The sequence below is a fragment of the Diuraphis noxia genome, unplaced genomic scaffold (genome assembly GCF_037042655.1).
Source record: "Diuraphis noxia isolate RWA-SAM2 unplaced genomic scaffold, SU_Dnox_SAM2 contig0002, whole genome shotgun sequence".
In the NCBI taxonomy this organism is placed as follows: domain Eukaryota; kingdom Metazoa; phylum Arthropoda; class Insecta; order Hemiptera; family Aphididae; genus Diuraphis; species Diuraphis noxia.
The window spans coordinates 73591795-73712494 of NW_028301712.1; the positions used below are offsets into that span (position 1 = coordinate 73591795).

The following is a 120700-nucleotide window of genomic DNA, read 5'->3' on the forward strand; positions in this document are numbered from 1 at the left end:
GTAATACCTACCTTATATTATAATAAGTGTGTAAAATAATGTATTATGCAGCTATAGGTATATGTATAGGTCCATAAAAATTATGCAAAATAATAGTTATTAATACCTAAATTACCTATAGGCTTTAATACAATACTCCATAAATAAGTTATAAAAAAAAAACTGGTAAATGGGTAACTCTCTGCAGCTGTACATGTGTGCCTATACCTAATAGATAATCACTGCAATGCATGTGTTATATATTCTTATTACATTTGAATTCAATGATGTTAAATCATTGAGTACGAAAAAAAGATTTAGAGCGAAGCAGTCTGCCAATTTATAATATTATTATTATAATTATTATGATTAGGTATTCAATAATATTATTGTGATTAAACATTAAAGTAAATATTTATTTTACTATTAGGCATAGTAGTTAATATTACCTATAGGTTAAATTCATTTTTGCAGAAAAAAATGCATTTGAAAATGGTATTATACTTATAAAATAGAATAATATAGATACTCCAGATGTTTTCAATACCCACGAATAATATTTATTAAATTATAACTAAAATCTTTATTGGGGGGGGAGGGCGACCACCTCCGCAACATTGGCCATTGGGTGTGGGGTGGTACGATATCGGTTATATTTGTGTGTAGGTTTTTAAGTTGGTAGGGTTGTAACACGTATTTGTGGATGTGTGGGATGGATATGTTATTAAAAATCCCAGGTGGCCACCCATCCAGGATCTTCATAGTAACTGTGGCCGGTACGTACGCTCAGTGCGTTTCTGCAGATCAAGCGTTCGACCGCGACCTACCAAGCCGCTATACAATGTTGTATCATCCCATACCTAGTTATTATTATTAACATTTTGATTTCAACATAAACTATATAACCCGTAACTTATTTAATACAGCGCCTAAACTTCTCATAGATTTTAGATTCTGAGCAGAGCGATGAATGTATTGATTTTACCATGATGTGTGTTTTTATTTATTTATTTTTTTGTGTCTGCAGTCATCACGTTTTGGGGCAGTATTGCAGTAAAACTGTAAAAGTGCTTCGATTTTTGACTTCAGTACCTCCTTCGATCAGAAACTGAATCTATGTAGTTGGTACTTTGGGGGGTCAAAAGTGAAAATTTCTTAATATTTTTCTAAATAATCGGGATAAACAAACTAAAAGTTAAGGGAAAAACGGGAAATTTTACGTACAATCAGTTTTCGACATAATCGATTTTGGTTTTTGATGTAACTTTAAAAAAAAATGACCAAAGATTACAGATATATGCAATTTTCACCGAATGTTTTTAAATTAATAAATCTAAAGGTATTTGCAATTTTCGATCATTATTAGTTTTTTTAAAATTAATATCGATAAAAATTTATTTGTTAGGCAGAAAAGCTTGAAAATTTAATACAAGGCTCTTAACATATTGTAACAATAGCAGTTGAAAAATAAAAGAAATTCATAGTCACAATTTTTTTTATAAGCATTCAAAGTTGGAATTTTGACAAAATACGTAAAAATCACGAAAATTCGCAAATTATTTTAAGCTAGAAATTCATTAAAAATTAGATATAAAACTAGACTTAGAATAGATCTAAGATTTGAAAATGTGATACAAGATTCCTTACAAGTTTGTCAATCTTTATTACAAAAAAAATGTCCGCCGGAAATTCAAATTAAATTTTTATGAGCATTTGAAATTTAAATTTTTACAACATTTGATTTTTACTGGATTTCACATTTAGCGATTTTCTTATTTTTGGTGTAACTCTAAAACAAATGATCGCAGATACTTGAAATTTTCACTGAATGTTTATATAGGCATTTTATATAATTTTCAAAATATTTAGAAAAGCTTGAAAATTTAATACAAAGCGTGAAGGCTTCTAACACATTGTAACTATAAAAGCAATTGAAAAATATTAAAACTACATAGACACGAATTTTTTTATAAGCATTTAAAGTTCAAACGTTGACTATAAATACGTAAAAGTTACGGCAATGTTCAAATTATCTTAGTTATAAATCCATAAAAGTTTTTCTTTTTAAATCTAAGATTTGAAAATTAAATACAAGGCTCCTACCGTATTTTTACAATAGCAGTTGAAAAATAAAAGAAATATATAGTTACAATTTTTTTTATAAGCATTTAAAGTTCAAATTTTGACAACATACGTGAAAATCACGAAAATTCGCAAATTATTTTATGCTAGAAATTCATAAAAGTTTTTCTTTTTAAATCTAAGATTTCAAATTTAAATACAATGCTCCTAGAAGCTTTCACTGTCTGATCTACGTGTTCTATACATCTTTATTCTTTATATGTACCTCATATAATATAATCTTCGGCCCACATATTGTACCTATATACAGATCATCATAATATTTCGCTGCCATTGCAGTTTTTCAACGATTTTTTTTTTTATCAAATAATATTTTTTTAATTTTTAATTTAAAGTTCAAAATTACAGCTATAACAATATTGAAGATACAGTAAACTACACACAAGCATTTTTGAATGTCCCGAATCCTATAGGCGGGTGTGTCACTGCATGACTTGATTATGAAGATCGGAACCCCCATCATTCTGTTAAGAAATGTGTGCCCACTGCCCATCTAACATATTATGTAACGACACAAAACTATTAGTAAAAAAGTCTTCCGAGATAATTGAATTGTAGCAACCGTTCTCATGAGGCCAGCAGCTGAGAAACTGGCGTACATTCCACGCGTATTTCAATGAAGCCATCAACGGACTCGCCTATGCCCTATATATATATATATATATATATATATATATCAAACGCTTACAGTTTCCGTTGAAATAGTCATTTACCCTCACAATAAATAAGTCCAGAAACAAACATTCTCACTCGTGGGTATCGGCTTGAGAAAGTAGCATTTTTGCCATTACGACATTTGCTTATCTCGAGTGCAGGGATCTCCCGAATACCATTTTCCTGGCCGAATTTGTTATTAACATTTAAAACTTTATAAGGACATTAAAAATTTATTTCTACTCAGTTGAATGCGTTCATCTGTTACAAAGTACCTACCTATAAACATTTACATGTAGTGAAACACTGTAAAAAATACGTCATACTCCCACAAACATTACAGTGATTATTTACACTTGAAAAAATGTATTCAAGTACAGTATACAAAAATTATTCAAAAAAAATTTAAATAGGTATCTATAACTATAAGGTTTATCAATTTACTATTTATGGAGCAAAAACTTAAACTACAAAATGTATTGAAAATGTGTTGGTAGATAAAAATAGGATAAAATAATAACCGTATCGAATACTTCAGAGACTATAAGTCGTCCCGAACCCATGAACCCCAACCCAATGTACCCGATCGACTGCGTATGTGACAAATTTGTATTTTTTTCCTTTCGATGTTTAATAATGTATAAACGTCAACGTCAAGATATACGATGAAATATCTACGAATTATTTATATGTCATCATGATTTAAGATTATGTACTGTTCAGTATATGGCGTATATGAAAATTAAAATCTAACAGAAATCATTCGTTTTGATCTATTGAATTAAATTAAAAATAGTTACATCCTAACTATATTATTCGATTCGCAGTGCAGTTCACATCTATTTACAATATGATATACAAACATTAAAATAATAATACAAATTCGACCTATATTATAGTGCGGGTAGACTTTTACACCAATAATAATGATGTATAATAATATCATATAGTGAAATATTATATTCACACCAACATTATTTATATACCATAATAATGATACCTACATCTATAAACACAAATTACAATTATTAGGGCTCGTCACATTTATCCAAATAGTTTTTGGGCGCCACCGTATAATCACGTCATTATTACGTCGCGGATAACGCATTGGACGGGCCACGACAGTCGTGTCACGGATTCGGTCGTATGACTATATAGTATATACGTCCTGTCTAACACGCTGCTCAATTTGTATAAAAGTAAACTTACGCCAAGCTAGTCGCGCGTAACGTTATCGCGTTTATTATTGATGGTCGTCGTAATTTATTTATCGGACATCACCCCAACTCCGTGATGTCCTTGAATGGTTTATTTTATTTTTCCAAAACATCGTTGCCTTTTTTCCCCTACATATTATATATTATATACACCGAACGGCGAACAGTACGCACCTGTCCCGCGTGTCTAAAAGCTTAACGTCAGTAGTCCGCAACTACAACAACAACAATAATAATAGAGTAGCTAAAAATAATAACCCAAATACGTTATTTTGCTATACTACCTATACGTAAAATAGTAATGCGCAACGGTATGTTTTATCGTAATCGAGATGACCCATTGAATGATACAGTATATAGCTAGGTGTAGACAATAAGGCGTATTGATAAATACACCATGGGTATAGCTTACTTTGTTTTACGTTTAACCGAGATCCGGTAGTGGTACTGACACGCCAATCAACCCTCCCTCTCCACAATGGACGCCCGTAGGGTAATTTTCAGGGGGGAGACAAAGTGAAACTAGATTCCAAAACCTATTTTATTCTGTACGAACATAAAATTACTGATTAAAGGTCGATTCACACATATCAGTGACGCGACGTGACGTGACATCAGCGAGCTCCAGTGAAAAAAATGTTTAATAAACCTTGACGGTGCGTGTTCAGCATTAAAGCTCCGGCGTTTACAGTTCTCGTCAGGCATCCGTTTTCTAAGAGAGACGTGTCCTCCCTTCAGACCCGTCGTTTTTGGGAAATTGCATCAGCCATGTTTAACAGTTCATATATAATATTAAATTTACAATTTATTATTAATATTGTATTATATGACTAGACTAGAGTGGCTCTATATCCTTTTTGGCTCTAAGCTTTTGCCTTTGGACAAAGCAATTTTTTCAATGTTAAAAATAATAAACAATTTTTCAATATGTTTTAGTGTATTTTTAGAAAAAAATTCCAATGTATTAAATCGTATTTTAAGGCATTTTTAGCATTTAAATTAGTTTCCTATTTATCACTGTCGTATCTATATCGGTTTGGTTAAGTTAGGTTAGGTTTGTTTAAAATTAATTTCGAAACAACCCATAAAAAATAATTGGTTTGATAATTTAATTTGGAGCTGAGAATTAAATATAGTTTGTGCCTATAATCTATATAAATAATTGGTATTGTAATAATTGCATTATTAATTAATATATATAGTTTAAATATTATAAATGTGTGTAAATTATGTTAGGTGGGAAAATATTGTCTGAATGACTGGATCGAGAGGCAATGATTTTTACAAGCAATAAACCTATTAAACCTAAGCTAAAAAAGAAAATACCTGTTTGGTCGTTGTGCACGACTATACGATCTTATAGAAGTATTAAGTATATACTATACTACTATAGAATATAGCCAGTATAGGTCAAACTGTCAAAGACACGAATCTCATAAAAATTTTTTTTATACAATTGCAATAATTTATTATAAGCCAAAAACCCGTCTCACTTTTCTATTATGAGCCTGTGATATTGTGTAACTTTAGCTGTTATTAAATATTAATACATTAAGATAAATTATACTATTATATAGGTATTAGATTCTACATACAGAACTACAGAAGACACTTCTATTATATTATTGGCTATTATTAGTTAATACTAATCAATTATAGAACTTGTATTTTACAGTACACATTTATACTTCGCGTTCGCAATATATAATATTATAATTCATATAATTTAACTATTTAATAATTCGTGGCTTACCAATTATACTATATGGTACACAATATATGTATATTCTACCTTATAGTCCACTTTTACTATACAAGTAACATGGATTGTATTTTTTATTTTTTTAAATTGTAGATCCTTATGGAAATCTGTGATTTATGAGTTTACGAATTAAACATAATCTTTATAAAAATAAACCCAGTCTAAAAACAAATAAATGCACAAATTGATTATTGCATTAAAAATAAAATTTAAATAAAATAAAATTTAAATCTTTTTTTTTAAAGTTTTGAAAATTCTACAAGAAAAAAATTAGTGCAAATTTAGAAAAATAATTGTGGTAATAGATGTATACAAGAAGTATACAATGTACATAAACATTTTTAGAATTCATCCCCTTTAACCGGACACGTTGAAACATGTTTATTGTTTACATATTATTTAGCGTATTGACGTGCTAAACACGGTAGCTGCAGCCGCCTGTAGGTGAAGGTTTCCTAAATAGGTGCATCGCTCATAAATCTATAGAACAAAATATTTGTTAATGAAACGTCAAGACAAAATAGAAATTATTTATAATAACTTGCAATGTCTCCGGTCTGAGGCCTCCACGTCAAATGTAGGCGGTCGATTATATTATACCGCCTCGAACAAAAAACATATTATATAGTCACTATGGATTATTGTTGTTTATTTGGTAAATAGAACGCCTTCCGCAAATGTTAAACACTCAAAAGCGATTAATTTAACGGCAGTTTACCTAATAGGTGTAGAAACTGCATGTATAGGGATTCCATCCCTCGTGTGCATGCAGTGGCGTATTTGGTGGGGTCGGGGGTGGGGGGGGGGTCCTGGGAGTTAAGATTCCCTCTAATTTTTTTTTTCTAGTTCTATTCATCACTGAAATATCGCAAAATATTGTTGACGAATGACGAAATATTTTAAAACTATTGATAATTGAATAATGTATTTTTCATACATTAATACCAGATAACAGAAATAAGCGTTGATTTTATAATTAGCAAAATGTTATTTAATTTTGAACTTCCAGTAAACGGTATACTACTAGGTACATAATACTTAGAATATTATATTATCGTTTTGTTATATCGGGTTTATCGAAAAAAAAAAAATTATTAATTATTATTGTAAATTTAAGTGTTAAATTAGTTTTAATTTAATGTTCAGTTAAATCGCTAAATCGCGTACATTTTATTTCTGTTATAATTTTATTACAATCAAACATTTAGGTAGCAGTCCTAAGATATTTTTACAAAAAAAATTACCACTTGTAAGGTATTAACTGTTAAGGTAATCAGATATGGATTTATAATAAAGCTATGTTAATATTTGTAGAGAAAAATTATAGCTAGGAGTCGTCAGGAAAACCCTAAAAAAAAGCTCAAAATACGCCACTGCTCGTGTAGGAATTATTACAGTGGCGTAGCCAGGGGGGGGCTAAGAGGGCTATAACCCTCCCCATTGACTGTGTCGACCTTATAGAATTTTATAAAGATTAAATATTAATTTTCTGCCATAACAATAGCTAGTTGAATACAACAATAAATAGTTAATAGTGTAAATAAAAAAAAATATTGTATTTGTATTTTTTTGTGAGACCTAGCCCCCCCCCCCCCCACACACACACACACAATACACAATTCCTGACTACGCCACTGGAAATTAATATATTCGTATTTTACTATTTTCCCTGTATAATATAGTGATTTTATTCCTCGTATGATGACCTGCAGCAGGAAAGTGTATTATCTCCGTGTGGCTGCGAATGCGGTAGATAGGTAAACAAATCTGATTTTTATAACCGCAGATGGCAGACTACGTGTAAAAAAAATATATTAAAAGAAAATATATTGATTTTCGCACAGGATGACCGTCCGACGAAAAGTTATTAAAATGACACAAACACAACAATATACGCCTTATGGCTTATACAGTTATACTTATACATTTTATCCATTCCTAAAACGCAGTTATATATAGAAATAAATTATATTCATATTGAGCAACATATTGCTTATATTGAGTAACGTTCTGTAGGCGCTGCCAATGCTTAGGTGGGATTTTAAAACATATTATGCAAGTAGGTAGGTTATAACTTATATTATACCTACCGGCTACCAGTTAGTTGGATTTTTTTCCAGTAGTGTTTTTTACAACGAACAAAGCCGAATGTTCATAAATAATTTTATAGTTTCATCAAATTAAATTTTATTTACAGGCCCATGGTTGGGTTTATATTGTCCAGTCATTTTAAACGGGCCCGACGGCTTTACAAACTTAAAATCTGACAAAATAAAATTAACTATCTCTATTAATACATTGCAATTAAATTATTTTATTTTTAAATAAAAAATAATACATTGGTTTAAAATATTATATTTTTTATGATAATTATTAAAAACACTTAATAATATCAACAATGTTTCACACAGTAGATATTTTTATAATTTGTACAAATAAAATACTAAATATCATACTTTATTGTAAAGAAAAATTACTTAAAAACTATTTTTTTCTTTCATTAGAAGATCTATTTACAAACATTGTACTATTTACACAATAAGTAATCATCCTGCTGTGGTCTAACCTTATAATTTGAATGACTGACCTGCAGGTGGCACTACGGCAGACTGTATTTAAGTATACCTATCACAAGTATCGCAGATAAAAAGTTTCATGACTAATTCCTAATGGTCAGTCCCTTTCAAGACGGCGTGAGGTGTTATCACTTGTCTGGTATTGATAAGATTAAAGAATGACAATTTTTCATATTGATGAATTAGTCTAGCTCCCTTTGTAACTAATAAAGGTCTTTATGTAAGATTAGGTTTGTAACATATAATGCCTGAAAGCATTTCCTATTGATAACTCTTGTTTGTAATGCCTGTAGTCGACTGTAGAATTATATAATTATATACATTTAAGTAACGACAGACAGTGACATGGACAGAAATTTTGTATGAGGTGGGAGGGGATAAGTCTCACTAATAAGTTACCTCGTAAATCACCATAAAACATTCCTTCACTTCCATTATTATATCGACTAAAATAAACACTGTCAATGGAAATGGGGACTATTTAAGTTTCCTTAGTCCTTGCCCTGGCTACGTCACTGACGAAAACATAATAGTATACGTAGGCAGATGCACTACATAATCAGTGATGATGTATTGTTGTTAGTGAGTAAATTGAAATGTATACCTACTGGTAATGTATCTTAAAAACATATTCAATTGATGAAGAAATACCATAATTATTAACAACAACGAAATCTGCAAAGCAAATGTGTAATAGTCATACTATCCATTCAGTATTTCAGTGGTAACCATATTCAGATCTACTTGAGGACTGTGGGTGGATAGTTTTGTGCATCTGGAATTTTGGACTGTGGTGGGTTGGTGATGGATACCGATATATTATTGGTCACTTTTCAGTGTATGATAATGGTGTATTATATACACGTCTTTTATGTGTAGTTTTCGTTTTTAGTATGATAAATACATTCGACAGGGTTTATGAAAGGTCCAAATGTGAATGAATGTCCAAGTTCAACGCCTATGCAATTCTACTCGAATGGCTGGATGGTATAAGATTAAGGCACCGAACGCTTTCCACTCGTACGTTTTCCGCTCCCAACCTTTATTCTGCTCCACTCGTTTTCTTAATCTTAACTGTTAAAATTGTTAAGATAAGATGGTCGTAATATGTGAGCGGAAAGCTCATAATTGGAAATAACTTAATATACATCATTATGAGTTACAATTGATATAATAATTAATAACTGTCAATTTATTAAAACCAGTTTTTATAAGCCAGTTCAATATGGCTGTGTAAAAGTATGATTAAAGTATGAAAAGATAAATAATTTACCAACCATTTTTTTTAAATATTTTAATTAAAGTAATGCAATTAGTTCACTTGTTCTGCAGGATATTATTAATATCCAATTTCATAACACTAACTCTAAATCTGATTATTGAATTAATTATTTACCTAACCCTGAATTACTGACCCGATGGCCACGTGAAAGCAATTTCATATGAGCAATAATACATCAATAATTAATAGATTTAAATAATCCAGCCGGTGTTCTACATAATATAAATTTGATTTCATTAAAATTTTGAAAATGTTCTATTACACCTATATAACCAATCATTTAGTAGTTTTTGTATAATGGTATACACGAGCAAGCTAATACCATACACATTCTTATATATGGTATAATTTTACTTCATTATATTATTCATATAATATTCTTCTGCGACATTCTACAAGTCTTATGCTTTTCAATATCGCATATAATTGAAATTATAGTTGTATCCATGTATTAAGATTAATGAATGCACGTTTTGTAATTCGTTAATAACTGCTTATCGATGATGATCAGTTTTTACCGATTGGCGAATATACAAATGATGGAAAATCTAGCTATACCTAAAAATCTATTCACAGATGGGTAAATTATTTTTTATAATATATTTGAAGGAGTTTAAAATAAAATGATAAATTATTTATACCCGTACATAATAATTCTTACCGAATAGTCCCTCTTGTATAATTTCAGCGAGTACCTACCTAAAGATTACAATAACGAGAGAAAATAAAACGAGAAAACACACGCGTGAAAAAATTAATTTAATTTTAGTATTACTACAGTCTATAGTAACAGACCATACGAAAACTTATTATTTATTTATCTGTTTATTGTCTTAAGAGTCATTATTGTGATGATGGGCTACAAAAAAAAAAAAGATATATTTTGGATTAGGTATATTTTGCGCATATATAATTTCAAGTCATTTGGTATTATAAATGCAAAAAAATAGAGATATTTATAAATACATATTATCAATGTATCGTGGTTATTCACCACACTGCCACAGTCTATATCTCCTCCAATACATATTCCGTTAATTATTATAATAATAATAATATATAATTGATTCCAGAATTGCAGTTTTTAGTTATAGACAGATATAAAATATTTTTATCTAAGCATGAATCGGAACTAAAAACATTTTTACTATACTATATTAATGTATATGTATAATGTATATTAGTCCTTATTTATGTAGGCATCTCATAAAAAATACACATATATACATAAAACAATTCATAATAAATGTACACAACTAAATACATCATGAGCGGCTATATTATTCAATAGGTACCATGGTATAAGTACCTCATGGTGATGAATAATGTAACTTTAAACGTTTATGTCATTTGAGAAAACGTGCTCGCAATGTACTATAATTTGACAATTTTTGCTCCACACGACGGTGAAACTATGTAGAACTTCGGGCTTCCTTTGTATTCCGAACTAATGACACTTATGACCGTGTTAACGGCATCTCGGTCCACCTGGAAAAGCACATTACAATGAAATATCAATAATAATGTTATAATTACACAGCGCGGACACTCGTAATTCCATAATATTATATAATTGTAGTCCTGCGGCACTAACCAGTGTGACTGTGCATCCACCGAAACCTCCTCCAGTCATACGAGACCCAAGGACACCTGGCAATTTTCTGGCCAATTCTACCAACTGATCCAACTCTGGACAGGAAACTTCGAAATCATCCCTGCAAATGTGTGAAGAATAACAATAATTATATATTTATATATCGGTACTCCAAACTTCGAAGTCGAGTACAAGATAATATAAAGTATATTATAGGTATAATGGTATATGACATCTATTGGATATTATGATGGTTTACAAATGAATCGTGTTTATATAATATTATTATGTAGAAGGTATTGACGGTATTGTAATGTATTGTTTTATGAGAGATGCGAACAACATTTTGTTAACAATATTATTAAACCAATAAAATATAATAGTGTAACAGTGGCCAGTAGGTATCGACAATCTGATTTATTGCATATGTCACCTACAAAATATATTCTCATTTTTCGACAAGATCCAGCACTTAGAATATTAATATTGTAAAACATATTACTATATTACAACGTTTAGTTAAGCATTAGACAGCATTTTTCGTTTTTATTAATTTTGAAAATTCCATATTTTTTTTTTTAGACGAGCATTCATTTTAAACTAGGTCAGGATGATTACACAATCGTAGTTTTTACTTTTAATAACTCTATATAAGTAGGAAGTACCTACATAGCTATACTTGGTATAAGTTTTTTTTTTTAAATACCTATAAGTAAACATTAAACAATCAATATAGGAAATTATTCATGCGCTTATGATTAAACATATTTATAACCAATAGTAGGTACCTACTTATAGTAGTTATATTATCAATGTATGAATAAGAAAATTACCATGAATGTATTACAACAACTAAAGTACCTATAGGCTTTAGCGTTGTATTTTTTCAACAAACCTTAAATTTCTATTTTTTATTTGAATAATAAAAGTAAATACTGAATACAATCGGTAACAAAAAATAGACTGTTCCAATTCCAGAATATAAAATAGTTACAAAAACAGTAACATTGAGGTACAATATTTTTAATAAAATATAATGTGTGCGAGTGTCATTGTATTTTCTTTGCGCATGACCTTGTATTGCGTGCCGATATGTAACAAACTATGAAACCGTAACAATAAAATTAAAATCTTTAAATAAGTTTGTGGCTAACTGAATAATATAACAACCAACATCTAATTAATATAATGAAATTAGAATATTATACAATTTATCATATAACTGATAAGAAAAGTTATCAATTTCACTTAAGTTGATAAAAATATGAATTATTGTAGAATGTGGAAACATATAGTATTATGATAATAATATTATCTATCATGGTGCTAATTATTTTAGGGAAACTCCACATTTACTCATTTTAATAATCAAAATTATCTTTTTTTTACATAATAAATTAGATGTAACAGTGAATCAATAGGTATGAGTACTCACTCACTAGACTATACCTACTAATATAGTCTTATTTTTTGTTTTTTAAACATCAAACTAGTATATTTGTGATATTATGTTCACGCGTTCTATAAACATATTATCTTTATCATTTTATTAATTGTAATAATTGACAAATTTCTAGTTAATAAGATTATATAATTGATGAATGACAAAGTGCCTTTAATGAAAGGTTCTTTAATCTGTTTTTATCCAAGCCATAAACATTTTAATCTATTTTACTTATTGTTCTAATTAGTAACAGATTGTAAATTATATTGTAAAAAATAAAAATAAAATACATATTATATAATTGAGCAGCTATACTATTGTCTATCATTATTATTATTACTACCATTGAACGTTAATCAAAATAATTAAAACCTTAAAAAAAAAATTATAATATGAAATTGCAATAAATACGTAAAAATTAATACTTAATTACCTTAGCGAGTTATGACTAGCGTTCATGAGTTCACCAAATGATTTGTAATCACCACGTTTTAATACTTCAGCAGCGGTTTTGGTTCGCTCAATTTCTGTTATTACGTGTCTAGCTCGTTTATATATTATTTCATTAATCTTTCCGCTCAAGTGTACTTCTGTTTAATCAAAGTTTAAAAAAAAAAATGAACACCCTAAGAAATATTATATATTTAAATAATATTATTATCGTATTAAAATGTTGTTGAATTTACTGTTCAAGCTTTCCATCGTGGCTGATCTAAGACTTGACACGTTTAACAAATCGCTTGCTTCTTCGCATTGATATCTTCTTAATTGATATTGACTACTGGATAACTCATGACGGATATTGGAATTAGTAATCAAAAACATGTAATTGGATTTAGTCAATGGAACGGGTTCATATTGTAATGATCTATAAAAAAAAAAAAAAATGGAAGAAAAATGAATAAACTAAAAGCAAAAGTTAAAACAAACAAAAACGCTAACCAATTTTTATAGAAATTAATGAATGAGGTTTATAATTATAAAATAAGATAAAAATTTGATACTGCATAACCGTAATAAGATTAATATTGCTATCGAAGTAATGAAACATCATAAATGTCACGTGTAGACAAGAACAATATACTTTTGTGTACGTAATACGTCTTTACTTTGAATCGTCCTAAGTCCTTTATTAAACGAAACATATATTGATCACCCCATAATAAAAACCAAAAAATTGTCCCTAGTTCAAACGACTAACGATTTACGTATTAAGAGTAATATAATTTATAATATGTTAAGCTTACTTGCAGTCTATGAGTAAAGCATGACCTTCTATTCCCATTACGGAAATAAATTGGTCCATTATCCCACAAGGTACTCCAGCAAATATATGCTCTGCTTTTTGGCATACCATGGCTTTTTGTACTAATCTGAAAAATGTAATTAATGGGTTTTTACATCGTATTGAAATTCAAACAAAGTTTTCATTACTGAATTGTTTTATTTCCGGTAATAGCTTCGATAAATGAATAAGTAGCTACTTCCAGGGAAGCACTGCTGGACAGTCCACCACCCATGGGCACACTGGATAGAATTACGGCATCGAAACCTACTACTATACCTATAGTGAAAAATAAAAAAATAATTTGTATTAATATACTCGGTCTAGGTGAGTCACCAAGCTCACCCTCAATTTTTCCTTTAATTACCTAGTATGCATTTATTCAAATTCTGATTTTCAGAATTTTTAAATGCTTAGATTTTTATATCATTTAAAAAGTACCCAGACCAAAAATAAACTTTTTAATTTAAATAATAGGCGAGAACTACACTTTTAGATTATAAGCGGAGCGTTTAAGGTATTATTAATTTACAATGATGTGTGTTAAAATATGTATAAACACTCTGCACAGTTATTTTTTACGGACATTTTAAAATCAATTAAATATTAAAACCAACAATAACATTAATTTTAGTTATTTTGCTGTAATTTTAAAAATATTATATTCGTGGGTACTTAAAACTTATAGAATAAATTATTTCATTGTAATCAGTGTAAATGTTTTTCAAATATAATTTTTGGTAAAAATTAATGTTACCTGTTGTGGTTCATAGCCTAATTGTTAAATAAATTACTTTTATCACAATAATAAACATAACATAACATAACATTTTATATTATAGGCTGACAGATTGTTTTTGCTCAGAATCATTTTTCGTATATAAAATAATTATTGAATTCATATTTAACACATACATTACAGTGACTCTCAAGTCTCTAGACACCTAATGTGCTGCAGGCGTTACCCACTTACCCGTTTTTTTGCTGTAAATACTTACTTAGTTAAACAGATAAATTGTTCAAAATTTGATGTTTATAAATCAAAATTAAGAAGAGGAATATTGGAATTAAATGAATTATTAAACTGCATATATTATAATAGATAATACTCAATAATATTCTATAATAATTCTTAAATTATAGCAATTGATATTAATCTAATAAAATATCTGATTTGACACTCCTTAAATGGTATATCAAAAATCTATGCACTTTTAAGTATACTTTAAAATTCCTAAAATCGGAATTTGAGCAAGTGCGTGTATGCGTTTCGTTCCTACGTCATCATACCGTAATATGTTATTGTTCTATCACTGTGCACATTTTTCTTTACTAGCGTTTAACATATTATTTGAATGGCAATAATTATATTCCATTCAAAAAATTAAAATTGATCATGTCAAATTAACCTAACAGTCTCTGACGGTCAATTTGTGCGTCACACAAAAATATGTAAGTACCGTTAAAAAACTTGATTTTTTTACTAATTTTTTGTATCAACATAATTTTTAAGTTATAATATTAGAACGCGATTTTATAAGATAATTAGAAAAAAAAATTGTATATAATATGACTAATCTATTTATTTATAATTATTTTAATTTTTGAAAATTAAAATATACACTTGTTTTATTATAACAAATTAAAACATTATTTATATAAGTTTTTTACTTCTCTAGTAGGAAGCGTGAAGTTTCAAATTTTGGTCAGGAAAATTTCAATTTTTGATTGTAAAGGCAATATAGTATTGAACTATTAAAGGTTAATCAATACAAAAGCAGAGTGTTTGCCACGGTGAAAAATGTGATAATAAGGACAATATTATATAGATAGTATAGTACCTACTAAGTTGTATACGTTTTGTCAATATAATATTTTAATATATGCAGTATACATATTAATAATAATAAATTATACGTCGGTAAATGGCTTCAGTATAATTGTTCGACGTTCGTGCATAACTATCAATTTTTAGAGGAAAATCACAAAAAAAACTCGCGAGTTTTAAATGTTTAGTCTATAATGGTCTCTAATTTATCTATCATCGACGCATTGTTTGTAAATGACCAAACTAATTAAACAACGTATTATACTTATTCAAATAAACAGTACGTGCCTATGGGTACGCACTTTGGAAGCATGCGATCACTCCTTTGACGTAGTTGGCCCATTTAGGAGTGCCCACGTACAACGGTTTGACGGTAGGAATTTTAAATTCGGTTTTATTCGAGTCCTCGATCTCCTCGAAATCGTTACATGCAGTAACTACGCGACAAGTGTCACTATTGTTTGCTCGTCCCAACATTATTGTCACCATGGGTAGTGCCTATAAAATTAATATAAATACAATAAAAAAAAAACTTATTCAATAAATTATAAAAAAGATTTTATGAACTCATGCTCAATTTATATATAAGCAGGATAAAAAATATTTATGTTGTGAATGCAACTAATGCAAGTATTTCCTGACAAAACGTTTACACTAAATTCACGACTATATCAACAAATTTAAATGTAAGTGGCGGGTAGTATATATTACATAGGTAGATATTAAAAGGAATTTTCAATTAAAACGGCTATAATATAATAGGTATATTTTAATGACTGTAATCAAGTTTATTTCCTTTCCTTCGTCCGGCGACGTTTCCAGATGGTTTAATAATGGAATATGGTATATGTATAAGTGTAGGTAACAGTTCAAAAGCCATAAAACAGAGTGCGGATACTCAGCAACATAAATAATAATATATTATACAATATTTATTGTTCCTGTTACGATTTTTTTTTAACTCACGTGTATGCTTTTTTTATAAGAATTCTAAATAAATTATTTAAATAGAGGGCAATGTTTTTATTAGCATCTACTTAAAAAAAAACTTTTTTATTCGAAAAATGGAGAAAGGTAAAGTAAACAAGTAGACAGCATTTGAAACGCAGTTCAATATTCAATACTTCCAAAAATAAAATTTAAAAATAACAAGTACGTGCTAAAAGCTCAAAATCGTGAGTTATTATGATAATACAGAATTAAGTGTAAGAAGTGGATAACATGCTCAATAAAATGTCTTATTAATGTGGGACATTAAACATTTTAGTTATCTCCTTATCTATATCTATATACTATAATATATATAATGAAGATGGATTTATTATATTTTACTATGTTTATGAAAATAAAAGAAACTTTATACTTATAAGTTATAACGAGCACCTATCAATAAAGTTGGTAAATAACAGCTTTATTTTAAAGTTATGATCGGAGCGAATTGTATTTTTTTTAAATTTTTTTTTTATGGGTTTGTCACCCAGCATCCTTTAAGAACAGTAAAAATAACTCGATCATGAACGTTTGAGGAATTTTTTTTGTGGACAATTGAACTTATTTTATAAATAAGGAGGTTAAAACGTTAAAAGTAAAAATTACTTTTCACATTCAATAATTTTTACACAAAACCAGTTTTTGACTAAATCGTTGTACTTTATAGCCGAACGACTTCCTCAGTATTTTTTTCATAAAATTAACTAGAAATTAAAAGAAAGATGATAGAATCTAAAATCGATAATTTTAAAACATAGGAACAGATCAATGAAATTATTTTTATTTCCTATGATTGAACTATAATATTTTATAACTTAAGTAAGTACATCTTATTTTTCAATTGCATGGGTTTTCTAAGCAATATGCAGGATTACCAAGAATTTTTACTTATTTTTCACTTAAATAATGAATTTATAGGTACTCAACGATTTTTGGGATTTCTAAAAATTTAAATATATTTAAAGGCCATATTTTCACATACTTTGATAATATACGTTGATCATTTGATGCTTTTATGAGGAGCGTCCTGTAACGAAACAAACTGTTTTACTATATAAACTGTCGAACAGCTAATCTTTTTAATCAAACATTTGATGCAATTAAGTCGAAATTAAAACGAGCAATTTAAATAGTTTTAAATTATAAAACAAATAGATAAATATTAGTTAGTCTATAGTCATTCTATATTCTACATTATAAAACCTACTTAATGTATCATATAAGACATTAAATGCTAATTTAATTATTAATTACTGTTATTTTAAATCAATTTATAAAGTTTAATATCTTAGAAACTTCTTTTTGTATTTCGGTTTATGTGCATTGACAGTTAACATATAAAATAATCTGCTTATTAATTCTCAGTAAAAATGTGATTCTTATAAGATTTTTAATGGTATAGAATAATACTTAAATTATATAAAAATCTGAGTAGTTAAATGTTGGTGTTTACTTTGTAAATTTAAAAATTCCGAAAATTACTAAAGGAAAAAACGGGGGTAAGCACTAAGCTATAGGTTAGGTTAGGTTTGGTGAATCATTCTGTATACATCAAATCTTATCGTTAAATTATTTAGAAAATAATATCATTTTAATTTGAGATTCCTTAATATTTTAACTAGTTAACTAGAAATTATAGATGAGTTAGAATTAAACTAGTATCAGTTTTTGCATTTACTAAGTTTAAAATATATCCTCTATGAGACATTGAAATAATTATTTAGAAATACATTTACTTATTGTACGTCAATTATTCAACACTAAGAAAATCACAAAAAAAAACTTTATTTTTGTGATTTATATCATCATTTATTGACGTAGTTATACAAAATATCTACACAAGTTATCGGAGCGAAAGGTTATTTTTTATAAAAATAATTGTGTGTTTTAAACTAGACCGACTATATTAAGTGATTAAAGAAGTGTTTGAGGCTTGAGGTAAGGTTAAAATAACTTACTCAAAGTTATTCAATGATTATAAGTATACCATTGTAATAGTACCTATATATCAGGGGTGTCCAACCTTTTGTGAAGACTGGGCCACATCATATAGGTAGAAATTGTTGTGGGCTACATACTGTTTTTTAATAATAATACATTCAAATTTAATGATTAAATTATATTCTATAATACAACTGAAATACAATTATTAATATAATTCACATTATATTATAAATTAAGAAAAAAAAAAATTCTAAATAATTTGTAAATTCGCGCCGAAGTGCCTTCGCTGGTTGGTTCTTCCCTTAAGACACTCAAGCTAATACATATGTATAATTTTTTTAAAATAACATCTTTTATGCTTATTGAACTTTTTTTATGTGCGCATTGTATAAAATCTAGATTAAAAATAATAATAAAAAAAAACATTATATTATATTAATATAAAAATATACATATAATGAAAATAATTTTGTTCTCGTAATATTAATATATTATATACAATTAATTCATGGTTTTTAAATTGAAATGAGGGCCGCATCAAAATCTACAATGGGCCGCGGCCCCGCGGGTTGGACAACCATGGTATATATTATAATATAATATATAGTATGTTTCAAAAGTCCTGTATTACCCTAAGACCTAAGTATTGCCGTGGAAAATCAATGTATAATATATTATATAAACAATGAGGTTATTTTACAGTAACTAGAAACTGGAAATTCTGATTGAATGGCTTAAGATTTTTCAAGATAGCCATTTTGTTGATCACATTTTTAAAACACTTTAAAAAAAAATTAATAAAAATCTATCAAATTATAACAAATAAGTTTTTTGAATTTCTATAAATAATAGTTATATGTTACCTAGCAAAACATGATTTGCATAATTTAATCAATCTCGATTGGAACGCTGATATTTTATTACAATCTATATATATCTAATCATAAGAAAAATTTTCAGTAAGGTAAACAATTTCAATTTTTGATAACTATGTATTGTCCGGTTTTATGTCAACATTGACAAATATTCAAAAAAATTAATTGTTTTTTATTTCAAATTTTCAATAATAAAATATCTATTTCATCCTGACAATACTAGAATAGTTTTACATATCTAAAAAAGGTTTTAATTTGAATACTAAATACAAAAAATAATATCTGTGTCTTATCGTTTACTGAGCAACGAAACTGGTTACCTAATATTTTTAAGTATTTTAACAACTATCATAAAGTAAACCTAAAATTACGAAATGGAATTAATATCCGTGACGGCAAGAAAGTATATGATTCATAATAATAACACCTATGCATATTTCTAATATACTTAGCATATATTTAATGTTTCAAGAAGTTGGCTAGACTGTGAACAAGCACTTCCCAAGAAGATAGATGGGAATTAGAGGTCCAATACTTTGGCCACCAAGACCAAGGTCTCCCGAATTAACACCAATGGATTTTTTTTATGGAGTCATTTTTATTGCCTGATCTCTGTCATAGAATTGAACAAAAGATCTTACCTGAGATATTAGAAAATTTTAAGAATGCTTGGATCCAAAAAATTTAGCTCTGTGTTACAAATATCGGAGGTAACTTCAAACATTTATAAAAAAAAAAAAATTGTAATGAATCATTTTCTTTTTTTTGTGTAATAAAATCATTTATTTTAATTTTAATTAATCAAGATTAATAATATTATTTGAATTGTAATTTTAATCCTTCTTAAAAGCTCCACTAATGATTAGATATTTTTTAGATTTTCATAAGAAATTAGCTTTCCAATTGAGATTGAAATTAAAACATCTAATTAATGTTTTTCATGTAATATTACTAACATTATTATTGTTCTTAGAAATTCAAAAACCTTATTTGCTCTAACTTATTCGATATTTTTTAACTGTTTTAAAAAATATAGTCAAAATAATGGTTATCTCCTCAAAAACATAAAATCTTAAATGATTCTTAAAAAAAATATTTGGTAATTTTTGAAGAAAAAAACCAAGTCTTGGGCCAATCAATCAGAGTTACCATATATTATATTACTGTAAAATAACGTATTTTAATATATTGATATTCCACGGAGATACTATGATAAGGGAGATACGAGGCTTTTGCGACATACTGTATATATATATATATATATATATATATATATATATATATATATATATATATATATATATGTAAGTGTGTGTATTGTAAATATAATACTCAATTATGTATCATCTGCATAGTTAAAGCAAAATTATAAGATAAATGATAAATGATAATATACTTTAAATAATAATACCAATTATGTCGTCGTTTAAAGGACTAAGATAAGACAACCTAATTAGTAAGTAGATACTATAATATTATATGTGTACCTATATTGTACCACTGCTATGATTACGACTAACGATATATATAACTTATTCGAAAAATAATACAGTACAAGATAACTTATAGTTTAATACAATTTAATTTATAGCTGTATTTTTCACAACTACCAATAACATAATATCGTATTATTTGTTTATTCATTTCTAATATTTAAGTTGAAAACACCAAAGTAGATATATATTAATATTGTTTTCAACGAAAATTAATTAAATATAAATGTATTAATTACCTAGTAATGTTCTTAAAAAATATATTTGGAAATTGAAGTTAATTTGAATAGCAATAATACATACGCAATAAATAAAATATATATAATCCATTTAATACGGAACACAATATATGGTAGGAAATTCAGGTCTATATACACTCTTTAATTGCAACAAATAAATGTTAAACTAAAAAGTAAGCCTCCAATAATGCACGATTACTTTAATCAAGTTTATACCTACTTGGTCATGATTTTCATTTATTCATGACGAATACGGTAGAAAGTACAAAAAAAAAACTAACACTAAGAATGAATAATTAATGAGAATGGGCATTACGGTCTATACAGGCGTACGGGCTACTGACTGTAATAAGATGTGAGAATTTTACATATATTTTATATGATCCAAAAACGATGTAAGTAGTAGGTACCTAAACAAAAAATTTTAAACGAAAGTGTCATAACCACCTCTTAAACCACAGAAACCCACTCATTCATGATATCTCTTCCTTGACTATCCCTGGAAATCCTCCCATTCTTCCAAACGGCTAAAGTGCAAGTGTTGTAGAAACCTACTGACAAACTAATCCAATATTTTAATATTTATGTTTTTTTTTTTATATATTGTAGTACCTCCACTGGGAGGCTTCTACGCTCTGTTATATCTATCCATTTGTTTTATTTTTATTACTATCTATTACCTCAGTTGTTCTTATTGTTCTTTTTTGAAACAGATTGAATAAAACATTGTAAGAGAAAAAAACGAGTGTGTAATATACCAATACATACATACATTTTACAGCGATCAAAAATACATATTTTTTCAACAATTTATGTCCACTAAAATTTCAAAGCTGTTTAAGTTTTTTTTATTCATAATATTATAACATGACCAAACATTTTAAATAATATAGGGTACCTAATAATGTATATTATATTAATTATTCCGAATAAACAAAATAGCAAACCAATAAGTACTTTCTCAGTGACAGATTTTCAACCAAATCAATACAGGGGGCGATGTTACACCAAGCTCGACCCTATTTTTCTTAAATAATGAATTTATTTGAATTCTGATTTTTGGAATTTTATGCTCTCGAAATAGGAATCGCTATTTTTCAGGTAAGTTAATAAAGCAGTGATTTTCTTGAAAATGTTTATATATCTAAATTGAAATTCGAACGAGAATTTTTTAATTATTTAACATTATATATAAGTAGGTAAAATAGGTGTGTGATAGCAATAAGTTTGAAATATATGGCTATATATGATAATATTGAAATAAACTATAGAAAGTAATTGTTCTATTAACATTTAATAATTGATTAACCATTACCATCGTCCGAGTATAATAATAATAATTTTTTTTTATACATTTTTTAAGTATAAACTATAACTATAGTTTAAGTAGTAACAAATTAAGGCACGTAATCATTAGCATTTTCAAAAATATTATCATCTAAACCAGTGGCGGCGTGAACATTGTTCGTTCATGAGACCAAAACAGTCTTAGGGACCACCCACCCCAGAAAACCTACCCGTCCGTAAGTATAATGTGTACCAACACGACATCAACCTACGACCAACCACCTACCCACCCAAAAAGTCATGAGACCCGGGTCTCATAGAACCCTTGTCACGCCGCCACTGATCTAAACAAATCTACACATAACATAGACAATTTTACGTTGTAACTTTATCTATTATCAAACAAAGTAATCAGAGTTTTGAGTAAGTTATTTTTAGTTATTTTAATTTTGAAACAAGTTATGAACATTTTATGTTTTAAAAACAAATAATTTAAATAAGTTAAATACAATCTTAATATGCACATGACTTGCTTCAAAATTAAAAGAAAGTGAATTCAATTTTTTAGGATGTTCGGGTGAGACGACCTCGATCTATTAATTATCAAAAACATCGTCAAAATTGTAGTCATTTGAAAAACTTTCAGTAATTGGTTTTTGAATGAAGTTTTGATTTAATTGGCTGGATAAGATTGTTTCTTATTTCTAATTTATTTATTTTTTAGGGAGGAGGAGAGTCATACATCAAGGCTTAATAACCTAACGAAGTACCTAACTCATATATGCGCAACAATATTACTATTAAAATATAAAATGTGACATGGACCAAATCATAAAAATAATGAAGAAAAAATAATTAAAGAACCGTATATTGACGAAGTTTATATATATTGATACCGGTAGTCTCTTAGGTCAGAGTTCATAGATATATTATGAATACAACTAACAGGCATTTAAATCTAAAATAAGTAAATTGAAAAAAAACTAAAATTGACTATGTATATAATGTATATTGTTACCTGCCCATTCGTCCACCCCTAAGAAAATTACAATATATGAATTTGACTATCAAAATTCTAAACTTCTGTTTATGAGTATACCCAAGGATAAAATTTTTTTTTATCTCGTTTTTCCAATATTGTTTTTACATAATATATTTTTCTACAACTTATATAGTTGTAAATTAATCAGAAGTATTTTATGTGTTTACTTAAATATTATATTGAACTTCTTAATTTTATATGAACTAAATAACTAATACATAAAATATATAAATTATTAAGGTACTCACTATTGGTAACACGAACCCGTCATTATAATCGGTGTGTTCTCCGATTAAATTTACTCGACCAGGTCCAATGCCCAATTTATCAGGTTTCTCACTATCTGGAAAATGTTTTGCGAAAAATTCAAACCCTCTTTCTATCAGTGCTTCGGTTGTATCTGTTTTAATTATTGACATTTTGAATCTAAATCATATAGAAAAATATATTATATTAAATATTAATATATATAATATTTAAATGGTAAATTTTGTTGTAAAATATAAGTATTTAATAAAAAACAGGGTATTTATGTATTAGGTGTACACAATACACATTGTGTATAACTTTGTTTTAAATCATTCATAGACTCCTAGTTATTGCTAATTACTAATTAGTAATATAAATGTATTATATTTTTATTAAATACCAAATAGTTATTTTTAATGACTAATGCATTTCGAGAAAAGGTATTAAAAAATTTTTTTGCTTAATTTATATTTCTAAAACCAGAGTTAATAGTTGTATATGTGTACGTGTTGCATGTATGTATATATATTACGTTGTATATGTGAAGAGGATACGACAATTTGCCATATTCTAAATCTAAAGTAAACGACTAGAACATTATGTGCATCTAGAGTTAGATATGTGGTTTCATTCGATGTGTTCGTTTAAAAATTAAAAACTATCTGGTAATAAAATATATCATATAGTAATAAAATGTAAATATTCACTTTAAAATGTAAACTATATATATATTTTTTTGTAACATACAATTTCAATCAAATTCGATTTGAAAACCCACGCAATTCAAAAACTTTAAGCTTAGAAATAGGTCAATTTATTTATTATTAAATATAAGCGTATTGACTTTTTAGTTTTTACTATTTGTTTTAGTGGTAGAACATAAAATGTAGTTTATGATAAGAGCGACAAATAATTGGCAACATATCTTCTTAGGAAATTGGTTTGATCCAGCGCAACGCGTTAATTCCTGTCATTAAAAAAAAAAAATACGAGGCAAGCATATATTTTGTTTAAGATGTTTAAGTGCATTTAAAAACACGGGTATGGTGTTTTCTTAATAGTTTTTGAAATAATGACTATTCTTTGATAAAATAGAATCTCCCCGTAGAGTGAGTAAAGAGAATAAGTTTTATGTAGATAACTAATCTGTGTATATTAAATAATAAAAAATTAATTTTGTTCGCAGACCTTTACTGAATCTATAAATATTTTTACAATGCCACTACAAGAATAATAGTCTAATTCCAGCATTTTAGCCCCTCAAAACTATTGACACAATTTTAAGTATTTTTAACTATGTTTGAAAACTGGTTATCAAGTTACCAGCTCTTCTAACTCATCGGTATAAAATATGGTTCAAATACTCTTTAGAAATTATTATGTTCATTAATCTATATACGACTATACCACATGGACCATGGTAACATAATGCACGTATTATTATTATGTGAAATCAATTTCAATTAAAACACTATACATTATATACACTATACAAGGCCATAATTGGAAAAAATTCGGGGGGGGGGGGGGTTAAACAATTTTAGTAGTAGGTTTTCTAGAATGTCTATATTGTCTATATAATCACTTATAGTTACGAATTATAAAAAAAACTATTTATTATATATAATCACAGTAGTTGATTTGAATAATTATATGAATTTAAATAATATCTATTTCATACTTATAAGTTATAACTTATCTCAAACGTTTATTATACATTATACGATTATGGCTTAGTAGCTATAATCCTATATAGTGATAGGTTTGTTGACTAATCGGGTTATCTCGAATGAACACAAAAACTACTTACTCGAGTGCTGTTATTTTTTAACGATAAGTACAAACAATCGGAAATTTTGTTTTATTGAATCCACTAAAACGTGAAGTGATGCCCAGATGGCCACACGTAGCCCACAAGGCGATACTGAAGATAATTTATAGGTATCATTCGCAAATATATTTTAACGAAATAAATTAATAAATACCTAACCCGATGTATTTGTTAATCATCGTACATAATGTAGGTAATACATATTACTACCTGTCCTATCCTATATAATATTATGTAACGATTTTAATTTTAGAAACTAGGTAGGTATGGTATTTGTGTAATTAAACTGGAAAACGATTAAATATATATATTATATACCTATAATTAGTATCTAACCTACGTAGTTTTTTATTGTGGTTTTAAAACTACATTTAAATGGAGAAAACATCATCGTCATAATTATTATACCCACATGTTTTCGTCTGTTACATCATTGAGTTGTTGCTAGTAAATAATATTGACTATAAATTAAAAACGAACATAATAACAAAATAGTTATCATTTAAAACAACAAATGACTGGAATGTTAGTCGAAATGTATTTAACATTAGAAATTTTTAAATCACTAATGAACACGAAGCCTTTATTTAAAATATTGATTAATAACTTCGCGCGTCCGTAGCATGATAATTATCAAATCGTTAATATAATTAAAATCGTCGTAAACATTATAGTTAGGCACCTATTAAAGTATTAACTACTGTTGTCTATCGTTAAATCGTTGAGAATCATAATAACACTGATGGGACCCGACTCAATAACCGATTACACAATGAGAGAAACGAATTTTAATTTTTCATCATCTGCGTGGACGGTAAGTCGGTCACGCGAGCAACAATAATCATATTTATCTTTAAAAAAGCAAATACACCGAACTGCCTTACAGACCCGACCGAGGATATGACACGATATTATAATTATATCGACTTTAAGATAAAATAATGAACCGATTATTGGTATTATTTGGTGCAACCAAATGAGCTGAAAAGGTCGAACAATGTTATTCCACGTTCATAAAGACTGTAAACAAATAATTACCAACTGTGAATGGAAGAGGTCTAGCGCGAAATTTGAAACGACTGTTCGATCATATCATTCATATCGAACATTGTCAGATTTAATAATTCAGCGTGATTTAACGAGACCGCTTTAGAACAACGTAATAATTGTGTTCATAAAAATGTTTGTTTGTACGCCAAAAGCAGTGAGCTTAGTCATAATAACGCACGTTAATTATACGTCGTAATTTATTATTATTATTATGCACCTAAGCAGTCGTCGAGGTATTGTGGTAAGTACGTGATGTGGGACACAAATTTCCATGTGAATTACCCATTCAAAATAGACGGTTACAATAACGACGTGCGCAAGTACCAATATAGGTACACATCGTAAATATAGACACGTTAGTGCGCCTACCTGTAGAACAAAAACTAGACGCATTATTTTCGTTTTTTTTTTCCTTTAAAATTCTGAAACGCACGCATTACCGAATGACAAAATATTTTTGAATCGCGAACACTGCGCTTTCGCATAATATTATTACAACACGCGAGCTGTTTGAATAATGATAACGATAAATAATAACCGCGAACGCGTCGGATCGGCGGGTCACGCGCAGTCGTCTCATATCCTTGTCGTCGCGTATCATAATATTATTTGGTACCTACCTACTCGTCCTACTCCGTACTTGCAAAGCAACACCGCAGTCCATATTATAAAAATAATGTTAAAAAATGTATAAAAAAAAACATTTAGATGAGTTTCCGATCACAAACCATGCCGCTTACCCCCCGTATAACAGTGGATAGTTGGTTAGACGTGTACTTATATAGCGCGATTTTAACAATAATTATTTAATTTCGAATAATATTAATATTGTGTTTGATATCGATCAATAAATTTTGATCGTTTGCATTGTGCAGGGTGGAAGAAAATAAATAATATACTGTTATTATGGAATATTATAAAAAAAATAAATCGTTTACGTACTTTTCTCGTAGCGCGCGATGGTCAATCGAAACACCAAGACCGTACGACTATACAACTGCTCGGACGGGCGGGCAAACCAGACTAAAAACTGTGATAGGATAGTTACCTTACGATAAAACGGAAAAAAAAGCGCGCACGAACACACACACACACACGCGCGCGCCCGTGGTTTTATTAGACTGGCCTGCACGTTCCCCTACTCCTACGCACAGACACACGCATACACATACACAAACGTGCGCACTCTCGTCACACGCTGATAATGGTAAAAAAAAAAAATAATAATAATAATGTAGGTATATAATTTTTTATATTGGATAATGTACGACGTATACTATAGCTATATATTCCTATATTGTGGTATCGTGTTCCGAGCTTATTGCCACACACACCAGTACACCACTGACGTTGCCGCCCGCGCCACGCCGCCGTAGTACGCATAATTATCCCAAACAATATTATTATAATTATCGACATTGTTATTTGGTATCTGCTGCTGCTGTAGTGACTCATTGTCTCGACTATATATCCACGACATCGCACGGGGGTACTGAAATTCGGAACAACCACTATAGGATTCGACTCTAGTTGGTGGGATTAGTGGGGGGGGGGGGGGGGGGGAGCAAAAATTAATCACAAACATTACTATCCCGTCATTTAAAAATCGTCTCACATCCGACTTTTCTAAAATACATATACTATACCTAACTTTATTGATCAAAAAGTTATATAGGAACTTTTCTGTTTTACCAAAACCTCTTTATTTTGGAATTTTTTTTTCCTTTAAACGTATATTATTAAGTATGTTTAAGTCTGTAAACGACGGTGAAGTTAGAATTTGGCGGCCATCGGACTTAATTCTACAGTTCAAAAATCAAAAACATCCCTCGACATGTTATATAAAATTACCTTGGCTGGGTTTCGGAATTCAGAAAGCTATAACTTCAAACCTAAGGTGAACCTCCAAATATTGACTTTACCATTGTTTTCGCATGCTTAACTGTGTGAAAAATGAAACGAATTATATAAAAAAAAAGGCGCCAGGAGATCAAAAATATATATCAATATATATAAATTATATTATGTAATTTTTTCATATTTAGTCAAAATTTGAATTTTAAATGCTTATAAAAAAAAATCGTGCCTATGTATTTTTAATGTTTTTCAACCAGGGGCGTCCTCAAGGGGGGGGGGCGAATGGGGCAGTCAACTGCTATTGTTACAATGTGTTAGGAGCCTTGTATTTAATTTTCAAACCTTAGATCTAAAAAGAAAAACTTTTATGAATTTCTATCTAAGATAATTTGAAGATTGACGTAATTTTTACGTATTAGGTCAATATTTGAACTATAAACGCTTATAAAAAAAATTGTGCCTATGTATTCTTTTAACTTATTAATCATTAAAAGAATAATAACTTATGAGGAACTTTGTATTAAATTTTCAAGTATTTTGATAGGGCCAAAAAAAATTTATCAACATTTCAAAAAAAAATTTTCAGACAAATTGAAAATTTCAGTCATCTATAAATATCTCAAAAAAAGTCAAAATATTTTGAAAATTAAACCATGTAAAGAAAATGCCAATCTTAATAACTTGTGAAATTTTCAAGTATTTACGACTTATACTTTTTGAATAATAACAAATGTTTAAAATCGTTTGAGGATAAATCGTTATCGTCCTGCTATTTCGTAAAAATTTAAAATTCAAACGCACTTAAAATTTTTCCTATAATGATGTTTCAAGTTTTCTCTATAGCTACTTGAAGGAAAACTAATGGAAAACTTAGTGTTTTATTTTTAATCCTTGGTTATAAATACGAAAAAATTTAAGATTTTTCAACTTCAAAATTACTTGCAAATTTTCGTGTTTTCGACAGATTTCGTAAAAATTTGAACTATAAACGTTTATAAAAAAAAATTGTGACTAACGATTTTTAATTTTTTTTAGCTACAATAAGAACAACTCATAAAGAACCTTGTATTAAATTTTCAAGTGTTTTTGGTCATCTAACATTTTTTTACCGACACTTCAAAAAAAAAATTCTCATAAAAATCGAAAATTTTAGTGGTCTATAAATATCTCAACAAAAAAAAGCCAAAACATTTTGAAAATTAAACTGTATATAGATAACACTAACATAATCATTTGGTGAAAATTTCAAGTATTTACAGTGATTAGTTTTTGAATTACAATCATATAAAAATACCGATTTGGTCGAAAACTGGTTTTGCGTAAAAATTCCCGTTTTTCTGTCATTTTTTTGAAAACTGTTGGAATTTAACTTTTGACCTCTATAATGCACCAAGGATATTCACTTTTACATCGGAAACCACTCCCAAAGTTTGAAATTGAAGCATTATTTCGACTAGTTATGCTGTACACAGACACAAAAAAAAAAACACATCATTGTAAAATCAATACATTCATCACTTCGTTCAGAATCTAAAATGTTTTTGTAATAATCAACGTACCTAGTATTCCACCCTCCCCCACGTTCTAGTGGGAATAGCTAGCCACGTAAGCTGATTATAAAACAATAATAGAGGAGCTCAGTTCTCCTATCACAGTGGTCCCTTACAATTCTTGCTCTGATTGAATAAGTCTTAAATAATAAAAATTGTATACCTTAGTATCAAGTTTGTTTATAAGCGTACGTAAATAGTATACATTATATTGTATTTTAATTAATAATTTATGTCGTAGGCGTTAAGTTGTAATGCAATACAAATTTAGTACCTAGTGTATATATACCGATAATAGGGAGTTTCCTAAGTGAGTCCCAAAATGTTATTTTTAGAATTTTATCTTGAATGTAAAAATGAACACTCTAGTCGTATTTTTTGCAAAATTCTCATACGAATCGAGATATCGCATCATTTTTGCTCGTCGCGCGTTTTTCACGCTCGAATCGCCAACTAAAAAAGATTTGTATGATAATACTGCAAGATAACCAGCGGTGATAATCATTTGTTGTCATTGATAATACACAATTAATTAGCACATTGTTTTACATTGACGACTAAAAAAAAATATGAAATAATAACAAAATTAGGGTTAGCAGAGTTTTAAACGATTTTACGTATTACATGTCGCTTACGACAACTTAGTAACGACAAGTAAAATACCTAGAGTTTTTAATAAAATAAATCACCAATGGGTGATATTAGTTAAATACTTAAATTAATTAATTAAATGAATTAGTACTTACCCAGCATAAAAACCATGTGCCATTGCGCAAAAATCAAAATTTAAATTAAAAACTTTAAATCTTAAAAATAAATATTAATATTTTAAATGTCGTTCAATGACAAGTATTGGACTGAGCTTTAATCAGACCAACTAATGTTCATCATGTACTCTGTAAGGAGTACGGTCAATTCAATATTAACGATAAAAGTATAATATTAGGTTCACTAATAAATAATAATAATATTATAAAATAATATGTTTATCTTATCGAGTCAAAATAATTATGTTAAGTACTGTAATATCCAAAAACTGGAATTTCAGTATAAACACACAAATAGGTAGTTTCTTTTATCTCTAACTATTATAACTTTATAAAGTTAAAAGTTATTTAATAAAGGTATTACATAAATGAATGATAATAAATTTGATCGTTTAAAACTCTGTTAACCCTAATTTTGTTATTATTTCATATTTTTTATTATTCGACAATGTAAAACAATGTGTTAATTAATTGTGTATTATCAATGACAACAAATAATTATCACCACTGGTTATCTTGCAGTATTATCATACAAATCGATGTGTCGCACGACTTTTTTTTTAGTTAGCGATTCGAGCGCGAAAAACGCGCGACAAGCACAAAAATGATGCGATATCTCGATTCGTATGAGAATTTTGTAAAAAATACGAATAGAGTGTTCATTTTTATATTCAAGATAAAATTCTAAAAATAACATAAAAAAACCCAGATTTTGGAGTTAGAAAAAAAATTCCAAAAAAATCTTCATAGTGGCATCACAGAGAGTATGCGTATACTAATTACCTCACACACTTCAGAAACACCCTGTATAATTGTATAGTATTACTGCTGTATAGGTATAACGGACAGTGGACACTGATTTATGTTTTTTGTGTTCACTTTATATACGATAATGTAGGTACTATTATACAAACGAATGATTGTGAATCATTTACTCGGGTAGAACTCATTATTCGTTACCATTACTTATTGCCTATAATTATTGTACCGTTAAAATTACCGCGCGCACGTGACAAGACGACGAAGCGAATTAAATATGATTACTTTCCGTGTAGGTATCAATGTGTATTAAATAAAGTTGTATAGCCGTACAGGACATGGGTAGGTACCCATTATATATTATTGATATCATATAATATACGTAAGTTATGTAACATAACGTATAATTTTATGGGGTCTGCAGTGAACTTGGAGTGACCGAGCTGAGAGCTGTATTAATGTCATAGTGTCATGCTCGTGGATGGTAGTGAAGATGGACAGAAAAGGGATAGAAATTGCCCTCTCCCCCTCTATGCCTCTCTAGAATATAATAATATTTTGATGCAATGATGGCGGGCACGTGGAACGCGTGGCAATGAAATGTGAACGTTTTCTTATGTACGCCGTAAAAACGGCGTATAATTGTACGTCAATTCGTTTTTTCGTTTTCGTCTACTAGCTCTCTCCGTCTATCTTTCCGGAGATTTGAACGGGATTTCGTTTAAAACATAACACACGCGACATACGATCGTTTCCGTCGAAATTCCATTATAATATGTGTGTAAAATATTATATTGTACGGGCATCGGACACTATAGGTATCTACGTATATGCAGTCGTGACCTCGTGGGATGGACGCGAAGTGCGTGTGCATCGTACCCATCAAAAGCACATAATAATAAGATAATATTAACGAATGCAATAATGCATTAATCAGATTTTATTTATAAAAGATAAACTATACATGCTATAGTGTCACAATATTACACTAAGTTAAACCATTCAAACTTAAGAGGTGATTCTAAAACACCCATATAATAGTGGCGAGTAATTATCACTATTCACTTTAATACGCGTGTATACAACGTTCTACACGTATACAAATACAGAGTCTGTCAGATAAAACAAATTCATATATCGTCTCCGATTCAATATACTTTATCCACTCTCAACTCTCAAGTGTGGTTTATATCATTGACAGCAAGGGGTACACGATGGCTAATGGGTTATAAAAACAATCCAATAATATTATGATTACACAAGACTATCAATCACATAGTTATCTTTTTAGTCGAGTGTTAATGCTGAGTAACAACTCCCCTCAAGCAATTCACTACCAATATATATTTTTCTCCCATGATCTTATTTTAGTTTGTGCTTACAGATTGTACATTTTTCTAATAAATAAAAAACCACTATCTTTTTCAAACAAATCAATTAGCTTCTTTTTTAATGAATTATCGGGACATACTGTACAATATTTTTTTTAACGATAATGGTACCTACTGGCTACTATCTACAATTTGTTTCTAACATATAATTAATGAGCTTTTAGACTCGTTTAAAAACAAACAATATTAGGTTATGGCTTCGATTTTGGTTAATACATTATTAATAGTATATAGTTATATACTCGTATATAGTATTTTTCTCAGCAGTTACGTCACTGCCTGACCAATGCCTGTAGTCATAGATTATAGGTATAATATAGGCTATACATATTATAGGATATTATTGTATACATTATTCATTCATAATATTGCTATTTTAACATAGCTAGATCATTAAAGATTTTTAAATTCGTCATTTTTTATCTTTTCATAATGTATACACATTACGCCCATAAATTTTAAGTACCTATCATATAATATTGTTATATAACTTAAAATATTTTTATTATTATTTTTCCATAATGACTATCACGATGAACGGTCATTAAATATTAAATTACATAATTCGTATACATATTTTCAAAATATTGAAAGTTGTATGATTATATATTGTATTACAGTAATATAGGTACTATTGTACTAATATAGTATATGATTCTATACTTTTACAGTTCTAAATTTGTACATATACCATGGTTATTATAGCCCACGTCAATTTTGGCACGCCTAATAATTGTATACTATCTACACTCTGCAGAATACAATTGGACTTATAGACCATCAAACTATATGATAGGTATTTTAAAATGATTATACCGGAAGAGTCGGAAAACGAGTGTTAATTTATACTAGTGTCCAAACTCAGTTTCCTCAAAACCAGTGTTTTCTAAAATGTATGCTACTAGCACAATAGTGCAGAACTGCAGTAGTTGTTTTTATAGTACTTTTTAAAATTAAAAGTTATTATTCATATAAAGTTTTCTATTTACTTAACAATTTCTCTAATAACAAAAATTAATGAAATACCGTCTAACGTTTATCTATATTAGTTTATTGGGATTTTAGGTAACACGCATATAGGAAAGAAATAATATCTAATAATTGCTCATCAAAATATGTCTGCCTTTCGGTATTTTCACTTTAAACTGAATTACCTATTTCTTAATATTTGATTAAACTTTTTAATTTTGAAAAATGTACCATGTTATCTTCTTCTCGTATAAAGACTATAATACAATAAATTTATAATAAATTCTAATAATAATTAATAGATCACTTAAAAAAAAAAATAATTACTATTTTTATAGAATCGAATACATAGTAAATTATAATATACACACAAAACTCGTACGAGATACTAGTATAGTAGTATCTATACCTGAAAATTCAACCATTCGCTTTTTAAATAAAAAAAACGCTTTTCAAATACATATGAACACAATTCTAAACTGAGAAAACCATTAGGGCTAAGACTGCAAAAAGATATGATAGATATTAATATTGCATTTAATGAAATATGTCAACGCTAAAACAGTCAGATATCTACTTGGAAACAACCAAATTATCTAATTGATACAAGCTTAACAGAACACCTGCAGAAACAGGGGCGGATTTAGCATGTGGTGGCCCCTACAGGGCGGAATGCATTGGGGGGGGGCCCTTACACATAAATAAGAAAATATATTTTTTTACTTATTAAATAACATTTATTATCATATTTAGTATAATACTATAGTAGTAAAAGAAACAACAAATACTAATTATAACAATGTATTTAATGAACTTATACATAGTTCGAATACCAGTACTCAGATCTACACTGATGCATCTAGAACTGAAATGGGTATAGAACTTGCAGCAGTTCACCTTAAAAAGTAATTAGTAACTAACAGTTCAAGCTTAATAATTTAAGTAATATTTAAACAGCCGAATGCCTAGCACCATAATATAATATATTATAAAATCAATGCTGGCACTATTAAAGTAACCCATACCCAATTACCTTTAGAGACCAATGATATAAAAATATATATGTTCGACTCACTCAATTCTTTTACTATAATCTGTAATCCAAAAACATTTTTAATCTTCTTTCCAAATCAAACAAATACCTAACTCATTTGGCCTCCAGGTCATCGCAACATAAAAGCCAAAAGGAAATGAGGAGGCAGATAAAGCAATAAGAAATGCATTTATTATTATTAATTGCCCCCACACTGAAATAATTCCTTTTTCATCATTAAAAGAAATATTATAAATAAATATTACAAATTGTTTTATTGAACAAAAAATTGCACACGACCATGGAAAATAAATTAAGAAAAATTAAGCATTCTGTTAAACTCTGGTCGAAATACACTGATCTAAACAGAAAAAATGAGATAAATCTAAATCGACTTAGAATTGGACACATAAAATTCGTACACGGACACCTTATGATAGATACTATAGATCCACCCATCATATGCCCAACATACAATGAAAACTACTCAATCAAACATATCATAGCTCACTGCCCAAACTTCAACGAAGCTAGGAAAGACTTCAACATCCCTATATCCTTGACAACCTGTACGAAGCAATTGGTCCATTTTCAAACTATCAAAACATAATTTTATACCCTAAAAAAATTGAATTGTACAATAACATGTACAAAATGTAATACTCGTCAAAGCTAATAACCTATGTAGTTCAGTGGCGGCGTGAACATTGTTCGTTCATGAGACCAAAACAGTCTTAGGGACCACCCACCCCAGAAACCCTACCCGTCCGTAGGTATAATGGGGTGGCTACTAGTTGCGTCCCGCGGTAAAAATTTCTTCCGAATTGCGGCCCGAGTTTTTTTGGGATGCATACGAATTGCGGCCAGAGTTTTTTTGAGTTACCTATGAATTGCGTCCCGGAATTTAAAATTGAATTAATTATATGTATGTAATTATATTTTATTATGTTATAATTATGCATTGATTTTCATTCAAATATGCAAAAATATGCTAACAAAAATGCATGTTAATTAAATTTATTAAATTTAAAAATGACAAATATATATAATTCATTAAATGAGTAATCTGGACAAAAAAATGTATTAAATATATATCTATTTGAAATAATTGATATATACCTAATGTAGTTATTTAGCTATGTATTTTGTATAAAGTAGGATGTTGCATTTTGAACATTCACTCATCTAAATAAAAAGTCATGAACAATAATAAATTAAAATAAATTAAATATATTTTTTAATATTTCAAAGTTACCTGAAGAGTTACAGTTGATTACTAAAGACTTAAATTTTCAGTAAATATACTCTAAAATCGAGAAAAACTTCGTTCCACATCCGTTGAAGATATCAGGGCGTACATATAAAGTATACCAAGTCACTGCATGATAGGTCTTTCTGTTAAGATTAAATTATCTAGAATTGAAAAAACCCGGGCCGCAACTCGTCTGTACCCAAAATAAACTCGGGCCGCAATTCGGATTAGACCTTTTTTCGTAAATATTTTCGGGACGCAACTAGTATGCAGCCGTATAATGTGTACCAACACGACATCAACCTACGACCACCCACCCACCCACCCAAAAAGTCATGAGACCCGGGTCTCATAGAACCCTTGTCACGCCGCCACTGATGTAGTTAATGCTTAACTAATAAAGAAATATATATTATATACACACAGCTAGATGGTATAGGTATAATTTATTATAATCCTTACCGTAGTTATATAAAAATATTTAGTAAAAGTTCTTTGATTATATCATAATTTTGAAAGATAAATGTGACATATATCTATGACTAGGTCTATGTATGTCACTAATCATTATTATACCTAGCATGTTAATTAAATTTAAATGACTAGTTGAATATTAGTTAGTTTTTAATTTTAAATATCGGGAAGAGATTTTGGATTTACAAATCTATAATATATATAGTACTACACATAGAACTTTGACTTCAATAAAATTAACTAATGATTTATACTAATAATTATAATAATTAATAGGTAATTAATAAATACATAATACAACAACAATATATTAACAAATAAACTGTTTATACAATTTGTAAATATGTATACTATAGTTATAATTATTTATAAGATATAAATATGGCTATATGGGAGAGATTATGTTTTAGGATTTCAAAAATATCAATAATGACTATATAATAATGTATAGTGTATGTATCGTATCTATATTGAAAACTTTATTTTTTGCGCTTGTTAGATCACACCTTGAATTTGGTTCCCTGGTCTCCTAATTACATCACTTTTATTAGTTTTATTGAAAATGTTCAACATAAATTCTTAAAATTATTGAGTTACAAAATAAAGGTTCCATTTATTCCAAATAACTTGTGTAATATGCGAATAACTGAATTAGGCTTTATGTCTTTAGAGGTAAGAAGAAAAGTTGCAGATATTATGTTTATTTATATGATTTGTTGAATGGCCATATTTTTTCCCCAGAATTGCTCTCTATGATAGAGTTAAATACAGCAAATCATCGTTTAAGAAATTCAAACCTATTTCATGTATCATTTTACAAAAATAATTATAGCTCCACTTCTTTCTTCCCTAGAGCATTAAAACTAGCAAATCTTATTACTGAGCATGATTTTTTCTTTATGACACGTCTGGTTTTTAATAAAAATGTATATTTAGCTTTAAATTTAATTGTAAATTAATTATCGTTATTACTATTATTCATTTACCACTGTCCAATTATTATTATTTTGAACTGTATTTTCATTATTTTTTGTATTACTTTTTATTTTTGTTCTTACTGTAAAATACTTAAAAATGTAAACCTGATATACTGTTCACACAAAAGGGTTATTACCCGTTTATCATAAATAAATAAATATAAATAAATATTGACTACCTATTATCGTCTATCGATAGTTTTTCATTAAACAATTACTCTTGGAATTACTTTGAGAAAGAATACGTTTTAAGGCATCTTGAATGTCCAGATTTCATAACAACAATTTTAATAACTATAAAAAAATATTTGTCTATAAATAGTTTAAAAAGAAACAAAATATTTTTAAAATTATATCATGACTAAAAAAGCTTATATAAATATTTAGTGAAAATTTCCAATATCTATTCTTTTAAAAAATGTATTTTGTCAAAAACCGATGTTTTACCGTTTTTCTCTGGTTTGTTTTAATTCTGAGTAGAGCAGAAATGTATTGATTTCAGAATGATGTTTTTTAATTTTGTATCTTTTATCACTTTTTAGAGCAATACAAATTATTTGATTTAACCTTGAAGGTAATTTTGGTAGCGAATTGAATCTATAGTTAGTACTTTTGGAGTCAAAAATATAAATTCTCATTTTTTAAAATAACCTGTATAAAAAAACATTTTTTTAAAGAAAGCCCGGCAGGATGTTTAAGCAAAATCAGTTTACAATAAATTTGGTTTTGTTATTTTTTTAGATAAAAAAAGAAATAGCTTACACTTTTTATTTTTCCCAATTGCTTTGAAATAATATATTGGATTTCTTTATTTGTGACCACACCCACAGTCCACAAGCCACGCCAAATACAAACTTTAATTTTCCACGATGGATGGATAGAAGGAATAATCGACACCATGAAGAGATTTTTCTTAATTTTTAAGTATTAAATATTTTAATTGAACACTTAATTGTTTAACACATTATATACTTATAATATGACAAATGTGAAGTGGAAAACTATAATGGGTCATGGCCCATGGGTGATATTAAGACTCCAATCCCTAAGGGTTAAGTGCTTTTAACAAAATTTAGATTGAAGGTCGCAGGAAAAATGGGACATACTAATAAGATCGCATATATTGTATACGTGAGGTTACGTATATATTGTTATTCATATTCAAAATACTGAGTAAGAACGTAAAACAATTATTGATTATTATAGAGTAAGTATCTATATATTTTAATATAATATGAAAAAAAAAACAAATAAAGAAACGTGCATGGCTATATAGTGCACAATTACACATGATCGTATAAACGTATAAATAATATATTTTCTCTGTGCATTATATTAATAATATGTCAGAGTTATATATGAATTACCTATACATAAAGAAATCAGATGTGGTCAAATTATTTTGGAGGGTGTATTGCTGATTTCTTTCCATATCTATACAGTATTTATTTATTAAAAATATAATTTATGATTATCAGATTTTGAACATTGAAAAAAGGTCATAGGGCATCTATCGCCCGCCCGTTTGACAACCATTATATCAATTAATGTATGACAAGTGGAAACTTTGTACTCTTTCTGTAGGCAGACCGTCGTTAGGTTCTTTTACTAGTGACTATTAATTGCCTATCGTAGTCTCAGTGTCTCGTCTACAGATGGAACTTAAATAATCAAATATTTTAACTTATAATTAGTGTCAATCAGTAATCACTGTTCACTTTATTTAAGAATTAAAATCTATCATGTACCTAATTGACTTAACTTATACACGATTATAAGATGAAGTATTTTTAAACTTATATTACAATAGATTATATTTTTATACAGTTATCGTAAAACTTTTATCATTGTTTTCGACTTTTTGAGCTTAAAAACACCCGTCTTAATATCACATCCAACTTTGAACTAGACCACACTTTTTTATTACAATTAATCTTTGTTCTTTACCTCTATAAAACACGGCTATGACGTATATGCTATAATGTGTTATTCACACACAGGTTTGATAAATTTAACGTCTCATTAAAAATTTAATTTCAACGAATCATGATGGTTCATCATTATTAATACCAGAAGGGCGATTAAAAATCTAAAGATCCATTAAATTTTAATAGATGCACCTTTAGGGCGACCATATATATACGTATATTATTTGAATTAGGGTGCCTCTGCAGCTCTGCATTTTTGTTTGTAAAAAACAACTTTATCTGTAATCTCTAACGAGTGACCAAACAAAAGCTTTGAAAACAGACACAGATTATTCATTACTTATCTACTATTGATGAATCAGTAAAAGTTAATTTTTAATCTTTTCAATAACATTCAATTACTGTGTTGTAGTTGATCTCTCGAGTAGGTAACCGCAACAGAGTTGAATTTTAAGTTCCATGAGATGAATATAATAAATTGTTCTATAAAAAAAGCTATACTGAGCAATAAACGAAAATTTTGTAAAAATATGAACTTCAAACATTTATTGACGAATGGCGAAAATTATAAATACATTTTTTCGATATTTTTAAATCACCATATTTAACTACATTTATGACTTATGAGGAACCTTGTATTATATTTCAAACTTTTTGATCATAATTGCTATCAACATTAATAAAAAAAACTATTAAAAACGAAAATCTTGAATAGTCATCATCCATGAACACTAGTCTAAATATTTCAAAATCTAACTAGGCATCAGCCGATATACTATCTTGAATTGTATAATGAATACAATATTCAGAAAACAATATCATAATTTGTAAATGAACGTTTTAAGTAACATCAATTACTTAAATTATTTACATTAATTATATTTTATTGATAAACTCATTTGAATATTGTTATTTATAAGTTTATAACCAAATAAATTTGCACTAAAATATTCAAACATGTAATACATTTAAAAAACTATATAGGTTTATGCACATATATACCCGGACGGTACCTAATACTCATCAGTATATTAATAATTATTTAACTCATTAACTATAACTTGTATATATTTCAGGGTGTGTTTTATATTTTTTATGCACCTTTTACGGTAGAAAACTACATTTTTTAAAGTAAATTATGGAAGATATATCATACTTATTTAATTAATATGATATTTTAAGTCCACTTAAATATCAGCTATTATAGCTAATTTATTAAAATGTTTAGTTTATAATGTCATAGTTATAATGTTTAAGTAATATCTTTGTTGAAAGTAAAACATGGTATGTGAATTGTTATGAATGATACCCATCTAATACAAAAATTATAAAGTAAGTGACGGTATAAGGTATTACAATAGATACACCTCACGCAATATGTAAATATCGTATCACATACGCACCAGAATGATACTACCAGTAACATACTTAGACCTCAATTTTAGGGGGCGGAATTAATTTTAAATTTCATCCAAATTTATACTTAAAATAACTATCAATAAAGCTGTGTTCGCATAATTAAATTTTCATTCCTTGGTAATAAAAGTTGAACGTTTTATAAATTTTTAACAACTAAATAATTTGTAAATTTCCAATTAAATAAATATTGTGGACATTTTAACTTTAAACAATCATATATATATATAATGTGCCTATATGTATTTTTAATATTTTCCAATTGCTATTGTATATCAACTTATGGGTAACCTTGTATTAACTTTTCAACTTTTTTGACCCAACGAATATCATTTTATTGACATTTATAGAATAAAAAACTAAAAAACGGAAAATTTCAAATGTCTATATAAATAACTAAAAAATTGTTGAAATATTATAAATTGTTTATTAATTAATTAAAATGGTTTATCAAATTGAACTCATTTAGCTGATAACTTGCCAACAACAAAAACATGTTTATTACAACATCGCATTATCGAACCAATATAGTATATGATAGTACATTAGCATGATTAAGATTTTTACTGACATTTGTGATAAAACAGGATTTTATTTAGTAATTTAAATGTAGTAGACATTACTTTATCGTCCCGTTTATTATCACCCTTAGTATCTATTTCCATTAAAAATCAATGTACATAAAGCGCATTTCTTTGTAACAGCAATAAGTATGAACAATCTAATTGAATGGCATAAGATTCAATTTTTTTTTTCAAATATTCGAAAAATATTTATTTTTTTTTTAATTTATGAAATTAAGTTATTTAATATTCTAACTACTATGCCAAGATGGACTTTTTATTAATCATATTTTTAAAACACTTCAAATAATATTAATCAACCAAGTTAAAGCAAATTATATTTTCGATTTCAATAAGAATAATAATTATGTTGCTTATCAAAACACGAATTGCATGCTTCAATCAATCTCGATTGGAACGTTGATTGTTTATGACAATCTGCACATATCTAATTATCAGTGGAGCTTTTAAGTAAAATTAAATTTTAATTCAGATAATATTTTTAACCTTGAATATTAATTGAAAAAAAAAGATTTTAATGCATATAAAAATGAAAATAATTCGTTACATTTATTTAATAATTGTTCAAAGTGACCTCGATTATGTGTAACGTAGTAGTGTCACTAGTGTTGAAGTTTTTGGACAAAAGTATTCTTAATATTTCTTAATGTCTCAGATTAGATATTTTGAATATATCGTTAAATTCTGTGTTGAAGATGAGGCAATGAACACGATGGATACACATCATTGTTTGTACATATTATTATGAGAGACGAGAGGCTATAGGTAATAATAGTTGTATATTATGTACGTATATATACGATTTTATAATACATATTATATTCTTCAAGTAACTGCGCTTATATTGATTATTCCGAGTTTTTAATGAGTTCATTCGAGTTCACATTATAATATAATCATAAAAAATCATTTTTAGCTCAAACTGAGTGTAAGTTAAAAACCAATCCTCGGTCTTTTTGGGACTTGGTCCGGAAGAATAAATCCAGAGACGGGATTCTTTATACTGTTCATTTTGACGAAAAGATTGGTTCCTACTCCGAATCAGTTTCTAGCCTCTTCTCAGCACCGTGTATGCCCCTCCCTCTTCCAAAAAAATTCCTGATATTTCTTTTTCTCTTAATCTAACAAGCAACTGTTCCTTTACCACGGATGATGTTGAACTGTGTATGTGTTTATCTATGTAAAAAACTTATAAATCTGCCGGTCCTGATGGTCTGCCAAGTACGTTTCTACATAACATAAGATACACTCTCTGCTTCCCTTATGGTTGATACTTCAACGCTCCCTTGACACGGGAACAATCCCATCTTTATTTAAGATTAGTTCAGTCACGCCAGTACATAAAAGACTGGTGTTAAAACTGATGTACTGAATTATAGGCAGATTACTATCCAAAATTATATTGCCAAAATCTTTGAGCTGCTTGTCCTGAAATGTATTCAGCCATCGGTAAATTCTATCTTAGTCGATGAACAATATGGTTTTAGGTCTAACCGTTCTGCTTCTACGAGCTTCTAGTTTTTCATAATTTTATACTGGATGCCTTTGAAAACCGAACTCAGGTGGATGTTATTTTTTCGGATTTCTCCAAAGCGTTTGATCGTTTAGACCATAAAATATTAATTGAAGTTTTATATAAAGCTGGATTTGGGGAGCCAATTCTATCTTGGTTCAAATTTTATTTATCTGGTAGGGTCCAATATGTTAAAGTCTTGGGATGTAAATCTAAAGTAGTCTGTGTACTTTCAGGTGTTTCTCAAGGAGGCACTTATCCCCATTGTCGTTTTCTCTATTGGTTAATGGTCTAAAATTGGTTATCCCTGATTCTAAGTTCCTTATGTTTGCTGACCATTTGAAAATTGTCAGGACTATCGAGTCTGTATCTGATTGTGTTACCTTCCAGAATAAGCTCGATGTTCTTGTTTTGTGGTTCAATTCTATAGGACTAAGCTTCAATGGAAGAAAATGCCAATCTATGTCTTTTTCCCGTAATAGAAATATTATTAACCACACGTACCTGATAAATAGGTCAAGCATTAGTATTGTTACTAGGAAGTAGGAAGAAAGCCTTGGTATTCTTTTTTGTCCGAATCTTGATTTTCATTATCATATAAAGGCCGTTTGTTGTCGTACATTAAAGATGCTCGGCTTTGTCATACGCACGACAAAAGATTTTATACTCTCTAGTTTTCTCAAAGCCTTATATTGCTCTCTTGTTCGGCCTCTACTGGAATATTATTCTATTCTTTGGGACCCTTTTACGGTCACTGACTCTTCTTGCATTGAGAGAGTTCAGAGGCGTTTTTGTTCTTCGGTGTCATTTATTTTAAATATTCCACATCCATCGCATTATTATGGGCCTGTTATGAATAAACTTGGACTCTTGTCCCTGGCTGAAGAAGAGTAGCAGCTAACATGGCGTTTTTGCATAAGCTTATTGACGGAAGTGTGGATGCTCTCTTTCTCCTTTCTCTAGTTAATTTTAAGGTTTCCTCTCACTTTACTAGGTCTAATTCTCCCTTTGTTATTCCCTTCCACAGCACCAACTACGGTATAAATAATTCTATTCACCGTATGATGCACACTTGTAACGAGCACCTAAGCTTCTTTTAAAACGCTTTATTAATACTATTTCAGTCTGTTTTATTATTTTTACCTTTAGTTTACTTTTTTTTTTAATTTTTTTTTTACCTACTTTTAATTTACATAATTGCAATTTGTCTATTTTATATACTTTTAAGGCGTTTGCTTACTATATTGTTATATTTTTCTTAATCTTTATTATAAATTGTTTTGTACTTTTGAGCTCCAAGCCCGTTCACAAATAAATACTATTATGATTATATCATTTGTATGTCACACCCACACGAGTACACGACACAATTAATTTCTACTACCGCAGAATGCGACACACGCTATAATACTGTAATATTGTGATATTATATTATGTAGTACGCAATACGCATAAGCCCTAATATATATAGTAGGTGTTGTATACCGTATACAGTATACGTTACATACGGACATACGATATTGTTGGTATTATAGGTAGGTGTAGCACAAAATAATTTTTGGTTGAATGTAATGTAAATCGTACTATTATATCAACAGGTGTTGACCGAATCCGTATAATAAACCTGTGCTGTTGCTAAACGATTCGAACTGCAGTTTACCCGCACTCACGCCCATTTGTATGACTATTTGTATTGTTATTATACATTTGCTCATAAGTTTATTGCTTATTACTTTATTAGTTTTAAACCTATGCACTATATTGATAAATGATAGTGCATGAAGCATACTGCGATTAATAACAAAAAATAATATTATATTATTACGATAATATTTATGATAGACATAATAATATTTTGTCTAGTTGTATATACTATATTATCTAGGCGCTAATCACGGGGGAGCAAAGGCGACTTGGCCCCCTTCCAAAGTCATAATTAGCCCTCCCAATTTTTTAGTGTCCCACAAACTATTAAAAACTCAATGTATAAATAGTCAAGGTCTAAACCCTCCCACCAAATTTAACCAATTTGCGTCTATGTATATTACATCCCCTATATACAAGATTATTCACCAACTATACTCATCTCCATATTTTCGTTATATGTATTATGTATTTATTCAAATTCCGATTTAAATATACTTAAAAACGTCATAATTTCAAAAACTTGAATAATTTAAGAAAAAAATATTTTTCGTGGCAATTAAGGTTACAAAAAAAATAATTTTTCGACAATTTACAGTGAAATAGTGAATTTAAATAAAGAAGTATCACCACAAGTCCACAAGACACGTATATGTCCTTCTATTGTGTGGAAAATCTCAGTGTGACACTGAGTCAGTGTTTTAAAATTTGGTTCTTAACAGTATAATATACTTAAAAATTCCAAAAATTAGAAATTGAACTATTTAATAGATAATGATGATTGAGCATACTTGCTCAATCACTCAGTGTGATGTATATATTAGGTAATCGATTATTATTTAACTGAAGCGTGTACCCAAAAATAGTATAGGTATATAATACCTAAATGATTATTATTAATCGTTATACACCGACTAAAATAAATTATTAAAAAAACGGGTAGCACACTCGTCCATATAGGTATTTAATATTTATTAGATCAGCGTGAGCATGCATTTACGCATAATTAACGTTACACCTATTACCTACAATCTCGCCGATCTCAGATCCAATACACAAGACATACCAGTTGGCAGTTACCACGTTTGTATAGGTATACAATATACCTATAATATATATATATATATAATATGTATATGATACTAAATATACTAAATACACCTGCAGAAGCGCTACCGTGCAATTACAATTTATGCGTTAACGTATATGCAGTATAGGTTCGTGTTGTATTTGTACATAAGTTATTAGAGGATACATGGGTAAAATATTGTAATAATAATATTATATTGTATACGGGGTACAGCAAAATTAAAACCTCGTGATATTGTCAATAATGTCACTACGCATTATTATTTTTTATCATAGAAAAACGAAATGATGTATATTAATATGATACACCGCATCATAAACTGTACTCTTACGGGGAATATATAATTTTCGATAAAACAGAACGAATAATATCGTAAAATGATCGTTTTAAAACCATGTATTATGTATATTATAATATTGGATTTAATTTTCAAGGTGACCTCCATTGTGCGAGACGAAAACACCTCTTCATACTCACACATAGTATACCTGTTGGTTGATGCAAGTGACGGCGCGGCGATGCGCTGCATAATATATATATATATTGTAGGTACACATGTATTATGTATATATTGTATACATACTACAGCATTGGTATTATTTATTTCATTATTAATAAATATAATAACCCATAGATTATATACATGTACCTAATAATGAGTATGTTTTTCCAACTTGCCGCGACACCGCAACACACCAGGTAGAGGAATGTATCGCATAGATATATATATATCGTATTATTGAGAACTTTGTTGTTCGATCTGTTGACTGTTCACGTAATATTATGTTATTTGTATTTATATTCTTTGTTTGTTATAGCCTTATTATAGGTGTCATTACACAAATCCTACAAGAATAATTTATAATTATTATTAATATACAATAATATATATATTGCAGTGAAATTTCCATTAAACGAAATCACACGGGAAAAAAATAGTTACATATGTATAATAGGAATCGTTAATGAGAATTATATATTTACAGCAATGAAGGCCGTCAAATAGAAAATTTTGTTAAATGGAATGGAATACTATGGAAGTATTATTTCACTGTATACGATTTTTTACCTATAGGCCATAATAATACATCAGTCGATTCAACATTATTTTGTATTTATGTCTACACTCTACAGGCTACGGAGATGCAATACAGTGACATTCTAGTGGTGTACGGTGTATAATATAGTACTATATATTGTACACTTGTACGTAGGTACTCGCAACTGACTGCACGATGATGTGTAGTTGGTTTAAAGTATATTTTACTATTAGCTTGGGGTAAATACCTACCTACAGGCCATTGCTAAACCTTTGACCGGCTATACAATAATATAATTAACACTACAGCAGTATCTACTAATAGCTACTTCCAATATTATATTATGCACCTATTTATGTCCATTGTCCGGTGTAGAATTGTTTATATAGTGATGTGGTGTATACAGATTATCATAGGTATGCTTGGATATGTTACTATATTGTATTCTGGCCGATAGAATATTTAATTGAGTAACTCATTGGTCTATTGAATACTACCAAAAACGAACTAGACAATACGGTTATTTTTTATATGTAGCACTCTAATAAAGCAGTAATCATGTGTTTGGTATTTCTTTTCGATTGTTTAGGATTTTTTAAATGTTCTCAAAAATGTACTTTTTAGTAGCAACAGTTAGTGCCTAAAGTAGAACGATAAATGGCCGTGGTTGATTGCACTGAAGCAAAACGTGTTATACACACACTATTATTGTTTGCACAGATAATATTAACGATAATAATATGGCCACATGGTACGCCCATTATGTGGCTATATTGTAGCGAAGATGGGCGGACATCAGATGGATTCGGAACCTTGGGACATGTGTCGAAAAACTCACCGATTCGTATATCGTACAAACCGTACGATAAAATCCAAATCAATTCGAATAAACATATAAATTATAATAGTAATGTTAATGTTAAGGAAAACGCGTAGAAACGCGCCAAAATCAACAAATAATAATTATACTAACAACTGTCAACTAATACTAATAATTATACATAATAATATATTATAATATATATAATGTTATGATGATATATTCTTCAAAAAATCGACTCCCACAGTAAAAAATAGAGAAAGAATATTCTGATAGACTTCGTCAAAATGATTCACGACGAACTATTATTTCGACCTCAAAACACGTCTGTTGTGCCATGCGCCATGCGCTACCTACTCTATATGTTATACACATTATTGTATATTTATATATTATGTGTTTGATATATTCAGTATTCACGCCATATAATATTGGTTCAATGATTCATACAGCACGAAAATGACGCACATACATAATAGCTGTAAAATTAAAAAGTAATGACTGAAGATATTTGGTACTTTAATGTGATATTATACTGCCGTATCTTTATATAATATATACATATATATATTATGTATATGCACAGTGGTAGTGTTATAATCACTTGTGGTTCATTTTGTATTGTCTGCTGCAACTGGAGAAGCGCCTGTTATCATTATTATAATTTATAATAGCATTATTATTATGCACCCGTATTATTATAGTACCGTAGTGGCGTAGCATACCGTCAAAATCAGACGACATCAAAACCGGTTTTTCGTATAGAACAAAATATTCAGTGTGTAACTGAATAATTATATTCACGCACGAGCAGAGTATAATCGCGGCTGACACGGCGTACCGACGAGCAGCTAACATGATGATAAACGAAGGACTGATAATATTATTATTAGAGGACGTCACGCCGGCCTGCTGTACACCAGTTGTATAACACAGAAGACAGAACAATGGATGTAGCTGAGTCTTCACTATACGTCTATAATAATATAGGTTCACTGTTTAGGTATATTGTACTATTAAGATTAAAGCAGTTTCTAGCGCGTGAAAAACAACACAGTGTACTTACCCGCGAATATCTATACGGAGTCATATCGTATTTTTTTTTTAATTTTAAAGGTACAAATTCCTACTCAAAAATATGGAATTGCAGGGGCACAAAATATGTAGCCCAAATTTAATACTCATTTCAGGTATACAAAAGATTATGAACGACTAATGAGAGGCAAGGCTTATATAGTTTCAATTACTTAGGTACTGAAAGTATAAGCCACTTAGAAAAAGGATTTGATAGGGGATTTGGGTTCTTGTTGTAATCTTATCGTTAATTCATATTTAAAAGAATACAATCATACACAGATTAATCTGAAAAATTGATGAACTAGTTAAGAAGTAAATTATGTTACTCAACCTAATATACAAATAAAAAAATAACAAAAAAGACACCCCCTCTAAAATCGGCACTGAGTTTATTGTTTATAGTAAATGAGTAACGTGCAGCTTACTGCTTATTGACACCTAGGTCGTCATCGATTTCTCATTGAGCTACGAGTGCGTGTTTGTGTACACTTATATACGATGGTTATAAGCGAGTACTGTAGCTCAAGCCTGAAACTAAATCCAAACGAATTTGAAACAAAGTATTAGTCAATAATCAAACAATGACTTTTTTCTTGTAAATAAGATAGAGAAGTTAAATTATTGTACAAATATTGAAGCATACAATATATTATATATGTATAATGTATATATACAGAGTGTCCCTCAAGGATTTACCTATCACTGCGATATTTCACGAAATAATAGAGATATAAAATTCTGGTTCTGTTATAGGACTCGCGGGAATAAAAACTGCAATTATTTCGTTTTAAATTTATTTTATTGTTTTGAAAAAAAATTTAAAAATATATTTTTTATTTTTTTCCAAAAAAATTAATGATATGTAGCCATTTTATAGGATTTATTTTTCTGAAAATATTGACGTTTCAAAATTTTATTTTCATTAATTTCCTGATTTTTAATATTTTTTTTAGTTTTAAGAAATAAAATATGAAAATAGGTAACTAGGAACATTGAAATCGTACGGCCGGCCGGCCTTATGAGCACGCGCGCGGCACGGCGTTTCACATACCATTTGATAACACAACGAAGTGGAATAATTCGAAATTTTTCTCAAAGCTAAAAAAAAAAAACAAATAAAGAAATTAACGAAAATAAAAAGGTGGACGTTAATATTTTCAAAAAAATAAACTCTACAAAATGGCAATGGTGATTTTTTTTGGAAATAATTAAATTAAATCATTTATTTTCAACTTTTTTACCAAAACAATAAAAAAATTATAGTTCTTATCCCTGTGAGTGTTATTAGTAATATATTTATTTAACTATTCTTTCAGTTCAATAAAATCTCAAACGCCAACCGGTAACGCACCATATTTATAATTTTTTTTATATATAACTTATATAAAAGTTTTAAATAATACAATTTTTTTAATAATGTCTTTAAAACTTTTTTCGTGTATATAAATAAATAAGTAACACACTTTTAATGGGTAAATAAAAACATTTTTGTTTGCATATTTAAAATTTTTTCATGCATATTTTATAATTTTTTCTTACATATTCGCATGCATATTTTGCCTTTTTTGCTCCTATAACTTCTTTTGTTATTACAAAGCCAGAATTTTGATATTTCCATTATTTCGGGAGATATTGCAATATCTCAATATACAGAGTGTCCTCGAGAGACATCTGCATATCAATCATAAATGTGAAACCTGATATTACACTTAAATGTTTAACGTTCTGCGTACAGTGGCCATACAATTAGCTACATAATATATAACTTATATTAAGTACCTACCTAGTACCTATACAGTTATACCTCAAATTCGGAGCTGTGACAAGTTAATTGAGCCGCATAGCTAGAGCTAGACCTTCTTGAAATTTTCACTACATTTTTTTGACATTTTAGACATATTTTCGATTTTATGTATTTTTTTTTACTTCATATTGTGGCAATATTTTCACTTAGCCAAAAAGTTGGAAAATTTAGTACAAGGTTGCTTGTAAGCTGTTTATATTAAACAATTAAATATATTTATTAGATTTAAAAATAAAATCCAAGATTTTTCATACATTTTTTTTTTTAATGAATTTCATTGACATAAATTGATGAACAGTGAAAGCAAAGCCCTCCTTCTCCAGTTCTCCCCATGAAAATTTATAGTGAGGTATCAAACCAATCAATATATTTGAACACCCTACGCTTATTTTTAGCGTCATTACAATGTATAGATATTAGATACTATAATTCAATTTCGAAAATAGATAAATTATAAAAAAATAAGACCCCTATAATCTACCTCCAACTTAAAGAGCTAAAAAGCTTTTAGCACTTAGATTATGTGGATAAATAACTTTATCATCTATATTCAAATATTCTATAATATGTGACTATTTGCGTGTTTAAAACATTATTATTATTACTTTGAGTTAAAAAAATTAATGAAACATATAAATATGATTAATTTCGATTATCGTACTCCGATGAGTCTCCGACAGTCCGGCGGCCAATCAACTATATTATGAGTATTCAACAAGTGCAGTGATGACGGAAATCTCAATTCCATTATTGCACTCCAAAATGTTCATAATTTGTTTCGAAATAATAATATGCAACCATTCAAGCTAATCACAAATATCTATATTTTTTTAGATGTGATTGGTGGAGTACTCACTCAAAATATTGTGCGTGTATCGTTTATGTGTCAACGGCGATCGGCTAAGTTGCAATAGGCGTAGATAGCGTTTGCGATTTGGAGGGGGGCTTAGCCCTTAAAGCCCCCTCCATATTTGCGCACATGCTTAATATTAAGCAGTGAATAAAAAAAAGAACTTGTCAGTTTGGCTATGTTAGATAAAAGTTAAATTAAAGTCTAACCTATGTATCCGTGTGAATTTTTCAGCGGGTGTTAAAAAAATAAAAGTATATCAACTATCTCGCAGGCAGGAACAATAATTGGCCGCTGGAGCACAAAAATCAAAAAGCGCACGTTCATAAAAAATACGAAAAATAAACATAGCAGCTTTGTCGGAGAACGGCCCTCGACCCCAGCAATCACGTCGTCGTCTGTTGCTCATTTGGCGTCACTGTCTCACTGGTGAACCACCGACCGACATTATCAGTGAATCTCTTATCTACCCGATTCGCAATATTATTGTTGTAGTCGAAACTTTTGCGCTGAAATTCTGTTTAGTGTTTCAGACATCGTCGTCTCGTCTATCCGTGAAATGTCACTGTTATCGAATCGTTTCAGACACTGAACACCACCAACATTGTAAACAGTTTTCGAAAATGAAACGGACCGGACGTCGGGTCGTACGCCAAGTGTGATGCGCTTAAGACTCGCGGTCGATGTGGCTGTGAACTGCAAAACGCGACTTTTGACGACAAAATGGCATTGACCATCCAAGCGCTGATCCCGCTTTTAATCTGCTTACTGTACGTGGATTCACAGGATCTCAATCACCCTAAGGTGTGTATCCGTTTACTGCGTTACGACCGGATATTGTGTAAAGCGTTTAATATTTTGTTTTAGGATGACAAGAGTTTGGCCAAAGTTAATGCTGTGCAATACGAAGGAATCATATTTTTGTCCACGCTCGATGGCTCATTCATCGCGGTTGACCAAAGGTCTGGAAAAACTTTGTGGAAATTTCGCGATGGTACATAAGATAGATTCACACTTGTTTATTCATAGATTAATATATCATTAAATTTTAATTTTGTTGTTAGATCCACCAGTCAAAGTTCCATCCAATATAAAAGATGCCCTCACGTATGTATTTAATTTTTGTTTTACTTATTGTCATATTAATTTTAATACAAACATTATAAAACAAAGAGTTAATATTTGTTACAGGCCATTATTCTTGCCAGATCCCAGGGATGGTTCGCTTTATTTACTACATAATAAGGATAAAGTAGGAATCAAAAAGTTGGATGTTACTATCCCTCAGTTAGTTGCTAACTCACCATGTAGAAGTTCAGACGGAATATTATTTTCTGGTAAATATCCCTATATTTAAATATGATTTATATAATTAATTAAGGAACTCTTATAACTATTGAGTATTTCTTGAAGGCAAAAAAATTGATAGTTGGTACTTTATTGATTGGAATACTGGTGAAAAACACGCATACATGAATTTTGACAAACAAGGCAAAATATGCACAGCAATTGCTTCAAAATCTATATTATTGAGTAAATCTGGTATGTACCTATTATTATTGTTTAATTAATTTAATTAAGTTAATTTTAATTTTTTTAATAGAATACAGCGTTATGATGGTTGACAGTTTAAGTAGTGATCAACGTCAATGGAATGTAACATTTTTCAGTTACAACTCTAAAACTATGACCGATGAACAGAATTTTAATCACGGTATTTACTATGTAGTATTAAACATTTATTTGTTAATTATTAAATAATCCTCTAATTATATGTATTAAATAAATATTATTTTATTAGGTGTGAAATATTTTGCTGCTAGTTCAACTGGCAATTTTGCAGTTTTTCTCAATCCAAAAGATAAGTTAGAAAAATCTTCTATTAATTATCATAATTTACTATGGGAAAGAGAATTTGATTCACCTGTTATTGGAGTTTATCAGCATGATGGCGAGAGCCTACTGTCGTTACCATTAACAAACATAGCTAAAGACTCCATAAAACATTTGATTTCAAACATTGCATTATCATCAAAAGATCCAAATTCAGTTAGTTATTTGTAAGTAAACTATAAATTATTTAATTTAAAAATACCTATGCTTTTCTTGTTAAAATTTATAAATAGTTATATTTCATTTATCACAAATTATTTACTAGTTATTTTTATTAATGATTTAAAATGTTGACAGTATAGTAAAATATTTTAAATATCTGATTTATAGCCATACACTGTACATTGGTCATCACATGAATACAGGATTATATGCTTTACCAGCCATTGCAGACACTGATGAAGTTAATCCATTAGTAGATAGAGGATTAATTGTTCTTTTGGACAAGACTTCTTTTTCAGTATTGCCATATTATAGTGGTAATGAGTATAATGTAGAACCTAAAAATGTTGAAAACCACACAATCTTACTGGGTAATGCAAATAAATAATTATTGTTTTACCAAATGTTTCTACAACATAAATCATCTTTTTATAGGACACTACCAGCTGAATCAAGAATTAAATACAGGTATACCGAGAATAACTGGCAACACCGATTCAATAATTTACTATCACAATATGAGTGGATATAACTACAGCAATAAACAAACAAGCACAATATCTACTCAGACTCCTCAATCTTTGGATTCATGGCTTATTATCCAAATACTTGGAGACAATGCTGGAATTAAATTATTTATGGTTGGAATAACACTGTTGATGAGTTTAATGTTTTGGTATCTACGTAAAGAAGTAAGACAATTATTTCTGATCCCAATTTCATATGATTTGTTAAAACATTTAAACTTACTTTTAGATGAAAGGTTTGAAGAATAAATCAAATAACAGTCATAACAGTTCTCAAGGAAGTTCAAGAGGTTCTAATCATTCCAGTTATAGTTCATCTCAAATAGTTGAAGAATTACCTGATGGTAGTTTTTGTATTGGAAAAATTATATTCCGTACAGATGAAGTTTTAGGAAAAGGATGTGAAGGAACATCAGTATTTAAGTAATTATTTTACTTATATTTAATATTGAATTGTAATTTTTAACATGAATTAATATTCTTGTAGAGGGGAGTTTGAAAGTAGGCCTGTAGCTGTTAAGCGATTGTTGCCAGAGTGCTTTATCGCTGGAGAAAGAGAAGTGCATATTCTCCGAGAATCTGATTATCATCCTAATGTTGTTCGTTATTATTGTACAGAACAAGATAAACAATTTCGATATATTGCACTTGAATTATGTGCTGCAACTTTACAGGTAAGTTAATAAATAACTAAGTTTTTTTTATATAGTTTTTAAAAATGTTAAATGGTTTTTTTAGGACTATGTAGAAAAAAATGAACTGAGAAATGAAATAAGTCCAAAAGAAATTTTATCTCAATCAATTAAAGGTCTGCAGCACCTTCATTCACTTGGAATAGGTAATGTTTATAATTACCATAATCAAGTTACTATTATATTATTTTGATATTCAATATTAATCAATACAATAAAATAGTCCACAGGGACATAAAACCACACAATGTATTATTGTCAATACCTATGCGTGGAAATGGCAGTTTTAGTGGCGTTCGAGCACTAATTAGTGATTTTGGGTTATGCAAAAAATTACAGGGTGGAAAAATGTCCTTTTCAAAACGTTCAGGCGTCACCGGAACTGATGGTTGGATAGCACCTGAAATGTTTGTTACCAATGCATCTGTGGTAAGGATATTTCACTTGGGTATCTAATTGTATTATATTATAAAAATGTATTATTATTTTTCAAAGACTAAATCTATTGACATTTTTTCAATGGGCTGTCTGTTTTACTACATCCTCAGTCATGGAAAACATCCATTTGGTGATTCATTGTGGCGTCAAGCTAGAATATTGGATAAACGTCAAGCTCCTTGGTAAAAAGTTAAATTTTTTCTAGTAAATTATGTAATACAAAATAACATAAAATTTTGTAAAATAGTCTCGATGCATTAAATGAAAGTGAAATTTGGAAACGTTTGATATCTCTGATGATAAGTCGAAACCCAGAAGATAGGCCCACTGCTACAGCTGTTCGTTATTATCCAGCATTCTGGGACAGCTCTACATTGCTATCCTTTCTACAGGTGTTTATTTATTTCAAATCTAAATGCATGATAGGGAATTTTATGAATGTAATTTTTTAGGATGTTAGCGATCGTGTGGAAAAGGAACATTCAATGAGCCCTGTAATGCTAGAACTTGAGAAAGGAGGTGATGGAGTTATTGGGCAAGATGGGTGGCATGATAAAATTGATGAAGAAATAACTTCAGAATTAAGGAAATACCGAACGTATAGAACTGGAAGCATAAGAGATTTGTTAAGAGCATTTCGAAACAAAGTTAGTCATATTGAGTAATGATTAAATAAAGTATAAGGATATTTTTTTTTATTTTACCTACTATTTATTTATTTTATGTTTTAGAAACATCATTTTCGAGAATTATCTTTAGATACTCAGAAGCTATTTGGTGATATTCCTGATACATTTTTAGAATATTGGACTACCAAATTTCCACTGTTGGTGTATCATACATGGACAGCAATGCAATGTTTATCAAATGAAATCACATTTGTTAAATACTATACTAGCTGTTATAAATTTCCACGTACAGAATTTTCTAATTTGCCTAATTGGCTACATGAAAATGACCAGCCCATCGCATTTAGCAGCTTACAAAAAGCTCCTAGACGTCCAAATACGGGTACGAGTTGGCGATACAAAAAACGTGGTAAAACTGTTGATACTTCTGAACAATGATTTCCCAATTTTACAAAAAGGTAAAAATAAAATTCATATTTTAAACTAATAGATAAAACTAATTCAAGTACATAAAATGATGAATAACAATATAAATTACAATGGAATTAAAATTGTATTTTAATACTTATTACCATAATATAAGAAGTCTGTGATTTTACATTTTTGAGTTCTTTGAAAACAATGCATTTTTATGAGATCAGCTCCTTTCTCAGCTATCATTGCAACAACAGAGTTTATATTCCCACTTGGCATGGAAGGCATAATTGATGCATCAATTACATACAATTTATTTAATTTATGCACTCTACAACATACATAATATAATTATACTTAAATAAAAGTTATGTTAATCAAGATTTATATTTATTGAGTGGGTAAACTTCCTACCTTAATGAATAATCCACTACACTTTTATCATGGATATTTCCCATTTTACATGTACCCACTGGATGATAAGAAGTTAACGTCATATGTCTAATGTAACATTCCCAATAATGGTTCGATCCAAACTTATATTTTTCACAACCAGGAAAATGTTTTGTGTTAAACATAGCACCAAGCTTTGATAATGTTTTAGTTTCTGCAAATTTTTTCACCAATTTCATTCCTTGAACTAACACATTGACATCATGTGATTTTTGTAAATAATTTGGTTGAACAACAATTTCACGATTAATGTCCAACTTCACATATCCCCTGCTTTGAGGATGCAATAGCACTGGTGCTAATGAAATGACCTGTCTTCCTACTAGAGGTTGAAAATATTCATTCCAAATCTTAAATTAAACAATGAATCAATATTTTAGTGTTACTCATGTTTAATGTTTTGGAATATTTATATTATTTAACTTGCTTCATTTTTAAAATTCAAGTGGTTGAAGTATGCTGCACCTGCATCAGATGATACCCCATATGGTAAAAGCATAAATTGCAAATCAGGATGTGACACAGAATAGTTTTTGTTATCTGAAGGTAGTTGTAATAAACCAACGGCTTCACATCCTGGATGTGTCCATGTGCCTAAAAATTTGTATATCAGAATATAAAATTTAAAAATAACTGTATTTTAGGTATCTTACCAGTTCCTTTGAAAAAGTATTTATAAATATTAATTGGCGATATAAAATCTTTAAAAGTTAAATCCAATGATTTTTCTAAAGTTATCATATCCAATCCAGTAATAATGTGGTCTTGTAAATTTTCTCCCACTGCTAAATCCGCAATTACAGGAATCTTAAAGTTACAATATTATTTAAATAAAAATAAAATAAATAAAAATATTTGTTTACTTTTAATGCTTTAAGTTGGTATGCTGGTCCAATACCACTTGATAAAAGTATTTTTGCTGTATTCAATGTTCCTGCAGATATGACTACCGACTTAAATGCATAAACTTTATAAGCTAGGTCAAATCTGTTGAAAATAACTCCATTTGCTTCGTAATTATGTTTAAACAGCACCTACTTAAATTAAATAATAATAATATTAATAGGTTTTGTATAATATAAAACTTTGTTACTCAAATATTTTATGCTGAATAACCTTTGTAACTAGAGCGTTAGTGAGCACAGTTAAGTTTTTTTTTTTTTTTGATTTTAAGTATAGGTGTTCAGCACTTAATCTTGCTCCTTTTCTTATTGACACTGGTGTCAATGAGAAACTACCACCACCACCACCATCTCGCCTGGAAATATGAAAACCATTGTTGTTCATATCAAATGAAGTATTGAAGTCCAACTCATTGGCCGCCTCAAGTATAGCTGTCGCAAATGGTGTCACATGTGTTGGCTGATGACTGAAGAATTGTTTTTTGTTGGGTGATCCTGGTTGTACGGTTTTTATTTTTAATGGTTTTATATTTTTATTATTTATGTTGTGGAATTTTCTCATATGTACATTGAATGTTTGTATAAAATCAAGACACATAGTGATAAGTTACTTCTAATTCTTACTGTTATGTAAATTTTTTAACATAAAGATACTTACTATTATATGTATCAGCTTTTTCATATTTATTGAAGTAGTAAAGAACATCCTCTTTGGTCCAATCTTGTTCAGATTGCCACGATAAATAATCAGTAGAAATATGCCCTCTTACATGAATATTGAAATTTATACGACTACTGCCCCCCAAGACTTTTCCTGCAGGCCATTGGCTAGACTTAAAAAAAACAAGATAATATCATATAGTTTATAGCTTGCATACAAATACAATATTGAATTGATTGTTTATCTGAAAAAAATTTTTATTTAATATTAATATATTCTGCATTCAATACATTTTTTTTCATTGCGAGACATGCGTCCAATTGTGACTCTGTTTGGTGTTTCCAATCAATTGGTGACTTCTGGAACATTGGTGTGGCAAGAGGTATATCGTGCAATAATGATACTTTAGGTCCAGCTTCTATTAATAAAACCGTATGTGCTTCATTTTCTGCTAAACGTGAAGCTACAGCAATACCTGCTGTTCCTCCGCCCACTAAAAATATATTATTGCAACATTAGAACACAGAACATATTAGAAAATATAATTTAAGTTTTAAATATATATAAGTTAGTGTAGGACTGTAGGAAAGAAATAGAAATACAAAAAAGATACATAAAAAGAAATACAATTTTCATTAGACACAAGTATTGTGTATGTTAATAAAGGTAAATAATTATAATTGGTAAACAATGCATTCAGTATTCACACTAAGAGCTAAGAGCTAATATTATTTTTAAATAGCAAAGACTATTTTTTTTACAGATTCAGTTAGATTTTTTTAAACAATTTTTATTCTTGTTCAAAAAATTGGCAAAAATTAAGTAAGTTGATATATACCACTAATGTATTATTAACCTGTCTTATTTAGTAAATAATTAATAATTTAATAATTTAGGTATAATATTAAAATTTAAACCTAACAATGCAGTGGCGCTGATCACCTAATTTATCAATAACATATTATGTCATAGTAGATTTTTTATATTGGGGGAGGGGGCACTGTACTTCAGGTTCCAAAATTTACGTCAAAAAGTACAAATAAACGATTAAACATTGCATTATGTAGGTACTTTGATGTTTGATTTGCATATGATAGTTTAATCAAGGAAAGGAGGGATGATGAGGTCAATCGATACCTTAATAAAAGTTCGAACTATATAGTTGGCCGTTCTCGTAAATACTTTTAAATTGTAGTAATTTGAATAAAATAATTATATAAGTTGTATACCTATCTGCATGTATAAAATTATAGGAAATATTAACACGTAGTTAAGAGTACGTAACAGTGGTATTTGTTGTCACCGTCTTACCAGTGCGTAATATACCAAATTTACGCTCAGCAGAACACTTATAGCTCCTTTATTTTAAAAATTTAAGTGAATCAATCGACCTATTATGAAAGTGTATGGTAAGTACATTATCTGTGTTTGTACGTTGGTTTTTTACGATAATTCAATTTTTAAGTGAGTTATGAGCATATAATATACAGTACATTAAAAATACTCATTACTCACTTAAAAATTGAACTATCGTAAAAAACCAACGTACAAACACAGATAATGTTCTTACCATCAAGTTTCATAATAGGTCGATTCACTGTAATTTTTAAACTAAAGGTGTTTGATGTGTTTTTAGTTTTTTACATCTGTTGCCAGTGAATATTTCTAATAAAATAATATTATTTTTACATATTTTTTATTATGCGATGATATTTAAGTATTAATTTCAATATTCTCACTAAATATTATTAGTTCAAAGAAAATATGCCATTTAGTAAACACGGAACAGTGGAGTGGTGAACAACGTGCTTATGCGATAAAATCGTTTTACAAAAATATGACAGTTACATTATTAACCTAACCTTACCGTGCAGCGTTCATTTCGTCTTCGTTTTAATCTTAAACGCTATGAATTTCCCATGATTTGGTACCATCGGCTAAGGCTATTAAAATATGGGTAATTAACTATTTATTTGTTTATTTTTCTATTAATATATAATATAAGGCAGAGTGAAAGCGAGAGAGACGGAGTCACGGGGAAATATATTTTTGATATTTTATGAATTTTCGATTAATACGTTATATGATTATATAATATTATAATTTATTATTTTATTCAAAAAAAAATATTGCAAGATTATTAATAAAAAAAGATGGACAAGTGAATACCGCTCGGCCATAAAAAAATATAAATAAAAAAAATATCGTATCTCTATACATCATTAATCATTAGTATTTCTGAACTTCTATAAGTAACTTTGAATTAGAATTTCAAGTTATTTTTACTAAGTGAATTTTTTTTATCCAAGATAGTTAAAAAAATTAATTACTCGCAATATTCAAAAAATGTCTCATGGAAATAAATAACTCAAAAAGAGAGATTTTGAAATTGTTGCTTACTATAATTATTTGATAATTGTATTCCAATATAAATATTTGGTGAAAATTTAAAATGTACGGTTAATAGTTTTTGGGTTATGATTATTAAATATTGAATTTAGAAAAAATAACCATTTGTTTTCGAATTGTATTGTTTTTTACCGACACTATCGGAATTCCCGACTGTGGCTTCTAAAAAGTATCAACTAGATTTACTTTTATATCAGAAAAGATGTAGATGTCGAAAATCGGAGCATTTTGACTATCCTAAAAGATAATGACAAACAGAAAAACTAAATATGACAATTTTAGTTATACTTATTGTTGTAAATTAAAAATATTATTCGTGGTTACTTGAAACGTCTAAAGCATAATACTGTGTACAAATATTATGATAATATGCAAAATGCAAATAGGTAATATTGATTAAACCTACCGGCTCGCGGCTACCGTATTAACACAGACTATTATATGAAAAATATATATTTTCATATACTAGTGTGTGATATTATAATTTATAACAATATTAAACAATATAAATATAATATAAAATATCTTAGGCCTACAAAATCCGTCCTCGCTCATAGCTCAGAATAGTTTTTCGTGTACAATGATTTTAAACCATTGAATTCAATTAATTTAACATCATTCATTACAGTTACCTTTTTATAACCTACTGTACAGCTGCAGAGCGTTATCTAATCTTTTTTTTTTTTTATTATGTTTTATTCAATCTGTTTTAAAGGAGAACAATAAGAATAATTGATTTGATGATAGAAGCCAAGATAAAAATAAAAATAATATATACAATGGCAGATTTGGGGATTGTAGAGGCCTCCCAGTGGAGGTACTACGACATGAGTGAGATTTTCTTAGGCTAGGATATTATTGTACATATATTCACTTAGGCTAGCAAGTAGCAGGCCACGACACCACTGTCTTTTTAATCTTTTAGTAGGGTTACATGGGATAGAAACAGATGATAGGTCAGAGATTAAGGGATTTGTTTGTCTAGGCGGCTATTGAAATGTTTATAATGTGTTTTCGCTAGTTCAGAGACATGCGGAATTTTGAGGTCGGAGTGAGGGTGTGATTAGAGACAAAGAATGGCGCTTTAAGAATTATACGTAGAGTTTTTGATTGGAATCTTTGGATGCGGTTGATGTTGGAGATTTTGGCAGCGCCCCATAGTCATCTAATCACCCGTTTTTTTTTTTTTTTTTGTCTACGTAGCTATTATGCGCCATTAACTTCAACTTGTTTTAAAATGAATGGCTTATAAATATAGTTTTTCATGTAACAGTTTCGTTAATAGAAGGTCGTTCTAAATTTAGAATCTTTATAAGATCTGAATAATTTAATGATATTCAATATGCATCTTCAATTTTTCTGGTCCAACATACGGATACTAAGATTTTCCGTGTCATCAAAAATACAAGTTTTATAAATTGTGTTGTTATAACTCGATTGAGTTAACATACTATGTTTCTACGGCTTTATAAAATATTTATCTGTTGACTGTTGGATCGTAATAGATATATTATGTACCTATACAAACTTACAACCCGCGAAGTGCATACTGTATAGTTTGTAGCTGAAAAATTCGATGAGTTCTACAGATGGTTTCAGTAAGACATCATATGAAGACGTTATCTCTTACAACTGCGTTGTCTGGCATTGAACCGTCCATATATTAAAATACGATCGTTACAAATAAAATGAAAATAAATTAAAACACTGAAAATAAAGACAGTTAAAAACGGAGCTTCACGACAATTAGAGCGCTCGTTGAATATGCGATGAGGTGTGCTATACCAATACTGCATTACCGCTTGAGTTACAAGTTGAAAGTGCCAATTGGCCAAGTCCAAGTAACATAAGAGTGCCTGATTGGTATTTGGTAATTAAGAGTAATAAGATTTACTATTCAGTTGAAATATTACAGATCCAGTGTCAGAGTTCGTTGATTTAAAAAATAACAAGAACAATAATACTATAATAATATAAGTATTAAGTATAACTAAAAATTCAAACATTTCAAACTTATTTCTATGCAAGTGTATGGTGACGACGCAAATGGGAGTGTTGCCAACTCTGATTTTAAAAATCATCTCATTATCATTCGAAATTACACTAAAATTAATGCTAATTTAATGATTAAATGAGAATACCTATATTATATTTTACGAAAATTCCACAAACTTTAATTTAATATAATTTTTAATGTTTTTATATTAGTCTAGTTACTTTTTTCTTAATCTATGATAAATGCACAAAACGTTTTGTCATCAATGATTGCACATTTTTTGTACCTACTATGTATGCCGTATGCGATGGATACCCACAATTCTAAAAACAAATTTTTTTATTTTACCATATGGGAATATAGTATAGTATTGTTGAGATACTTCATGAATGTTTTATAAAAAAATGTATACGTTTGAATAATTAAATTTATGTATATGAAATAGAGTTTGAGTATAAGAATAAGAATCAATCACCAAGTTTTCGTATCATTAAAATCCATCATAAAATTACATTTATTAATACTTATCGGCTATTGTCCAAGACCTCTTGATGTAAATAAGAGATAATGAAACTTAATATAATTATAGTTAAATTGGATATTGAGTCTTTATCTCCATAGATTTCCATATTCCATGTAACATTAAAAATAATTTTAACAAGAGATTTATCGGATTTTTCAACAAGTCGTAGGTATACACCTAGCAAGTTTTGTGTATAAAGTATAACATGAATAAAAAATGCTTATAACTCATCTAAAAACTAAATTATCGTAAAAAAACTCACATACAAATTAGTGATGGGCATGAAATCCGAATATCCGGATATCCAAATCCGGATTCGAATCATATTTTTATCCGGATTTCCCGAATTATCCGGGTTATCAGGATTTATGGATTTGCTTTTTATGACTATTTGATTTCAGACTTACAAATATTTTTAATGTATGGTAAAATAAATTATTTTATTATAATGAAAATTTAACAATAAATTAATACTTAAGTTGTATTATTTACAGCATATTTATCAATTTCAATGATTATTTATTATAGTTATCAAACAAAGTGCATAGTAAGTACGTACTTAAGTAATTGTTTTTATAACAGCTAAGCGCAAAACATCACTGGTACTTAAAATTCATTCGAAATTTTGTACACATATGTCTGAAAATTATGTTATAGAATTAAAATATTATTAATATACAAAAATGAGTCATTGAACAGCAAAATCGAGTTGAATAATCCGGATATTCCGTGAAATCCGAGTATGCCCACTACTAATACAAATACAGATAATATGATCTTCAGTGAAGTGTAAACTACTCACAATATACACAGTTACTAGTATTAGTATAATAAGTATAGGACTATAACTATAGTATATATAGAGGCAGTTGAGCAAGACAGTAGGTAACAATAATTATAAGTACTAATAATATATTTTACAGTTTCATAATAAATAATATTAATAATTCATTACTTATATGTGGATACCTTAATACTTAAGCAATTACCTGCTAATATTTAAATATAATGTATAACATTCAGAGGAGAAACTAGAGAAATTTTTCTTAGAGGGAGGAGCTAGAATTGTATCAGTAACTCTAGCTATAGACCTCCAAATTTACATGTGATCCGCTAATCGTAAATTTGCCAAGTTACGCACTTTGTAAGACGAAGACAACAAACGCCAGTATTACGTCCTATTAATAAATGTACTTTCGTCTTTCGTTATTAATTATTAAATGCCAAATAACAATTTTACGTACCGACGATGTGATCGAAATATCGGGTTTTGACGTCCTCTCCTCCCACATACTTGTCTAAAATCACGTTCAACCAGTAGTCAGCGAACACGTACGACGCAAAAATATTGACTAGAATAGCGTACGGTATATAGATCAGAGCTAGGTAATACATTATCGCGGTCGATTTGGCGGGCAAAAAATGTGTGTAGTTCGACCACGTGTTGCTTGACGATGTGAATATCACCTGACACCTACTGATTCCTGACTTATCACTCACGACTCACGAGTCACGGGCCGCGGCACACGGTTCATGGCTAAAATGGTATATTATAATGAATTGTGGTTTATGACTTATCTATCCGGTGTCCACAATCCACATCCACAGTCCACACTCTTCAGTGGATTAGATCAGACTGCCGTAGAACCATTGTAAATTGTTCTGTGGTCCGTAGAACCATTGTACTGTGGTAGTACCGTCGTTATCAATTTATTTGTTATCAACCAAATATCATTTCGTTATTTGCATGATGTAGAGGAGGTGCTTTTCATTCACGGATTAAGACTAGGTTAGTCGGTTCTAAGATTTTAATCACATTATACTACTTAATACCTTAAGTACAATTACTATTTAGTATATACTATGTAGTTTCTAGTAATCTAGTATATTATCAGATATCTTAGTCCGTATTTCCACACCGATGACTATAAAATGGCGAATAATGGTGTACAATCTGCAATCATTGTTGCTGTTACTAGACCAATAGTAATGTTTAATATAATTTATATTTTAGGAACTTATTTTTATTAATTTAAGTTATATATTTTATATGATTGTTTGTTATGTTTTAAAAATATTGTTTTTTAAGATTTACTTTCTAGTATCTAGTGATAAAGAATGCTTTAACAAAGTTGTCGAAATAAATAATACTTGAGATGTAGGAATTGCAATGCTTGGAATTGAAATGAATATACCAGATCCAGAGGTTTTTTGTTCTATTGAACCACCATCTCAAGTATACTGTATTCGTACGTCTATTATACAACAATTTCAAGTAGTTTTATTTAGATATAATAATAACAATATGTATGTTACTTGAAATACTACCACATTCTTTCAACTTGACTATACATGAGACTTGTTTCGTGAGAAAATGCATCTTCTTCTTCTAGTACCTTTTTCCAATATTAAAGATTTTAAAATTAAAATATTTTTTTTTAAAAACAAAAATTAAATTAAAGATTATTTTAATATTAGGTAAAATTAGTTGCTTCCAATCTCATAACATAATTTTTATAGTTAATATTGTTAATAACTACAGTTTTTAGCATCTCAACAAATTACTACAGGATTGATTTGATTCAATTTTACATTCATGTATAGAATTGAATGTTATCATTCATCCAAGGTAAACAATATTCTGTTGATTTTAATTTAATATTATCTAAACTTTATTCATTTGTATTAAATATTTAAGTATAAAGTAATAATTTATACAATGCATTTAATAGTGATTTATGTTTTCCATCAAAGGCCATTATTATTTTACTAGTTAGGTAATATTATTTCTTAGTATATACTGTATTGAAAAAATTTATCTAAAAATTATAAAATTATTAATGCTAGATACCGTAGAAGTTTGATACTTAAGCTGAATTACAATTGTTTACAATAATTGTATGTTAGTGTCAACTTTCACAATGTAGTATATTTTATTAATTATTTGATGTTGACATTTTTTTTTTTTTAACGAAAGAAATTTTTTTTAAATTTTTATTAGACATAAACAATTTGTACAATATAAGCAGAATAAGATTCTTTGATAAGAGTATAGAAAAAAAAGAACAAAACAAGCATTTTTCTCACAATTGAGATTTGTGGATTTTTGTTCTATTAATATATTTTTTTCCTATTTTACCTTTTAATTGATTTTTAATAATTTCATGTTATATATTTCCTAAAATATCAATAACATTTGTATAAAATTAAACTGTAATCCTTTTTTTACTTTTTTTTTTGGAAAATTCAAAATTAACTATTTAATTTTTATTTAAAGTTTATAATTATATGAAATTGTGTCTTATGAGTTATAATAGGTATTTATAAATTGTATTACTAGTATAATTTTAAGTTTTAACTGATATAACCGAGTTTTAACGGGTATCTATTTACTGTACATATACATTAACTAAATCAAAATGTATGTCTATTTCAAGTACTTACCTAGATTATTCCGGGAACCAGAAATCTAACGACGGTGCTTATATTGTTCGATCTCGTGTATTTTATGCATTTCGTGCTCGGAAATAAAATATGCGTACACTTGGCTAACTGCATATACAGGGTGTCTGGCGAGGATTTACCCATTGCGATATTTCCTGAGATAATAAATATATCATAAATCTATTTATTTTTTTTTAGATTTACATAGACAAGGGATACGTGTACCCTTGTTTTTTTATTAAAAAAATAATAAAGATACCTATTTTTTAATTTAAAAAAAAAATAAAGATACCTATTTTATAGAGTTTATTTTTCTGAAAATGTTGACTTTTCAACATTTTATTTTTATTAATCTTATGATATAATGATATGATTTAATAATTTTTTTAGTTTATGTATAAAATGGCGAAAAATTGGATTTTATCCGTGCGGCGAATCCCCCTCTAGGGCTCATGGGTATATCCTCACGGGACTCCCTGTATTTTACTATTTTGTCATGGAATTAAATATTTATTTGAATTTCAAATAGTAAATTTAAGCCCCAAAAGTACCCGAAAACAAACTCACTTTGACACTTTAAACGTCGACTATTTCGGGCTTCGATGGAATCCGTGACGTGTGTGCAATGCGACGCCTATACGTGGCGATGCTTCAGATACTAAACTTTGGCATGAAAATATAGTGATTTATGAAAAAATTAAACTGAAATCGTGTGGAATGCAGTTTTGTTTATGTCTGCTTTTGCTGATTGAAATTGTTGAATCTTTAATCGGCTGAGTCTTCTGGAACGTCTCTGCCTTGTATTGTTCTACGTGTATTACGTCAGTGTGATAAACTCAAAGATATTTATTATATTATTATAATACAACTTTTCACATTATCAAACATGTCCGTGATGTTTACGATTTGTTCATTGAATTAAATAATTAATGAAATATGATATAGAAATAACCAAAATAATTAATAATTTTAAATTTATTTTACTATTGATTTAGAAGGTGTTTAGACATTAGAAGCACAATCAAAATTTTTTTAGACATATATCTCTTTAAATTATTAAATAAAAATATGTCATTATGAATAAATGTGATTAGGTACTGCTTTTTAGAATTAACAGCGAATATATCAAAATTTACCGTACGCATATAATTGCACGAAATTAATATTTTTATTGTTTGTACCTTCGCGGCATTACAATTATTCACTTCCAGTCAAAAAAATATGGAAACAATTTTACTCTAAACATCAAAACTTACTAACTAACAGTTGTGTGTACGAGACTCAGGTTTTTTTGTCCATTTCTACTTTGTTGAAATATTATAATCGTTATTCGTTAATGAACTCCGTTCTCTGTAAAGATTTTGGCAATTGCCGTAGATGAAAGATTTAAGATATTATATTAATCCAATATGGCAATATAATATATATATTACTACATAATACATGATAAATCCACATATTACATCGTATTACAATACTAATTTTCATGTCAAAGAAGTTCGTATTCACTATTTGTTCATAGAATATTGAAATGTCAATCACCAAATCTGACAATATTCAAAAAATGGGTTGAGGTAAAATTTTAATAATATATCATTATTTTTTTTGTTATTTATTGATTTGATTTTAGAAACTCACGTTGTATTGCATTTTTGTAGTTGATTAACGATGCCATTTTGTTACCAACAACTTGGGTAGGTACCTATACTAAAACATCACTATATGAAGTGGATTCAGAACTCATCATGTAGTGTGTGTGTTCTGCAGTATATTTAATGTATATGTATACCTAATGTGTGGCTATAACATTTTGTGACAGTTCACAGGGCAACTGTGAACTGTCATAAGTTACCTAATGCAAAAACAAGTAAAATTCATCATTTTGATCTTGAAAATTCAAAAAGTTGGATTCATTATTCAACTAAAACTTTTAAAAACTATTATTAAAAGGTATTTCGTAGTATCGTCCTACCCATTTTTTTAATTTAATTATTAAACTATGAAGTATTAACGGCATAGAGAATCAGCTTAAAGCGTTAAATTTAAATTCTTAACTTTACTTGACACCACGATGGACCTGTCCATAGAATACAGTCTGTCCTAACTTTTTTTTTTTGTTACCATATTATATAAATAGATTTTTTTCTAATACATTTTGATTCATCGACCATGTTCTTAAACCTAAAATGGACCGAGATAATATGCTATAGATAGTAGATACACCCATACAGGCTTATTATAGGTTTTTAAAATTTTCAAAAAAATAGGAATATTTGATTTGTCTCCAGCAAAACGTTGGCATACCTCCACATACCTCCAATGTTCAATAGATTTTCCGCTGCTTCTTTAGAATCTTGGCTAAATGTGCCCTCCAAGACTCCATCATGATTTTCGTCAAAATACCGTTATAGGCTTTAATTCGGGCAGACTTTATTTCTTACATCATTCAAGTGTAGAAGGAACATTGGCCTTGACCACCGATTCGTGCACATGGGCGTGTTTCTTTACTACAGACGTACAACTGCAGTAGAGGATTGACTCGGCGAGGATGAAAAACGGGTGCCATCTGACCTACCTCCACCACCAGTGTGCTAGAAGAAAAACAGTCGCCGCTGGGGTTCCTTCTGTAATTTATAATTCTATGGATAGGGCCGAGATAAGTACGTCGCCAAGCTCAAAATCTATCATGGCAATTAATGGAATAATAATCTTAGATAATATACTGTATATGATCTAAAATAATGATATTAAACGAAAAATTACGATTTTATTTTATTTTTATTTTTATTATTCTTAGAGACATTTAACTTTTCGCCATTATGTTTATCAATATTATACTATACATTTTATGTACAAAATATTTAGACTTATTTAAAGTTCTTTATAATACCATAGCCTCGTTATTACCTTTAGCTTTATTTGCGGTACCTACGTCAAGTTTTGACATATTCAGTTATTAACAGCTACTGACATTGAGATTAATTTGAAAATGTATTTGATGCATCACCAGTGGTTGACTTGGAAATAAATTAGTAGAGGTACTCTAGCTACTTTTAAAATGTAGCGTCCCTAGCATTTTAATAAAACTTGCATAATCATGGCGGTGGGGGGTTAAAAGTTTACATAACAATCAGTCCAATGCATTCCCCTATAAAAAAGAAGTAGGGGTACGCTAGTGTATCCAAAAAATTAGTTGAGGTACTCAGTCCCCCCCCCTCCCCCAAAAGTCAACCACTGTGCATCATGTAATATTGAATTCAGAAAAACCAAAGATCAACACATTCTCTTCTTCAATACTCTTATGTTTAAAACTTTAACCCAAATCTGGCAACATAAAACAGAGTAGACGACTACGATTTTGTCTCTTTCATTTTAAAATTTACCCTGTACGTTACCTCCAAAAAGTATTTCAAGCCTATAATTACCTTAGGCTAAATAATATAGATATTATTAAATATAATTCATAATTAATTAATTGTATATTTGTATTGTATTTCAATGTTTAATCTAATTTACGTTATATTTTATTAAATAAAAAATAATTATATTTTGAATTATTCTATCTTTTCTTTAACAAATCAATTGATATGTGTATATAGAATTAAACTATAATTTTCAATTATTATTATTCTAATTAAACATCTATCTTATTGAATTATAATTTAAAATGATATACATTAATATTATTCCACATTAATGACAGACATCAAAATATCTACAAACATAAATTATTAATCAAATGCAACAGGTTAAGGCTGATAAATCAAGATGAACACAATATATTATTCAAAATTATTTATTTATGTACATAATAATTTGTGGTATAAAAATCTACCAGTATATAAATATAATAAAATTGTTATTCTCAGTTTATATAATAAACCTACTTCCATAATATACAAATGTTTTAGATTCTAAATGTTATTTAATCATTAAATAACATTTTACAAACTCAATGTTCTTCTCCCTGTACACTGGTCGGTGAATATGATTTTACTAGGTGTATCTTATATAAAATGCTAATAGCTGAGTTATTATTTGTACATACAATATAAATGTTATATTGCCAAGTAATGGAAATGCCCATTAAGAATAATCAAATTACAATTCTCATGTGGTGAAGATGTGGTTCATCTAACATTAGCGAAAACGATTAATTTTAAACTAATATAAATGAATAAATAACCTCACCAAAGTTCATTACATTATTTATGATAAAATGAACAGATATAAAGTATTAACCATAGACACAGGATAAGTATTTAAACAATATACATCTTTATGGTTCAAAGATTACTAACTGTCTCTCTAATCAGTCAAATATGTCGCCTCTAAAAGTATTTTAAACAATATTCAATTTATAAATAAAAGTTACCTATGATTAATTTATAACCTAATCAAAATAGCTACCTATAAGTAATAATTTAGAAATATAATATAATATGTCTCTATATAACTTGGGTAAAGTTTTTTAAATCGTATAAACAAGTTATATTTTCGATTAAAATTATAAAACAGGAAGACGTTTAAGGTGATATGTCTACACTAATAGTAACAATTATAATATTTTAGTTGCATAGAAATTATATAATATTAAATTTTAAAATGTTAAAAATAAATTTGAGTAATAGTTAATTGTGGTTATTAAAATAATATATATATGATTCAGAAGGCTGATTCTAATCCATACCAATTTATAATGTTTAGGTGAGATAAAGATAGTATCAGCCATATTTCTAAAATTGTTAACTTATTTAAAATTAAAACTTAAGAGCAAGGAGTGAAGAATACAATTACAATTGGTGTTTTTTCTCTTATAGCCTAACAATGACAGATTTAATAAGATACAAATAAGATTACAATTTTTTTTGCGATTTAAATTTTACAACTCACAGAAACTAAAAAGGAACATAAAATTGTCTCTTTTTGATTGGATGGAACAAATGTAGTTTTTTCTTGACAGTTAGGGCAAGTACAGTTAATTTAATTCTTATAAAGAATTAATTGATTTAATCATTGAGGCCTTGTCTTTTTTCTTCTTCTAACATGGCATCTAACTCATCAGTTAAATTGGCTAACATATTTCCGATATCATTTAAAACATCTGCTGGTTCTTTTTTACCGCTGTAATAAAAATATAGGATAAAAATTATATTTTGTATGGTAACATATAACTGATAAATGTAATTAAAAATATAATAATTTATGTTCTAAATGTATAATTGTTATTAATAATTATCAGTGATTAGTTTATATTGTAATAGTAAAAATATAATATGTGCATGTTAAACTCTTATTAATTAAAATAATAAAAATTTTTTTGAGATGTTACCAACCCTGATGTTTGAAAAAGAGCTAAACCCAAACTGAACTTTTTTTTAATTTGACAAACTCAAACTTTTTTATTTTTTTTTTTTATTAAGAAAGACAATTTACAATCTGTACACAATAATTACAATAAGCAAATAAGATAAAAACAGAATAAAGTAGCATGAATGACGTGATAAGGAAGAAACCCAATGGTAACACCTAAACTCAAACTTAAGAAACCTATTTTAATATTGGACAAAAAATCAAAACAAATCAAAAAAAAAAAACATTATTCAAACCAAACTATTAGGCATTTCATTTGGTTTGAATATTTATGAATTTCATTTTTTTTCTAAATAGATGAAACATCTTAGATGATGCTACACAGACATTAATTTATGTCTCTGTGTACAGGTGCGTAACAGCTAATTTTACACTCAACCTATCTCTTTAGCTTAATAAGTTAAAAATTATAGTGAATTGACCTCTTATAAAATTTAATGGTAAGATTAATATCTAGAGCACCTTAAAAAATCTGTAATTTCCTTTAAAATTAAAAAATTTTATGAAACGTCTTACATAATTAAATAATTTAACCCCTAGATAATCTTACCTTTAAATTTAGAAGTTGGGTTTAGTACAAAAATCAAACAGTTCATAGCATTAATAATAATTATAAAATATACAAAATGTCTGTCTGAGAAACAGAAATTATTATAAAGTCAATTGCATTTGTTGGTTTTTCAGTTATAGTATTTACAAATTATAAAATATACAATATATTTTGTTTTTACCTAGGAGGCATTAACGAAAATTGACTTGTCGTTGAGTGCATTGAATAACTTGAAGTTGTGTGCATAGAATGAGATCCTTCAGCAAGCATGGGTTGAATTAATTCTAAAATCAAACAGTGAAAAATATTATAATAATTGAAATATAACAAATAAAAGTTATACACTAACCATTTGTAGATCTGATCGTTCTCTGTTTAATTGTGCCAGCATTTTCATTGGCAAATGGAATAGTATCTGACTCAGTACTTGAATTTGACTATAAAACAATATTTATTTATAATTTTATACACACAAATTATAATTACATATAGTGTTTAAAAGATAAATAGTTTACTTTAAAGCTTGCATTTGATCCAATATGATCCTCCAAGTTATGTTTAGAAGACATATTGTCTGTAGTCCATTTGCCCAAAGATTTAGATTTTAATGTTGGAATACAATGTAGATCAGCAACAACAGTTACTTGATGACCCTTTTTATTATCTTCACAAGACTGTTGACGTTTAGGTGGTGACGGTGGTCTACGTTTCAATGTATTTAATCCTGAACAGTCTTCTCTGAAAACAAAAATATATATCATTTTATTTATGTGAATATTCAAAAAAAAAAAAAAAACAATTTAGTATAATTTTTTGATCTTACATATTTTGTTGAGTAAATAAAGCGGGAACTTTAGCTACTAATCTTGGCTTAACTAGTCCTCTTGGTCTAGGCAATGTACCACCACATTCATGAAGAATAGATGTTTCATTTGTCGGTGTTAAATCACCATCTTCAAAACTTTTTTGCTGATGTCTCCACTGTGGAGGACCAACAAAACTACTTGTACCTCCAGTTGTTGAATTCATATTTTCATGTAGACTTTCTAATGATTTGCCACGATGAGTTCCTCTTAGCTAAAATTATAAATAATACTAATGAATAAACATTTAACTTGAAATATAATTTAGATAAAATCAAAGGGGGAAATAATAATTCTTTACCGATTCCTGAAATTCGAGTGTCCAGTTCGAATCCGGAGTAGGTCTAGGGGACTTAGTAAATTGACAAAAGCTCAGAAATTGATAAAAAGCAACAAGACATAGACATGATGATAGCAAATAATAATTTATAAAATAGATGTATACCTTGATGGGAACAATATCTGTTTGACAATATAGTTGTTTGCTACTCTCTAATTCCCAAGGTTGATGAAAGCTGTGATACGTGGCATGAACACGAGGTAAATCAAGTTCAACACTGCCTGTACCGCAACTTATGTTAGTGATACTTGTTCCACATCCAGAACTGCTGCTTACAATGCTTAATGGTGACTCGATGCAGGCCTTTTGGATGCAATTAAAGGTTTAAATAAAAATGATTGCAAATTGAAAGCATTGTAAAACATAAAAATGTAGTCATGCCAATTAAATTATATACACATGCTTTTAAAAGAAACAAAATTCAAAGAAACGAGCAATTTGTAAAGTTTGAAGTACTTACATCCCTATTTTCATAATTCATAGTGCCTCAATGTTTACTAAATAAATAAAATTAAAAAAATTTGGCCACTAAAAATTTTTTAAGAAAATAAAAATCTAAGGGAAATCAAAAAACAAAAATGGGAAATGCAGTGCGGTGTTTACATTGTTAAAAATAAAATAAATAAATTTTTCAAATACATATTTAAGAATATTTAATTTGGGCAACAATTTAAATAAAATTATTAAGTAACTATATGAACCGATACAACTTTTAATGTTTAAAATTTTTTTATATAAGTATATTATAATTGATTGTTTAATACTCAAAGGAAATTTGATTGTTGTATTTCATTTTTGATAAAATCAATTAAGTTTTGACAAAAATAAATATTCTCATAAAAAAATATAACTTGTAAACCAATTATAACAACGTTATAAGTAAAATTTTCTATATACTTGGTTTTTGGTGAAAAATAATTATTTTATTTTTATTTTACAAGAGCTACAAAATTAAAAAAAGAAAAAACTAATAAAATGTGTTTGGATATCTACATAGTGATATAACTAATAATTGCTAAATAATTTGAAATATAATAGATATTGTTGATGTTTTTTTAAGATAAATTAAGTTTTGATATTTTTACGTTAAGAAACATTTTAAATATCAATTTTTTTTTAATTTAGAATTTTTACTCACTTGAGTTTGAATAATATATGGAGAATGAGGAACAAATGATTTTCCAGCCTTAATATCTTTTACTCGTTTAATTGCTAGTAATAATCTTTTTTGATGCCCAAGTTTGACTATTCCAATATCTTCTAAATCTTCCCATGTTAACTGAGTTACATCATCTATTGTTGAATAACCTTGAGCTTCTAACGCTGATCCATATTCTTCAAGTCTTAGTAATCTAAGCCATTCATCTAACGACCCCTGAATAATTTTGTTCGCAATATTAACAAAATGTTCAAATAATGCACAAAAATACAACAAACAATACTTACAGGAATGTAGTCTAATAGTCCATCAGATATATTTAATAAACCAATTTCTGCTTTTAATTTCTTTCTATGATTTGGTTTCTTTACACCAATAGCAGTTAAATCCTATACAATAAAAATAAAATAAGTACATAGGTAATTTAGTATAAATTAAGAATGTATTAAGTTAATTATTTAGAAATAATGATGGATTAAAATTGACTATTTTTTAACTACTTTTTATTGTTTCTAATCATATAACATATCTATTTAAATTTAAGTTATGATGCCAATTATTTCAAAATGTTTTAAACAAATTTAAGAGTTAAAATTAAATGACATGATTATAATGTAACTTAAGATAAATAAATAAAAATGAAATATAATCAATTAATAAACTAATTTAATTACTGACAACATATAACATTTGATAGATCTTTCAAAATATTGTACTGGCATTTGGTATTTTTAACTTTTAAAAGTTTGTCATATCAAATATTTAAATTAACTTACTTCTGGTGTCATTTTTGAAACAGTTCTCATATCATATCCAGCAGATATGAACAATGGTAAATATTCTTCTAGATGTAGATCAACTAACCAACTGTACATTATATCTTTATCCTATGAATAAATCCAAATTAATATCGACATTAGTATTAGTACTTTATCAAAATAAAATACATACTGGAACCCCTTGATTGAGGAGTCTTTCCACCCTAGTAGATGGACTAAGTTCTGGATGCCAATGAGTGTTTCCTCGAAGATGACACCCTGAAGCACGACCACTATCTAAACTTGCCGTAGAATGACGTGATCCTGAACCTGAACCAGATGAACCAGGACTATCACGACCAGGACTTTGAGTCATATCAATTCCTTGATCTTCCTGAAGTGATAACTGGTGGTAATACATTTTCATATTTCCACTGGGGTGAGAATACTAAACACAAAACATAATATTGATATGAATGGAAATTGAAGGTTACCAATTTTATTAAAATGTTAATTTTATTTACCGAAGTAGATCCTGGAAATGTGAAAGCTGGATGATTGAATTGTGACGATGGTGATTTATTTCCAATTGGGCAATAAGTATCTGACCCATCATAGATATCTAGATTACAAAACAAATTATTCTTAACTTCAAAATATACCTAAGTTTAAAAATGTTAAATAATTATTTTGATTTTAGTCCACAAAAATAATGTAAAGATATGCAGTGTATAATTTATTACTGAAACATATAAAAATATGTAACAATGCTTGTCTTAAAGTTAAAATTAATGGTAGATTATCAATGTTCTTGACTAATACTCAGCTATGCTTTTATTTATACTGGTTTTAAATAATGTCAAAATTTTTTTTTTTTAAATAGATTTTTCAAAATACCAATTTTTTTGTAATAATGTAATTGATATGTTTTGTCATGGTTTAATTTTTCCCAGCAAGCCTTAAGGTATATAAAAAACTGTTTCTAAATTATTTTTAATTATACCAAATTAGGATAACCTTATTATCATAAAAGTGAAATTACAAATTAAATAATAAATAAGTAAGGAAAAGCATAATATCCTAACAGAATGCGATTTTTAATGCAATGATTTATTACAAGATTTGAATATGCTGAACAGAGTAAGCCAACGACTTACACTTGGTTTTTGTATCCTATTAGGTTATATATATTTTTTTTTTTTTTAATAAATTTCACTACATATTGTAATTTGCTAAGAACTATAAGCAAGTTCAAAACTTAGAATTTTAGCACATTATGATTTCATTAGAACCAACCTTAAGCTATTTGCTTTAGTTTAATATTGAATAGACCTATTATATAATTTAAATTTAAAAGGATACTACATTGGACATTGGTATATTTGTTGTCTATGTCTTACAAGTTTGTAACATAGCCAAATTGCGCTCAGCAGATCATGTTTAGCTCCGTTAGTTTAAAATTTACAGTGAACCGACTTATGACTTATTATGAAAATAGATGGTGAGAACATTAGTATTTATCTTTGAAATGGGTTTTTATGATGATTAAGCTTTTAAGTGAGTTATGAACATTTTTAATTTACGCATTACGCTATATTATATAGGTACGCGAAATTTGTTAAAAAATAGAATTATCGTAAAAAACCCACATAAAAACACGTTATGTTCTTACCTTCAAGTTTTGTATAATAGGACGATTCACACTAACTTTTTATTCACACTAACGAGTAACGGGGCTAAACATGATCTATTGTGCGTAAATTTGCCATGTTGACGCAATTGTAAGACGGGGACAACAAATATTAGTGTAGCGCCTTCGGACATTGTTTGTACGTGGATTTTAATACAATATTTAAATTTTAAAGTGGGATTTGTGCGTTTTTAAACTACAACAGTTTACATATTAATAACAGTAATAACTTGTATAAAAATTGAAATATTGTAAAAATTCTAACGTACAAACACAAATATGTAACGTCCTTACCTTTAAATTTAATGATAGGTCAATGTACACTAATACTAAAGCTAATGACATAAGTTTGGTTCTGCTGAACGCAAATTTATTATGTCACGCGTGGGTCAGAGATTGAAAACAATTATGTGCGCTTATATCCATTTAAGTAGGTAACATATGGATAGAATGTTTAATATTTTACATAGAAATAGGATATTAAGAAACTTCTAGAGTATATATTATGTCTTATAATATGATCAGTGTTCATCAGTAAAAAGTATCAAAAAAAATAAACTATAGATTAATAGGCACACAACAAATATATGATAATTTTACCTGGTTTGGTACAAGTATTTGGATCTAAAAATGCGTCATCACTGGAGCTGCTATATCCTGTTGATCCGAAGCTACTACCCGAATGTCGGCATGCAACTGAATCCGGAATGGCTGGTGGAGGCACTTTCTTTACTTGAGGAACATTTTTCTGAGTTTTGTTCATACTGCTAACTGTAACATCAGTACATCAAATAAGTTTCGTAAAAAACATTTTATTGCGAAATACGTTTTATAATAACACATATTCCATGTATTTCTACTGAAAAGTCATAAAAGATTTTAAAAGGTTCAACGTTCTATTAAACAATGGCTCTGATTTTACAAAAGCCAGCTACTACTTATTTTGAAACTCAAGCGCTTGACAGAGGGGAGTTATGTTGTCGAGCCTCATAGAACGAAGTCAAAAGGTTTTGGAGGGTAGTTCAAGGATGTAAAAAATCACTATTCACACGAGCAAAAAAACCTTGATTTATATTTTATATACATAAGCAATCATGTTATTTCACTGTATTTAGAAAAAGAAATATCATATTCATCAGTAATAATCATTAAATATTTTATGACATATTTAATCTTTGGCTTAAAAATTACATTAATTATTTTTTCGTTTGTAATATTATATCGATTCTACGTAAAATGAGTACGTTTATAAGTATATAACTATTATCTACAACTTCTACGAGTTACAACTAAGCATAAACAAAATGTAAATATAAATACCTAGTAAGAACCCAATATTTGTCGAAGAGAAGAACGGGCATGTGTTCTAACACTTTAACATTATACCTCTGGAATACATTTTGTATTATTAATAAACAGATTTTCTTTTTAATATAACATATAATTTATATTTAGCGTTACTACCTATAAGTAGGTAGAAAAATATTGTAATTTAAAATTATAGTAAATGGATATACCTATTAGATCGACATTTTTTTTAGATAACACTTAAATACTATGTTTAATGACCTTGATTTGATTTTCTGGACAGATTTGAACATATGCAAGTCCTATATATAGTATAGTATAATATAAATATATAATATACAAAACCAGTTTTCTTAAATTGGAAATTTGCGTGGTTGCGAATACAACTAAAATGTAGGTGTTGCACCTTTGTAAAAGAACAAAAAACATACGTGGGAAGCAATATATAATATTCTGTCAATATTTCTATTTATATGTAGTCCGCAAAATTGTAATATGCACTAATGCAAAATAATAACTAACTCTATGAAACTAAAAAACGTATAAAGTTGTAGAAATTTCTATTAACGATAAAAACCTAAACAATCAGCATAAATGAATAGTTATTGGTTACTATTTAAATAGTATTTTAACGATCGAGTTATATTACGTAAAAAATCTATTAATATAAATAATATAAAATATACATTCTGGTAACTATAAATATTTGATAAGAGACAAAAGATCTTAAATTTTTAGTATACATCCATAACAGTATTCTGCGTTTAACATTATACAAAACAGATGTTAATTTTGGTTTAAAACGAAGGGTGACACGTGGTAAGTAGATGCTCAATAAAAATGTATTACCTCTACTTATGAAACCAAAACCGCTCCATATGTAAAGTATAATCATTAAATGTAGAATCTAAAATAACATCTTTTTTATACTAATAAATTTAATAAATGAATCCACCTATTTTATACAAGATTCAAGTAAAGTAAGCAAAAATATAGTAAATGGTAAGTATTATAGTAGTATTTCTATATTGCTCTCTCTTATATAGGTGCATTAATACAGTAACAAATTAAAAATATGGCAAAGGAAATGTTAATAATGTTTTATATTATTATATATACAATAAACTATAGAGATATAAAGTACTCAAACAAATATCAAATTTTAGTGATCAACGGTTTTTAAACGAATATTTTGATTATTAAGGAATAATTTAGTTAATAAATAAGTGTATACATTATATTATCTAACTCGAGTTATTCCTATAAATCAGTTACTTGAAATGTATCAAACAGGTTTGATTTTAAATATTATAATTTACAATCAATAGTAATAGCTATTATCAAACATAAAAATGAAATAAAAGTATGATTTAAGATTAAGTGTTTATAGTTATAAACCTAGTGATAATAAGAATTATATTTAAAAAAGACTTGGTAATTTAAAATTTTAACTGAATAAATAAAACTTACTACAGTATATATTAGAAAATATTGAAACAATAAATCATATTTTTTAAATGATTTTATTTAAGAATAACAAAGATTTAACGATATCAAACAATGTCAATTTAAATATTAAACAAAATAGTTTTAATTAGCATTTCTTGGGCATTTTTAAGAATGTATCAATAATTTTAACTATGTACATTGTACATTATTTAATAGATTATAGATATATTTAAATTTGCAATATTTTATTTTTATTTAGAAAGATATAATTTTAAAGAATTTTATGCACATTTTTACTTCTAGACGATTATAAACGGAAAGATATTAAAACATATTTAACGTTTTAAGAGGACGTCATACTGGCATATATCTTGGTTTACAAAAGTAAAAGTTTGCAAATTTTCGTTCAGCAGGACAAATTTTGTGATGCCAGTTTTAATATCAAAATGAACTGTTCTATTTATTCCTTATTTATTGAACAATAAATTAAAATGATCAAAACTTGAATATTATAAAAACCGCCGTACAAACTCAAATGATATTCTTTAAGTTTGATAATAGATCGATAAACTCAAATATTAAAGCTATAACAACACAAGATTAGTGAACGCAAACTTTTTATGTTGTACGTTTGCAAGGAGGAGGAAGCACACGCGGATGTGATTGTCCTCTTAATATTAATTACAATTTAAGAGTACCAACTACCAATACCAGTATCCATGTACTGAACACCAAAAGATTCATAAACTATAATAATTATACGCTTCTAATCGTTTATTATGTAAACACACACGGCAAGTGTATTATTTTCAATCTTATAATAATTATTGATAATATACTACAATTAAACTCATTAAAATAAATTATATTTAAGTTCTTAATCACTATATTATTATTGAAAACGATTTTAGTATCTAAATAATGCCATTGAACTGTTGTTTTAACAATAATATCAATACCTAATAATCAATAAATTCTAAAGAAATTATATTTATATTTGTATGCATGTTGTACAAATATCTATTTAAATTAAATAACTAGTTTTTATTTGTTTATAACCCGAGTAAAATAAATTGGTAAATTATAAATATTTTAAATATTATACGAAAAAAAAATGAAAAAATGAATTTTATGTTTTCAGGATTTGAACATTTGAAACAAGAGACTATAGAGAGTAATATATTATGATTATTCATCTTTTTCGTAACCAAACACGACGGTAATTATATTGATTCGTTCTTAGAATATTAAATTGTGGTAAAAAAGTGTTGAAACTACTATTCATTTATTTGTAATAACTGAACACCAACGCTGTATTCAATTATCTAAGGTTATATTTTAAAATAATATGTGTACTGTGTAGCCCGCTAAACACTATTAAAACGATTGCTTGGTTGATACGAGGGGAACAGAAAAGACGGGCACATAATAAGTATATTTGGACAATGGGCATACACGATTAAATACAATAATATAAATTATTATTATATAGTCTATTCCGTACAATCGAATACGGTACCTATAATTTTTTTGTTTTCAGTTGAGTTCTTAAGTTTAATTCTTTTGATTTGAATACGTGTCGCACGTCCGTGTATATTATTTAAATCGTAGGTACCTATCCTCATGTATACATTATACAATGTATACCTACTATAACTGGTAAAATGTTCGTTTGAACTATTCAATTGACATTCGACGTTATTACAAGTATAATATACATTAAACATACTATCATTCCGAATCTCAAAAACCAGAAGAATCTATTATAATCTATTGTTTTGTTTTATTCTTGTTCTTTTATCACTTACTATTCAACAAATTTTTCCAACTTCCACTCAACGCTCTCAGATATTTGGTAAACCCCTTTGGTTCCGCAGACTCATGGGACAAAATTGAACCACTTTTCGAAGACCCAGCTAAATTTCCATCAGATCGACTTCTGAACATTGACGTAAATGGTCTCCTGACCTTACTGGAATCTACATATTCGGTTTCGACTAAAACAATATCGTTGTCTTCGAATAAACTGTCGAAACTCTCATAAGTGGTATCCATCATGGTCTCTTTTTTGCTATTGCGGCGGACGGATGGAAATTTTCGCATAAACCCAAAAGTTGATTTTCTGTCTTCAGAATTTGAACGATCTAATATTCGTTTGCCAGGTGGTAAGGGTGGATGTGCCCATAAACTGTTTCGTATATCAGACATGATGATCAAATGTTCAATCAAAATATATCCTTTTTGACTCGTTTGAACTATATGTATAAATAATATATGGACGAAATAAAAAGAGAACTACATAAAATATACATTTTTATCAATACAAGTAATTTTTTTAATTTAAGACCAATATTAAAGAAGTAAATAATAGTTGAAAAGCATGCACTCAGTATAGCGGCACAAGGGCGATCCCGTGACCTATTATAGAAGACAAAACATAATAATATAGGGACTCTTGAATATAATGATTTCATTATTTATCAATAACTGGCGATTATTAATTATGAATATATTATCAAAGAACTTACTACATAGATAAAGTTGTATAGGTATTAGGTGATATTATGTACTTTGATTAGTAAAATTAATATTATATATACAGGGTGTAACAGCAGAAAGACCTGACCAAAAAAAATACGCCAATTCAACGTATGACAAAAATTGATAATATTATATGATAAGTAAATAATTTAAGAAATATACTCATGTCAAAAAATTCTCAAAACTCATAATTAAAAAAAATTTATTAGATACGTTCCAAATCAATTTAACCCGAAAAATATTGAATTTAAAAAAAATTCTAAAAAATAAACTGCTTGGCTTAGATGAATCTTTTAACCATAAAAATTGTTCTTATTATCAGATTCACAAGTAGGCTATTTTGAATTTATCCAAAAAATGTATTATATATTATGTAGTGCTAAGGTCACTTAATGAACAAAAAAAAAAAAAATAATAAAAATATTAATTTGAACAAAAGTTATTCCATAAGTCAGTTCTATCTGTTACACCTTATATATACATTATAAACACACGTATATTATGTTGTTATAAGTTGTAACTATTATAAAACTATATAGTTTATCAACTTGGTTATTTTCATATACCTAATAACATATTAAAAATATGAAATACAAAATAACACATAACAACTAATGGTTAAAATTTAAAAAATAAACTTTTGTAACAATGCATAGAACATAATTTGATGATTTGTTATAATACGTAGCCATTACTACAATACTATATAGGCCGATACAATTGGAGGAAATTAGTTTGTAGGCTATGTAAGAATGTAAGACGTAGGTATATTATGCACATGCATTATTAGCAATAATGTTTAGAGTAGCTACCTACGTTTTATAAAATTAACAAACAATCATTGAATATTGCAGGATAAAAAACTAAAATAACACCTATAGTATTCTATAAGTCAGGAGAATATGAGAAGATTTAATATTTTTCCTAATTCCGTTAAGTGATATTGAACTTCTATAATTTTTCCTTGAAACCGGAAAAAATAACAAATAATACCAAGATGAATGATAGGTTAAAAAATATGTTGTATTGTACATTTGTTTTACAGTAGTCTGCAGGTTCTTGACATTACATTCCTTGCCTATTACGGAAAGGAATGTTTTGACACGAAATCACGTATAATCTCGAACACCCGCGCGCAAACGACGATTAATATAACTACAAAGTATTGATTATATAGGCAGTAACCAATATTTAAAAAAAGGTAAGCCAACGTATTTTATGTCAATTTTGTTTCCATATTAAAAATAAATTAGTTTCAGAAAAATATGGATAAAATACATAATAGCATAATTATACATAGTATGATTAATGCTAATAGGTAACTTATTAATTATGTAATTAAATTAAAAGAATGATTTGTAATAATTTCTTGGACAATCTGGCAGCACAAATACTGCAATTATACATGGCATATTAAACCACCCACATTTATTTATATGATATCAATCCGGGGTATTACGAAGGGTCGAATTTCTGGGGGAAAAATATTAGAATCAGAAGGGACATGTTATTTTACCGCCTTTATATTCTGAAAAAGTATTGTTATTTGTTACCATTAAACCAAACCAGATGTTAACGACGTTATAGTTAATGCATACGGCAATATATGTAAAGAAAGATCAAATTCATACAATAAATAAAATATATTATCAGATCAACATACTATTTGTCACGCGATAGAAAACCAAATCAAATTTAAAATCATCAATCGAAATAAATTGTCTAAAGGGGAATGGTTTCCAAAATTAAACAATAGGTATAAATGCTATAACATAGCTTTATATACGTATTTTTACAAATCCAATAGGTATAAAAGCAATTAATAATTGTTATTTAAGCCAATGAGTGTTATTTTAATATTCATAAATATGAGATATTGATAATTTATAATAAGTAATAAACATGTTATATTAATAATTAGTTGATACCAATAACGAAAAAAATATAACAAAGTAACTAAAATGATTTTTATAAAATATGAAAAACAACAATAGTAAATTATTAATCGCGATCACTTACGTCTGAACTATAAAACAACGCACAGAACTACATAGAAAAAACAGACTGAAATATAGTTCGTTTAAAACTATTACGTATACTAAATACACAACTGAGTTCACGTAAAAAATATGGTACGACCAACCATCAACGAACTTCAACGTACACAAGGCAACTAGTAACAGTACAGCAAAACCCACGCGGACCCCAAACAAGAACAACCAGCGACATCTGCATTTGCAGCAAATAATAAATCATAATATTATAATATTTCTACACGTTCCTATAAACATAATTACATCTTATTAACTGAACTAAATGTAAGCATACAATGTTAGTAATAAATGTGCAAATACATATTACATACATCCCCATAAGCACATAAGTAATTTTAAAACAAAACATGTTTATAATAATGTTAGAACTTTTAGCGCAATATTATTTGTATATATCTATCTTTTTATTTAAGTATAAACCGCTTATAATTATTCGTGGTGAAACGCCAGTTGATTATTGTAATGGTTCTTATATCATAAAATATATCAAGATTAATTGGTATAAGTCCCGATTCAAACGCTGCGCAAGGACAGATGTTATAATTTAGATTCTATCGATAATATCAATATTACTTTTACAGTAACATACAAAACTACGTGATAATAAAATAAGTTATTCTAAAATATCACAGTATATCAATGTATTACTTAAAATAATACGTAAAGTCGAGAAGTTAAAGTATTGTGTATTATTATAAATAGCTTAAGGCATAATTCACAATTTAATTATTATTACCATAATACTAATTAATAACGAATTTAAGCGTTGAAGTTTGGAAACTTGAATTTTATTTCTGGAATATGTAAATGCATTACAGATGAAAGTAGCTTATAGCGCCAGGTAGGTACAATAAATGTGGGTAGTCCAGGAATTTCACAACACACCATATGGTCGTCATCTTGATTCTCCCCTTCCCTTCTCTTCCCCACGATCACTGATTTAGGTTTAACGATTTATGCACACTTTAGGCAAAACAATGACCTTGTATACAAACAAAGATGATCGTTAATGAGTTTTTTTTCAAGTTAATTATTAAAACTCTTGAAATAGAACAAATTTTTAAATATAAACAATACATACAAGACGTACACTCGGAAAAACTAAACGTAAGTTTAATAATTTTTTTTAAATATTTAAAATAAAAATTACTATGAAAATTATTTGTAATTATCTATATATGTAGTATAAAAATTAAGTTAATAATACGATTAGTGTTTAATAAATATAATTAAATGTATAATATACAATAGGTAAATTAAAATTGAAACAGAGTATAGGCTATAGGCTATAGTAGAGAGTTCACTATTTCCCAAGTGAAAATCTGCAGGTATCTAGTAATAATACTATTGTTGACAGATATTATTTCAGCAGTATTTTAGTGATTAGCTTCACTTTCACGTTTCTGGCATTGTGTTATTGTACCTAACTCTCTATTTAGTATTTGGTTATACACAATCAATTTTCATTTCAAAAATTGATATAGGTAATGTCTAGAATCGATAACTAATTAAATACTCTTAACACTAAAATCCGAGTAGTAAAATTAAAAGCTTCTATTAAATAATAAGTACAATAAGATATAATAATATTAACATAAAATATACCATGGAAACCCTAAAAACAACTGTAACCTTAAAAATGTTTAATATACTTCAAACATCGAATGACTATACCCATGCATATTTCACTGAAAATATATTAAAATATTATTTTTAAATTCTTTTTTTGTTGCTATTTTTAATTAGAAATTATTTTCATAAATGTACAAATTATTAAATTTTTAACATTTATCTATATTTTGTATGTTTTATCACTCGAAGTTAACTGATTTATTGGTAAATGATAAGGGATTAGAAAAATTACTGCAACGGAACCACATCTGAAATCCTTACCGAAATAAACTCGCTACAACGACAATATACAGTATCGCATATTTTATTTTTTTTTAATGCTCCATATCTGAAAGTAAGCACGGTAGAGTCCACAGGCCACAGCAATACAGCATATATTATTGCCCCGTAGGGAAAGTATTCACACAAAAACCTCGTTTTACGTGACCGGCCTAGTTGCCACAAACGAAATGGGGATGTGTATACACTATACATATATATTCATCAACATGGTTCCACCATTCATGCACATCAATACATCATATTATTGCCAATTTGAGTTATCCTTAAAATGAGTTTAAAATATTTTAACATTGCACAAGGAATAAAAACCCGATTGATCTAAACAAAGACGCTAAGGAGTTTCAGATCTTTAATGTACTATACATAGATTCACCTTCATTTTTTTAATATTCCTATAAGTATACGAGTCATATATATGCTCAAAAGCTTACAGCAAAGAAAACATAACTGTATAAAACCGGTAGTGACATTCGACCATTTTTTTTTTTTTTGAATTGGCATAGAGTACGTGATATAATATGTAAGCAGATATGGATTTTATTAGTTTCAAGAACAGTAAAACCAATCATGTTTAACGAGTCAAATAATCTTTTACACGATAACTAACATTAAAAGTTAACGAAAATTACATAATATAAGTAGAAATGTAATTTAATATCATCGAATATTAGTAATATTACCTATATATGATATACAATGTAATATAAAAAAGTCTCACTGCGTACTGTTTCATTGGTATTTTTTCTTTCATTTAATATTGTATTCAAAAGCTTAACTTATTATGATTTAAAGTATTATAATGTTCACCTAAACTTAATTATAAAAACTGTTGTCTTTAGGTAAATGTTATTTAAAATTCATAGGTGGTAAATGTATGTAAATTTTTTAGAAGTGGAATTATTAATTCCCATCAACCATATTAACTATAAATCTATACAAGTTTTAAAGTAAGTTTGTGAAGAAAAAAATTGATGAACCTATATTTGGTGGGTGGGTGTATATATTTGAGAGCAATGACACCCTGCAGAATACGACAGATTGAGGTATACAATTTGCTGTCTCACAAAGATTTATTATTTTAAGGTGATGTAAATCATATACCTACCTCAACAAATTAAATATCCATGTGGGACAAGCTAAATTTAAATATTAAACAACAATATTTATATTTTTTTTTTATAAGGTTACTTAAACAAACACAATTTAAGGTATCACCTAATCAATTCAATTAAGTAAAAATGTTGGTAATTTCTAAAATAATAGATATAATGAGATTTTTAAGTTAAGTTTAAGTTTATATCACCATTATAACTTATAAGACCTAACAGTATTATTGGTTAAAAGTTAAATGATCCGGTATATAAAATGTCTCAACAGATCGATCCATATAGGGCTAATGCCAACATGTCCTAGAGTACCTGAAATGCATTACATACCTGAACATTGGTACCAACTTACTTTACGAAGATAAAGATAATAATATATGACAAAATTAAAATATAGAATACAATATTATATTAAGAAGGTATTTGATTGTTTATGAAAATAAAAATAATAATTCTAAATCAGAAACTTTGAAATTTTAATCCATCTACTACATTAAAAATAATTAATTACCTAGTATACATTTGGATAAATTAAATTGTTTCATTATATTCATTTAATACACACACAATTGAAAAAATTGTATTAAATCGTGCATATATTTATCGATTTCAACCAAGGTCTATATAACAATAATAAAGCACTTAACATTATAATGACGTTTATAGTCTATAATGTTGATACATACTATTTTATTTAATGATAGCAATAACTCTATAGAAGTTCAGAGTTATAATAAAAAACAACTAATAAACCATATATTTTTGTCATAAGTCATAACGTTTATTATCTATTAACTATTGCATAATACAAATCTTTTTTTTAAGTTTTAAATATAATACTTTAGTACTAAAATATTATTTCTAAATTAAAATAAACACGATATATATTATTTTTGAAAACGATTTAAGTAGATTCTGTTTTTATGTTTTGAAATTTAAACGATTCTTAATAAATATCGTTAGGTGGTAAATTTTTAATATATTTATATGATAAAAATATTTATTTGATTATACTATAGAATAAAAAAAATTGATATTTTATAACATGTTGATTACATATGTATAATGTATACTATTATATATACAGTATAATATAATAACCTAGCCAGATTACATATTTGAAAATTGAAGAAGTAATTTGCAGGTATGAAACTACTATTATTATAATACTTATATTATGGAGTATAGACAGTTTTGTACACTTGTATTAGGTAGTTTAATATTTTCATACTTCGTTAATTGTTCAAACCGTATGCCTGTAAGTTGTTTTTTTTTTTTTTTTGTTATAGGTCAAAATAATTTAACCTTTACCTTTTGTATATTATTCTACATTCGCCTCAAAACTGTAGTGGAAATAAATTATTATTATTGTTATTATAAATATATTAAAAAATTAATTAATACATTTTAAAGTACCTACTTAAAATTCCCGTTTCAATTTTGTTTTTTTGAATTGGTAATTTACTAAAACTTAAAAGAACACACAGATACCTTTGTACTTTTTAGCTTCTAATCAAATTCTTGGATGTTAAACTTTTATTGTATTTTCTGATAAAACTTATTATGTATTTATACTATAGATAGTGATAATTAAAATACATTTATGTATATTATACTATATAAATGAGGTTAACAAAAAAAAAAATTATAGATAACCGCCAACACGTAATTGATCTAAAAAAAAAATAAAAATAATATTTATATTATTAGTAATTAGGTAGTTATTTCCAAAATAGAAACTTAACTTGAAAAGTCATATAACAATGATTTTCACGAAAGAAATAAGAAAAATATGGGTTAAAGGAATTGAGATAGTACACATTAGAACATTATTTTATTTTTATTTAGTTAACCCACGATAACATAGGCCATTGGGTTTAAGGAGCCGGTAAGGTACTGTAGGGTTTTAACTTTTAAGTTGGGTAGGTTTTTGGTACACGTGTGTATATGTTTTTTGGCAGAATGTCTAGTGGGCACCCGTAGGTTTCTGCCATGCCCGTGAGGGGGCCTCTCTTTCCAGGCAGCGTGAACTGCCCAGAAAGCTAAACTCTGAGAAAAAAAAACTGAGCGGAGACGGTGTATAGAGTCTATTTCTATGAATATTATAAATTCATAAAACTATAAAAGTAATTTATTTTTCTATAGGCCAAGTTGGTTGGATTTGTTTACAGGTATGTTGGTCACACTCGCACTTGTTCTTTCCTTATTTATATATTCACGTAAATATCTATAGGCTATGAGTAAAAATTTGAGATTGACAAAACGGTTCAATAGAGAGATTATGTTTGTTTGGATTGAGTCAATCAAATATTTTTTTTATCCATTAGTACAGGTTAGAGATATGTTTTTCATGAATGAATAACGAAACAAACATATAGTACCTAAAACTCGAGAAAACATAGATAATTATCTTAACATAGAACAGTAGGTTAGACATACATACTAAAACTACCTATACCCTGTTCAATTTAAGAAACGTACCTAGACGGCGGCCGACTTGAGCACAGGGGCGAGGTAATACTACACGATAGGTGTACAGATAATTAACTGGTTGGGTGAATGCGGGCTGATGAAACTGGTCACCACCGAGGCACCGACTACGTTTCATAAGTTTAACTGATTATGCTGGACGTAAATTTGCGTTCTAACGTTCTATATAAACTGTTTATAGTGTTCTCTAAAACTATAATTTTAAATTAAAGAGCTTGTTTGGTTGTGATATACGAATATTTTTTATATAAGGAAGCCTCTAACACAGGTGGAGTTTCGTACATCCATTTAGGGTAAGAAAATTAAATTGGTGAAGTTTACAATTGCCCCAATTTTGATATGAAAGACGTTTATACACATATAATGACTATCGTCATTCATCAGATGTTTTACACAATAAACAATAAAACTTTATTGACATTTGAATTTCATCACATTAATTATTTTATATTTTTAAATTTCTATAAAAATAACTTGAGGAATCTAATCTATCGTATCTAGAAAACATTAACAGAATTAATATATATATATATAGAGAGAGAGAGAGAGAAAAATACAAGTCTTTTCAAATTGTGGTTATTCCTTTTTTAATTACAAAACTTAAATAAAAATGGTTCCTTCATGAAGGAAATCTTGAAATTAGTTTTACCTAAACGGCGGCTATATACTATATAGTTAGTAGGTATACCTACTATAATAAAACTGATAAAGTAGCAGCAGCTGTTCTCTTCGGGTCAACATGCATAAGACCTACATTCATTTAAATTTTGAATATAATTAAATTAAATTACTTGTGAGTTAAGATTTATGAATATTATCTATTACTGATGAATAAGAAAACTGCAAAAAAATCTTTTTTTTAAAGTAAATACTAAAGATTAGAATAAATGATGCGGAATCTCTGTTAAAAAGTGAAAACTGCTGGCGACTGCTGCTAGTGTATAATATAACTAAAGTTATTTATCCAGTCCTTTAGGTGCTTGAATTATTTAAAAACCAATACAATTTGTTTTGGTATAAAAAACGAATTCTATATCCGTCACAGAGAAACATAACAAATTTTGTTAATAATGTTTACTAAAAAAATTTTAAAAAATGCCTCTTTAAGTCTAATTCGCCCACATATAAATTTTATCTTGCCACGCCACTATACCAAAATGACCTAATGATTTTAGATTTATAGTTTGGAGTTATAATAATTATTGAGGAACATACCTAATATAATATGTTAGTAAATTGTAAATAATAAATGAAGATTGGTTTTCCAAAAAATCAGATAAATTTACAGTAAAATTATTTTAGTTTATTATTTGACAATGATTCCGTAAGCTATGTAGATTAATTATGACTAATCAAATTAAAATCTACATTTTTTATACCATAATTTTTGTGATCTACAATTTGTTCTGCTAATAAAGTTGCACAAAATTACAATTATCACGCAATTAAATTGTATTGACAATGATTAACCATTCACATGTCGACAAATATGATTATTACCTAGATATTTAATAATATAAAATATCAATCGTATATCGAATACAGCATAAAATCATATTTTAATTCTACCCGATTTTATCTGCTAGTCTGTACTCCGAGTGAAAGAATTCCACTCTAAGGTTCACTGCCGTTTTCGTTGACTTTTATTGGTTCGTATGCATTATTAAGACTTATTTTGTGCGATTAATAGCGCAAGTCTTAATATTTATAATGAATTAAACTATAGGTTATTTGTACAGTAATACAATTCGGTATGAAGTATGATGTATTACTTGAAAATAAAAACTTAATATCTATATAGAAGTCCCTCTCTCGTACCGAAATAAAACAGACACCATCTGTTGTGAGGTGTCGAGGAATTAAAAGAAACAAGAGCTAGACTAAAGAAATTCTGACATGACATTCAAAAAAGTTATATGATTGAGATTGACGTCATGACATGATGATGCACATCAAAATATGTCAAATACATTAATCTATATACGTAAAATGCGTTTTACTTACGCTGGTCTGAATGACAATTGTTGCAGTAATTTAGCTTTATCAGAATCAGTATAAATTGTATACCTAATACTTTGTTCACCAAATTCCATTAAATTTCAACCATTAAGTAGACATGACGAAGCAAACACATAGTAGGAAGTGAATTGGTACAACTTGAGCCGGGATGTTGTTTTTGATCACTTTTCAAAACGACACTAAAAATAGGTGGCCACGACGGCGATGCCGTATAGTCAAGATAGACGGAATCACTTTTTCAAGGAAACGTATTTACAATAAAAGTTTTTTATGCGTGCGAGACGCAAAACTATAAACATTTTTAAAAAGTAGACATTAAAATGAAGATAAGGTTGATGAAATAGATGAATGATGATGATGATGATGATGAAAACGAAGATCCAAATTCAAGTGTCACTGGACGATAAACAGAAATAATGGCTCACGAGTACAGGGTAAATTACTTACGTTGGCGACATAATGAGATTAAGAAAGACAATTTTTATTGCGAAAAAAAATGTAAAAACCCTTTTGTCTATAATTATGAGAGAAGCAGATCTAGGCTTCACTACCTACAATGATAAATGGAAAGCATACTCAAATTGAAATCAACTGGGATCTATTCATAAAACTTTCAATTATGTTAAAAATTGTATAGAGCGACAAACTGGAGCCCATAGTATCTGTATAAAGAATAAGGAGTATGCTCATCATTGCTTGATGATAAGACTGCGCATATTATTTAAGAGGAAATAATGTATACTTTATATAGGGAAACAACAAATAACAATAAACTCAAAACTAAATGAAACAGGACGAAAACACTGTTGGTTTTGAACATATTTATTATTTCTTGTACTATGCATAGTACAGAGAACATTGAATGTGTATGGAAAATTCCAAAACCAAATTATTCTAAACATCCCATTTGGTTGAAATGAGATTGCAAGAAGAATGTTGAGGATGCATGCATCCATTATAGGATTATATTTTCGATTATTTCTTAAATGACACGAAGGTTACCTTTTGTAAGCAATTAATATACCTAGAAATAATAATTTTTTTGTACAACAAACTTTTTTAAAATATATTACGGAACATTATCAGACGATAGAAACGGTCCTTTTCAGGACCACCAACCAACCACAGACTACCATTTAAGTAACAACACCATTATACACACAACGACGTTTATACTTGAACAGACGAACAAGTTCGTAGAGTGAAAACAGCACCGTTGAGATCAGGTGACCATAACAATGAGGTTATGTCGACTCGTCATTCCATACAGCCTGAATCCAATAAAAGCTACGGAAATCTGATTAACGTGTATAAATACCGGTACAACAACCGAGACATTCATTCCAATTCCTAACCTCAACTCTTCAACAACTGAACAATCAATTACGAAGAACTGGAATCATTTGGAAACTCAAGTTAACGACGATCATCAGCCACGACGTACAACGCACAAGCCGTTATCCGCCGACTGCCGATCACCCAGTGAACCCGTTGCCGGACACCAATACTACGACCCACTCAGCGATTCACGCCGCACGGACGAAGCACGACTGTTGTCTACCGGAGACCACGGAGAAACACCGAACGGCCGGCCCTGTCAACAATACGCCGGCGTTACGCTTATTCTCACCACTCAGGGTTAATCGGTTGTCGAATACGCCGTAATACACGATACGAGCCGAGTTATCCCGGAGGACAACGCGGACACCATCAACCAGGCGGGAACGACGATCGACCAATACAACAGTCCGAAGCCCCGAAACCATCAGATAGATTCCACATGGCAACCATCGTCGTGACCGACTCAGTCGAGCAACACATAAAACGGCTCTTTTCAGAGCCACCATCACCACCTTATAAGACACTTAATTAAGTTGATCATTTCCGAACCTGCTTCGCCACCGGAGTACCGCTTTTATATAAGCTTGTACCGGTGATGGGCGGTTCCCCACCCTCAAAACTTAATATACCCGACATTGTAAATAAAGTCCGGCCTGTGCCCGACTAGCCACAAGCACCACCGACTTTGCCACCTCACTTATCAAATCTGGGTGGTATAGATCGACGCTTTGCTTGCCCCAACATTGTATATATTATATTCGATATAGCAATAGCTAATGTGATTACCAATACTCGCAATTTGTTATTTATTTCACGACGCGGAACGTTGAAATTCAACGCTCCGTATCAAATATATAAATATACTTTTTATTAACTATTTGAGACCAGTTTTTAGTAAATCGGTTATGATACTATAGTGTGCTGTACGCCTGTACATAATCATTGCTTATAAAGTTATACACTAGGACTGGGATTTCGATGGGCTTTGCATTGTGTTACAAAGCTTACTGAGCTATGCATTTTTTAGTTTTTAGGTCATTTTCTTAATTCTTTAAGGCATTTTAGAGTTTTTGGAAACCAAGTATGAATTTGATATTTTATTTTTTACATCAACATGGTTTTTATATAAATATAACAGATTATAAGTAGGTAGGTACTCATAATTCGTATTATATTATCGGACAAGGTTTGAGTAATCACTACCCGCATTTCATGTTAAATAATCTTAAATCGGTAAAATAGACGTCCGATGATATCGTTCAACGTTCAGTACATGACAATTAATTAGATAGGTACCTATCATCAATTCATCATAGTAATACTAGTTTTGCTCAGTAGTCAGTATGCGCATCTCCTTCACCTCCGGCAGATATCGGAGTTCTCCTTGGTTGATTTTATTCTATGTATATGACTGATAGCCAATAAGAAGTGGAAAACTACGATATAGGTGAAATAAAGAGCGGAGAATGCGTATCAAAAAACTGTGATGATAGTGGATGATACCTATCTAATTTTTTGTCATGGTTCAGTACGGATTTTGTCATCGTAAACACCGTTTTATTAATCTAGTTAATTTTTTTTGATAATTCAATATAAAAATGCTAAAAGTAAAATGTTCGACAATTAAGTCATAAGAACATTTTTTTAAATGCATTATTTAAAGTTTTAGGTCATAAAATCATTTTTGGGGGTTTTTAGGGCATTAAAATCCTAGCCCTACTTATGACATAGTGACCTACTATGTAGGTAAGTCGAAAGTATTTAGTAAGTGCGTAATACGCATTTTTCATAACTGATAAATTAGCGATTTGTATTAAGGCACTATAGTCACGGCAGTTATACATTATACTCCGCCAAATATTCGATATCTTTCGTTTCAAAACGAGTTAAGATATATCCGGATCCGATTTCGGGATACAAGGATAGAGCCACGAAAATTACAATACGTGTTATTTTTACTGGGTGAACGATAACCGATGGATAGGCTTTTATCTAATACTATACACACTTAAAACTATGACCCACCAACCTCATTAATCGAAATGAACTTTCAAGTACCAATAGTTTTCTGATAGTTCTCATTAGACATTATATGAATTTATAGATTACTAGTTACCTACAATACAAGTAATACCAAACGATATACATATTAATCAAATCAATAATTATAATTAAACAGCCGCATGGGCTGTTGCCTGTTAGTGAATTTAAATTCAGCAGAACCGATGTTGTGTAGTTAACGCTTTATTATTAGGGCGAATTGGCAGATTATCAAGCTTAAAGGTAAGAACAAATATATATACATATAAAGGTAGGGTTTTTAACAATTTTTAATTTTTAACTTTTACCTAAGTAAATTATTATCAGTTATTATTAAAAATAAATAAAATAAGCATCACAATTGAAAAACAGCCTAACTCGCTTAAACATTAAAAAAATCGTAAAAACCAAAGTTCAAAAAAAGATAATATACTTATCTCAAAGATCAATAACAGTTCACCTATATTTCTTATACCTATATTTTTGAACTTTTATTTTGAATAAAAAGTATGAGGAATGATCAAATATAATAATATCTATATATTATTTTATTAATTATTTATATGTAGTATGTAGGTAGGTATACCTATGAATTAAAATTTAGTAAAATACTTTGTATTTTCAGTCTTTCATACAACTTTTTGACCAATTACAAATAATATTATACACGATATTTTCGACAAAATTAATTATAAAATAACCTTAGAAATAGTGACAGACGCCGTCACAGCTCAGAACCGTTTTTCAAATTCAACGATTTATTATTTAATTCAATTTGAACAAGTCATCCATTTGTCATTACAGGGACTCTCATTGATGGGGTACCTACAACAGTGTACACTCTAGACTTACTATACGGCAGTGCGACTTTTCGATTTTATTAATGAACTGGTAGACACTACATTATATTATTAGTTATACAGGTATCGTTTATTTCGTGTTACTTCTAGGAAAAAATACGAAAATTATCGATGAGTAAGTATATATATTAATATATTATCAAAATATTAACCTGTGTGACTGGACTTGGACAATCGGACTATAAAACTTCTATGGTATATTACGAGGTACCTATAAACTGCTATATAGTTTATTTATTGTTAAATATTAGTACATGCATAAAATACCGAGTAGCGCTAATGACTTTATTGATACCAAAACTAGTATTTACATTTTTTAATATGGGTACAACAAAACAATTACCATGTCAAATGAGTGAATTACTTCATATTTTGTCAGTTTACGACAATAGGTATATATAATTCATAATATAAACAAAATAAGGTGATAAAATAACCTAAAATATTTTTCACTACATTTATATCAACAAGGTACCACTATCATCATATTATTATGAAATTATCTAATTTTACCAAATACCCATACTAACTTAAACTAACTAGGATAGTCAGAAGCCGAGAAGAAAAAGTATGATGAATCATGATGAATTTGGAGCTCGATTTGGAGTTAGACACAAGCAATTTTACGAGTTTTTATTATGGCAATTCAACTTTACCTAACATAAACCAACCTAACGGAACACAATAGAAAAACAGCATACTAACTAAAATAAAATATTTCAAAAAAATTTAACATAGTAATCAGTCAGTGTCGTATTCTCGGCCGTAGTGGTTTTACCGCTGGGGGGTAACATAACTTTTGATGTGATCCTGATTTTGCCTGAGAAAAATGTTGAAGGTACCTAAATTATTATTTTTATAAAAATTTTGGCAAGAATATTGTATAGGTACACTGTTTAAATTATTAAAAAAGGAGAAAACATAAAACAGGAATATTTTCTATCAGAAACTTTTCTTTAGAGAATAAGATTTTTTTTATGAAATATGCTTTTTTATGCTATATGGTAAATTATTTTTGATATTATGTCTTAGGGTCATCAACATTTTTATAATACTTAACTAATTAATTATGTTTCTTATGCATTTTTTCAGTACAGGTTTGAGAAAATTGACTCATTGGTATTAATATTTTCATAACATTTTATATTAGTACCTAATGGTAATTAATTGAGTAATTGATGAAAAATGTCATGATCAAATATTTTAAAATTTATTATGAAAATATTTAATAGCTATAGATATTATGAAAATATATGAAAGCAAATTAACCAATGCAATTTCAACACATGTTAAGTACCTACCTACCTACTATGCTAAGTAGTATTTGAATTATTTGTATGGTTTGTCGTTTTGTGTGCCAAATGAATAAACATCATAACACAAATTTCAGTTTAGGCCATAGTAATCTATACTGTAGACATATCAAATACACTAACTAAAAACTTAGATAAAATTATTTTATTATTTATTTATACTTGAGTATTAACTTTTGGTAACCAATAAAAAAAAAGATATATAGTAATATAACATAGTACCAAATTAATTATTTATAAACAAATTAATACAGAAATGACCTTTGTTTTTTGTTTTAACATAAACTAAATACTCACACCCATGAGAATTGAGAATAAAAAAAAACTGTTTCATAAATATACCATCTGTCTAACATCTGTCTGACTGAACTGAATGTTCATTAATTACATTTTTTTAGCATTGACTATTAGAGCATAAATGATAAATTTTAATGTAACAACAAAAATATATTTGTATTACTTTAAATATTATTAATATTTAAGTACCAAACTCAACAAGTAACTATATAGGTATATAAACTTAATTAAATACATTTTTAAAGAATAAATACTTTAATGTAATTATTACTTTATTAAAACTTTATATACCTAAGTACATTGAAAATAAAAAACTAGTTTAATTTAATCTATTTTCTACTTATAAATTAAAACAAATAGGTACTACAAGCTACACCTATTTGAATAGCAATAAATCGCTAACTACCTACCTATCATTTTGTAATTGTTTTAACATGATTTGAGACAGTAACTGGACACTGGTAGGTTGATATACAAAAATGATAACATCAAATAATGAATGCAACTGCTGTACCTAGACTTACCTATCTACTTAAAATTAACTCACATTAGATTTAGGTATTTATTAGTACAATAAGTAACTTGATAAGTTGTTATTCATTGTAGAATCTGATTTATTGTTTCCTACGTAATTAGACAGGACGAATGTCATATGACCACTACAATGGGATGTCAACAAGATGGAAAACCAGTGACTGGATGGATTTCCTGAAGAGTAAATACGGGGTGGGGAAGAACATAAAATAATAGATGTCACAAAAGACACTTACCACTCAGCTTTCTCATTATGTAGTCTGCATATGAAATAATGCCTGTGGCGGCAATAGTCTGCTGGCGGGTAAGATATGATGTCCTGAATCCAATAGTTTCGTAGGGACACCTCTAACATCAACGTTCTCGTCAGACAAGACCAGCCTGACTATCCGTTGATTTGATACGCCAACGATAGGTACCTATTTCCATTCAGTTGAAGAAATATGAAAACCAGTGCTCTGGAAGTGCTGTAAAATCCGACGCGACATGGTGACACCGTCTCGAGATGGTGTTGGGGCACCCTCCTGTGCCAGGGTCTTGATCAGATTTGCTGTCGACACGAACAACGACGTAAATTTAACGGTTATCTCGACGCAAACGAACTCGATGCAAAAACAAATTGGTCAGTAAATTTCGTACGGTCGTACCAGTCAATTACGAATAACATCAATAACGTCCAACGACGAACAACGACTAGCAACTTGACTCAGTTGACTCTTGCAATAATAATGATAATATTGATAAATGATAATTATTGAAGAAATTATTGAATCGCGCGACACCGGATAAGAAGGGGACGTTCAACGTAACAAACTAATAAATAATAATGTTACCGTCGGTCGAGTATTATCGCGACGTACGGTAAACTCGGTAAAGCAGTCGGCAAGGCTACGGCGGCGGCACACAGCCGGCGGTTGTAGCGCCACGCATGCGCTGTGTCGCCGGGTAGTGGTGGGGCGCGGAGTTCGTCGACGGACGGGTGGAATTATTACGAGACGAGACGAGTGGATGAGTGGAAAACTCGTCGTCCTACAACTTACTATGCCGCGATTATCATTATTGTTATTATTATTATTATTATTATGAAAACACGATTTGTGTGACGACATCTAACGGTGAAAAACATTTTCATATATTTCATGTTCAACATGCTGCAGATCTGAGATCATGCCGATCGCTGGGGTGTTCAATAAAAATTAAACTTCAGAACATATAAATTCCACATTTTTCCGCAATCTACTTTCTTCTCATTTCTAATCACGAATTATTCACGATAGGATCTAATATCTATAGAACATTTACTTATAGGCTATAGCCATCTCGCAGTGGCCGCGATTCCTTTTAGAAATTGGATCAATTCATAATATTATAATATTATATAGTACTTGAAATAAACTTACTTACTTACCACCATTTATATCACAATTATAAATGTATAATAATAAAAAGGCGAACAAGTGGACCCTGTTGTACAGTAGTTATTCAACATATTATTATAATGGTCACAGAGATTGTCTAATCAGGTGGGAAAGAAGGGATCATGGGGAGGAGCGTATTTAGGGGGATAGAACCTCCCCCCTAAAAAAACAATTTATTTTACTGTCAACATTTTATATTTCGAGGGGTAGAGGTTACTGTAAAAGGCTTACAGATTTTGCTAAAATCATATAATCCCCCTAACCCAAATTCCTAATTACGCCACTGATATTATAATATGATATTATCAATTATGTCCTATTAGGTTGTCGGCTTTTTAAGACTCAAACCCCCGAATTATGTAAATTTTAAGTTTTAAACTAAAATAAAATAATAATGATTACCAAAATAAATCCATGTAGGTACCTATATATTATAATTTATAATTTATATAATATGTATAATGTGGCTATAAATGCAAGTTGTCAATTTGACAGTAAACAGGGGTGGTGGTCCGTATAACTTTTTACTTCCCCCCCCCCCCTTTTAAAATATAGTTCGGCGCCACTGTTGTCAACAATAAAGAAAATATTAATTTAATTTAGCCAAGTTCAGTGGTACTTCTGTTTATAACTTTGAATAAACAAGGTAATAAGGATAATAATTTCAATAAATGCTGGTCATCGACGCTTGCGCTGGGTGGTGGCTGACGAGTCAGTACTCGGTATTTTGTATTTGTATAGGTACCTATTGGCGTAAGCCTTATTGGTTACCCAAATTTTAGTAGCAATAAATTCCTTATTTGTGCATGAAACAATTGAAACACTGCAGAAGTGCAGATGGTTAATATTTTAATATAAACATGATGTTATAGGTTTAAAATCAGACATGAAATTTTGAGGAGACAAGTACCTCAATCCTTTATGAGAAATTTTGTATTCAATTTTCAAATTTTTTTACGAAGTGAAAATGTTTTTATCCAGAAAAATGTATACATTTTTTTATCAACATTTGAAAATTTTCGCATGGCTATAAATAGCACAAAGTTAAAATTATTAAATATTTAATTGGTTAATACGGTCCAGCTGACGATTGCAATGGTGGCTGGCTGGTATTTTATAGTGGATGGAGGACGCCGTTTAAGTACTGGATGTCTGGATAAAACAGTTAAACTGACAACGACCAACGGAGACAATGGGTGTGTAGCGTCCTCTAAAACGAAAGTTAAATCACATGATATACCTACCATTGATTAAAAACTAATGCATATTATTGCATATGCATTCGTATGCCCTTACAATTTACATACATACATCATAGCCCATAAGTACTTACTGTAACTCAGTTATAGACTGCTAAGTTCTTAAAGATCCAATCAGTTTCGTATTTTACAGAATTGTTGAATTGTTCCATATTTGAGCGAAACATCCTATATCGAGCTTCATGTACCTTATATTTTAAGAGGATATCAGCGCACTATTTCTTTTCTCTCTCTGAAAGTTCACGCACAACAGAAACAAAACGAATTTATACGTAGTAAGTAAAATCATTCTTTTTTAGTTTTTACCTAAATAATTTTAGAGTAAAATTATCCATTACAAAATTGAAAAATTGATAGAGAATATAATATTTTATTTTATTAATTTTAAAGGAAGTTATGAATATTTTTCTAGACATACACACAATTCACAATTTTAAAACATTAATAACTAGCTTTAAAATAAAAATATAATTAAAAGCCCATGAGATGCCCTATATAATAATCTTGCCTTTAATTTTTATATTAGGTCAATCCACTCTAAATTTTAAACTAACGGAGATAAACGTGATCTGCTGAGTGTAAAATTTGCTATGCTACGCTCTTGTACTACGTGGAAAACATATGAGAGTGTGGCGTCATCTTAAGAGAATGACATATTGATTTGTCTAAATATTGTCTAAAAACAACTTAAAACATCATTTAAATTAAATTAAATTTTTTTTTTTAAAGTCGATTACAATCAAATAATAATAAAATATAAAACCGGTTATCCTCTATAATTTTTGTGATGGGTGATTTTATTATTTTTATTTATACTTTATACTCTAGTTACCCAAAAATCATAAATAACGATTTTAGGTGAAAGTGTCTTATCCATGTTGCGCGTGTATCTGAGAGAGAAAACTTTGAGGGCTGACATCCTCTTTAAATGGTTTCAAAAATACATTTTTTCTTATCGTTTAACATTTTAAATGACGACAGATAAATGATAAAATCTAAATCACAAATCCTCATTTATTTATTTTTTTTAAATTTTATTTGTTTCAAATGCCAAGCATTGAATACCTATTGAGTTTTTAATTTAAAATGAGGCAAAATACAAAGTTTTAGACACAATGCCTGAAAATGTATGTTTAGTTATCAAATATTTACTAAGACATTTCATAAAAATGATCACTTATTTAATTTTGTAATACCTTTGTGCTTATTTTAATTTTATTAAAATTATGAACAATCTAAACAATATGATAAGTATAATAATCAAATTAGATACCTAATTAATAATGATTAGTGACAGCAGATGATCATTTTTATGGGGAGGCTGCTTACTCAGCAGAACCACCTGAATTATAATGGTAATATTGTTTATTTATTTATAAAGGCGTCTCAAGGGCCAAAAGACAATGGCTTTTAAGTTTTCTACGTGCATCAGTACATTACTGAGAAGTGAAATGGTTGTAATTTCTATCTATGTTATAACAATAATTAACATTGGTGATAAAAAATTAAATATCTAATAACCAAAATTTCAATATTATTCAGATACCTATTTATAGTGTAGTAGTGCTCATTTAAAAACTGAAAAAAAAATTTGATTCTAACTTTTGAGGGACTACGATCTCACCTCACAACTTAATTTACATCTCTGTAAAGTTCAAGTATAAGTATGATTTAAAAATAAATAAATCTTGAGTCCCTATAATTACGTTACATTACAGTTTTCGATAACAAATTGAAAACATAACTGTGCAGATTATAATGGCGGAAAGCAGTGAACACTGTATTTAAAAAATATCAAAGCACGAATTCCTGCATATTTTTTTCTGGATGAGATGTCGTTATATTTATCATGTAAACTATGTATTTTATAGTAATTGAATATTTCCATATTTTAAGTCATATTTAACAACACATTACAAATAGATGGAAAATTTATTTTTAAATAACCAAAATATTACTATATATTTATATATTTTGAATCTAAACACACAAATTTACTTCGGTTAATCTTTTTCAGATTTTGTGATGTTAATAAAAAAGATTAAATTTGCATTATTCTTTGTTTGGGCAAGGGATTATTTTCACTGGTATTTGGTAACAAGAGTATGCATACCTATCAATTATTGAACATTCAATAATCTTTATCGTAAAAATTGTGGAATATAGTCGAATTTTTGATGAGTAATGATGATAGCTCTTCTAAGTTTTAATAAATAATAATGATAACACCCGAGTTGATCGAAATGTTTTTTTTTTGGTTCACGATAGACGATAATTTCTTAACTTAAAATGTGTTTCAGTAGCATACGAATCTATGCAACTAATTTTTATTTTTTGCGTTTTTTTATTTTATTAGGTTATTTTTGTGACCATTAGAGTATTTTTTTTATTTTAACAATTGAGAGAAAAATAACGAGTTAATTATTTTTCGTTATTATATTTTCCACGATTCGACCACCTACCTATAAAGAAAAATATTTGAAAATAAACGTTCAATTATTTTATAGATTAAAACCTATTTTGAGATTTAAATTTAATTCAAAATCACGTAGTATATTTATTTAGTGTAATGTTTAATTTTAAAGTTTATAAATCATCTTATTGACTATTGATTTAAATAGGTACTTTATGAGCACTGCTAAACTATCTATTTAGGTCATTGTAAGAATATATAAGTTTTACGGAATTCTTGTATTTTTATGTCATAAATGCATTTTTTACGGTATTTTTATGGGTTTATTCGGGCGTAAACTTTCAAGCCCTAGTAATGATTATTAATGTTTAAATAGCTATATTTTAATTTATGGTTTATATATTATTATACCCGTTTGATAACAATGAGAAGGTGTTTATTTCAGTTTTCTGCAGTGTATTAAAATATATTATACATTATAATGCATAAGAGACAAGGCATACTGTAATATCTGTAGGATTTTATCACTCATCATAGCGATTTATGATGATCATTAAATCGTAAAAAATCATCAGTTAAAGAAAAAATGTACCTATATTTTAGCTATTACATAACTTAAAATTGCAATAAAATGTCAATTGGAAGAAATTGCTGACTTTAGAGGGGTTTCATCTCCCCAAGGACCACTCCTCGGTGGCCAGTAAAACCTCTGAATTACTACATCCACATGGCCCGTATATGGCGGGGCACTATCAGTTTTATGTGTATAGTAGATAAAATATTCGGAGTGTCCCAAAGAAATCTTGATTGCTTGATTGGTGTAGTGCGGATCATCTGATTTGATCAACTAAAGCTAGGTCAAATATATGAAAAATAAACAACAATAAAAAAGTTAAATAAACTGCTTCATCTAATTGGAAATTGAACTAAAACTTATCGCAAAAGAATTAATCCTCATTTATTAAATAAATTCTTATTGTTAGTTTAGATTTCATGACATTTAAAAAAATTCAAATTTGTAATATGTTAATGAAAAACAATTTTCAGTAACTAGAACAAAAACTAGAGATACAATGGTAAGTGTGAATATGTTAAGAAAAATTTTGTTTTCACATGTTCTAAACACTCCTAAATGACTTACTGGAATACACACATTTACACCCAAACATTTAAAATTAAAATATATATTGTATCAAAACATTATGTTGTTTTTGACAAATTATACAATAATATTAATCACAGTAGTATTCATAATTATTAATATTTACAATATAAATCTATTGAATTAGTCATAGGGTTAGGTACTTATGTATAATGAGTATATGATTATTTTAAATAATCATTAATAAAGATTTGATTTTGTGACTGATATCATATTATTATAGTCATAACCATAAAAAAGACATAAAAAGAAAGATAGTGTTACAATAATTTACTAAATTTAAAAATAAATAAACTATTTAAATCATAGAAATATTATTTTTTTGTAAACTTAACAGGTCCCCAAACAATCTTTAAATAAATTATCTATACACTATTATAATTAAATTAATCATCATACATTATTCAAGGATACAAAATGTTTTGTTTTTGAAGTAGCATTAATACTATTATACATATTATACATATTATTATATTTTATACCACATTTTAGTTTTATTGTTTTAGTAAAATATTTAAGTATTCTTAACTACAGCGAAGAAAAAAAATTGCACACATTAATAAGATTAAAACGCTTGTCATTAATCAAGCGTGAATAGTATCACAGGTATTTGTTGACTAACAACATCAGTCAGTGTTTTACAAAACGATTATTATCAGCACGCAAAATTGATAAAAAAAAAATGGATGCTAAACTTTCTCGATCCCAAATACTTAAGTGAAAAATTAATAGAGATTGGATTACTTTAAGGAACCAATTTTGTTGCAATTAGAAGTAATGAGACAAGAGTTTATAATTTTTGAACACAATAGAAATCACTTGAAGAAAAATATTTATATCAACGTAAACATACAAACATTAAAGTAAATTAATATAAACAGAAGACACTGTAATAGAAATATGGATTATTTATTTTGATCTGTAAGTAAATTAAAAATAAATAAGAAATTGAACTAGTCCAACTTAATATACATAAAGTTCAAATTTGTTTATGAAGTAATATTGCCATTAAAAACCCACAAAGGTTTACATTAATATTGGACGGCTTGTAATGAATTGATGATGTTTAAGTTATTACAAAACAATGTGTTTGTCAATATTATTTTTAAGTTTAATAACACACAAAAGTTGTGATAGATTTTTTTGTTTTTAAAGTACACTGCCGTGCCTTTTTCCAATTCCTTTTTCGCTAATGTTTTGATTGGCTTGATCATTTTCATATTCTACAAAATCATCAAAAACACTTGGCCATGCCTCTGTGTCGTCATAATTAGAAAGATCCCCATTGGATACAGATTCAGCAAAATTTAAAAACATGTTCCATGTATCTTTAGGAATACCTCTTATATTATCTTGGTTTTCCAAAAAGTTCAGCCAACGTTGTAATATTTCTGGTTCCCGGATATTAAAAATCAATTTCCATAATACGATGGCGGTGTCAACTGGAAGAATACGTTGTCCCACAGCATTGTCCAACCCAAATTTAAATGTAAACCTGCAAATGAAATATTTCATAAAATCTATTAGTATTTAAATAGTGCAACTTCTATTTACCTGTATAAGCTTTTAAATTCCTCAGTATTATAATTGAGATCATTTGCTATGTCGGACAATTTATTTTTCATCAACGACACAGAGTCTGCTTGAAGAGCATGGCAACCATTAAGAAATTCTGCACGTGTAAATCGACACATTTGATGGGCATCACATTTCCATGCTAATATAAGGATGCGGAATTCTTCAGGTGACATCTGTAAATCACTACACAGTCTTTCAATTCCATCAATTAATATCAAGTCTTCAACAGCATCTTTGTACATGTCAAATAACTTTTGAACCCTGGTTTGGAAACTTTTTGTGGCAAAGTTATTCAACTTTATATTGGTTTTGTTTAATGTAGATGTCAAACGAGTACAGGTAAACGTGGAACGCAAGCTACCAAAGTTATCACTACCCACTGATCCTATAACAGGAGCATTATGAGCTCCATTGCTCATAGCCATTACTGGGGGATTCAAATCATTTGAATCTAGAACTGGAAAAAAAACATTAGTTTGAATAAATTAACAATGCAATACTCTTTTACAACAAAATAACTCAAAGAAAATTTAACAGGATAGAGATTAAAACACTTTCAGCTTATGCACACCATCAAAACGTTTAGTATACTTCAATTATTTTTAATATCATATTTCGATGTTTAAATATTAAATATTATAGGTTAAATTTAAAATTATTATTTATAATTTAAGTACTATTCATCTATTTCATATATACCATTGTCTTACACCACCTCTATCCATTATTCTATGTTTCTATCATACCCACCTCACCTTAGCTACACCATTCTCTGTTCTATCATTTTGTCCATACATCTATTTCAGGTCTACTTCTGCTTACAGTGGCATCATTTTTATTTCCATACCCATATTTATATATAGGTCATAAATCATGTCAAACATTTATCAAATCTTCAGGCCAACAAATTTAAAAACTTGGCCAAACCACAATAATACTAGATTTTGAATATGTATATGTATACATTGTGTGGTCTAAATAGCTCCTTCTCTTAATTTCTACAATTAGATGTTTTATAAATTCAGTGGCATACCTAGGGTTCTAGGGTTCTGACCCATACTAAAAATTTTTAATTTTACAAAAAAATCTTATGTACCACCATTTCAATACACAGATTTTTAATAGATATAAATTAAATTGTTAATTTATTATTAATTGTAATTTGTTATAACTAATTATACAAAAACTGTTAAGCAAATTAATTAAATTGTTTACTGGTGTAAAAGTGAGTAAAACCCTAACCGAACTAAAATCCTGTGTACACTTACTGTATACATTTAAATTAACTATCATTATTAACCATTTCATATTTTTAATAAACTTATAAAATGCAAGTAGTAAAGATGTATTTTTGAATTTTATGCGAGTAAATTATAGGTTTTAAAAAAAGTATTTTGGTAAATGAGGTCAAGTGACATTTTAAGCCCTATTAATAATAGATTGGAATCTGAAAAGATTTTGATAGTGTTTAAAAAAGTAATTATTAGAACGTTATGGCGATTTTTTACTATGAACAATTTAGCAAATATAATTTAGACTTAAGGCCGTTATAGGTTGATTTTAATTAAAACAACTTATTAAACTTTAAACATTTTTTTTTTTAATACCAACAGTAATAATATTTATGTTAATATAACTTAACAAATCATATAAGACATATTATAATATAGAATATATATATTATTATTATTATTTATCTCTAACTATACATACATTGTATGCTGTACATGGTACATAATTAGCTATCTAATGTTTTAAAAATATAAATTATGAAAGGATTTTTAATTGGTTCAAATGATAGTTTGATTAAAGCTTATTGCTGTTAAGCAATGATGAAGTTAATAGATTATTATTATCTTATTAGAAATGATTTATATAATAAATTCACCTTCAACTCGTTTGTCTGGTACATTGTTTAAATTTTCGTTGTTACTGGAATCTGCCACCGGCCTAGTGGTACTCTTAGAGCGCAAACATGAAAAACAGTTTCCCATTGATCAACAGAACCACAATTAATTGGCCTTGTAGAATGCATGTGTTGTTTCAAGGCAAGAGTCAAAACCTGAAATACATTAAATATATTATCATTTTAATACATGTAACACAACAACAAACTTCAAGAGGCAATAATATAAAGGTTTGCAAAAAGAGATAGATTGAAATTAATGTAGAACATTTGCAGTTAAGGTTAGTTTTGTTTTTACCTTTTTAAGGATTCCTGTGACTCTAATGGGCTAAAAGTCCATGCGAAACATGTAATATGCATTTGTTGCAAAAGGGTTACAAAGTTGTGACATACAGTTTTTGAAAAGGAACACACATTTTACAATAGGTAGAATATATTATATTGTTTCAAAAATAATTTGTTCTAAAAAAATATTTGATAAGTTTAACGTCGGTAATTATATTTACACATAAGAATGTACACAACTTTAATTTTTCTAAATAATAAATAACAATTATTAATGATTTTTTACAAGAAAATTATTGCACTATAATATAGGTATAATAAGTTATAGTTAGTCTTCGTCATGGCTCTTAGTATTCATCGATGATCAAACAGTTTTGTTTCGTACGAGTCTACGACTTGGTTGACTGCTTGACTGGTTTTGTTATCTTTGCTATCAATCCACAGATTGATCATAGCAGGGAAAATTATTGTTCATCATCCATGACGTCAATATGCTGTTTATCAATGTTATCAATTACTATGATAACAGTAATGAGACTGATGAGATTTCTTTTTTTAAATTTCATTGTGTACACTGTCTACTATTAGGGCCCGTAAGACGTATTAAAAATTAAAATACTATACTAAATAAATATTAATAGTATACGTTACGGGAAAAAAAGTTTCAAATCCCTACAAAATACAAATAATGTTTTTTGAATTACAACAAAAAACTTAAAATCTTTATTTTAGATTCTGAGCAGATCGAGGAATGTATTGATTTTTCAATGATGTGTGTGTTTTTTTTTGTGTCTGTCATCACGTTTTGGAGCAGTAAAAGTGCTTCGACTTTCGACTTCAGAAAGTGAATCTAGTTGGTACTTGGGGGGGGGAGTCAAAAGTAAAAAATTCTCAATATTTTTCTAAATATTCGGGATTAACAAACTAAAAATTAGGGAAAAACGGGAAATTTTACGCACAATCAGTTTTCGACAAAATTTTGGTTTTTGATGTAACTTTAAAACAAATGACCATAGATATATATGAAAATTTCACCGAATGTTTATATAAGTATATTGTATCTACTATGAAATGTTCAAAAAAATTCGACCTAAGTTGAACTATTTATAGGCATATGCAATTTTTGATCATTATTAGTTTTTTTTTAAATAATATCAATAACAATTTATTTGTTAGGTTTTATAAGCTTCAAAAGGCTCTTAACATATTGGTACAATACTAGCAGTGGCGTGGCGAACATCTTTCAAACTCTAAGCAAATTATTTATACTATGACCCCCCCCCCCCCCAATAAAGGTATAGTTTTCTGTATACAAATTTTGAATGTTTGTTCTAGGGCTAAGCAATTGCATTAGGTAAACGTCGTTCACCACGCTACTGAATAGCAGTTGAAAAATATTAAAAATACATATGCACGATTTTTTTTATAAGTATTATAAGTTCAAATTTTTACTAAATACGTGAAAATTGCGGCAATGTTTAAATTATCTTAGATAAAAATTCATAAAAGTTTTTCTTTTTAAATCTAAGATTTGAAAATTTTTAATAATCTATAATATATCCTAGACAGATAAGCCGTCTCCGCTGAGAATCGTTTTTTGTGTACAATGAAATATCATTGGATTCAAATTTAATTCCATACATCATATAGTAACCCACTTGTAACCTACTGTACAGCAGAGCGATATCCACTTTCCCTTCTTTTTATTCAAATATCTTAATATCTTAATATTTTTGCAGTCAATATATTTTTTGTATAATATAATAAGATAACAAAAATCGGTTGATGTGATTAATCGTTATTAAAATTGATATTATATATTTGTATATTTTTATAGTTATATATTTATTTTTATTTAAGTAAGTATACGGTCAGAAAAAAGTTATGGAAAAACCCCAAATAAAATAAGCCACGGCAAAAAAGACAAATTAAATATAAATAAATATATCAAAAAAATAATATACCAAGGATTATAGAATAAAGACTTAAGACACCGAAAAATATTACAATTCCTAACTTTGAATAGATAGATGTTTGAAACTGAAAGTAGTTTATACAACAATTTGTTTTAAATTTTTTTCCCTGCAGGTTTTTCGAAAGTTACTGACCAGCCATTAATTTTTCCACCAGAAACCTTGGGTTGAAAAAAAAGTTAAATTAAGTTTACATATAATTTAGATATAATTTAGATATAAAATCAATACCTACATTTATTAGTGACACTATTGTTTAGAGAATACTATTGTTACTATTATAGAATTAATAATATAATTGGCTAAATAAATTGGCTTTGTTTTCTTACACATACATATCCATTCATACAGGTACAAGGTTTGTACAGACGTACAGTATGTGTGTTTTAATAACTAATGCCGAGAACATTTTAATTTCGATAGCTCATACAAATTTATTCACACATTATATAAAATATATACAATCTATATTAAGCGTACAAAGCACAATAAATGTATAATATGGAGATGGAACAAAAAAAAATATTGTTGAGTTTTGAAACAAGAAGTCACCCCTCGGCCCTCACCAATCAGTAGCACTGACTGGGAGTTTTTTAATTATTTATTTAATCTAAATTGGTATACAGTATTTCCCATAAGTCCCTTAATAACTCCACGGGAAATCAATATATTTAAACGCAGTTTTTTTTAACCTACTAAGTATGGAAATTCTGATTGAATGGCCTAAAATTCATTTTTTTTTTAATTCAAAAAAAATTTTTTTATGCATTTAAGATTAAAAAATTTGTTAGTCATTTTGTTGAACATATTTTTTAAAACAGTTCAAAAAAAAAATATATATATATAAAAATTGACCAAGTTATGTTTTTGAATGATATTATAACAAAAATATTAATTTTATTGTTTCACATTTCAATAATAAAATATCTATTACAGCATGACAATACTTTTACATACCTAATTCAAGTTTTGATTTGAATAGAAATAAAAATAGTCGTGCCTTATCGTTTGCTGAACAGCGAAACTGGTTACCTATTTTTAAGTATTTTAATTATATCATAAAGTAATAGCTTTAAAGAAAGAACACAAGATAATAATTTTAATTATAATTTAGAAAATTGCGATATGCGTAAGTATTGTTATTATAAATCACATTAATTATAACTGTAAGATTATGTCCAATTTTGTAACTTTAGGTTCACTGTTCTATGCTATAGCCATACAAATATCCATTATATTAATTAAGTATTTTAATTTATTTATTACTAATGTTTATAAATTTAATACAAATAAGATGTATTTATTTGAATTTTAAATATAACATTAAATATTTGCCATAAAATACATATATTTTAGATTCTGAACGGAGTGATGAATGTATTGATTTTACAATGATGTTTTTTTTTTTGTGTGTGTGTACAGCATAACTAGTCGAACGAATGCTTGAATTTCAAACTTTGGGGGCGGTTTCTGATGTAAAAGTTAATATCCTTGGTGGATTATAGAGGTCAAAAGTAAACATTTTCAAACAGTTTTCAAAAAAATCGAGAAAACAAAAAAAAAATGACAGAAAAACGGGAATTTTTACGCAGAACCAGTTTTCGACCAAATAGATTCAAAAACTAATCATTGTAAATACTTGTAATTTTCACCAAATGTTTATATTAGTGTTATCTATGTACAGTTTAATTTTCAAAAATTATTGATTTTTTTGAGTTATTTATAGACAAATGAACTTTTAAATTTTTCTGAAAAAACTTGAAAATTTAATACAAAGTTCCTCATAACTTATGAGGTTAGGTTATGAGTCATAAGTTATTCTTATAATGATTAAAAAATTATAAGAATACATAGGCACAATTTTTTTTATTAGCATTTGAAGTTCAAATATTGACAAAAATTCGTCAAAACCATGAATATTTGCAAATTATTTTGTAGTTCAAAATTCATAAAATTGTTTGTATTTATATCTAAGGTTATAAAATTCAACACTATGTTTTCCATAAGTTTTGCTTCAAATAGGTATAGAGAAAATTTTAAGCGTCATTATAGGAAAAATGTTTGGAGCGTTTGAGTTTTAAATTTTTATGAAATCACGTAATGATAACGATTTATCCTCAAACCAGGTCTATGTATATCTATGATAATATAAGGACATAAGGTATTATGAATTATGATAACTACATGCAATGTTTTTGGAAAAAATAGATTAACCATGCCTTATGCAAAATGCATCGTAATTGAAAAATAAAATATTTGTTTCAAAATAGAATATATGACATGCAATATTTAAATATAATATATCCTAGAATGAATCATCTCCGTTCAGAATAGTTTTTCGTATACAATGATACCTATCATTGCATTCAAATTTAACCTACCCTGGTCAGAAGTCCACCCCACCCCCTAATGTACAGCAGAGTGACGTCCACTTACCCGCTTTTTTTTCAAATGCCTATAAAAAAAATGTGAGTGTCCAAAAAATCTTTAAAGTTTAACATAAGGTTTATTATAAGTTGTACTTATTGTAGTCACCATTTTTTTTATAAGCATCTCAAGTTCAAATGTTTGCGAAATATGTCAAAATCGCGAACATTTGCATGGAATTATGAAGTTGAAAATGCATAAAATTATCATGATTTATTAGATATAAATCAAAAAATCCAACATAAGGCTTTCCATAACTTTTTCTTCAAAAACTGTAAAAAAAAAAAATCCAGTTAATATAGAAAACATTTTGTATGCGTATAAAATTTATATTTTTTATTTTTAAATTTATATTTAAGCGAGTGCCTTGTTACGTATAAAATATGTGGGTGGTGAACTGGTGTCTAGTGCTAATTGATATTGAATAAAAACAAAAACTTCTAAAATCAAAGTTTGTTCTGGCGCAACTGGTGCAAGTAAAATATTCTTGTATTAAATCGTCATATTAGTGGCAAAAAAATTCGTGTCGTTATTTTAATAATTTTGCGCGATTGAAGCAGAATGAAGGAGTAATAACACTAATAACGGTAACTATTAGTCGTGTTTCATATGCCTAAATGTTAGTCTTACAGATTTAAAAATTAATATGTATTTATTTAATTCTAAAGTTGATAATAATTAATAAGTAATAACACAGAAGAATAGTGAATAATAATATGCCATATTGCCATATTACCATATTACTCTATGACCTATACATAGAACAATGTAGTACTCTGTAGAGTGCCTTGATATCAAGGCACTCTAGTACTCTGTAATATGCCCACTATTATCACAGAACAATTTTTGTTATTGTTTTTCACTGATAAGTGATAAGTTATCACTGATAACATTATTAACAGTCTTGAGCACACGAGACATGATAGTAGAACGGCATGAACGTGCTTTTGTTTTGATTATCGTATATTTTGTATTCTTGTACAATGGCACGAAAATTTAAAAGTAAAAAACAAAAAAAAGTAAAAGACGTATTTGAACAAATATCCAAACGTGATGAAGAGTAAGTTTGACATAATTAATTCATTTTTTAAATTTAATCTACAAACATAATAATATGCCTACGCAGTGATTTCTTTAAATTATCTATGAAAAAATGTATTATGTTAATTAAAATATTCTGAATACATTCCAGTGAATTTATATTTAAAGATGTTAAATGAATCTATTACTAATAACATTTGTACCTACCTAGTGACTTGTAATATTGTAAAATTATATAATTTTATTTACTGATGTTATGTATGAATTATTAATGCAATGTAAACATATATTATAAATATTATTTAACAATTAGTTGCCATAATATTCCTGTATTAATTTCAAGTGCAAAACGTATCAACAACTACTTAGTACTTGGGTACTCGCCGAGCTTATAGATAACTTATTAAAGGGCATTGAGATATCAGTTAACACTTTCTTAAAATATTACGCGTTGCTAATAATAATCAATGATATCATACACAATCTTTTTTCAAATATTTATAATATTATACTTGTTTATTTATACTTTGGTACTTCTTTAAAATACATTTTATAGTAGTGAAATTAATAATCAAATATACCTAAACTGATACAGTGACATTTATAAATGTGACAAAATTTGTGAGTTACTTAGTTGAAAGTTATTTCTCTACTGCTAGAGCTTAATTTTTGATTACATATTATTTATGGAACTTTACATTTATTATGCTTTGGTGTACTAACTGTATTTTAATTGAATATAGGTTAAAAGGAAAAACTAACGAGCCTCCCAAAGATCCTAAACGTCAAGATGTGCCTCGAAGTTTACGTGAATTTATGCAACTAAAAAAATTAGCAAAACGTAGTCAAAAAAATTTAAACCAACCATACATTGATATAGGAAATAGGTTTACAAAAAATAATCAAAAATGTGCATTTGAGCTAGAAGAAAAACCTGAACAAGTTCATGTTATTCGGGAAAGTGGAGTTGTTGCTACTGAATCTGTAGCTGTTCAGACTACTAAAGAAAAATTAGTACAAGCTAAACGAAAAAGACAACTAAAAACTAAACTAAAAAGGGAGAAAAAAAAAGAGAAAAAAAAGCAAAAACTTGAAGAAGTTACACAAAATAAAGTAGAGCATGCGACTGAATATGTAAAAGACAATTTCGAATTTGGAGAAACTGTTCATTGTCCTCCAAATTTGACTGTAAAACCAAGAAAAGCAGTTATTAATCATTTTGAAAATAGAGTAAGACAAAAATATATCTGTTATTCTTATTTTATTATACGATTTATTTATTAATTATTAACTATATTTGTTTTTAGCCTGGTCGTAAAGATGATTTGTTCTTGAAGTCAATGTTAGCAGATACTGGAAATTCTGCAAAAACAAAGAAAATAAGTGATGTCATTCTAAAAAAACCTAGTAAAAGCGCAATTCAACGAAAAGCATTTACAGGCAAGCGTAAAGCATTATCTATTTCTGACCGAAGGATAATAGAAAAAGAAAGAGAATCGGCTGTGTTAGCATACAGACAGTTAAAAAAAAATGTAACCAATAAAACTGAATAAAATCTGTAATATTTATGTAAAATACATTTTTCTTTTTATTCATTTTAGATGGTTTATTACAATAATATTAGGTATTTGATGAATTTAAGTTAAATTTAATTTTTGAATCATTCATTATTAATCTGTTTTGATTAGCAGATATCAAAAATATATTATGAATTCCATGAATATTCCCCTATAAAACTTTTTCTTATATTTAAAAAATAGTAAAGGTTCATGTTTATGTTATTTTAACTGGTGAAAGTTTATTTTTGATTCATTAGATGAAAATTATTTATACATGTTACATAAAAGTATGATACTTAGTATTATCATTGATTATAAATACTAGTATATATAATCAATGGTATTATGTATATTATATACTTATAAATGTTTTATTTTATTTTTAACATAATTAACATAATGATATAACTTGGTATGAACAAAATTTGGATGCTAATATGCATTTATTATTTAGTTGTCTAGAAAACTATATTATAGTGCACTTAGTTTACTTAGTATTTAGCACATTATAATAAAAAAAAAATCTCATATTGTGTTCATATACAATATTGAAGGATGTTTGGATGTTATTCAATAAAAATATGATGTCATTAACTTAATTAATAGCTATCAACTTGTAGAATGTTGATAGTATAGAACAATTGGTTGGAATGTAAGCTTCTACAAAAAATTAACAACACAACCAGACTGTGCATACTCTCGTAATTTAAATTATGACGGAAAATTCAGTCTTATTATAGACTTGTACCATAAATCTTAATAAACTTGCCGTTCTAGTGTTCTATGCTGGTTAATTATAAACAGTAAGCACAAAGCAATAATATTATGTTGATGTTTAAATCAATTAATTCTATCCAAAGGGAAGTGATGAAAGTTTATTTTTAGAATCATTGCTTGATTGTTTTTTATCACTGAAATATTATATTAGTAAACCTACATAAACTAAACAGGCTTAAACAGCTTTTTGGGTATTAGTTTACTTATTATGATCTGTATTTTTTATAAGCTGTTTGACTAGATATTTATTAACTAACTTATGTCTAATTTGAGAAAAATAGCAACTTTAAGAAATCTAAAAAAAAAAATATTATCGACAAGTGAGAAAATAATGAATTGTTTACCAAGCTACTTAACTGCCAAAAATAAATTTATAACTGACGTGTGTCTCGAGCTCGATTTTACCTTTTACCTAACAATGATCAACGACCCAAAAACCAAATAATTTATTACAATAAGTTATTCGAAAATAGTTAATATCGATTCCTTAATAGACAATCATTCTATAACAGGTAACTTACAAGTTACAATGTCTTACATATAAAAAAACTAATACAATTAAAAGAGTCTCAACATTTAAAAATAAAATATTGTAAATTTGTAAAATACTTGGTTTATTGACAAAATTAAATTAATAAATTTAAAAAAAAATCAAAAATGTTCTTGTCGACATGATATATTTCATTGTTACAATTTAAAATTTACTAGGCAATTTCTTTAATTGACTAAATGGATTTTATAACGATCAGTAATCTATCAACATTGATTATAAAAGCTAGTATTAGAATATTTCCTAATCAATGATATCATATATTATTGTACAATGAGATACGCATTATTTAATTTTATTTGTACAACTACAAACTAACCAAACACTAAGCAGTTCAATTTGAGTTTTATCATGCACTCGATAACAATTAAATCATTTCTAATTGACGTTTATTTTTATATTTTGAAATTTAATTAGTTATGTTTATTGATTACAGTTATATTTTTTCATGGACACTTGTGATTTATGAATGATATTTTATTGACTGACATTTTTATAAGTAGTCCATTATTGTACACTGTTCAGTATAAAAGGATATTGGACGACCGAGCATAGCTCGAGTTAATTTTTTCAAATATGATGCAGTTACCTATATTTTAGAATAAAAAAATATTGTTTTTAAATTTTTGTTTTATTTCTCTTATAATTTAACTAAAATAAGAACGTATTGCGCGTCTATACCTATACTGTATTATATTATATGTAATAACTAGGATACGGAAGTTATATGAGTTTCAAATTATTCTGTATACTCTCGATTTATAGCAGACCAAGCTATTTTCAATCATTATTAGTTTTTTTAAAAATATTATCAATAAAAATGTATTTATTTGGTAGAAAAGCTTAAAAAGGCTCTTAACATATTGTTACAATAGCAGTTTAAAAATATTAAAAATACATAGGCACGATTTTTTTTTATAAGCATTTTAAGTTTGAATTTTGACAAAATACCTAAAAGTCACAAAAATTCACAAATTATTTTAAGTTAGAAATTCATACAAAATTTTCTTTTTAATTAATTTAATACAAGATTCCTTATAAGTTTTTCACAAATAAAAAGTCCACCGGAAATTCAAATTATATTTTTATGAGCATTTGAAATTTAAATTTTTACAACATTGGATTTTCACTGGATTTCACATTTAGCGATTTTCTTATTTTGGTGTAACTTTAAAACAAATGACCGCAGATACTTGAAATTTTCACTGAATGTTTATATAGGCATTTTAAATATTTTATACAATTTTCATAATATTTTGATTTGTTTTGAGCTGTTTACAGACATTTAAATTTTTCAACTTATTTAGTTTTTTTTTCTATAAATATCGATAAAAATTTATTTTTTGGGTAGAAAAGCTTGAAAATTTAATACAAAAATTGTAAAAATATAAATTAAAAAAGATTAAAAATACATAGTCACGATTTTTTTTTATAAGCATTTAAAGTTCAAATTTTGATTAAATACGTAAAAAATACGGAAATGTTTAAATTATCTTAGATAGAAATTTATAAAAGTTTTTCTTTTTAGATCTAAGATTTGAAAATATAAAGAAAGACTCCTAACATATTTTACAATAGCAGTTGCAAAATAAAAGAAATACATAGTCACAATTTTATTTTATAAGCATTTAAAGTTCAAATTTTGATTAAATACCTACGTAAAAATTACGGCAATGTTCAAATTATTTTATGCTAGAAATTCATAAAAAATTTTCCTCTTATATCTAAGATTTGAAAATTTAATACAAGGCTCCTAAAATATTTTTACAATACCAGTTTTTTTTTTTTACAAGCATTCTAATTTTAATTTGGAAAACATACTTAAAAATCACGAAAATTCGCGAATTATTTTAAGTTAGAAAATTCATAAAAATTGTTCTTTTTAAATCTAAGATTTGAAAATTTAATTCAAGATTCCTTGTAAGTTTGTCTACCTTTATAAAAAAAAAAAAAATGTCCACAGGAAAGTCAACTATTTTAATGAGTATTGATAATAAGTAATAATAAATAATAATCTATAATATATCCTAGACAGATAAACCGTCTCCGCTCAGAATCGTTTTTCGTATACAATGATATAATATCATTGGTTTCAAATTTAATTCCATATATTACAGTAACCCACTTGTAAACATCTGTACAGTAGTGCGACATTCACTTTCCCGCTTTTTCTTTCTTAAACTATGTATTTTAAATAGTAATATAATAATGTACCTATAAATAATAAAGTAACAGATATTATAAGACATGTTTTAGAAGATTTTAGAGAATTTTAAAGTTTTTGAATCTAATATTTGAACTTGAATTTTATTTTAAGATTTTTACATTCTTTTATTCATGATTATTATAAAAATTTAACAAACTATAACAATTAAAAGTAAACCAGGTAAAGAAATATAATATGATCTAAACCTATAAAAAGAATAAATAATAATGTATTGAGATAAAATTATTTTTCCACATGACAGAAGTTCAAAACTACCAGTTGGACTGAATTGGCAGTTACGAGTTACAATATTATGTTAGAAGTGTACCTAAGACGTATGAACTGTAACTTGTTCAACCTTGCATGATATAATAGTTTATATTGATTATAATTTTATTTTCTAGAACAGTAACAAAGTTTGATTCTGATAAATGGGAAAAAACCATGCAAATTACATTATTCGCATATTTAATAAAGCATTCGCGTGTGAGTTTCTCGTGGACTCATATTTGTGGTTATCAATAAATAATTATTGATAATGTGAACTTAGTACAAATTAGCCGTATATAATATATAATCAATAATATAGCCCATATATAGGTCTTAGAAATGGACCGTTAACTTATTTCCAATATGTTAATTATGAATTATGATGATAATAATACTACCCTACTCTAATTTAGATATAACTCTTTCATTATGTAGCTAAAATAATATGCCAATACAAACTATTCATGTAAGGTGCCTAAGTATTAATGATAATAATAATTTATTTCGATCACGGTAGTATTACGATAATAGGTAGTTGACTTATTTTATTTTTACAATAATTTTGACATTATTCACCATTGTGGAAGATCTCTTTTTGATGATACAAGAGAAACTAATTAAAACATTAGAAAGTATAGGCTTTAACAATATTCTTTAAATATTTAATATACTATTTACAAGTAAAATAAACGGAATAATTAATAAGTGCAGTGTATAAAAATAAAATTAATTATCGTATAATTATTCTTATAAATCCATACAAAAAAAATTATAATGTATTATATCCTCCCTAGTTTATTTTATTATTTATGTTGTTATTTAGATGTGGTGAATGGCTGTACACAATATCTGCTACGTATACGTTTGGCCAGCCCTCCCACGTGCATTTTTTGTTTTTTGAGGGGTAGGAAGGTCGTGTGAATTTTTAAACTAGGTGTGCGAATTCGTGCGAATTATGTGCTAAATATCTGTATATAGTTTGTTTATAGATTTTCCTTTTTTTTTTTTGAGGGGGGGGGGCTGGCCAAACGTACGTATATCTGCTATTATGTGACCGGACTTTTGGTTTGCGTAGACTCCAATACTTATTTTGTGATTTTATGATTTAAAATTCAAAATACTGAAATCACCTCATGTATAATAAATTTGAATGCTAAATTCTAAGGAGATATATTT

General features: G+C 28.1%; 6 protein-coding genes and 1 long non-coding RNA gene across 11 annotated transcripts; 2 read left to right on the top strand and 5 right to left on the bottom strand.

Moving 5' to 3' along the window:
• Positions 1-10491: 10491 nt before the first annotated feature.
• LOC107162943 (galactokinase-like) lies at positions 10492-27864 on the bottom strand. The gene is made up of 9 exons (XM_015510137.2): positions 27706-27864; positions 23882-24059; positions 16066-16261; positions 14085-14214; positions 13898-14023; positions 13337-13518; positions 13084-13240; positions 11207-11327; positions 10492-11100 (listed from the first exon to the last, which is right to left on the bottom strand). The coding sequence occupies exons 2-9, from the start codon at positions 24050-24052 to the stop codon at positions 10987-10989; spliced, it is 1197 nt and encodes a 398-aa protein (XP_015365623.1). The 5' UTR covers positions 24053-24059; positions 27706-27864; the 3' UTR covers positions 10492-10986.
• Positions 27865-51980: 24116 nt separating this feature from the next.
• On the top strand, positions 51981-58333 carry Ire1 (serine/threonine-protein kinase/endoribonuclease Ire1). Of its 2 annotated transcripts, none has more exons than XM_015510117.2 (18): positions 51981-52362; positions 52426-52552; positions 52623-52665; positions 52750-52895; positions 52972-53100; positions 53162-53272; positions 53360-53618; positions 53782-53984; positions 54049-54305; positions 54370-54563; positions 54628-54814; positions 54879-54978; positions 55056-55261; positions 55328-55452; positions 55518-55662; positions 55723-55917; positions 56002-56357; positions 57941-58333. In XM_015510117.2, exons 1-17 carry the CDS (start codon positions 52282-52284, stop codon positions 56335-56337), a joined length of 2844 nt encoding a protein of 947 aa, XP_015365603.1. In that variant the 5' UTR covers positions 51981-52281; the 3' UTR covers positions 56338-56357; positions 57941-58333. The 2 variants fall into 2 exon arrangements, with proteins under 2 accessions (XP_015365603.1, XP_015365604.1); XM_015510118.2 differs by having other exon boundaries at positions 57946-58333.
• Positions 56434-64952, bottom strand: LOC107162937 (glucose dehydrogenase [FAD, quinone]-like). Of its 2 annotated transcripts, none has more exons than XM_015510122.2 (9): positions 64502-64952; positions 58620-58822; positions 58327-58501; positions 57883-58163; positions 57630-57800; positions 57420-57573; positions 57194-57360; positions 56728-57116; positions 56434-56644 (listed from the first exon to the last, which is right to left on the bottom strand). In XM_015510122.2, exons 1-9 carry the CDS (start codon positions 64650-64652, stop codon positions 56458-56460), a joined length of 1878 nt encoding a protein of 625 aa, XP_015365608.1. In that variant the 5' UTR covers positions 64653-64952; the 3' UTR covers positions 56434-56457. The 2 variants fall into 2 exon arrangements, with proteins under 2 accessions (XP_015365608.1, XP_089077544.1); XM_089221418.1 differs by lacking the exon at positions 64502-64952 and adding an exon at positions 62257-62278.
• A 621-nt stretch (positions 64953-65573) lies between these two features.
• On the bottom strand, positions 65574-67598 carry LOC149058900 (uncharacterized). The gene is made up of 3 exons (XR_016190566.1): positions 67269-67598; positions 66702-66856; positions 65574-65653 (listed from the first exon to the last, which is right to left on the bottom strand). It is a non-coding gene; the product is annotated as an uncharacterized LOC149058900 (long non-coding RNA).
• Positions 67599-70481: 2883 nt separating this feature from the next.
• ckn (CRK like proto-oncogene, adaptor protein) lies at positions 70482-99570 on the bottom strand. 3 transcript variants are annotated; one of them, XM_015510130.2, is made up of 15 exons: positions 84752-84906; positions 82000-82446; positions 78035-78205; positions 76269-76366; positions 75938-76192; positions 75763-75873; positions 75274-75375; positions 74966-75202; positions 73933-74130; positions 73789-73839; positions 73448-73701; positions 73140-73362; positions 72974-73061; positions 72806-72908; positions 70482-71825 (listed from the first exon to the last, which is right to left on the bottom strand). In XM_015510130.2, exons 2-15 carry the CDS (start codon positions 82397-82399, stop codon positions 71711-71713), a joined length of 2406 nt encoding a protein of 801 aa, XP_015365616.1. In that variant the 5' UTR covers positions 82400-82446; positions 84752-84906; the 3' UTR covers positions 70482-71710. The 3 variants fall into 3 exon arrangements, with proteins under 3 accessions (XP_015365616.1, XP_015365620.1, XP_015365618.1); XM_015510134.2 differs by lacking the exons at positions 82000-82446; positions 84752-84906 and adding an exon at positions 98937-99570; XM_015510132.2 differs by lacking the exon at positions 73789-73839 and having other exon boundaries at positions 84752-84905.
• Positions 99571-104723: 5153 nt separating this feature from the next.
• Positions 104724-109140, bottom strand: SCCRO3 (defective in cullin neddylation 1 domain containing SCCRO3). Its single transcript, XM_015510087.2, has 4 exons — positions 108735-109140; positions 108419-108592; positions 106507-106987; positions 104724-106447 (listed from the first exon to the last, which is right to left on the bottom strand). Exons 2-4 carry the CDS (start codon positions 108522-108524, stop codon positions 106102-106104), a joined length of 933 nt encoding a protein of 310 aa, XP_015365573.1. The 5' UTR covers positions 108525-108592; positions 108735-109140; the 3' UTR covers positions 104724-106101.
• Positions 109141-114032: 4892 nt separating this feature from the next.
• LOC107162928 (uncharacterized) lies at positions 114033-115737 on the top strand. The gene is made up of 3 exons (XM_015510096.2): positions 114033-114181; positions 114906-115392; positions 115470-115737. Exons 1-3 carry the CDS (start codon positions 114105-114107, stop codon positions 115713-115715), a joined length of 810 nt encoding a protein of 269 aa, XP_015365582.1. The 5' UTR covers positions 114033-114104; the 3' UTR covers positions 115716-115737.
• Positions 115738-120700: the final 4963 nt, after the last annotated feature.

Bases quoted from the DNA above. Each gene is read 5' to 3' on its own strand.
- LOC107162937 (XM_015510122.2), bottom strand. From the start codon at position 64,652: ATGTATTACCTAGCTCTGATCTATATACCGTACGCTATTCTAGTCAAT. The intron at 58,164-58,326 runs GTAAGTATCTTT...CCGTACAACCAG, and splicing joins AAAAGCTGATACATATAATA to GATCACCCAACAAAAAACAA. The intron at 57,117-57,193 runs GCAAGTTAAATA...GTTTAATTTAAG, and splicing joins ACTTGAATTTTAAAAATGAA to ATTTGGAATGAATATTTTCA.
- SCCRO3 (XM_015510087.2), bottom strand. From the start codon at position 108,524: ATGGGAAACTGTTTTTCATGTTTGCGCTCTAAGAGTACCACTAGGCCG. The intron at 106,988-108,418 runs GTGAATTTATTA...TTTTTTTTCCAG, and splicing joins ACCAGACAAACGAGTTGAAG to TTCTAGATTCAAATGATTTG. The intron at 106,448-106,506 runs GTAAATAGAAGT...TTTCATTTGCAG, and splicing joins GAATTTAAAAGCTTATACAG to GTTTACATTTAAATTTGGGT.
- ckn (XM_015510130.2), bottom strand. From the start codon at position 82,399: ATGTCTGATATACGAAACAGTTTATGGGCACATCCACCCTTACCACCT. The intron at 78,206-81,999 runs GTAAGTGATAAA...CTGATGTTACAG, and splicing joins TTGGAAAAATTTGTTGAATA to TTAGCAGTATGAACAAAACT. The intron at 73,363-73,447 runs GTAAGATCAAAA...TTTTGTTTTCAG, and splicing joins TTATTTACTCAACAAAATAT to AGAAGACTGTTCAGGATTAA.
- LOC107162943 (XM_015510137.2), bottom strand. From the start codon at position 24,052: ATGTCAATAATTAAAACAGATACAACCGAAGCACTGATAGAAAGAGGG. The intron at 16,262-23,881 runs GTGAGTACCTTA...TTAATTTTATAG, and splicing joins ACGGGTTCGTGTTACCAATA to GCACTACCCATGGTGACAAT. The intron at 13,241-13,336 runs GTAAATTCAACA...TTGATTAAACAG, and splicing joins CACGATGGAAAGCTTGAACA to AAGTACACTTGAGCGGAAAG.
- Ire1 (XM_015510117.2), top strand. From the start codon at position 52,282: ATGGCATTGACCATCCAAGCGCTGATCCCGCTTTTAATCTGCTTACTG. The intron at 52,896-52,971 runs GTAAATATCCCT...TATTTCTTGAAG, and splicing joins AGACGGAATATTATTTTCTG to GCAAAAAAATTGATAGTTGG. The intron at 54,979-55,055 runs GTAATGTTTATA...ACAATAAAATAG, and splicing joins CCTTCATTCACTTGGAATAG to TCCACAGGGACATAAAACCA.
- LOC107162928 (XM_015510096.2), top strand. From the start codon at position 114,105: ATGGCACGAAAATTTAAAAGTAAAAAACAAAAAAAAGTAAAAGACGTA. The intron at 114,182-114,905 runs GTAAGTTTGACA...AATTGAATATAG, and splicing joins ATATCCAAACGTGATGAAGA to GTTAAAAGGAAAAACTAACG. The intron at 115,393-115,469 runs GTAAGACAAAAA...ATTTGTTTTTAG, and splicing joins TTAATCATTTTGAAAATAGA to CCTGGTCGTAAAGATGATTT.